The following is a 133,343-nucleotide window of genomic DNA, read 5'->3' as shown; positions in this document are numbered from 1 at the left end:
CTCTCTCCTTAATGTCTGGAGTTGTAACGCCAAATTTCCTGCAGGCCATTAAAATCAAATGACGTCTACGGACATGCATGCATGCTGCTGCAGAAATCGCCCTCACAACCTGCCTGCAGCCAAATGCGCCATTTCAATTATAGTGCAGGGCTTAGATGGAGATATCTGCCCAGAACACCCTCCTCCTCTTCCTCACTCACCAGTGAAAGCAGTGTCAGCCTCCAGACCTTTGGAAAATTAAGATTGTGGCACATTTTTTGGGGGGGTTATTTTATTTATATATATGTATATTTTTTTTTCGTCATATTGAACGACACAATGAATGAAAGTGATGAAGTGTTGCGCCACTTTTGCACCAAGGGGAAGCAGAGAAAAAAAAAAGGGAAAGGGAGAGTCGAGAGCAGGTGCTCACACCAAGGAGATTATATATTTATTTGCATGTTTGTTTATTTCAGGGTAAATATCTGTGAATAATTGATGCAACATTGAGCCCAGTAATTACTCTGTACCAGCATCCTGAGAGAGAGGAGGCGCACTCGTTTCTTGATATTTGGCGCCAACCAGTGTAGGAACTTGTTATTGGTCCACACAGAAAAGCATTTAGGAAAAGACTTCTTTATATTGACAAGATTTCATATGATCTCTCACTGATCTCCCCTTAAAAATGTATAGTACCATATCACACCTGTGATATTTTCTTTGACCTCTGCGCTTCAAACTAAAAAATACACTGGCGTGCACAGACGTCTCAGTGTTCAGGGGCTAAAAAAAAAAGGCACCACGTCATGATTTTTTAATGGAAAAAGTTACAGTGGCAAATCTTGTTGCGATTTAAAAAAAGAAAAAGAAAATTCAATGAATTGTTCAGCCCTACTGTCGTGCAATTTTGGGGCATTTTGACACACCTTTAAAACCCTCTTCATCCAAGAGTATGTCTGCAATTACAAGCTCTATGTGAATTATTTTGGTCTCAACATTGAGAGTGAGATTAGAAGTGAAAGTAAATCTTGATTGTAAAGTGATTAAAAAACCAAAAAGTGTATTATACGCCTGTTGGTTTGATTGCTTGGTGTTTTGACTGTGTTTTTATGAGCTTTTAGTCGAGTTCCTGACCTTTGTGTGGGTAGGCAGCATGTCTGTGTTTATAAAAGTTAAATATGGCTCCAGCATAGGTCGTGTTTGTTGCTGCGTGCCATGGTTTAGAGTTAGGGTTAGACCTGGTTTAATCAGATCAGAATTCCTCACATCCTGCCAACAGTTCACCTTCATTAGACTGAACATCTACTGTGCAATATCTAATTGTTTGTTTTATGCACATCCCTTTGCTAACCCCAGACCTGATGTTGTAATAATTGAATTTCCCCGGTGTGGGATTAATAAAATCCAATCTAATGTAATCTATAAGTATATGTTCACATTATTTTTTGTTTTTTTTTGCATACACTAATGTAAAATGTGAAGCTCCAAAAACAGAAATAAAGTAGTCATGCTGGTGATTTGACAGCAGGAGGTAGAAGTGTGTGCAAAAAAAAAAGAAGTCATGGTAATTAGACAGACCTCAGTGCACCTCAAAGCGCTGCCATCTCCCCCTCTGGCACAGATTTGCTGTTTCCAGAGGTAGAAACTGCAGGGGAAAGTGGGGTTTTTTACTCATTAAAGGAAACAAGCCTGGAGTTAGTTCAATTACATGAAGTATGCAGGCATGTTGTAAATTTAAAGATTTAAATAGCTTACAAAGTGGCCCGGGGCCCCATCAGTTAATTTCCTTAATTTATGGATTTTAGCGGAGTGTCTATGTGGAAGGGAAGAAGTAGGTCAACGTGAAGATTTGCATGCGGCTTTGATATTTCACAACAGATCCAGACATCTGCACTCCTGACCAGCACCTCAGCAGGTGAAAGGACTGACATTAGATTTCTGTTTTTGCAACAAATGTAAAAGACCAAAAAAAAAAGATTTCTTCAGTGGGTCGACAATGTTTGACCCAAATAATGAGCTTTTTGATGTCTGATCTCCCTGATGCACATGCAGACCGCAATAACAATTTATTCAACACTTCCCTCCCCACTATTTCAAATGTTTAAAAACTGACAGGGTCAACTTCAATTGGATTTTATTTTCTAAATTCAGGTTAAGATGGAAACAGCAATTGCAGAACATGTTCGTGAATAAGAATAATCCCTTTGCCTGTAGGTTCAAAAGCAGGAGCTACATTAGCCATGTTGCCTATAAAGTGGCACAGAGGAGGACAATATTGTGCCGTTTATTTCCCACACCTTTGTCCTTTTAGGATGAAACCACACAATGTGTGGATTGCCCTATACATACAGCACTTTATGGCAGTTGCTAAGGATAATACGTGCTATTATACTCCACAAACAAATCAGAAATGCCCCCAGCCTTTGGCCCATCCAAGGATTAAACTAGCGACCTTCCAGTTAAAAGCCCAATTTCTTTCCTCTAGGCCATGTGCTGCCACAATAAGGTAGAATCTTACAATATTGTTATGGCACATTCATTCAGTATCAACACAATTAAACTCTTCATTAGACATCAAGACAAAGTGATTTGTTAAATGTAATACATTTCTCCTTCTTTCTCTCTCCGTTCATAGTTCATGGAACAGCCATATTTTTCAACCAGGTCATAGTCCCACACTGGAGAATCAGGATGTTCTGCTTCTCACTGTGTGTACATAACACAATGCTGCTTATCACAGGGATGTTGAAAATAGTGCCATCTGCTGGTTAGCAGCGGTATGTATCATGTACAGTACATTTGTACAATAAATACTTCAGGATTAGAGGATGAAAAGCATCTATTCACCAGTTCTCCTTAGCTCGTATGTCCCTCCAAAATAGGCCAATTGTGTTGTGGTTTTTGGTAAATCTGGATGCCATACTCTATTAATTTCCTCTTTCATAATCAACTCAGGGCGTTTTCCTTTTTAAACCCTCAAATTCCAGGAACTTTCATGAGACCGTCACAGGCACACGAGGCCACTGAACATCCAATTCTTTCCATCCGTGCACAACCCGGGTCACCTGCTTTCACACTCACTGTAAGCACTGAGGTGAACAACAGCGAGCTGCAATAGAGTCACATCCAGCCCTCTAAACACGAGCACTGGCATGAGTCTCTTTCAAGCATTGCACGTCAGATCAACACCCGTACTCCCCAGTGGCATGTGGAGAAAGTTTGAGAGGAACATTCAGAACTTGCGTTGAGTAATCTGCATGCCTTGTGTAGCCTGGTTGCTGTCAATCGCTCCATTCTTGCAGCCATTTGACATTCTGCTTGATGTTGGTGTGTGTGTGTGTGTGTGTGTGTGTGTGTGTGTGTCTGAGGTGCAGCAGCGACATTTATTGTTCATCTTTCAGAGAGAGAGAGAGGGAGAGAGGGGGTAAGAGGGTGTCAGTTTATTAATAGAAATGTGTGGGGCTGTGTTGCACACAAACACCTAACAAGCACAGCGAAGAATTCCCTCAAGTGCTTAATACCAGCAATTAAGTTCTCTGAAAAAGCTTAGCGCAGAGCAGAGCGTGCGCTTCCCGAGAGTTGCCGTTATGACTCATTTCCACTATTACAGGTGAAACTGCAGTGACCATGATGCTGTCAGTGCATCTCTTTCATGCAGTCAACTTATGATGTGACAGACATCTGGTAAATAGCACTAATAATAATACTAATAAAAAAAAAAGAAAGAATAAGTGCTCCCTAATGCAGTTCACCTTTACCTTTACTTAAGTTAAGATAAGATAAGATAGTCCTTTATTAGTCCAGCGTAAGATAATTAATGATAAACATGCATTTTCTACATGATGTGAAAGTACAATATAGAAAGACATTAACAATACGATTATAGAATGTACATCATAGACAGTTACCAGAATATATACAGTATAACCAAGGATTGAACATGAGATATTGTATATTAAGTCTATTATATGACCCTCTGTAATCCAAAAGACATACAAGATGATAACCTTATATTTCCTATAGATCAGGACGTTTATAGTCATCATACAAACCACATGGTCCCATCATGAAATGGTCTTAAAAGAAGTTTTTCTGGAACAAAATCAAAACCCCACCCTGGACCAGTCTTTGATATTTGGCTTAAGAATCACTTTTGCTGCCATCATGTGGTCTGAGGCTCTAATCACATAATATTTAAGCTTTACGTCCACACCTATGACGAAGGCTGTCAGGTAACAGAGGCGTTTATGTGTCTCTTTGTATGTGAGAATGTGAAGAAATTAAATAATCTCAGTTTGGCCAGGTTAGAGGTGATGTCATTACTTTGGCGGCTGTCCCCTGTGGTATCCATCGCCAAGTTTTTGTTTTTCCATAGGTGCAATAAGGTCTTAAAATCTTAAAAATATATAAATAAAAGAAATGTGTTATTTGGCTTCGAGCTCAAACCAGTCTCACACACACACACACACACACATCATCATGTCATGAATGTGTGAACAGCGGGGAAAAAAAGAAAGAAGAAGAAGATATTTTGCTTTTATTGCAGCTACTGTTTGGTTAGCAGTAACAATGTGATGTCTCCAATCACATCTGGTATGCATCACATACCATTCCCCCCACTCAGCGTGCCTCCGGGGGGGCGGGAGGAGGCGTCCCTGGCACCGTGGAACAGCCACAGTCCTCATTAGTGTGCATGTGTCACGATGGCATCAACCCACAGCCTTGACTTATGCTTCATATTTACAATCCTCCGTCACAACACTGTCATCACAACAGTCAGTTAAAAACACACGGATCTCGTCTTGAACGGTGCAAGTTTGTGGCACACACACACACACAGTGTCCTCCGGGGGCCTTTTTCCGTCCTCGGCCATGTTGCCGAGACTAGTTGTGGCCCGAGACCGAAACTGGAGTCCCTGTCCTTTTGTTGGCCACTGAGCTGCCTAACAGCACGGAGGAGGGACAGGGTTTGATGTGTCTTCTGAAGGCCTGCTGCTTTGTCAACACGGCGGCCTCCACACTGACACTATGGAAGCCGAGTGCCCCGGGGTGACAGAGACGGAAGGGATGCGGGGTGGACCACTGGTAAAAGGGAGGGAGAGATAGAGAGGTAAGAGAGTGTGTGTGAGAGAGAGAGAGAGAGAGAGAGGGGGGGGAAGGGGGGGAGGGTGTCCAGGACCCTAGGCTAAAGTAGAGTGCTCAGTGCAGCAGACTGCCTGATAGGGACTGGGGCTGCTGGCTGATGACATTTTATGGTCACAACATGCAATCCCACCAACTTCACTTGGTGAAAATTCAGTTTTTCGTACACTGAACTGAGTTGTACTCCTTTTTTTTTTTTTTTTTTTGTTACAAACACACAAAAGAATGATGCAAATGTTTGCATGTCATCATGTCCTGTGACTTTGAGTTCTTCTACGAGAGCAGGACCATGTGGAGACATGATAGTGTTGTTTAAGTAATGCCTTTTAGAATTGTTGCATCCTCTCTAATTGCGCTTGAGAGCTTTCATGTCTGCTTAATTGTGGAGGGTAATGTTTGAGCATATTCTGCTGTCTGACAGCTTGACTGTATACATACTGTAAGTAGATTGTGCTTCTCACGCGTCACTGCACATATCTGTTACCTGCAGTGATTTCTTTTTGATGGAGACTTCCTAACTAAGCTACTTTATCTAAATACATCACACCGGTAAATGTTACACCGTCAAACTCTTTTGCAGCAAAACTACTTTAGTGTATCGTTGAATTATTCATTCCACTAAAGACACGTCTGTCCTTGATAATTCATCTTACCAAATGTCTGAAGCCAAGAAAAGGAGAGAAATTAGGTTTCATTTGTGAAGCTGTTCATTTTCTGTTGACCAGCTACTATATCAGTAATAAAAAATGTCCTGATGCAACAGAATTAAAAGCCCAAGAATGAAATTCATAATAATATGTCGGTTGGATTTTTTGATATTTTAAGCAATGTCAGTCGATTATTCTTCGAGTTAATTTAATACATATTTCTTCCCTGCATAACAACAGTCAGTGACTTGTTTTTCCTTTTTTTTTCACGGGGCTATTAAGCTATGCTATATCCGTTTTGTGCAGTGAATTACAGTCTGAATGTGTTTGCCGTCCTCCAGAGGGTGAGACAAAGCCAGGGCCGGGGTTTGCCAGAGGCATCGTTCTCTTGCAGGCTGCTCATGCGGGCTGAGAGGCCATGCAGCACCGCACACACACACACACACACACACACACACACACACACACATCGCTTTCTTTCACCAACACTTTGAGTTAAGTGGCCATAAGTAATCCAGGGTTTCCACTGTGCATGTGAGCATGTGAGAGTGTATTCTCCCGCACATCATTAGCTCACAAGCGTTTGGACCTTCTACATCCTGTTTCTTGTGTCTTTGTCAGGGATGAGGTCGTCGAAGTGGGCTATTCTGTCGACATCGCCACCAAAGTCGACACTGCACACGCCGGCGCTCTTAGTAACTCGGCTGCCACGTTTAAAGTCCGTCATTCGAACCTTTATACGATTAACAGACGGGTGTTTCTTGCATTTATGGATGCTTGGGATTCTTCATCACCAGATTCTAATGAATAACACCACTTCTCTCTCTGTCCTGCTTGGGAATGAACTGCTGTGTGTCTGTGTGCTGCACCTGCCTTCTGCCAGACAGCCACAGTGCTGTAGCCACGCCAACCAGCCTACAGGCACTCCTAGATAACTCCTGTCTGATTAGCTCCTTAGGAGGACATTGTTCCAAAAGCAATTCACTAGACTCCCAGTATTAATTTAGTCCAGAGAGAGAGGCCCATCCATCCTAGATAGGACGGGCCGTGCTCTGGGCAAATCCTACGGCCTGCTAATAGCATGGCACCTCCTGGCCTGTCACTATAAGTGATAGTCTCTGCAAGTTTGTTGCCTTGTTGTGTATTTCTCCCATCAGGCAGTGCACTTTCCTCCCTCCACTTGGCCACCCTTCTTCCTCTTCCTCTCTGTCAGCGGTGGTTCAGGGCAGGTGTCTCCTCTGTCACCGCCATCACTCACACCGCTTGACAGAGGGAAGACACAGTTCAGAACACGGTGGGAGCAGGCGGTGATTCATTGAAAGCTCACCTCTCTCCTTGAAAGAGAGTGAGTGAGAGAGAGAACAAAATCTCCTTTTAAAGCAGGAGAGTTTGACACAGACTCTGATGTGTGATGTGCGCCTTTTTTTTTTTTCCTGATAAAGAATTAATGTAATTTCAAAGTGGCAGGGAATCCCCGCCTATATGTTTGCTGTTTGAGAGGCAACGTCATATCACTGGGAAGAGTTGAAGGAGTTTCTGCTCTTGTTGGTTTGAGAGGCTCAGGGTTTGTTCTTCAGGGGCTTTAGGTATGAAGTATTTTTGTTTAAGATGTATATGTAGCATGTACGGTTTGTGTGAAAACAACAGAAAGACCAAAATAGTACTAATAGCAGCGAGAGTATTAGTGTAATCTTCCTATAAACTCGTTTTTTTTTCCCTGCATGAATGTGAGTGTAAAGCAGCTTTGAGATGGCCATCACAGATCATTTACCTTTTTTTTACCATTTATTTTCAGACACCGTTACCAAATGAATACATTTTTCTCTGAGTGTGTCTAGAAGTGACAACAGGATCTTTTTTGAGAATCTCAGTGTCTTGGCTGTGAACATTTTTGCAAATTTCCTATTCGCACATATGAAAAACACAGAACTACAAAGTGGTGTCTGATGTCATTCTTTTTAACAGCTAAGACACTTGGAAACACTGGAACGCTGCACTCAGAATTGAAGAGACAACTGCTCACAATCAACACTGCGACACAAATCAGTCCCCAAAACAAAGGAAACTGCTCATTTGTTATTATTATTACTATAATTATTGTTGCATTTAAAGGTTTAGTGCTCCTGTACAGCAGGCATTTCACTTGCACATAGCATAGGACACAAGTATGTGTTTTTTTAATGTCTTGTGATAGTTTAAAGGTCTAGTGTGTAAGATTTTTGTAATATTATTGAATATTATTTGGCCGAAATGGAAAACAAAAATCTCCTACATGCTTGAAGTGTGTGGTGAGAGATATTCCGGTTGGTTATGATGACATAAATAAGAAAAGGCAAAGTGAAGGGTTATTTGTTTTTCATTTTAAATCCCCCATAGATACAGATCCAGCCTCAAGGGTGAAGATCTGCACTGCTCAGAGCAGCTCGTGTTACTGGCTTCATTATAGATCCTCGCTATATTGATTTGAGTTCATTAAGGCCGCTGCATAATTCATATCAGTGCCAGCGTATGGCTCAAAGAGATTTGACTTGCGGTGGTTTTCACGGGGCAGTTTAGTGTCACACCAGAGTGTGTGACAGGAGGCGGTGACCAAAGTGCACATTACTATACTACACATTCCGTAACATAATAAGGAAAACGAACAGCAATCTTTGAAAAAAACGAGTTTGGAGTATCTCAGGTGCAATACTGCCATCATGTGGTTAAATGCCGTATATTAATGTCCTGTGTAGAGAGGAGGGAACTAACAGCAGGGACACATTCAAAGCCTCAACGTACAGTAATAACACACTAGCTATTTGGGTTTGCCCCAGAAGTACCTTCCTGAAATTAGCTTTGATATCTTGGAATTTTCAAGCTGTAACGCTGTCACCTTGGGTGAAGTTTAAGTGCAAAAAAAACCCCCCTTAACTGAACCTCCAGGTGTCCAGTTTCTAAATTGTTAAATGGAGATTTCTGTACAAATGCGTGACGGCACTGAGAGAGAGCACATAAGAGAGAAAATAAAGCATGATAGCCACTCTCGTGATATTATCACGGCGTCCATCCCTGCCAAACACAAGTGCTTGGGAATGGAGTTTTGAGATTCTCTTAATAAAATTATTTCCCACTTGTCCTTTTGCTTTGCTTGATTAACAACAGAGCTCGGGCAAATCATTTTAATGAGGTCTGTGTGTCTGGAGCGTGCCGCAGCACGCTGCCAAAGCAAACACACATTTCACACGAGAGTTAACTCAGGTCTGTATGGTAATAAGTATGATGTATTATCATTATCATTATTATTATTATTATTGTTATTATTATTATTATTATTATTATTATTATTAATAATAATCAGAAATAATTTCTGCACTTGATGTTGGAGGAAAATATTTTCTGACTCTTTCGCATTATTGTCTCAACTGAGGAGTCATCCCTTCAAATTGAATTTGTTCTGCTTATAAATGATTATATCATTTTGCTAAGGTGGTGCTGATGCTGGTGCGTGACTGTGTGTGTGTGCGTGCGTGCGTGCGTGCGTCTTTGAACATTTGTGGGCTGAAGCTCTGTCACCAGAGAATCAGCAGAAACCTGTCATCAGCCATGTTAATGCTGGCTTCAAGGCAAACATGAAGATTAATGGAGAAACTTATAATATGAAACTTGGAAAAATAGAGCAAAGTCTTTCTTTTTTTTCCTCCTTTTTTTTCTTACAGACCTCCTAACCGAGGCGAGGTTGTTTATCACTGTGTGAGGATGTTTGGTTGCCTTTCTTGTGTGTCTGCTGTGGGCCCTGAAGCTCGTGTAGCGACACAAGCACGTTCTCTTCAAAGCATGTCAAGAATTTCCACGCACACTAATGAGGTAAATGGATGGCTTTTGTTTTCTCCACAGTTTTTAACTTCCCCCAAAATGCTCTAATGACTTATACAAGAGCTGTTGCGGAAATCAGCCTTGAGCATTAATCAAATTTCTGACTCTGCAGAGTGATCGGCTTGTGCTGCAAATATTAATCTGACACACACACACACACACACACACACAGCACAATAATAAAAGAAGTAAGGCTGCTGTTTGTTTTTATTAAAACAATGCCAGTCTTAAACCCATACTGCTGGTTTGACAAAAAGGCTGCTGTTACACCACCCTTGCCTTTTAAATCTAGGTATATTGTATTGATATTATATTCAGGCTTCAGGCTTTTGTTTATTATTTCCTAATGTATGTAATTGTGAAGGTATTAACTTCTATCTTTCAAATGTACTTTTTGGAGATGCAATAACATTTTTAAATATATTTGATGACACTGGAACGTATTAGACCTTTGTATCCAAAATCATCTTTCTGTTTCAAGATTGTTTTCTTACTTCAAGCCCTTTTATTATCAGTAATGTTTTATTTGATGTAACCTGTTATCCATGTATGAAAGGTGCTTCTTTTTCCTCTTCTTCTTATTAATTTGCCTAATCCCCAAATCTGCATGTTTTTGGACAGCGGAGAACCCAGAGAAAACCCACACACACAGAAACATGCAAACATGCAGAAAGGGTTTTTTTTTGTTATTACTGAATGTCTTGGGAGTTTATCTCCTGAAATGAAGCTAAATTGAATAAAATCATCTCTGCTCAGCTGAAGTAAACTGACACATACCAACTCACATAAACCAACAGTTGGATGAAAGAGGATATCTTTCGGGATTTTTTCGGGAGTGCACTTTCACAATGTGTGGACAAACACACAACACGGCAGACTGACAAACAACACTGCAAGAGCAAAGGACGGATTTCTCACATTTGTTTCCCCTCTGACGTGACTGACAGCTGGTCTGGCCCACAGTCATTATTATATTCCATCATCTTTGCAGGAGCACAAACACTCATTGACTTGTTGCATGCAGCTCCTGACAACTCATTCATTGTTTTTCCTTGTTGTTATTTGGAACAGTGTTGTTTTGCAACTTCAATTTTAGTCCATGTCTATTAGGTCTTGAAGAGCAAGCTCTTGGTATTCTGGTTACATTAAGACAGACCAAGAACAAAGCTATTTTATATATATATATATATGTTATTCCTGGTTTGCCTTGCTGCATTGGACATTTTTGTGTTGTTTGTCTTCTGTAACTGGAACATATTGTTCTAATTTCCTGGTTGCATTTGTGCATTTTTTTCTAACCAATAATCTGGTATGTTAACACTTTGATGTTCACCTCTGAGATTTGTGGTTATCAGAGCGAGGCGAACAAAGATGGGACCTCTGGGGTCAGTGATGAGTTAAGTTGAAAGATTGTATTGTAGACGGCTCAGATCCGAAGTAAGAAAGGCATCATCGCAGATAACTGCGAGCAGCGTGCCAGGTCTGATATATACAGTTAGTAACCCTACACGGTCCAGATGGCTGGCGCCTTGGTGTCTAGGGAGGGGGAACCATGAAAGGCGCCTAGTTTGTGTCTTATCATAAGTTATGGCTGTTAATATTGAACACCAGATCTGGTTCTAAGAATATGTGAGTAATTCTGAAGATTCCAATTTTCTCTCGCAGTTGTTACCACTGTGATCCTGAAATATCTCAGCAGGGATTGCATGGACTTACATTGCTTTGTTGCACACATGGATCTGGCCGTGCCGCATTACACTTCATCACAGCTGCCCGAGGTGCATGTATATGACTCTGTGAAGTATGGCACCATCTGCTAGATAATGGTCCACATGCAAAAAACACGTTTCATTTTCTATACGGGGCAAATTAAATTTCCATGGGGCAGACCTAGTGAGCTGTCTCACACAGAAATAAAGCAGAGTAATATTTTAGTCTGAATAATTTAAATGTGCCGACTGTTAGCGGCTGCATGCAGGTGGACCCAAATGCAGGACAAGACACCCTCTCTGTCAGTCCACTATCTAGTGGATTTCTTTCAAAAACTCCTTCTGTATCATCCCTGACTGGCATGTTAGTGTTGCCACTTGTCTTAACCTTACAAGAAACTGTGTAGCACACTTTAAGGAAATCCTTCTGTGGTGTTTCCATTCACTGCCGTTGAGCGAATATTTAGTCATTTCACTGCGATAAGCAGAATTCAAGGTCCAGTTCACCACAGAAGAAGGATGAGGAGTCCTTAGCTTAACTTAAGGATGTAAATAAAGACAAGCAACATTTGCTTGGCGCTCTTATTGATCATTTATTTCAATCTGATTCTTGCACTAAGTTGAAAAATACTTTGGTGTCCTCGTCGGTGCACACAAAACTCCTCTCGCCCACAGTGTCTTCGTAAATCAAACGCACACAAAAATAAACGTGACGCGCGCTGAAAATGTCAAAGACAGTTTATTTAGTAGACAGTCAGAAACAACATACCACCTGAAGAAGAAATCTTCCTGAAATACACCATTTGATTGGCAGTGTAAAATAAGGCAAAGGGGTTAAGATCATGTTTTACACACTTTTGCACCAATGATTAACAGTTATACATTCACTTGTTACTGTAATTAAGCTTTTGTGTTTACACAGTATTTGCAAAAGCAATACTCATCAAACCGTCGGCTGTGCTGGCCAGTGATTCGCTATAATCTGACCACAGCGGAAAAACAATTTCGGAATAGCAAAAGCCAACGCACTATACTGACAAAGGTTCATACGATTACCATCAGCAAACGTCTCCAAAGGTTGATTATAGTGTGTGTAGGTTTAAATAATGCAAATTTCCCTTTACTTGTCGGCAACAAAGCAACAGAAAAATCAATAATAAATCACTGTTAGATATTTTGTCACACAAAATACATTTTCTGTAAAGTGTATAGCTGAATAGTGACATAATAATAACAAAATAGTGGCATCCAGCCATAGGTTATTTGCAGCATCACAGTTCATCATTGCACCATGCCCTCATAGAAAAAAAAAAACTATTTTACCTACTTGTTTTTTTTGAGGGGGTATCTCTATATATTTATTTTTGCATCATAGGCATTAATTAGTTATTCAACACGGTGACCCAAGACAATTTTATACTCAACTTTCTTTTGAAGATACCTTGGCTGACACTGAGGAGTGCGATATACTGTACATACATCAGTTTAATATCATTTAAGATGCTGTGAGTGAACCATTTCAATGAAAGATGACTAACCCCACAAAAGAGGTGTCTCTGCATTTGCCATTGCACGTTGTGTGTGGTCACTGTGTGGTCTGACCTGCATCCAGCGGGGCGGGGGGGTGGTGGCTGTAACGTGAGCAGGGCGGTGGGTTCAGGAAAATACTACTTCAATGTCATGAGACACAGGATATTGTACCTGCGACATGTATCGTGTTACTGTATATCCAAAAGACATGGAAGGGGAAAGAGATTGTAAAGCTGTCTAAACGGAGTATATTGCTTTTACACACACGCGCACACACACACGCACACGCACACACACACACACACACTATGGCGTTGCTATTGGATAAGATGTCATTAGCCAGGATGAGTGACGAGGCGGAGTGCAGCTCATTTGTACAGGGGTTTTACGATCATATCGATGCCTAAGAGAACAGGGATTATTCATTTAATAAGAGCTCATTTCCAAAATGTCAGATATCCATTCTTGTTCTAAATAAATAAATAAATGAATAAATGAACTATCTATTAGTCATTCAGCCGTAGCTGTCATCTGCACTTTAAACGATCGTATACGTTTCTTCGTCAATTGAGTAATTTTAGACTTTTGTTTGCAGTTTGTGTACACTTACGTAGTTTTTAGCCAGTGGATATTTTTGTTTTGGAAAGAAACTCTTCAGTTTCACAACACGATAGTAGTATCACTAAAAACGACAACGAGTGACATCAAAAAGGGAAATAAACATCTCCACAGAGAGGAATATTAGAAATACATAGAAAAATATACAATCATCTGAATGCCCATTATACAATTTTACACAGTAGTGTCAGAAAAAAGCCTATATAGTGGAATATATATATATATATATATATATTTATATATATATATATATATTTATATATATATATATATATATATATATACATATATATATATACATATATATATACATATGTGTGTGTGTGTGTGATAGGGAGGGAAGGATGTGTGACTGTAACTGGTTGGGGGACTGGTTTTTGGATTTGACACGTGGAGAAGTTTGGGCCGCCGACGCTTCTTTCAAACACCGTTGTACATTCTTGGAGTGATTCATATTTGGTAGCAAATGTAAACAACCTTGTTTTTGTGTGTTTTTTTTAAAGTTTTCAATGCTGTCAAAAGGAAACAAAATGACCATAAGTTGGAAACCCTATTGCAGTAATAGATGTTGTACCCTGCAAGTCCTGTGGTCTTAGAACAATGTATGCATTATACCATAAAGCACGGACCTAACCAACAAAGTTAGAAATACAAAAAATGCTACAATAGGTGCACACAGTGTCCCAGCGGGCAGCACTTTACACATTTTTCAAGATATATGCCCTTTACAGTGTTTCATCTTGTATCACCACATGTATAATGTGAAATAAATCAACGCACGTGAAATATCCATACTGTTACGTGTTGATACATAAAGGCATAACTTACTGCACGTCCAAGAATTGCGGTGCATTACACGGTGGTTAGGGGGGTTTGTTTCTGGTGTGGTGACTGTTACTGAAGCTGAGGTATCATTATGGTTCAATCCCACCTACTGTGTGTGTGTTATGCCCCATAAAACACTTTTTTTTTTTCAAAGCCTTTTTACAAGCATTTATAATTTATATTTTGGGCTGTCACTTGATTTATAAAAGAAAATAAATCTATGATATATATATATATATGTATGTATATATAGCTATGATATAGAAATTGTAATCAAACATGGAGTGGGTGATGAGGGTGCCACCGCTTAGAACCTCCTCACGTCATCATCGTCACACACGCTCACTAAACTGATCAGGCCCACACACTTTTCTCACCTCTGTCCTTCATTTGACGGGATAAGCATCTCTAAAAGCTGGGAAGTGAAGGAGTAGGGCTACGCAAGATCACCGAGGTAAATGTGAGGAAGAGGCCCCAGCAGGCTTTGGTAATTACTCAGAATTCCTCAGGGGACGACAAAAGTGAAACACGAAAGCTTTTCTTTTTAAATCTGTTCTTTCTCCAGCCTTTTTTTTTTATATTCTCCATCATGTCTCGCCTCTTTGTCACTACCATCCCCTCCGCATTTCTTGCAGATCATCGACTGGCCCCGCTAGAAATCCACCACCAAGGAAGTCAAGTAGCTTTACAGATAACAAATAACAAATAACAAAATAACGATTAAATCTCTATTTTTTTCCACAGTTCTATTTATAATTGTACCTCACCGCACACTAGTAGTAAATAAAGTATTTCATACCACATCATATAGACCGTTTCCTCGAATGGTTGTCTAACTTAAATTTCAGCAAAATCACATTGTTCTATTTCTATTTCTTCAGTCCAAAGATCCATGTGTGAGTGTGTGAGTGTGTGACTGAGCTTGATGGTGAATGATCGCTAGTGCAGTGCTATCAAATCATGTCTTGGGTTGACATCGTCGAAGGTTGGTGTCTCAGTTCGTCCTAGAAATAAATGCGGAGGCGGATTCGCTGTCTGCCCATCGTCCCGACAGTTCACACATCGTAAACGAAGCGTTTGCAAAGTTCGACATCGGTCAAACGAGTGGTTGTGGAGAAAACTAGAAGACAGGAGGGACATAGATTCCTTCATTTGGAGTTAAATGGTAGAGATGTAGACATAGTGGAATGTAATTGCGATGCAAGAGGCCCGACAGTAATCGGTTAATGTAGATCATTAAAAGGCTTGGAGTAGTTAAACATCTGGTAGTCCATGTAGTAGAAGTCATAGACTTTCTGTTTCTCCTCTGCAGTGACCTGGGAGAAGTAACTTTCCATGACATCCGTCGAGGTCTTCTTGTCTTTTGGGTTCCTGTCTTTAAATGTCGGCAACTTGAGGTCACTTGGTGCCCCGATCAATCGCAGGAGAAAGTCAGACTCTTCTTCCATGTTTTCAAACTTGCCAATGAAGTCATAGTTCATGATACAAGGGTGGCAGAGTTTGTCCACCAGATTCCAGTGGATATCCATTCCTATGGGCCGGTGGACATCCAGTAGATACTGTATGAATTCCTTGAATGTGACCCCGTTGCCTGTCTTCCGGGCTTCCTCGGATGCGTTCACCCTGTACTTGGAGATGATGGGTTTACCAAACAGCCTGTGGTAGTAGTCGTTTGGATTTTCAAACTTATCCCTATACGCCGACACTAACCTCTGCATTGGTTCTCGGACAAAGAGGACTTTGGTGTAGGTTTTCAGTCGGTGAATCACACCCTCATTGTCATAATTGTTGAGACTCCTGAGGTTGCTGGCATAGTGGACTGTGTCGTGTTTAATCTTTTCAACATTGGAGGCATAGCCTGACAGCACCATCAGTGTCCTCCTCCAGTTGGAACAGCCTGCCTTGGGCACCTGGCAGTACAACAACTTGTATTTGTCCTCCACAAAGACGTGATATAAGTGTCCTTTTGTGATGTTCTTTGGGATGTTGCTTTTGTACTTGGCACACATTTCCTTCACCAGATCCCTACGGGCTTTCACGGTTGCGGAGACCTTTGCCCAGTTCTTGGGGACAGAGGGGACAGACGGGACAGAGGCATTAGTGTCCGATGAGGATGTGGACAAGAGTGTGGTAATATTATTGGCGTTGGTGTGACTGATCGGGGGACTAGTTTTCAGGAGTTTGCGTTGATGAGAATCTGTGTCCTGTTGACTCAGTGGGAGCTTTACTGGAGTGACCAGGCTGGTCAGGACGGCTTCTGCTTGTTGTCGGTGGTCAGCGTTGCCATTCTCTCCGTTCTCAGAAGACAGAATCTAGGAAAGAAGGAGAACACAGACTGTAACATGTGGTAACGGACTTGTATTGTGACCAGAACGACATTTGATGATTCACAATGTTTTTGTCTGTACTCAAACTTGGCCACTTGATGGTGCTATTTTACTACACCTTCAGCAAAAGGCTGAATGTGCACATGTCTAATAAACACTTAATGGGGGAGTCTAAATTAGAATCATCTACTGCTTGATTATCATCAGGCGATGCTGAAGGCAGTTTTGCTCTCTGATATTTTATTTCAATTACATCCTGTAATGACACCATAAAGGCAATGGACTGGATGTGTAATTCTAATATTACAACAGACAAGGTGATGAGACCAGCATGAATCTTCAGGCTCATCCCTCCCCTCCCCTCCTGACTGACGGACTTAAACTGCCATGTGGAGGGAAAGAGGAGGGAGCGGTTCATCCCTGTCAGTTTGATGAGCATTGCGAGCATGGGACAGCGATCTATATCCCGCAAGTGTCACGTCCTTAAGAGCTTGCGCTTGCGCTGATGGAGGACTGTCATCTGCGCTGATGATCGCAGCGGAGACGAGAGCAAACAGGGGTCAGGTGCTGCCTGTCTGACGCACAGAGATCCAGTTTATAGATTTGGTCCTCTGTTAATGCCTTTATAATGAGACGCGGACATTTATTTTCACCAGGGTGATGACAACATTTTTGTTGAGTTAACTGTCGGAAAACACAGGGAAGGACAGCCAAATGTAAATACAAAAGAGATGGATAATCATAGTTAGCCATTGTTGTCCCAACTGAAGTGAACTGCATGACAGGTGTTCACAAATGCATAGCCAAACAATGCATGTAAAAAAAAATAAAATAATAATAATTAAAGCGTGATCACACGATGGGGAAATCTTGGTGTGGTTCACCTGAGACCATTTACTCACTATAGTAGTCTTGGTTGAATGCACTGTGTGAGGTCAGCCTCTTCACCGAGATTCTATCAGACATGCTGAGAGCTACATGGCTGACAATCACTTCCTTTTCAAATAGATAACAGGGGGAGCTGTGTTTGTGTTTTGGGAGATATAAAGTAAACAAGTACCTCTGTGGACTGCTGCGGTGTGATTCCGAGCATCTCGCCTGGGGAGAGAGAGAAGATAAAAGTGACATGAAAATCAGCACTTTAGTAAACACCGTACAATTTTTGTCCTTGTGCCTTAAATGCATCAGAGGCTTTTCTCACTGAAGGCTTCCTATCACTTAGCCTGTCAACTGTTGATAGCCAAAACACCATGACTGCTTGAGTACTTGAGTTACTGTAATGAGCTGCCACAAGCATGGGAAGTTGCTACACGAGTTGTGCGATGAGAAAGGCAGAGAGAAGCAGTGAAAATGCATTTGTGGGCAAAAGAAAGAAAGACAGAAAGAAAGTTTGACAAATATGTAGCACGCAAAGGTGCAGTTTGCTGAATTGAGGGCAGCAGCAGAGTGATGGAGACACAGATCGGTGTTGTGGCAGCCCAGGAGACAGGTGCTCGGTGTATTGGCAGATGTGCGGCAGCAGGACAGGCGACATGTTTAGTGGTCTGTCTCCAGCTGGACATCTCCTATTCTATGGTCCCCACATCCCGCTGATGTGTTATCAGGCTGACAGCTCTGAGTGGGGCTGCATGGCTGCTGATGGGGGAAGCAAAGACACCTCTGCCTGAGTGGGCTGTCACTTCCAATTTGAGGGTGGAAGTGATAGGAACCTGCACACAGGGTTAGAAGGGAGGGCTGTTGATGCAGGCCACAACCTTCCCTAAGTGATGAGATCTGTAGAGCTTTATCGCACACGGGGAATACAATGTGTTGCCAAAATGGTATGTTGTTTTAGATTAGTATGCTCAAGAAAGCTCAGTGTTGCTGTCTGGCTCTGTATCTTAATTCTTGTGAGCAAGACGCTGGAGCAAGAAGTTGCAATTGGGCTACGGAGGTTGGTGTGTAACATGTTCTTGTCTTGTTTGGGTGCTGCCGTGCCATTTGATAACAATCCAACATACATTATTCATTAATTGACTACCACTGTGTCCACCACATAAGGGCCACAGGGAGCTGAAGCCAATCCCAGGTGACATGGGACAAAAGGCGAAGTACACTCCAAAATCCAACAACAGCGAAGTGAAAAATCCTTGATTGTGTCAATCATTTGAACGTGTGACAGAACGTACCAAGCAATGTGGGTTTTTTTTTTTTCTTGAATTAAGTTCTTTAAGTAAGTCAATTGAAAACCATGACATTGACATTGTTTATACAATGTGCCGCACGGCACGCTGACAATACTGTCTTGTTAAAGTTGCTGTGAAAATGATTCTGACATGGCACAATTTGATTTTATTAAACAAGTCTTATAAACCTGTTACAGAGTCATTTTAATTCAGCTCTAAAATGGGCAATAGTCTCAGGAGCCGAAATTACATTTCATGTGAGGAACATTTCTCCATGATAGCATGTAATATAACAACATAATCCAAATTTCAATGGGATTTGTAAACATCATTTATCTCTTTAGTATCTCTTTGGTTGAGGGTAATAGTTGCTGTTTCATCGCAATTTCACACTCAGTCAATTCCGTTCAGCATAACTACGCTATTGATTTTTACTGCTGTGCAGTGAAACATAAATCGTGAGACGGAGGTTTCATCCCGTGCGGTGAGGAGAATTCATCCTTGAAATCCCATGTAGAAGCACAAGGGTTTCCCAAATGTATTTGAATAAAATAAACTAAAAGAAAAAAATGGTGTAGAAGTATTGAAGCTTTGCTGGAAACAGATAGATTTTGTATGTTTGCTCCTAACAGTGAGATTGAGGGTCAACATATTTGGAAATTCTACAACGAGAGGAACCTGTTCACCAATAAACGTGAGGTTGTTTTTATCCACTTATAATAGAACAGAACCAGACAAAGCATATCTTCCTCCACCCAACTTAGTTAGTGCCATGCAACCATTCCATTCTGCATTACATTACATTCCTTGCAATCCCCTCTTTAAGTGTATTAGTGGTTATACTCAAGTTGACGTTAAAGAACAGAGGTATGACGCAGTAAGCTATGATTCATCGAGGTTCCAAACTGCTGTGGTGAGAGAAAAAAAAAAACAATTAGGCTTGTGCTGGACTCCACCAGGATTTGGCCAGAGGAAGTGGACAAGTCAGTGATCAATGAGATTCAAGACAATGCAAACTGTTAATTCTATTAATCAGATTATATTGGAAGAGGTAACATTTACTGTATTCTGTTGTGGTGGATCAAGAGCTGGACTTACAGTACTTACTCAATTACTGTATTAAAGTGAAATTGACTTTTTTGGCCTTTTCACAGACAGTGATATTGACCAAAATATGTAATTTGTGACGCTGTCACAATGTGCATTTAGGTGCAGAATGGATACTTTTACATGGGTATTTGTTATTCTAAAGCACCAGAAACTGACTCCTTCTACATTTGGCCACTCGGGGGCAGTGGAAGCAAGTTGCAAAGAAAACACTGACATACAGCGTGATGGCTCTAAACAGTCCATCCACCATTGCAAAGATCCGTTGCCAATGCAGGGAGTGGTGGCCACATATCTTCCTGAGTTGATGAGTTGGCCTAAGCACAACTATTACAGGTGCTGAGATAACTGGTCATTCACTGGAATATCCATGTTGTCTTCCTGATACAGTGAAGCAACATGTTGCCAAAAAAGGTTATGACCGAGGTCCTTTCTGTGTATGTTCTCTCTGTGTACTCCGGCTTTCTCCCATTATCCAAAAACATGCAGATTATGTCAAGAGGACAATCTAAAATAGACCGCAGGTGAGAGTAAACAAGACGATTCAGTCTAGGATAGAGTTATTAGTGACATCCATGAATTACACAGTGTCTGTAACAGCATCTATGGGCTCCTTTGACTGGGAGACAGACTGTAAATCACCAGGTATGTGTTCTGTCATCAGTTGAAAATCAAGTGGGGGAAAAAAAAAGACGACAAATTTCTCTACACACAACGTAAATAACACACGCTTTGGCTCATAATTGTCTGTGGCAGAGCACAGGCTGAGCATACAGATACTGCATCAACATTCAGTGAGATAAAAAACTGAGCTCGGTGGAAGATGAAGTCATGATGAGAGGCCGTGGTGCTCAATTAACACCTCGGCAGTGCAGCAGCATCATCACTTCTTCCACACTTATTTTGTGGGGTCTACAGTAGTGAGTATACTATAAAACATAGGATTTTATCGACAACATGAAGTAGGGTTCCCACTGCAGGTTTAAGAGAGGCAAGGTTGTGGTATTGTTCCAGTAAAGCTAATTAAAGGAATACTTCACTGATTTACATTTAGCTTTGTATTACTAGAATAGGGGTAGTATTTTTGAAAAATAGCGCTTCCCAACCTCAGTTTCTCCTAAGTTGAGAAATATCTTCAATGCTTTTCAACCTGTGAAGGCATTTTTTTTATCTCCACAAAATGTGTTATTTTAAAACTGCATACATGTTTCCTGGATGTGTTCCAATATAAAAAAAATGACACAGTATAGCCAATAAAGCATTGCTAAACAATTTTTGCACAGTACTACTTATATATATATAGTATATATGTATATGTGTATATGGATAAATAGATAGATAGATAGACACGTATGTATATCATCAAATCTTATAATTTTCTTCCCCTGCTGGTAACACTGGGGATTGAACGCAGTGGGAGAGGAACTAATGAACTGCACAGATATAAAGTCACTCAAAGCAGGTATCAAATCCGACACTGATTACTGTTATGGCAATTCATTCTAACAAGAAATATTATTCTTAGCGTTGATCCTACTCGGGATACATTCAAGGTTAGGAGATGCAAAGACTTCCCAGGGCAGATTTCCATGGAAACAGAGAGTCAGAGAGCTGGGTGAGTGGGTGTGGTGGGAGGTGACTTGTTTTCCTATCACTTCACTATATCGGAGGATGGGGCCCGGCAACTTGCATGAGGAGGGATTTGTAAACAAAATGCTACCTGTCATCTCTGCCAGCCGTGAGCCTGAGGTTAAGTGAATCATCTCAGCCAGGACAAGGTGCAGGAGGAGTCTTTAATTGGCATATATCTCACTCGAGATGCTGCAGCAGCACTCTTGACCAAGGCGCTGCATGGGCACACACTGCAGTACTACTGCTGTCAACCACTCCCTTGCCGATGACAGGGGGAAGTTATTGGGAAACAAAAAAAGACCACAGTTTAAGTGGAGTTTTTGTTGTGTTGTCAAGATAGAAGATTTGTGCATTCAAATCTGCGGGAGGAGCTACTGAATGATTTCCTGGGGCTTGCAGAAGCACTGCAAGATAAAGAAAAAAAAGAGGATTTCAGCAGAGATGATGATGACACGAGAGGAGTGATATACTCTGATGTTGCTGTAGCCTGAATTCTGAGTCGACTGTTCAAAGAGGGAGAGACAACAGACGTACAGTGAAGAGAGCCATGGCACTGAGAAACTTTACAGATGGCTGTGTGTAGTCACATAGGTGTAGGCATTCATCTTAGAGTCATATTCTCCATGTACAATAATCGAGTGATTCAATACAGTATATCCTCACAGGCCTCCACTATCGAATATCAACCCTTTTAGCCATCTATGGCTATCATAATGTACTTTCATTTATTTCATATTTAAATAATATACAGGTAGATATATTGTATATTTAAATCCCGATCTAATGATCAATAGCCACATGCTGTCAGTAAAGAGGCACTCATCTTAATCTTCCCTGAAAGCTGTAAAATAAATAGGGCAAGTAGAAATAAGTTAATGTTCAAACTTGAGTTAATACACACTGATAGATCAAAAACCACGCCAAGACACACGGAAGAGAGCAAGGATTGATCAACGCACTCTTTTCCTCTATAGATAAGAGGATACCAACTGTCTGTAAATATTCATCCTTCTCATTAACTTTGGTGTGACCCGTCATAAAATCAATAATGCCCAGTTGCCTTTCTCTCTCCTTTCTTTCACCTTAGGGTCTCACAAACAAAGGAAATGCTTGTCAGTCCTCCTCGCACAACAGAAACCCACTTCCCCGCAATCCATTTCTTGCTATCGTCGTAGAGAGAGCGTGAACTCATTTGCAAGCAGCAACTAATTACGTGTCAAATGAGCCTAATCCCAAATCTGCGGTACCCCATTACAACCCATGCATGCGCACACACACGGTTACATGCATGCAAACTCCACACGGGAAGGCCCTCGGGATCCAAGCCAGTGACCCTCATTGTTGTGAGGCAACAATGCGAGCCACTGCAACACTACTGTCTGATCCACTGACTTTTCATCCAAATGCAAAACAAGTGCCTAATAATTTCACACGCTGCTCTCTGGGTGATAGTGCCCCCCCCCCACTGTTTTCTTGAAATAACCTCCTCTAACAACTGTGTCAGTGTCACCACTCAGTGTTCTGGGACTTCTACACGCCGCCCCTCCTGCTGATAAGGAACTCACATAATACACTAACGTATTAGTGGATAAAAACACAGCAAATGAAAACTTGCATACTCAGCGCGTTACACTGCTACAGAAGGTTGAGGACGGTCATTGCTTACCCTATGGATTGTGAGCAGCTCCTGGTGCTGAAATGAGGGCTAAATTTAGCTGAGGCGACAGAGATCCATGTAACGACATGTTTTCTGTATCATTCACAAAAAACAAATGGTGTTATTAGTGAGAGCGAGATTGTACGGGAAGGACACTTTTTTGTAGCTCTTTTTATTATCATTATCATTTTTTCATTGATTTGGAAGCAACTTCTTTTTTTATTATTATTTAGATTAAAGTCACGTCTTTTTATCTTGACCTGCTGTTGCGTCGGCGGCGCACTGAGGTGCTGTGATCAGGTGCTGCTAGATCTTCATTAAGCCTCCGTGCTCCCATGTTCACCTCTATTTGCAGTGTGATTGGGAACAGGAACTGGCCCTGTCATTGTTTACCCTGTCCTCTTATTTGAGTCACGTTCTCTTACACACCCCTTGTTTTCCCGTTTGAGCACTACTGATTACAGCGGGGAATGATGAGTCCAGACATGTGAGTAAAACTCAGGGACCGTGGCTGAATACTAAGCGATGTATATACTGGTAGCGCAGCAGCTTCACAATTAACACTACAGTTGCACTTGATATGAGTCACATGGACTTCATTTTGGACCAAATGTAAAAGTGAAGAACATTGTCTAGTCTTATTTCCCATTAAAGATTCAAAATGACAATTAAGAACCATCATCATTTTCAGTCGCAGTGAGACTAGACCAGCATAGCCCATGTCTTTCCAACAAGACTTTTTGATCAAAGCAAGGGAACTCTAGGCTTGTGGTTGACTGTATCGTGTGATATTTTTAACACTTACCAGTGTGTCAGTTAGACAAGCTGAGGCGTCTCTTCTGCAGTCTAGCAATTCATTTTCTTTAGTTTCGGCTCAACGTGCAGGCTGAATATTAAATCAAGTCAACAGACACAGTAATCGGACTCAAATACAAGATGCCTTAATCCATGTGCAGTGGACGCATAAAAATGCCGCAGAACTCCCCCCAGTAAAGATATCCATTTCAGGTTAATAGATGATTGAAAGTATCCTAAGCCTCATTGACATTGCAGTGTTAATAGTGTGGTTGATTGATTAGCTGTCCTGCACAAAATGCATTACAAGGTGTGCAGAACAGAACGTGGCTTCACTCCTTCAAACATCTCTATATCTTGGTCAGTGGGCTCTCCAGCAAAATAATAAACCACCACCAAACAGTTAACACAATAGGCTGAGCAAGGTTTTTACTTCTAATAAAGCTAATAATGGAAATAAAGACGCTGAAATATATATTTTTTTGTTAAACCAAGGCCTCTTGTCACTTAGCACTCGGGCTCTGACAAGCATTGAAGTGTGTTTGTGTGAACATCTGAACAGAGCAGCATTTACTCAGCCTCTCTACAGCTCTGTGCTAATGAGAGTTGTGAATGTGTGTCTGTGAGCACTGCAAAGGGGGGTGAGGGGGGGGGGGGGGTGAGTGAACACTGAGTGACACTCCCGTAAGCCTGAAATAACTTACACGCGTCAGGCGGCAGGTGCCCCACGGTACCCAGAGTGGAGATGTCATTTAAGAAACTCGGCTTGTTTTTCCTGCAGCTTACAGTACATGCTGCTCACTGCCAGTTATTCATCCATCGTCTGCTGCTTTAGCCTCCACATGAGGGTCTATACCCGGCTAACACAGGGTGAAAGGCTGGGTATACACTCTGAACAGGTCGCCAGTTCATCGCAAGGGGGCCAACATACAGAGACGGACAGTCGTCCACTCTCACATTCACACCTACGGTCCATTCGGAGTGTCCAATTAACCTCTGCGTGTTTTTGGACTGTGGAGAACCTGCAGAAAACCCACACACATACAGGGCGAACATGCTAATTCCTTGACAGAAAGGCCCAAACTCGGGATATGAACCGGGAACTTTCTTGTTGCGAGGCAACTGCTGCTAGCCGAGTGTTGATTTTTAACTAGAAAAAAAAATCCTTGGCAAAATGTCTTGGATCCCACGGGTCTTTCCGTGGTCTGATAACCTGGCTGCAGCATTTCAAATTCTCACTGAGCCCCAAGGTCTTCTTCGTTCTGCTATCTCAGACTACTTATGTCTCCCTGTCAGAGGAAATGCCAGAGAGGTGCAGTGAGAGCCATGCTGCACTACCAGCGCTGCTTAATTGACAGTGAGCCGAGAGGATGCAGAATAATTGGAATAGCATTTGCGTGTCATTGTGACACTGATGGAGGGAGTTCAACATTTAATGTGTTGGGAAATTGGAGGGAGTGCAAGTTGAAGATACCTAGAATAGATTTGCCAAGGTGTCTCGCTAAAACAGTAGTCGGCTAATCAGACAAACTAAGCATCTGACCTTTTGTCAGAGCTGGTTGTGTCCGAGGCTTTGGGAGAGCAGACTGGAGTGATGTTGGCACGAGTTGGGGTTTTCTGGTGTTTTGAACTGGACCTAACTCAGTGGGGCGGATGCATTTAGAGACAACAGGATGATAGGTCTGACAGCTTTTGCAGGGTGAGTTTTCAGACAGCTACTCTTTATATTATCAGCCTGTGAAAAATAAAAAGTGAAACCAGCCAGTATTTTTTTTGTCTGAAGTGTTGTGGTCCAACAGCAGCAACCGAAAATCAAAAAGCATGACAAAATATATTACTTGCTGCTTTCACAGAACTTTTTTAATTGGTTCTTTTCACCAAACCAAGCCTATGTAACTTCAAAGCCATGTGAACGGAGTGCATCTCCCTGTAAGCTGATGACATTATGTGCAAAAACATCAGCACAAATCTCTATGAAACACTTCATTGTTAACCTTCCTCAAAAACATTTTTAACACAATTTGGACAAGCAGAGGCTGCCATGTGAGATACATTAATTGTTAGTCGGCCAATGATGGTCAGAGAGGTCTATGGGGACAGCCAAATAATCCAGTATTCATCGAGACACAGACAGTGCAACCGCTGGCCCCTGACTCTTGCTCGGCATCCAGTGATGACGACTTTTTGTTCCTCCTGTTCTGCTGTCACACTGGCCACTGTTGCTAGTCTCAGAATTGGAGAGCAGCACAGAGTAATGAGCAGGATTACCAAGGGAGACAGGCAGCAATAGTAAGGTATCAAAGGAAATCCAGTCAGTAAGGAATATCCAGACAGCACTGCCGTTCCTTTATTCATCGTCTGTGAGCAGAGCGTGACTCAGCTCACTCTCCTGAAGTCAAACCCTGTCATTATCCATTATTGCATTTCTGCCTCGCCAGGGACCACCCACTGCTGCTGGCACATGTGAGTAGATGCATCCATGTTTGTGTGAGTGCGCAGGGCCACCGTATCATCATATGCAAGTGCATGGTACGTTGTAGTCATGTGGACGTGTGTTTGTGTACAACAGTCATTGTGTACATACATTTATCCTTGTGGTAGGCAGGTCTGTTGTAGTTGTAGTAGCTGTGTTTGTGGTTTATCACCTGGTTAAGCTCTGTGAGTGTAACACAACCTCTATTGAGCCTCTATTAAGATTTAAACAGAGGAAATCTATACAAAATATTTTCCTGAGCTTTGAGAAGATGGCCTTGCGTGTATGTATGTTGTCATGCCTAGTTGTTGGTGACTCATTAATTGCAATTGTACATGTAGGGAGTCAAAATGATGGGATAATTAGGGATAATTAACTAATATGACACTGGTATAACACATAAGAGAAGCCAGGACAGGAAGCACAACTACAAAATAAAACAGCAAACAAGGACAACACAGAGAACTAAAACTCAAGGTAAAGAAAACAGAACAACAACTAGAACTAGAGTAATCCAGGGGTCAGGACAAAGTGGACCAACAATAGGGGACACAACATTTTGCTTCCTACTGCAAATGAGCTGTTTGCAGTCCAGCTCAAATGTACAGTATATAATTGTAATTGTGGACATTGATATCCCGTACCTTGCTGTTTGTCTGAAGACATTTCAAAAGAGGCTTTTTTTGCTGAAACAAGGAAAGCATGGCACTTTGCTTGTCAGTGACTCAGTGTAGGCCAAGGCCTTTCTGAGTTTGTCTGCAAGTGATCTGTCTTACAATTCTTCTTTCAATAAAAAATTACACATTTGGTTTTAGGTAGCAGTCCAATCCGTCAATGCCACTGTTAGGACAGAGACACAGTGCTGCTTTCTCTCACCAGTGTCACACTGTGTGCACTTTCAGACATCTGCAGTTTTTCCAAGCCCTATACAGAGGAAAACTTTAAGAAAACCTAAAGTCTGCAAGATAACTGTCCCACTTCTTATACAAGATCATACGCATTGCTGTGGCGCTATGATTTTACGGTATGACAGTGCATGTATTATGAGAGTGGGCCTTGGGCATTGCTCCTCTTCTCCCTCCACCCAGCTGTGTTCTCTAAAGGAGGGCAGTCAACAAGCCAGAACAAGCCCATCCAGCAGAGATCCAGATATGATGGACAGAAAGGTAGAAGGGAACGTGTGCGTTGGTGCATGTGTGTGCATCTGTGTGCGTATGTGTGTGTGTGTGGGAGAGAAATTGTGTGAATGAGGGTGGGAGGGCCTGTCAGAAGAAGACACGGGAACACTGGAGGAAGGCGGTGCTGCAACCTGCAGTCACAAGGGATAAACTATAGCAGCCAATGCCGACACAACTTCAAACCGAAGGCGGCTACGTTCTTATTAATGCGTTACTCTTCCTTTTGTGTGAGTTCTTTTTCAAATGCACACTGACCGTGTATCACCAGCTGTATTTGCTTGAATTGAAATACTCTGCTTGTCCAATAATGCTTTCTGCAGTTCCTTCCACATTAACATGAAACCTCAAAATTGTGTTCCGAGCCCTAGCGTGACAAACCGTAAGATCAGAACATACAGACACTTTCATTTGCTATGATATATGACCAGGGTTTCGTTTCCCAAAGTGGTTACACAGGGACCCAATTTTCCAAGATGACTCTCGCTCTCAGAACCCTTTGAAAAAAACGTAAATCATGACAAATCTGTGCATCTTATACCATTCTGAATATTTTTCACAGAAATGGCACAGACAATAACATCTAAATCAATAACAATAATAAAAAAGAAGTTGCATGACATTTTAATAAATTGCAAGAAAAAAGGCTGACATTTCTTTTTAGCATATTCATTTAGGTACTCATCTGTGGGTCCCGATCCAGTCTCTGGGAATGACTGACCACGAAAACAGCAAAAACTCCCAACTACGCCTGCCTATGAGACTGAAGTGACACCATAAGTTAAGAACCACTGGTACGGCAGCTTTAAAGGCGGAGTTATAGAAAAACATAAACAATAATATTATACAAGAATTGATGTTACTTTTACTTGTAAATCAATTGTTACCTTTTTCCACGAGTAACACGGGACACAGGCGTTTGTTTGTTTTTAAATCAGTGTGCACTTCCTGTCAAATGCTTTAGATCTCATCATACTTTATGTTTCTCCTCAGGCACAGTCAAGGTCAATAATAGTGAGAAGGTTTACAAAACCTCGCAAATATAACAACAGGAAAATGATAATAATTTTGCTCATTGAGTGAGATGAGCATAATTAAGAATCAAATTTAAGGTCATCATAAAGAATACACAAAGAAGACGCGCTAAGACTCTAAAACACGAGACAGTGAGTGGCACCTTCGGCGTATCTGACTGTTTCACGTTAGAGTGAGAAATGTGGGTCCACTGACGAATTGCTCCGAGTGCAAACACTGTAACACTACAGCAATTACCTTGAATGTTGACTTTTGGTGGAGTAGCCAACCAAGTGTGACAACAGAACATGAGACAACAGGGGTGGAGTGGCTCAGTGGTTAAGACCCTGCCTTGTGTACCAAAGACATCATGTTTGCAAGTTCGATTCCACCCCTGGCTAATTGTACTTGATTCCATTGTAAGTCGCTTTGGATAAAAGCGTCTGCTAAATGACATGTAATGTAACAAGTGTTTAAATCGATTTGAGGGAGTTTAGAAACCCTTAGTTTTAAAGATCTTATCTGAGACAGGGGACGTGTGCATTCAGTTACCATAATGGTAATTTATAATTACACAAGACAGATCAGGTATACACAACCACCCCTATCCCCTTCCCTTCCCCCTCCTTTCGCTCCTCTCTCCTACCCCCACACTCTGAGTCTGGTTCAGAGATTTCTTGCTTATTCTGCTATACATTTTTGTGTCTGTAAACACACAAAGTTTGAACAGGTTCACATTTAAGTCTTCCATGCTTTCTTTTTTAAATTCCACCCACACTTTTGGAATATATCATGCTCAGAGGCAGAAAAGAAAGTGGCAAAAGATTAAACTTTAAAATGCAAAAAAACAGCAGCGGCATCGCTGACCAAACTCTGAAGACTGAAGGGTTCGTGATGTGATGAGCATTAATGTACTTCCTGTTTCTTAAAGCACTCGCCGAACAACAGAATTCACTTAGAAGCGGTGTGTGTGTCGTGTACTGCAGTGTCCACACACACACACACACACACACACACACACACTCTAATGAAAATGGAGACATAATGCATCCTTTACACTCACTAAGAGCATGTATTGTTAATGTACACAATGAATAGGGCCATGAAGGGAAATGGCAATCAGCCAGGAAGAACTGGTCTCAGACTCGTATCAGAGACTGATTTACTGAAAGTGGTGCTTGCTACTACAAAATTGGATATTCTATAGAGTACTATAAAGTGAGTTGGTACTAAAAAGAACCCTTTGCACTGTGTTTGGCTTAAGTCTCTCGGAATCAATGAGAGAGAGAGAATCAAGTACTGCAAATTTACAGCACAATTCTACAGGCATAAAGCTTGTATTATGTAATATGTTTATTTATAACACGACTGGAGGTGATGAGCTCCTGTCATCTTAAAACAATAGCCACGTTTTCACGACATGGTGCCAGCTCGCCTCGCCTCTACAAGGTTTGGCTGTGTTTGCATTACCACATAGTTCCTCAAACAACCTCAACAAACTACTTCACTTCACTTTATGTACAGTTCTGTTCACTTTATGCACAGTTCTTATTTCTTGTTTATTTGCATATGTTTACACTTATTTTATGCATATATGTTATTTTAGTTTCTTTGTAATATTTATATTTTTCTTATGTATATTTATACTTTTTTTTTACAAAAGCATCTCTTTCTACTTTATGCTGGTGTTTTTGAGTGGACAGCAAAGTAAGAATTTCATTGTACAGGGAAACGTGTTTCTTTACTGTGCATATGACAATAAACACTTTGAAATTGAAATTGAAACTAGTGACTTGTAAAGCAGTTGTTTTCAGTGTAACTGAATCATTAGAATCAGTTCATTAAAAAGATTTGTTCTATTCTCACTGGACTGAAATACAGTGACTGAAATGCACTTCTGTCGCTAAATACACCAGACCCCTCTGTAGAATGCTGAGATTTTAGAACATTTCCACGGTAAAGGTTGGAGATCATTGTTCGGCTTGATTCTTGTGTCGGATGTCGCACTCATGCCTCTTCCTGTGACGACACTCTGATCAATCAGTGGCCGGGTGTGTCTGAAGACGTCACTCAGCTCGCTTGAAATGTCGCCCTGAGCAGGTACTAAAAAAAGTCGTGACACACTAGTGGAAAAAGGGGCTCATGTAGCCTCTCCAACATTGTTATTGTGTTGATGATGCTGACCTAAAAGTTTAAGATTGCTGTATTTTATCATCGCAGTAGAAGAAGCTACTCCTTGCCCCTGCTGTGGCTGCTTGCCTTTATAGCTGGATCCTTTTGTCTTGGTTTGTAGCGTATGACTGTGCTGCCAAACTTGGCGGGTTTTCAGCCCTCAGTGGTTGAATCAACTGACAGCTCTGATGTTGCTTGAAAAGCAGGTTCGACTGATGACGGCTACGGATGAGTGGAATTTTGGCCACGGGACTGTGAAGACATACCAGCTCTATGGAAGCTCTGTGTTATTCAGTGGCGCTCACTTTGAACACAGTGCCTTTGCTTACTAGCTGACAATGGTCTTCTAGCAAATATACCACTTCTTCAGTTTGTGCAACATCAACAAGGACAGCGACCCTGGTGGGCTGTGTGTGTGTGTGTGACATGGAGACATATAGATAGCAGAGTCAAAGAGATGAGAGGTACAATTATGACACAAGGGGACAGAGTGTAAGAAAAAAATGGGACAAAGGGATAAAAAAAGAAGCTAAGAAGCAACAGAAACAGAAGAGAAAACGAATACCAGCAGAGTACAACAAAACAATACGTGAAACAATGACATAAACCAGAAAGTAAAGTGTTCGGAGAAGGTAAACTACCCAGAGCCGGTCAACACTGTAATTATTCATGGGGAGCGTGGGTTTGCTTTAAATACAGTGCTGTTATCTTAAATTACAAAGGTGGCTATTGGATTAACTTGTGTAACAGCAGCACAAAAGAGCACGCACAAATTGCCCGTCACTAACTTGTGAAAATGTATTTGTACTTTCCTTGAATCAATGCATGAAATCAACACATGCATCAATAAATCATGTCTCACCACAAAGTCCCATGGTTTCCATCACTGTGATTTTTTTGTGGAGATTTTGAGAAACATTTGGATGGAAACTTGACTGATGACTTCTCTAGAGAACCTCTTTCAAGTTAAACATCCAAACATTACAGGGAATAAAACATAGGGATGCAAAGGTGATTACTATTCCAAACGAGGTTTTGGATAAATTATACTTAACCCCCATACAATTAAAGTTCACTTAATGTTGCTCGCACATCAGATTGAGCTTCACATCTGTGTATCGGGGAAGCAACTTGTCACACTACGAAAGACATTAATCACTCCTGTGCATCAGTGCAGCGAGTTGTCCATGGCAGCTGAATGTGAACAACAGAGTGGCGATGACATCCACTACTGGGACGACGAGCTGTCAGTCAGGTGATTGACAGACCTGTATGGGGACTCACAACAACTGAGAGCTAAAATTAAATGACAGATTGCTCATATGACGAACAGAAGAAACAAAGCCAAGTGCCTTGCCAGCCACCCTGCCTAATGATGACGGCCAACAAACCACACACCACGATAGATCCGCCCTGCATCATGCCAACACAGCATTATTAACTACAGCCACTTATAACCTTATTACAGCCTCAGCTCGTGGGTACGCCTGATGGCTCGGAGGTCCTTCCTGGAAGGGATTGGCCCAGTGATGAATAAATGAAGCACATACCAAAAATAGTACTGCGCTACATTAATTCCAGACAGGAAAGGAAGAAGTGGAAGAGTAGCTAAACCACAGCCACAATCAGTTTCCATATGAATTGCGTAGGTATCCCTGTTTGGAGAGGTTTTAGATCCAGATTTGACACTGCAGCTCATTATTACAATTACTATTAACTTTGTTATTATTATCCTCATCCATCCCTTATCTATAGCTTGTCCTTTTCTGAGGTACGCATGAGGAGCGGGAACCATTCCCAAATAGCGTTGGGGCGAGAGGAGTGTTGGACGAGATGATAGTGATGATGAATATTGTTATTAAGGATGTAATTCTCAAACGCACAACCGTTCCTGGTCTCTATCTCTCCACTATTTCTCTCCTGTCGTCTCCTTTCCACCCACCTCTTCTTCACCAATTATTTTATTCAAAGGAAGTAACACATTGCTGACTACATGTTATGTCAGTGAGTGTCAGCAAAAGCTGGACCTCAGGTGTCACTAATTGCATCCCCTTCTCCAATCTTGTTTTCTTTTAATTTACGTTGGTTCATCATATTGACAAAGACAAGGAAATGACTGTCCCTTGAGTTTACCATGCCCTTTAGCTGAAGTGTTTTTTAAAAAAACTTAATTATAAATGAATGTCTACATTGGCGAATGAGTTCACATAATTGTAGCCCCTATTTAAAAAAACAACAACAACAACTTGGGCATAGTTACTAATTTGGTTATGAGAAGGTATAATGTAAACAAGTGCATTAATAAATACATTATTAATAGTTACAGATAGGTTTAGGGTAAAAAGTGATGTTTTCGAAAAGAAAAGAAAAGGTAAATATGCCTTTAAGCTTAGATATAGCATTTCATTGGTTAGGTGTAACTCAGAATCTCCTGCAGTAATTGGTTGCAGACATGGAGGAGACCAGTAGAGGGCGGGGTTGGATAAGCAGAAGGGAGAGAGACGGAAAAAAAGAGGAGAGCGCGGCTGGTCTAGAAGCCACGTAATGAAGTGGTAACGACGCTGTTAATTGTTGAAGCGTTTTAAGAAACACGAGAAGTTCAATTGTGCACCTGAGCAGAGTTGTATGTGAATAAGTTAGGAGTGTGAGTGAAGTGAGTCTGAGCCAAGTTGAAGTCCACGGGGAGTTGCTGACGCCAGGAGGACGCCATCGCTAAGCTAAGTAAGCTAACACGGAGCGCTGAGGGATCGGAGGACGTCGCGCACTGTGAGGGAGGACGGTTGGAGTTTTCTGGATGGGAACATCGTCTTCGTTGTTCTTCCGTTATCATCGTTTGGATTACCTGCAGTTGGGATGGGACCGAGACGCAAAGCTGTAAGTTAACCTTTCTAGTTATTCAGCTGCACCGTACCCAGCCTGCAACGTTTTTTCATGTTGTGTTTGAGAGGTTGTGTGGGGCTTACAGTTTGGTGTAGAGTTGAGGTATTTTATATGCTGTGAAAAAGTAAAAGTTAATGTGATGGTATGGTAATATGGTTGTCTTAAGTTGAACCCAAATCTACTTCTGTCTACCCTGTAAAAAATACGGTCTGGCACAAGGAGTACACTTGATGTGATCCCTGTGGCTGGGGTCAGTTTAGAGTGTCTAATTAACAATAAGCAATGGGGATTGGATACCTTGCACAGGGGAACCCCAGCCCTTGACCTGGCAGGGATTCAAACAGGCAACCCTTTGGCCAAAAGCCAAGTTCGCTTTCCTCTTGGCTGCCCCTGCTCTGCCACTTCATTTAAAATTCTTAAAGATGAGGAAGCATAGAAGATGAACAGAGAGAGAAGCTTGGTGGAGAAAAAGGGAGAAGGGTAAAACCAACATGGTATTATACTGCTACCAAAATTGTGGAAATGTTGCTTCCCTGTGTGTTTGTTGGACAGGTGGTTTGAGATGGGAGCATTTACCTTTATGTTTGTACAAACTCTGACCAACAGTGACGTTTACCTGAGTTGGTCCTTCAGCGATATTTCAGAGAAGAGAATATTTTTCATTTGAAACCTGGGTTAAACAAGCAAATGTTGTGTGGCAGAGTTATATTAAGCATTATATTAAGATTGTAACAGTAGTTACAATCAAATATTTGTTTTTGTACATTATGATCCCGCAACATGTGTATTACATCAGATGTGTATCAACTGGGGGCTGTGAGAATATGTTGGAATATGGGTGGAAGCTGTAGCAGCTGTGCTGTAATAGGACCATAAAACACTTGTGTCCTCATCTTCACACTATATAATAGTATAGGCTCACCTAACGCAACAGCAGAGGAGGTTCAGTGTCACCTTTAACAGCATTTCCCAATGGTACACATGTGATCGTGTTTGAGACTCAATTAACAACCTGGGGACCAAATGTAAGCAAATGATTGTTACAGTCATTAGCTCACCGTTCGCTCACTGTTGAGTGCCGGCCCATAGGGTGTCCTTCTGTCAGACAGAGGCCCAATAATCCCCAAGCAGCAAAGCAAATCTGATGATTAACCTCAAATGTATACGAAACGTGGAAGGCATCGTTCGTCACTGCGGCACGGCCCAATTCAAGTCTTACAGTTTAGGAGAAGCAGTGCTATGTGGAGTTGCTCTGGTTACAAACAGGCACATAATGCAGTTTTACAGTTTTAACTACAGACTGGTGTCACGGTGTTCTCACTTCAACAACAAAGATTCTTGAAAAACTTTCTGTTACAAGGTTCGACACTTTCACTGAAAATATTAAGGGTCATCCAGATCAAGTATGCAACTGTAATATTTATTAACCTAAAAAAAAGCATTTGATACGACTGACCATAATATACCACTGGAAAAAATATGGAAAAATATGGGGTCAGAGAGATGGCTTTTGATAAAAAAAAAAGTGGATTAGTATAAGTCATTGTGTCTCAACATTACATGTGCTGTGTTGTTTCATATACAGTAAATGCTTAGAAGTGTGTTTTTTTTTTGCTGATGACACAAATATTTTTTGTGTCATGAGAACCAGCAACACCTCTTGCAGGTGGTGAATATAAATAGGGAATTGCTTAGATTAAAATGTTGCTTTGACACAAATAAGCTCTCACTTAACTCGAACAAAAGCAAATGTATGTTGCTTGGGAACTGTCAAACAAAATAATGTTCAAATTAAAAATTATAATGTGGTGATAGAGTTTATGAGAACACGTTCTTAGGTGTTATACGAAATGCCACATAAAATATTTGAGTGTTAAGATGGCTAAAAGAATCAGAATTATGGGTAAAACGATGTTTTTTCTTGAATTGTAAATGACTACACACTCTATACTCTACACCTATATTTCTATGTTTTAGTTATTGTCTAGAAGTCCGGGTCAAGCATTCTGAAATGTCATGGATCCAGTGAAATTCAGAACAACACAGATTATGTTGAAAGCTCAAAATAACCTGTTCCCTAATAACCTTCAAAAGATGTTCCATGACAGAGAGGGACGGTATAAATTTAAAGTGTCCTCGTGTACAAGCCACTCTTGAATAAATGTGTATTTCAGTCTGTGGATGTGAGGACATCAAGCAAAGCATCAGTCTTTGTTTTTGGAGAGGTACAGAAATAATGATGAGTTCAAGCAAACTGTTGAGGCTGGGTTGTAAAATGATAAGTGTTTTTGAGGAAATGTCGTAGATGTAGATGAAATGTTTGCATGTGGATTTATTAAATGTTGGATTATGGTGTGTGTGTGTGTGTGTGTGTATTTGTATAAACAGAGAGTCAGAGACGTAAAAATAAACAGAGAGAGAGTGCTCGCCGTATAATCGCTGTCCTCCCAGCAGTCTAGGCTTATGGCAGCATAACTAAGCAATGGTTCACTTGAACCAGCCCTAACTATAAGCTTTATGAAAGAGGAAAGTTGCAAGTTGAGCTTTAAACGTAGGGGGAATGTCTGCCTCCCGGACCCAAAAAAGATTTAGAAGAAAGAGAAATCCATTACAATTAAAAAGGAACGGAGATCTTTAAAAAACAAGAATCTTTCAGTGAAAGTAGTCAGTTTATGGGCAACCTAAAAACATGTTCTACTTGCATATGTGTGAATGAACGTATGAATGGTATGGTAGATAATTGCAAGTAACTAATGTCTAGAATGTAAGCGGCTGTGTCAGCCTGCAGTTATTGTAGTTTTCTTTTTGTTTTATTTTATGTTTGCTTGTTGTGTTTTTTTTTCTTCTTCTGTTAAGTATATGATACTCTTTCTAAAGTATTTTTTGCGACAAAGTGGCAGATTTCATTCAGAATAGGGAAATGTTGTGCTATATTAAATATTTTTTTCCTTTTGTCGATGAATGAATGAAATAAGCTCTGAAGGCTCCCATTCTACTCTTCATGACTCTGGGAACCACCATCCTCCATTTTCCTTTTGGTAGTAAGGAATAATCATCTCTATGATATACTTATACATACTTTATACCTACACCCATGTGCACTCATATGTGCATTTCCTTTGTGTCCTATTTGTCTGTCCTCATTTAGCAGGGACCCGTGACTCCAGATTCACATCTAAATTCTTTCTCTTCTTCTTTTTATAGTACTACTACTACTACTAATAATAATAACAATAATAATAATTAGTTTTATATTTATTATTATTATTATTATTATTATTATTATTATTGTTATCATAGTCAGGCACTAACATAAACAATAAGGTCCCTAATAAGACTGCATGTACTATAAGGATTGAGTCACCCTACAATAAGAAAAAGCAATACAATCATTGAGAGTGGTGCTAAGATGAGGATCACAACCCTTTCAGAGTCCACACTCTGCAGACCTGAGCTCTGGAAAAGGTCAGCTCTGTTTTACTGGAGGCGGGTGAAGCTGGCTATACTTCAAAACAACTGCTTTGGTGAGAGCTAGTGGAAGGGCAAATCGTACTGACCTGGCAACAAACCCCTTCATAGCTCCTATGTGGAAGCTGCTTAATATGCACACAAATGCACACTCATGAGGGGGGGGGGCCCATCTGCTGCAACATGAATCACAGTTATAGCTCAGGATTCCTCCCACTACAGCTGCCTTTGTCGGATTTCTTGTAAGATCAGTTATATTGAATAGGGAAAGAAGGGGAAACTAAAGACAGCAAAGAAGGGTAATGTGAACTGCACCATTATAGTCTGTGTGTGTATGATAGAAGCATTTTTTTGCCACATAAGACATGTTACACTCCTGTTCTCTCTTAATTCTCTTCTAAAGGGCTCTTAAGAAGAGGGGTATATTGTTCTGTAGCAAGATAAATGCAGCCCACAAATGCCGCTCTTTTGCTATTTCCTCTCATGCCAAATTGAAAGGGCTTTCAGTCAATTCTAAACATTCCCATTGATAAAGAAACGCTGCCTGACATTGCCTCACCAACCACACAGGGCTCTACTGCGTGAAAGGCCGCCAGTGGGGTCGGCTGGTGGTTGTTTAGGGTTGGTGCCACCTTTCCCAAAACATCCACGAAAAAAGGTTACTGCAATAATGAGGCCATCGTTTTTGCAAATTCATCCATGTGCCCGTGAGGAAATGTGATTAAGTGATTAAAGCAGAAAGTCAGGACTTGGACCAACAGCATGCACTCAATCAATAGTCTTTAATAGTCAGCAAAAATAAATGCTCTCTTGACTGTTTTATTTAAGGTTCTGATGAATGAGGAGGCAGCAGCAGGTGCAATTAGAGTTGTTCCGATTCCGGTATCGGAAATGCCTTCGATACTGCCGAAAATGTGGGCATCGGTATTGGCGAGTACTGTAGTCCATGCACCGATCCGATACCACATAATTTATTTGAGCTCCGTTAGCTCTGACACGGTTCTTCTTCGCCGCTCTTGAAACAGTTGCGCTGCGCTGTTTTAGAGGTGTGAAGAAGAACTTATCACCTGACACCTGTAGACAAGGCGCTAACGTTAGCCCATCATGTCGGCGGTTTGGCAGTATTTACCAGTTAGCTCCATTAGCGTTGTTAGCTGCGCTAGCTCCGTCCGCCTACAGTCAAACTGGAGCGGCCCGTTTATTAAACGAAAAGAGCAGCGCTACAACTAACCAGCGTACCTGTGTCCTGCGTATGTATGCCTCTAGTAAAAACTATGTCACGTGCGTCCTTTCCCGGTCAGTCGTCATGGAAACATGAAGCTCTGACAGTGCTGCGTTGTTTGGACCAGAGTCAAAACAAATGTACATACATTGTCCACTAAACAGAGCCACTTTCTTCACTAAACAATTAATCAAATAAACACCAATTGCCCATTTGCCAAGTCTAGCCAGGACCACAGTTTGAGATAAATTTAGATATTAGGGGAAATGAATACAAATTTAAAATGTTGTGATGAAAGTGAACGCAAACCATATGAGATTAATAAAGTGTCAAGCTCGCTGATTAATTTGAAGGCAAGGTGATTTAGCAATGTGAATGGTAACATTATCCCATTAATAAATGCCGCACAACTTGTGCAGTGATGTGGTTATTTCTTGGAATATGTAAATACTTAAATGTTGTGTCAGTTTCATAGTCTCGTGTCTCCAGAGTTGTTCTTTAGGAAACTTGCTGAACGTTGTTCCAATAAAGGAACGGTGGGACACTTTGTGCAGCTCTACGGTGCGATTAGGCTGAGATGGATGAGTTTGAATACCAAAATGTAGTCTGGTGCTGAAGATGGAAGGATGGAGTTCAAGTGGGATTACTGAATGAAAACAAGTGTGATATTATACAGGACCAAACATGGGCTTGCATGCCAATATTTAAGACGTGTGTGTGAAAGCACGGGTTTTTGTTTGCGTGTCTGTATGCTGTCTGAGAGGTAGTCTGTGTTATTGGGCAGGAGCACAGTGGCACTCAGCTCTGTGTGTACAGGCCAAGCAGTGGGATAGACAGAGATTGCCACCACCTGCAGCTCAGCTGAGAGCTGCTGCAGAATGAGAGCTGCGAAAGAGAGGTGGAGAGGTGAGGAGGTGTGGTATTGGAGGAGGAGTGGGGTGCATAATTACATGGTGGAGCGTAGTCTCATCTCTCGGTACTTCAAGAGATAACTCGTTTTTACTGGACACAAACCTCACACACGTACACATTGTCATGTCTCCGTGACATCAGAGGACATTTTATTGACATTCATTTCCTGGAGACATTTTCCAACCCTGAAACTGTAGTAAATCAAACACGCACTGACACCTACTCATTACCCCTCCCACTTTATGTCTTTATAAAGGTCAATATTACCCACTGCCCACACACAGCAACAGATAAAAGAAAGAAAAAAAAATCACATCTCATGTAGGCACATCTGTTTTACATATTTATGGTGGTGGCGTAATGGTGTGAAGACTGTTGTCTTGGTGCTCTTTTGGCCTGTTAACACCGTTTCAATTGTCGTCAGAATGCCGTGGCTTCTGTGTGTAAGTGCGAAGTCAGTGTCCTCACTGGGTCATCTCAGTCTCCACATTTAAATCCAACGCAAATACATGTGCTAAAATAAAAGTACAGCAGAATTATGTAAATAAATGTATAATTAATTCAAAAATACAATACTGTTACAATTTTAACAGAAATAAAAACAGACTTAATAAAATTGAAGCAAACATCACTAATAAAATAAAAATTCTGTGAAAATGAATGCTTAATTGGGTTTGAACAATTTTCCCAATTATTTCACATGGATATTTAAAACAGCTTGTTGATATAATTAAATAATGTCTTATATTTTATTATCAATATTGACAACTTCAGCTTCCATATGTCCAAAAGTGACTGACAGTACTGGAAAGTCAAAACTTTGTAGTGTGTGAACTATGAACCAGCTAGTTCCCGCCTCCTCAGCACGAGCTGAGCGATAAATCTAACACACCAAGAGAGACGGGACTTAAGGCAGAACAGCCAATCATCAGCCGGTCACACTCAAAGCCGAGGGAGAGTAGGCAGCCGCAGCGAGCACAGAAACAGAGCGACTGTAGCGAAGCATTTGTGCAAAACTAGGAAATGCTGCAGAAAAAGTGTGGTTGTTGAACTTGCGGCCCATGTATTGTCATTTTAACGCAAAATGAACTATATCGAAACAAGCGATATTTAAGAATATTGACAAGCTTTTTCTGTATAGAAATTATGGAAGACAAACTCGGATTCAAACAGAACTTCAGCATTTGCTGAACCAATACATTTCCTTCCAGGAAGATAATGCCAATTGTATTATGAATATCCAGAGCAATATTTTATTGTTAATAAAATCCTTTGGTCCATAGACAGTGGCTCATATCCCCCAAAGAGCCATTTTAATATCCTTATAATTTAATATCCTCAGCAGGATTCATTTTTATCTCTCTGTCTGAGGCGGCTCCCTGCAACTTACATCCACTGGCAGCAAATATAGATGCAGTGCATTAAGTGACACTCCTGAATAACAATTCCATAGCAATGATAGGAGGATATATCTGTTTTTTATTGTCCAAGTGGGTTGATATTGAATCATATTATTTGTTAGGCAATTTTGCATAATAGTATTCAAAGCCAGCATAATGTTCTCCTAATACAGGGAAGGTCAACAACCCATTTAACTTAATAGGATTTTAATTCCTACCCATGTTTACATGAGACATATTTACATACCCAGAGTTTGCTTTGAATGGTGTTAACTAAGTGTCGTTTGAACAATGAGCCTGCAGCACAAATGTGCAGTCATGGTTATATTAAGATGTAAATGTACATCTGTAATAGGATGAGAGAGGGTTATCTTGAGGCGAAGAGTATGTGCGTGTGTTCGGGACGGTGCTGAGATGTTACATTTTTTTAGTTTCTGGATCAGAACATCTGTGTCTGAACAATCGCAATGGCTTACATGGACTTTGTCTGCTTTTGTTCTCTCTCAGCCACTTCGATGCTTTCACCTTCATGGTCTGATATGATCTATGGTCCTCCCCACCCTGGGATTGTGGGTGTTAGAGGGAGAGCAAGAGAAGTAGAGATGTTCACTTTCAAGGTGAGACACTGCCGGCAAAAACATCTGGTTTTCTTGCACTGGTCCATTTTGAGATTTTAGGCAAAACTCTTGTATTGCTCTCTGTTTGTGTCTGATTTATTTGTTTCGATTTAAAGCCAGTTTTCTCAAAATGAGATTCCTCCTCACACTCAACTGCCAAAAACATTCCAGTAATATCTATGCCTTAATTAAAAAGGCTTTTATTATCAGGCTATAATTCAAGATAAACACAGGTGACTTCTACATCCAGGCAATCAGTCTGCTGAAGCTACATTTGGAAAAATTTATTTTGATTTTCATCAGCAAAAAGAATTACAATCTTTCATGGAGATATTTCTGTTTACATGGTTTTTGCAAGTAAATGTCACAGCTTTTACAAAAGTCCTGCTAATAAAAAAAGTAGCCTGATGGAGTTCTGACCACGAGACAGAAAATATCTTGAGAATCCTTTTTCCCTTCAACACCGTGTGCAACACAGTGATGTTTTGGAGAGAAGCTTTCAATTATTGAAAAGTGGGGAGCAGCTGAACGATATCAATGCCAGAAATGAAAGAAAGACTGACTGGGAATAGTTCAACACATGCGCAGTCATACGATATCAACAGATTGACAAGTGAAATTTTTATATGAAGTATACACAAAACTTTCTTCTTATATGACCATAATATTCACGTCAAATTAGACAAGTACCATGTGTTGATAGTTGTAAAAAAAAAAAAAACAGCTTTAGACCTATTTAATAAACTCGCTTTTAATGATATGGCTTGTATTGCCTTCAAATTTAACTCACTTTAAACTGGAATTATGGAGATTAAAAACCCAAATAAAATTAAATTCTGTGTTGTTAAAGATAGAGTTTGTAAAAGTGAATCAAAGAGGACAACGTATCGCCTCTGCTGCGTTTAACATAATACTACTGTTACAAACTTGTGCTGCGATTTAACCTCTAAGCACAGTGCTGCGTACCACAGAAGAGCTCTGTCTAATCAATGAGTGTTATAATCAATGATTATAGTGCAAGAAAGAAAGAAAGAGTAATCATCACACACTTTCAACCTGGAGGTGGCCAGTGTTGCCTCTCTCCCCAGCGGTGCTCCTCTCAGCATTAGGGACAGTACGTTCCCCTCACGTGGAGAGGATATCTCATTTAATCACACAACAGAACAATATAGAGACCTCTGCGATGACGAGCCAATCAGGTGTTCAGTCAAGCAGGCTGTGTGATACTCAATTCATATCCCAGATGCTGCACAACAGTGTCGGCCCATTAATGGGAGACAACCACGTGTTTAGTGATTAGGTTGGGTAATGGGGAGTGACTGTCTCTGGAGGCTCTGGACAGTTTGTTGGGGTGGCGCCTGTGCAGGACACTAATCCTGGAGTAACTGCATGTCCCATATGAGGATAAGCACCATGGACTCACCCCTCTCTTATGAAGGAGGGGATTAGAGTGAGAGAAGGTGATTCATTTCTTTCGTTTCCTGACTTTTGGCACTGTGACTGTGCTGTGGATTCTCTTGGGGGGGACAGTAAAGCCTGTATTATACTGGAGATGTGCACAAAAGTCAGCTGCTAAGGAAATAAGAGCTGCTATGAGCCTACGCTCGCTCCAGGAGGAGATGTCTGAGCACAATTGTGAAGTCTGATTTGTCTCTATCCAGCAAAGCAAGCATGCACTGTTAGAATATTGTGTAAAATTGGATTACAGAAGAGGGAGCTCTCACCTGCTGTGACAGGAAATGCTACAGTAGTTGTCATTTGCATTTTATTTTAATTTGTGGTGTGCTAAAAATACAATTCAAATTTGAAAACTGGTTTGAATTCAAATTTTACTTTGAATGCCAATTTTTAATCTTTTTTTTTTTTCATGATTAAACACGATTTCCGATTAAGCTTAATTCTGTGCTCTGGATTTGAGAACATCATCATTTCCAGGTTCCGATCAACATTTTTTAAGGTTTTCTGATACTTTATGGACCAAACGATTAATTGTGAAAATAATCGACAGATTAATCGATTATGAAAATAATCAGTAGTTGCAGCTCTGAAATATTTACATGTATACGACCAGCGGCGATATGAATATGAATCTATAGTTAGTAACATAGAAAGGATACCTTACTGTATGCAAATTTGCTATGGTTCTGCATCCTTGTGTTTATTTTTTGGTGCATACCTGCATTCCAGTTCTCCTCAGTGTGTTCAAGACCTCTGCTTATTACCTCGGCTAACCCTTCTCCTCCCTGTACAGCTGTTTTCCATCTGCTCATTAAGGCTTCATTTGCCCTTTAGGAAATGGTTTGTCTAATATTTCTTAGCAGTGAATTTGTATTTTTATTTTTTTTCCCTGAGCTAGAGTCTGTCCTCAAATGGCTTATGTGCCTGATTCTCAGCAGCAACCTTCTTAAACCTTTTTAGCGAATATTTTGGTGCAGTGTTAATGCCCACAATATTGCTTAATGGCTCATACTGAAATAAAACAAAAAACAGAACTAAATTGGTTGGTTGAACACACTAGTGAAACACTTGTAATTACTTTCCACTCTATATTTGTGGTTAATAAAATTTCCCCCCGTGTTGGGTTCAGTTTGGTACATAATGTACTAATGTCTCGTCAATTCTCTGCCAGTTACTTTAATCTTAGACAATTTGAAATGCAAATGACGTCCAAATCGGAAGCGTATGCCGAGACAGACATTTTTGGGGTGATTAAAATTTAATCTAGAGCTGTCGGAGGAGGCCTTGGCATTCCAAACACTTGGCTGAGCCTTCCTTGAGGTGTACTTTTAACTGAATCTTAACCCTGAGATAGCACTAATATCTATATGAATGGACAAACAATAACAATCAGAAATATGTCCCAAAATATGACACAATAAAAACCAAAGTACAGTGTGGCAAAAGAGAATAAAAGAGAGTGTAAAAGAGACTAATGGTCCACTTTGGTCCGGCTCTCTCTAAATGTTTTGTTTTTTATATGCTCCTTTGCCCCTGAGCAGTTAAAAAAATGCACATTTTCTTAAAACAATAAAAAAAAAGAAAGAAAAAGAAATTTCAGATAGGTTCAGAATATCGAAAATTATGCCTCAGATTTCCACAGCATCATCACAGGTTCTGTTTGTTCTGATACTGTGCTCTACGGCCCCTCGAGCGGTCCTTGCCTCTGAGGTCCTGCCTTCTGTTCACTGGTACTGTTTGTTTCCACTCCAAGCTCGACGATACTGAAGCTTCCTGTGTTGGACGAAGGCCCAGTATTTCTAAGCTTAAATAATGCACGTTTCTCTGTATCTGAAAGAAGAGCAGACTCACCTGGAGACCGAGAGTCCTTTCAGTCTGTTCTATGCAGGCCAATGCCAGCCCCATCTGCTGTTTTATTTACCAGCTCGCTGAATTATTCAGGACAATTTAGCCGTGCTGCAGTCAGTTGGAGGGAATGACAAGCCATATTATAAGCCAGGATGCCCTCAAAAACTCTGATGAATAATGCACCGTAAGAGGAATTAATGTCTTTAAATAAACATTTGTATGATTTATTTGGCGCATCCACTGTTGGCTGGAAAGGCAAACATGTCTCACAGTGGATGTCATATCTTTGAGCTGAAACGTAGCCTGGGGAACTGCATTGCTTGGTCATAGAGGAAGCTATGTGTCGTCTGGTTTTCCCACTCAAGTTATTTCTGTGTTTAGCTTATGGAAAATGAAATGGCATGAAGGTGAGCGTTCTCATTGTCTTAGACTCGTAGATTTACTTTGCAATTTGCAATTTCCGACGAGTGAGAAAGGCACGGCATTGGTATCAGATGCATAATCCAACCTCTTCCACTTTATTATCGCAGGTAAAAGATTAATACTTTATTACGTGCCCTCCAGCTTTGGAAAAACAAGCCTCTTCCCTAAATAGCAAAACATGTACTGCACAGTCTCGTTTCCTTAAACGCCGTCTCCCTGGGAAACACTCTCCATCTGTCACTCAGTGTGAGCAGAGCTGGAAAATTCCACAGTGTTGATTGTGCCTTGATAAATAAGTCATTGGCTACCCATCCCTTCCCTTTGCCATCCAATTTACTTTGCTTGTAATTGATTACTTGCTCCTCCACACCATGTGACTTTAATATTACAATTTGGGATGTTCCTGTGCACTCTGTAAAACCCCTATTTACCCTGCATTAAAATCAGAGCTGTGACTCATAAACACACCCTCGGAAGCATTTATTAGAGGCAGCGCTGACCTAATTTCATAACTTCACCAGTCAAATTTCACACTTTTGTAACCACTTCTCATCAGTGAGCTCTCCAACTGCAGCACCTGTTTCTCCAACAAGTCTGAACTCATGATACAATACCATGGCATGCCTGTACACAGCGAACACACTGGCTGCTATAAATAGAGCTCTAGTCTATCCCCCCAGCTTTGTGGGTCACTGGCTGCTTCTGTCGATCTTCAGAAATTACAGGGAATAAAAAATGCCTTAGCTGAGACAATGTCTGTCTCCAGGCTCAGAAATGGGAAAAAAAAACCTTAAACTCAGATGAAGACAACAATGTTATCCTTCCTGATTTAAAGCCTCTCTTTGAGATTGATTTATTCTGCACTAAGAGCATATTCTCCCTGGACTGGCCACTAGCACTTGCCTCTAAACGCCTGGGGAAATCTCCACTGTGGTACTTTCAAGGGTGAGCCGACAGCAGGCCGAAGGTCGGGCGTGACAAAATTTAAAACATCCAATCAAAGGGGGCAAGGGGTATGGTGCCAACAACTTGACCTTGATAATATCATGCAGGATCATAATTCTCCAAACACTGTAGGTGTAAAGTGCTGAGCTGGTAAAAAAAAACCCCCCAAAAAAAAAACCCACAGAGCACTCAGCTGCCGATGAGACTGGAAGAAATAGGATTGGCTGCTCGGCATATATCAAAGTAATCTGAGAAGAGAAGGAAATATGACTGACGCAATCTTCTTTGGGTCTCTCTCCAGGTGAAGAAAAAAGCTCTCTTTTTCTTATCAAGCTCAGAGATGAGCTTTTGTCATGTTTCTTTCATTTGCCTGTCCTTGTTAAGAATGACTGCCGACCTTTCCAGGGAAAGTTACATGTCTCACAACCTTGTGGGTTTGATTTTCTATCAGTCCTCAGCTAGCACAAAGGAGAATAAGCATTTTGTTATCCTCGCTATTGACTGCTGCCTGCCAATGTTTTCATGGACACTCATTAGTAAAATGAAAAAACACTTAAATACAACTATATTTTCTGTCCCTTATTTTTCCTTTCACCTCAACTGGTCGAGCCTGCACATCTTTGAGTCTACTTAAAAGGGAGTTTTTCCCCTCCACTGATGCCTAGTGCTTGCTCATTGAGTGAACTCTTGGGTTCCATTGAACCAGGCCAGGCCAAACCTAAGAATCGCTGATTTAAAGTTTGATAGCCTAAACATAGACATCCCCCTTAATCCTTACAAGTACCGACAGACCCCTCGTGTTGTGAATGCTTTGTTTTACTTCTGAGCAACTACACTTACCTGAACAACATGCTGACTAAAGTCTTATAAATGGTGGTATGCAGTTATATGAATGTTCATGCTGAATGGGGTATTTTTTGTTTTTTGTTTTTTGTAATTCAAGTGCAGAGACCCTAGCAGGCTCTGATGGTATGGGGGGAAAAATCCTCCTGGCACAGCACAGTAGCTGCATTTTTACTGGGCTATTGTATTTTAATGAGATATTATTGTCTTTTGATGGCGGCTCAGCATCGCCCAAAGGTCACAAGTAATTTAAAAAGGGGGAGTGGCTTAGAGGATATTTAAGTCAAGAGGCAGGTTGGAGATGAAAATGGACGACCAATATAGGGGAAAACAAGGGTAGAAGATTGCTCCCCATATGTTTCACTCCATGGTTCCCCATTTTATATTTACAACATGCATGGCAGTCTTTGATGAAAAAAATAAAGTAAATCATAAAATATCAAACATCAGGTGTGTTTTTTCTGTATAAAATCATACAATAAGCTTAAATGCATAGCACATGGCTTGGGAAATGCCCTGAAAGTGATATCCTGTAGCACAAAGACAATAACTAGCAGGACACACTTTCTGTAATGTTATTGTCTCATTTTGCATGCTGTCGAATGAAAGGCATCCAAAGTGACGGAGCACATACTGTAGGCAATGCAGACCTCTACTCATGGGCCTCAATTTTCCTTATAAGCACTCTAATTTTTTTTGTGAGGCAATTTTTCTACAAGCTCAAGGAAATCATTTTAATCTTACTATTCAGAAAATGATTTCTATGTGACCTTGGACATCATCCTACACATGTCGTTTCTCCTTTGTCTCACGTACTGTTTGTCCTTCCTGCTTTCCTTCTCTCAGCGAATAAAATATAAAGTGCGAAACCCAAATATCTAACGAGCACACAGTGAACTTTTGAATCTCCTGTGCCATTCTGACAGATCAGTTAAGCTGGAGAAGCTGTGTCCTGACTTTCAATGACTTCATTTTTATGTCGGATATGTCTGATATTAATGAAATTACAGAGGTGCAAACCAAAAAGGGCAGTTTGGCCCTCAAGTCACATTTGCCTCATAACAGCTCTGTTAGATGTGTATCTAATGAAATGGAAAAGTGGCACAGGGCTCATTCCCTGATACAACAATGCTCAAAGACATGTTCACAGTGCATTTGGCGTTAGAAAACACAAGCTAGATGAGCAGACATGCAAGCACATGGTCTGTGGATGAGCTGCTGGGTCTGGGTGTTTGACAGTGAAGATACCAGATCATAGAAACCCAGCACAGGCTTTGGGACAATACACAGCAATGTGTTTTTCAGTCATGTGGGAAAAAAAAATGTCACCACTGATCAATCCTGCACCTTCCAAATGTGAGGGTTGACAATTTTAATTGGATTTACTGGTCATGGTGTTTGTGTGCAACCTAAGACTATCCTTGTTTGCATTTACAGAGTGAAAGGGGATTTTCTTTCTCTCTCTGAACCAATGAGTTGAAAAGCCGTTAAATAATGTTGCACAACATTTGTTAAGAGAAACATTACTGACCAACCTCCATTCTCATCGTAATTACTGTATGTTTTGAATGTATCACTGAATGCAAAACGTCCGTCAACAAGAGCTCATCGGTTCACCTGAGCCACGCATGGCAATTCACAAGTTGTCCGCTTGAGGGCTGAGGCACAAAGCTGACACGAGCACATCCATTAAAGTTCCCCGTGAACGCAGGCCTGAGTGTAAATATATAAATATAAATATATGAATATAAATTCTCCCCACAGCAGTGTCTTGACGTGGCACATGCACCATGCCAGGAGAAGAACTAATATGAGATATACTCGGCATGCTTCTCACTGGCCGTCTGTCTTTAAGGACGTCTGATAGCGGATGGAGGCACACGCACAGGCTTTATCCTATGTGAAGATGATAAAGATTTTCAGAGACAAGTGTCAAGTTTCTGTATTGTCCGCCCCATGTTTTAATCTTTGAAGTGTGCGATTGTAGTAATAAAATGCACAATCTTGCATTTCATCATGTCAAACACTACATTCACTCGTCAAAGAATAGGCAAACAGTTGCCCTGGATTGCTCCGGGAGATTTTCCAAGCACAATTCAAGTGTTTTAGTTCAATTATAACTCGTGACAGATATAAGGATCGGCTAAATGGTGACATTAAGATAAATATTCAAAAATGTATAAATCCATAGTTGTGCCATCCAAACTAATGCTTGGTGGGAAAGGTCCCAGGTAAAGTGCATATAGTATATAGATGGGGTAATTGTCTGTTACACAGTGTTTATAAAGACAACAGAGTGAAATCCGTCGTCTGTGATTAATGCTTACTTTTCCTCCTCCTCAGTAATTTTTTAATGTCTTGAGATGAGAGTTGGCATATTGCTTGTCACTCTGCACGGTGGCGCCTTGGCAACCCATGATTCACTGCTGAGTCATGCAATGCGAGCTGTGAGACTTGTTTCAACTGTTCCTGGGTGCGATCTAATGCGGAGACATGCCATATTCTCTCCTCATTAGTATACGCTTCTAAGAGAGAAAAGTATCTGAAACACCAGGAGGTCAAGTCCACAGGTTTACACAGTGTGGGCTGAAAAGGAGATGCTTTCTTTCTGCTCGGTACAGAGGCAAAAATATCTCCCATTTACCAGAGGCGCTATAATGAACCAGGTGCAGAGCGTGTCTGTCCTTTTCCCAGTGGCTAAATATTGACTAAGCGTGGTAGCAGCAGATGGGATGAAAGGTGAATGCAGGCTGTGCTGGAAGGAAGGAATGAGTGTGCGAGTGACATCTGGTCCTTCCTGTGCCCAGTGGACCTGGTTGCTACATCAAGCTGCCTCATTAGAACTAGCTGGGGCTTTAGGATCATTCTGCCACTCAAGCTACCACTCTACAATCCTCCCCATAAAGTCCATTATTTGCCACTGTGCCAAGACTGAAGGACCATATAATGTGTTGTGTCTGCAAATTTCTCACATCCTGCCAATATCTCTGTTTCTACTGGGTCACCTATTCATGGTTTGGATGATTGTATTTCTCCCAGAAGAGAATTGTGATGTGGTTGCTTTCCCAATGTCTGCATTCAGCCTCAGCTCACAGCTGGGTTTTAGTAAAGCCTCCCGACACTGTGATATGTCTTATATGACCCCTACTTTCAACAGACACTGAAAATAAAAAGACCCTTGCTTCTAAAGGGTACACGTAACAAGTCTTTCTAAGTCTTATCATCACTGTAATAATAGAATCAGTCCTGGTATTATGAAAAATAAATAAAATTCTTCATTGATTAGATAACATTTGGAATGTGCAGCGGTTTTTTTAGTGACTGATTTACTCACAACAGGCCAATCTCAGTGAACTATTTCCAACTGTAATCTCAAAAATAATCGCTATATCCATAGGCATTTAATTCATGTAGCATATGCTGGTGAAAGTCATAACACCGAAGTACTGTGTATGTTCCCATAGTTTCTGTGCTAAACACTAGCACTGGTTTCACATTATGATTATTTTTTTCAACATAACTGCATTTTATTTTATTATAACACAAGCGGAATTTATTATAGTTTTACAGACAAAGGCAAAGGTATAGTGTAGTGAATTACTGTGATCATAAGTCATGAAGCCACTGATTTCTATCTATTTCTTTGACGGCTGTCAAGAGTGCTCATCTCAGCCTGTGAGCCCGTGGCCCTCTCCTCTGCTATTAGAGCCAGCTGGACTGAGCTCCACTTCAACAGCTCAACTCATCTCTCCTCAGGGCCCACAATCACGTGCGGCGCCGTCTATGTACCACACCACGTTTCATGGCACACTGCCATATGACGAATATCATAATCCACAACACAAACAGTATTACGCATCCGGTGTTCTTTCGGCAGAGTGTTGCTGCACAGATTTCGCCCCAGACGCGCAGCCACGACCCCTCCTCCCTCTGAGCTTGTCAATCCCAGCGTGCCCTGCAAATTGTCCAGAGCAATATGGAAAAGTGATAAATCTAAAGCATTCAATTAATCAGAATTCAACTCGTAGTTTGAATCCCTGAGTGAAAAAAAACAATGTCCCTGAAATCAATTCTTAATCACCAATATAATGTGCCGGGGGGCCGTACTTTAATTATTTAGGACTATCTGTGCAATAAATGGAATGATCAAGTTGTGACAGAGCAGGCGAGTAAATTATGGTATGCTTCAAACTGACTGGAGCAATAGGAAGATGTGGCATATTGCTTTTTCTAATTTCAGTCGACTGGCACGAATAGTTACTTTATAAGCAAAGGGAGTGGGGTGGGCTCAAATCAACACTATATAATAAATGATAAATAAATCAATGTTATTCAATAGCTGTGCAATAAATCATATAAGCTCATGGTTCTCACTGTGCCAAGCTGTTAATTCACAGTGAGGTTTATTCATTTAAAGGTTGATAGACTAACACAATATAGTGATATGATGATAAACAAACTGTAAATTGCTTGCAGGGGCTAAGAGAGACTGTGATTCTGTATCACAGATCTATTAATATAATTTACTTCCAAACTCTGTCCTGCCTCTTGACCAAAATGTCCTCTCTCACCAAGTAAAAGAATTAATGTTTCCGTGCTTCAGTCAGAAACCTCTCAGCCTAAACACTTAACATCCTGATTTTCTCTTCATTCCTCCTTCCTCCCTGTCTTCACATTTGCGACCTCGAAAAGAAACAGAAAAGAGTCTCTGCCTGAAAACTGTCTCGTTCACCATAGCACTTAAAGAATTAGGTTCTCGTATTGATATAAAAAAAGAAAAGAAAATTAAACTCACTCAACTGCTGCACTCATTTTATGTCACTTTGGACGAGAGCTAAATAGCCGATATGAATTATGCAGCAGGAATGGTTTCTGAAGCAGTGCCAGTGAAAATTGTAACACTTCAGGGAACAGGCACTTCTAAGCATGACATTCTCCTAAATTCTCATCAGTGCAATGTGAAAAGAAGCATGAGTGGATTTGCCAATTACACCCTTAGCTGTTGCACAAATTAATTGGCTTTTTTTTAAACTAATCAACTAGATATTCAGTATTAGGTGAGCACTTTTTTCCAACATAATATAGGCCAAGTGGTGCAGCTACTCTAACTATTTAAATTCTGTTAGTGGCCCTCAGGTATGGAAATCAACAAGCTTTTTAACAAGTAAAAAGTGGAATGATATTATCGATATACCTTACAACTGAAGGTATAGTTTCAATGCAACACTGAGACTGTTGTCCGGATACATCTACAACTTTCTACAATACAGTATATACTGGAAAGCAGTAGTTTGGATTGAATAATCTTGAATGAATGTTTTGTGCAAGTAAAGGTGCACTTAAAAGGCAAAAGTTGGTGGTCCCACTATGTTTTTACAGTAGCCCACAATGGACAAATTAAACACCTTTAGAGTTTTGCTGAAAGCGACATAGGTTCTTATACATGCTGGGAACATGCAACTTCACCAATAGACTGCTGAATCCTATGCACTAGTGTTGTAATTTTTGAGTATCCCTTGCCTTGGAGACCAAAAACCAAAAACACAATCTCATTGGCAAATATAACAAAAACAAATGATGGCGCCAAACTTAAATGTCTGGGAAACACCTTCGTTTGAGAAGTGCAACCTTAACCTTTAGGTACTAGTGTTGTACTTGCTTGTTGTTGCTGAGGGGAAAATGAAGAAGGTGAAAACTGCCTGCCTGGAACAATTGCCATTGTGAGAGGATTAGTTGCATGGCAATAAAGTAAAAACAAAATGTTCTATCAAACAAACGGCAAATTCACCCCGGAGTGTTAACACCGGGCAGGATTTAGTCTTGGTGAATTAACATGGTTTTATTTCATCTAATTTCCTAGTTTCCACTTTATCATAATGTCACGGTAAATATTATTGTTGTGTTAAATAAGAAGAGGAAAAGGGTGAAAATGGGTGTTCATCTTTAAGTGGCAGAGAGAAGAAACATGAGTTACATCCAGCGATAATGTACCTCGATATATTTTGAGTAATCTAACAAAATACCATACAATAAATAAAATATGCTAGCCAATGTTGAGCTTCCAGATGGGTTTATTGGCAAATTTAACAATACTCTTTGAATATTGTTATTAAGAATTTAAATCGATAATGACGGTATGCGGTTTTCAAGCACAGATCATTTTTCCGACGTGTATCTTCTGCGATTTAAAAAAAAATAAAAACGCTTGCGGTGCATCGACCAATGAGCTGCAGGCAACTGTGGCCTGAGCGCCTGATCTTTCGGGGTGCTAAAATGTGTCTGGGCACTATATTAACTGTGAGAGGAGAGGGTTCCTGCCTGATGGAATATTGATAAAATGTTTTTTGTTTGCTGCACATTGCATTGAGAATTGACGGCTCACTGCACTAAATCATAAAGCCCACTTGGGCGTACTGTGGAGTCAATAACCAGTCCTTTTCTATTCTGGGAATGCACTCAGTTTCTGGGAGGTCGTCTACTGAAGCAACACGCGGTGTTGAAAGACTCCAAGCTTCTTTTGCTTGGTGGTGCAGTGGGTACTGTGCTCTATATCATTCTCTTTATAGTCCAGCTTGACTGTTGACTTGTAAAACAGTTTGTTGATCTGCCCATTTAGAGGACTGCATGTACACTCTGAATATACATACAGTTTTATTGCCATCAAATCCATATTATTTAGAATAGAGACATTTCTGTGCTTTCATGCCACCTGGACAATCCCTGTGAATGTTGCTAAATGAAGTGCTCCTGGCTCTGACACTCAATGCCTCTATGCTCATGCATTTCAACACGGATACGCATTTCAGCGGGAGCTGTACATATTTCCCCCCCTAAAACTTGACAGTGATTGTAAATGTTTGGTTCTTTGTGAGAGCTAGTGACATGCACCTCCGGTGTGAATGAAATGTTTTTCTCTTCCTGGTGACAGGTGGGTAGAGCATGCAGGAGCTGTGGCAGGCTGTGCAGCGGCAGCCAGCAGTGGCAGCTCCAGCACTAAGGGTGAGAGTGGGAGACAGCCTGCCAGGAGAGGTGGTGATGCCAAGAGCTGCTGTATTATTACAAAGTCTCTCTCTCTCTCTCTCTCGCGCTCTCTCTCTCTCTCTCCACTATAACGTCCTGAAATGTTAACTCATTGCAATGGACATGCCTCTGTATGGGACAGGATATCTTTGTCTGATATTGCTACTTGCTGAGACGAAACTAATAGGAAACCCCAGAGACTCCTTACATTATTAATGACGGTATATGCTTGAGTAATTCTTAGTGTAGGTGGGTGTTCAGCATTCATTAGCCACAGATTATGCACATGATAGTGAGCATTAAAAGCTGCATGCATATTATAATGTCGCTATATGTATGCAAATGGGGGTATTATACAGTATGGAGGAAGCATACTGTACAGGCGATGACAATTTGCCGTTGCACCTCGGTTTGCACTTTCAAAACAACACAAGAAACAAATCGCAGTGACACGGGGGAAGCATGAGGATATATTTAGCCTGCATTGCGACAATCATGACAGCGGTATAACAGAAATCCCTGATCGATGTGACATGTTCTGTCTCTGTGCCCTAAGTGCTGGACTGAATTTTGAGACGCTTCTCTCACATGACACAGCGTGTGAGGGCTGTGATGTGCTCATGTATAGAGTACACTGAGACTAATTGGTAAAATTGGTCTAATTATTGATTTGCTATTGGGTTTGGTGTCGTCTGTCTTGGCTCCACGGGGACGTCTAATGAATGATGTCCTGAAATAGCAGGGACGACAGTGTGGGGGAAAGTGAAGCCAATACTTTCACCAAGGGCATGATCCTTCTATTTACTGCCCAAAGTCTTCTGGAGAGGTTACGTCTCAGTCTGACTGTCACCACGCTCATAAACATTCGTTTCTAATTCAGCATCGACCACACTGGAGTTGAATTTTTATTTTTTTTTATCTGATGCTCCGTTACCTCTGCGTTCGATCCATTACCTCACCCAATAACTGATTTATGGCTGTTTTAAAATGTAGTGTTGTAAATGTAGAATCCTCTATCAACACTGAAAAAGAATAGAATAAAAAAAGAGCCTCAGTGTCTGATGATTGTAACTGTTGGCGCAGAATACCAAGAATCACAGCACAACAGTGCTAAAGATGCGATGTCTCTGCATTTAATTATGCCTCTCGATGCTTTCCCTCACAGCTGGACTTGAGCGGAATGCTTCAATTTAACATCAAGACATTTTTGTTGATCACAGAAATATAATCTTTCCACAGAAGTTGTGTTTAAAAAATAAATTCTGACTCCTTACAATGACACAGAGCAGCCCATTACAAGATTTGATAGGCACAGATAAATCATGCCTTTATGCATAACAGTATTCTACCTCATGAGGTGGACTTTGCTCAGGGGCCTATCTGCTTCCTGCTTCCTTCAGGTCTGAAATTCAATTACGTGCTGCCCTGGGTAGCTGCTTGCTGGGAGCAAATCATGAATCTGAGGTAAGGTTTAATGGATTTGAAATATAATTTAGCTATGGCTTGGCTCCTTAGAGACAGGTCACCATTACCTATAACCATATTAGAGGTAATCAAAGATTCTCCTGAATTTGTTACCTTGGCTTGCAGCAGGCACCTGGAGTGTTCTATTTTTTTTACACCTTTGATGAATTTAAAGGCTGCATTATGCACATAAATCATGGATTTACAGTGGATCGATTATGACATGCACCTGGCCGGTGTCTTTCATATTCATAATAATAGCAAGGTCTCCGTCATTTCTAATGTTTCCATATGGCGCATTCTATTCTAACCCTTCTGCTTTTCTCCTGAAACATCAGACCTACAAGCTATCGGGTCCAGTCGATGTGACATGAAACCTGCTGCTCTTTCACTCTAATTGCAAATTGTGGCTTATTGCTTGGCCTTTCTTCACAACAAACCTTTCTTTTTCTCAATAGGCAGAGCCTCCCCTTCCTCAGACACCTGTTATTAATTCTCTCCTGTTTAATCAGAGGCTTGGGAGGTAGCAGCCGCTCCTCAGGCTGTGAGGATGACAAATGAATTGCCAGGTTAGAAAAATGGACTCAAATTCATCCTCTTCTCGAATTTGTGTTCACATCCATGCATTGTTCTTTCTCAAGGATAATGGATGGCATGGGGCCGATTTTGAAGGTGCAGCACAGAATTCCAATAAATAGTTAATGTTGCAAAAAGTCACCCATTACAGATGTCTGGCACTTTAGTGGTTTGGAGTTTGCTCACTGAAACTAATACAAAGGTCAGTAAAGTAGAGGACAATAGAGGATCAATGTCAGCGAGATCAACAATTGCTGTTGTGCGAGTGCATCATTAAAAAAAATCGATGCAAAAAACAATCTAAAGAATGTATGGGTAAAACTGTATACGAGTAAGTATTTCCTTTGCATATTAATAGAACAAATCTAATACGTTTTTGTGAAGTCCCTTTTCCTCCACTGTCTACACCCACCCCCCCCGCCGTCGTTGAAGCCACTGGGAAATGTCACTGTCTCCCTCCACCGATTTAATGTGAAGCATTACATTTGGACAGAACCTCAAATGTAGATGTATTCGTCAGTGCAACAATTCCATACAGACATGTTAAAGATTTCTATTTTATTGGCAAACGGGTTTCAGAGTCTGACAGGGTCAGTGAAAAAGTTCCCTTTGTCATTTGTCCTAACGCTTTCAGCAGCGTGACCCTGTGCAAGGACAGATCATTGTGTCCAACACCAGACAAAAAAGTATTTACTCATAGTTGCATCATCAAAAAGAAGCAGTGGCCTACTAAATCCATGGTTACTCTTTTAAGTGTCTGCAAAGGGATGGCATGTTTTTCTCTTGTCAAGTACTTGTCTTTGTAACAGGATACCCCCGGAAAGGACATAACCTTGCTCTGATAGGCGCTGTGATGAGCCAGTACCAATCTTTGAATTGCTCCCTTCTGTCTGCTTAAGCTGTACACAGGCTTTGTACAGATGATGTTGGCGACTGTGTCACTGCCTTTGTGAAATGTGTAAAAGCATGTGTAGCAAAAACACACAAAACTCTACTTTATGTTTTCCTTTTGTTGTATAGCGCAAAACTTTACTTCAAGCACTCATACTGCGCGTACGTCTACTGATTATTGATGACAATAACATCGTTTTGTAGCATTGCATAGTCATGTATAGATTCGGGATTGGTCAAAATCAGCACATTTTCTTTTTACCGTACCTTTTCAAAGTATTTTACAATTACACTGTATGCTATGCCAACACACACTTGAGTGTAGTAACATCTGTTAAAGGAATACTTCACCGATTTGCATTTAGTTTTGTATTACTAGAATAGGGGTAGTATTTTTGAAAAATTGTGCTTCCCAACCTCAGTAAATGCAAATCGGTGAAGTATTCCTTTAACAGCTGTGTGTTTATCACTATGACTGATGCTTCAGAAATGTAAAAAAAAAAAAAAGATGCCTTTTTAAAATATCAGCCACTATAACATAAATGAAAAGTACATCAATATGTGTGTGATTTGAGTCTAAATCTGTAGTGATGAAATATTGATTGATTTTTATTTCTAAAAGCCTGGTTTAAAAAGGTGTGTTGGGGAAAAACAACAACCCAAAACCCAAGGAAGAAAATCATGTATTTCCAGTGTAATCTAAAATTAAAGAAAAACTAAATCATCTGCCTGTTAGCTCAGCACCACATGCTGTCAGGAATAACATGTTTTCATCCATTTCAATGGCCGCCAAAATAGATTAATTCAAGGACAGTGTTTTGTGAATTTGACTCGCACGACACCAGCTCAACATCAAAACAGCCGGCATCACGGAGCCCATTCCATTCTGTCTCATTTAAAAGCTTCGTGGGCTGTGGGCTTTGATAATGTAATAGCCAATAACCCGCATTGTGCTGATTTCCAAATGTTCTAGTTATCATTCAGTCGTTTCTTTGCAGGATTTATTGCACTGATTGCTCGAAGACAGCCTGCTGTCCAGGATTTATGTATATAATGCCCAATATATTACCGAACATAAAACCTTAAGAGGATTTGGGTGTTTTATGAGAGAAACTAATATAGGAAAACACTTTTTAGCTCTACAGACAAATGAGGTTGTGTGTTTCTCAGTTTTCAATCGGCACACATCGGCATGTCTTTCTAAATCAAATGCTGATCGCAGGTTTCTCTTTCAAACTGTCCTTCTAGTACAGTAGTCCTGAATGATTGTATTTCTCTCCTCAGTGTTATCAGCCTTAGATGTAACACAGTGAGCGTAGGAGTCAGTCATCAGGTGTAAGAAAGAACAGAAACCTTGAGATTCTGTCTTGAGATAGCAGGTCCTAGTGTATCACTTGCTCCTTATACTGGACTTGAAACGCAGCATCCGGCTGAAGGTGTAAATCAAAACCCACAACCTAAATTCCAGAAGACTAAAACCATTATCAGTGTAACAGGAGAAAATACTGCAAGAAAAAATAAAAGAAAGAAAGAAGCCAACACCTCCATCAGAACCATCTATTTTGTGCAGGGGCAGGTGGTAATCAGGCTGCTTTGTGCTGCCTTACCAGGGTTGTGGATTATAACGATCGGCTAGAAGGCTGGTGAGTGAGGTCTGTGTGGTCTATCCTCCAGCTATTTGATCATTGTAGGTGGACAGCACCGAGGCAGAGCATGAGAAATAATCGATGCCACAAGGCTGTGAACAAATATTTACCAGGAGGGAAAGCATCTGAATTGTTGAGATTTTTGGTAGGATCTTCCAAAGGAAGAATAATGGAAAACAATTACGTTTCTTTCTTGCTGTTGTACCACAACTTTTTTTTTTTATTTGCAGCAGGGAGTCCAAAAGTTTTCATACATTGGATGCAATGATGATATTGGTACAACTGCAATTGTATTGACATGAGAGAGCAAAGGTAGCGTCTCAGCCAAAGATCCAGGCTTGATCTGAGGCCAGCTGCTTTTACACTCTTCAGCTCGTGAAACACTGGGTGGCTTTTATTGTGAAGCAACAACGGCAAACACGCGGCGTTTACTGCACTGTGCTCAGCTGAATGTGTTTTGGATAATGCTTATTTCAGCATTATTTCATCAGTGGATCACAGAGCTGCCAACTTCACATAATGTTGGAGTGGGATATTGAGTTTCTTTGTGGTTAATTGGTACATTGGGTTGATTTTTAACATTTTCAAGTAATTTCTGAGAGACATTTAAAACGTTTTTCATACATATGTGTATTTGACAAAGTTTAGTTTCTTCCTCTGTCCACAACGATTCCTGGCACAGAAGGATCACTCGTGATTACTGCTGTGTACAGTAACAGGTAGGTTAGTACAATTGTGTGGTCTATCACTTAGGTATGTGAACTACACCAGGTTTGGTCACAACCTCCTCTGCTCTCATATACTAAGACCCATTCCGACCTGTCATTAACATCCGTCCAGTGTGATCTGATCACACATGTACAGCTGTTAAGCACAGCTCGGAACACTCCCGATCCATCCTGAGTGTGTACGAAGATCCCGGCACAGAAGCCACATTCAGAGGTGGTTTGAGGACACATGCGTTCATGTTCCTGAGCATTAATGCAAGCATTCCTCAGGACTGCCCCAGCTTAAGAAGGTGTGGTGAAGCGGTGTGTGAAGAGTGTCCTTTGAGTGAGTCAAGCTCAGTGTGGGACATTTGGCAGCTGCGGGATCATTGTTATTTCCCTACAAAGTGGCGTACAAGTGCACTGATGCATTTAATTCTGCTGGGCTTTTCAATCCACACAACTGGGAGCTGCTTATGTACAGAAAACAAAGTAATTGCTAAGGCAACAAACATTATCATTATCTCAAAAGAAACCAGCAAAACACACTGCCTAGTTATGCGAAGTCCACATTCAGTTAATCTGACTAACTCAAAACAACAGGTCTGGGTTCAGATGTTGACATGCAGTTGCTAGGAGCTATTTTTTCATTATTGGCCATCATCAGAAATGTGTAACTTAAGCTCCAACATGAGGCGCGCTGTGAATTAACCTACGATTTGTGGTGGTTTGTGATGTACATAAGCTCATTATGTACAAACAGGTTGCGTAAAAAGAGGAGTTTCTTAATAATGTTTAAGCTCCATCTTTGTTTTGTTTGTATGTGTGGAACCGGACCGTTGGCCATGTCAACACTTGGCCCCATATTCCAATTAATTAAATACCTTGTTTTTGTTGAGGTATGTAAAGTTGTCCTGATGGAAGCACTAGTGTGCAGACATTGGTCAGCATCTATTTTTAAGGGCCGCAAATAAATCAATTGATGAACCTGAGGGTCCTCGCATCTTTTATGCTGTGCCCTAACTCATCTCCATCTCCCAATGACAAAAATATGCTTGTTCACACAAAAATGTATACTGGCCCATTAAAGTTTAATGCTGTATCTTATTGTCTGTCTTCATCAAACCCCTCCATCGAGACACACAGTGAATCAATCCAAAAGATTTGCTTTCATCAAAAACCTTAACTCAACTGTCACCCACCATCGATCCTGAAACACAAAGAACCACTCTACTTCCATTCATATCAATATCGGTTCAAATGCACTCTGCCCCATTCATATCCACAAGGCTGAGTGTTTGTGCGTGCGCACATGCACGTTGTGCAGGACAACACACCCACCTACCAGCATCACTCAATCATTGCATGAGTTCAGTTCATCGATGAGTTGGAGTGGGATTATATTCAGGCTCTGTGGCCCTCAGCTGTGGGAGGCTGTCCCAGCAAAATCCCCACAGACTGCGAGCCTATGCTGCTGTAGTTTGTCACCAGGGAGCTCAAGGTATGGGGTTCAGTTTACGTGGGACGACTGCTCTAGTTGTAGAAGTGTGAGATGGGAGCCAAGCAGGTGGACCATGCCGGCAGCCTGTTTCAGCTGATCGAGCTGGATGCCTCTCATGTGACACGAGTTCCTCTCTCAATAATAAACTGACAGCTGTTGCCTTGTGAATATCAAAAACAATGCTATGAATGCAAGAAAGAAGATGTAGGTGGGCGTGAGTGGACATGAACCATGGGGGGAATGCAAGGGAACGTTGCTGCAACTGGACCCGGATAAGAGGAGGGCCTGTCTCTGCCGAGTGTCTGATTACTTTCTGATCTAAAGCCTACATCCCGCTTCACACTATAACTGCCCAATGAATTACCGTTGTATAACTCCTGTCTTCCAGTTCACTTCAGTTCATTTTAAATTACGACATGCATTATCTCAAGGCACAATTGAGGAACTTGTAATATTTTAGAGAAACCCAACTGAGCACAATATGTCCATAGGACAAATCATTTTTATGACTTGTTGTTTATTTCATGTCTTGTGTGCAGCACAGATAATTATTATTAGATCAAGTCGTCACAGCTGGACGTTCTGTTTTCTATAAAAGACAGATTAACTGACATGGCGAGATAAACATCTCGAGGAAATTAAAGCATGCTATGTCTGCTGGTAGAGGAGGATATTATTGGGTATAATGGTGTAAGCTGTTCAGTAGTAGTCAGAGAAGTTCTAATGGGTAGCCATTGTGGGTCTAAATTATCTAAACATCTATGTTGGAGGAGGACCGCACTTCATCTCCCCTGTGATATAGTCACTCTCTCTTCATTTCACAAGGCAGGCTTTTGCATAGATGCTTTCCCAAGGTGTAACAAGCACTAGTTATAGCACAGTGGTCTCAATTTTCAAATACTGGATGAAGTTCAAAACCTCTGTACTTAAGGCTGTCAATACCCTGCCTTCTTTGTCACGCGCCTTGCAAAGATTTCCATCAGTTATGCTTAGCTTGAAGTGCACAAAACACAGATAACCCCAAGTGACTCCACCTGGTGACACTGCAGACTTGTCGTATGCAAAGTGGATCTTATTACACTCAAGCAATACAAATCAATGTAGTCAATAGAGAGGAACAAACATAACAACTGACCCTCATCATGTCAGAGTCAAGGAATGACTTGATCACTCTCCCACTCGCAAAGACTAAACCTTGCATGACTGAATCCTTGTCACTTTGTGGGTTTCGTTTTGTCACTCGATGACTCCTAAAGAGAGCCTTCAGCCAACAGTTTCCAAGCATTCAGTGAAATCCTATCAACAGTATCCATTTTCTAAGATTACTGTTCTGTAGCTGTAGCTGCTCATATAAGTATTCCTTGCACGCCTTTTGTGCAACCACTTCAAAACAGAAAACAATTCCCTAAAAAAGTCCTCTTCCAGCGAGTCAAATTCCTCTAGTGGAAAAACAATAACCTTGATAGCTTCAAACAAATGCAAGCATGCAAGCTTTGCTGAAATGTTTTCTGCCATGCTGCACTGTGCATAGGGATGTGCTTTGCATATCTATTATGCGCCTTTTCTGTGAATAAGCAACCTTGTGGAACTCATCTGAAATCTGCTTCATATATATTTATTTATTTTTATATATGGATACATATGCTTGCAAGTCTGCAAGAACATGGGGTTCTTACACAAAGGAAGGCATTAAACTTCAGTTATTTAACCCTAGGAATAAACAATATGTTAAAGCTATACATAACGAGTTTACCTGCTGATATGTGTCTAATGTAACACATCATCTCTCAATGTTCACCATTGCCGACTTCATATCTGGAATTTATAATTCAAAGTGATAGTCAGAAAAGGGATTGTTCTTACCTGTCACGTGTCAGCGTAAACAGATGATTGAAGTGCAGCGCACAAAGACGGACGAGGGAGGGGAAGAGGGAAGAGAAGGAAAGAAAGTTAGTCACAAATTTCACACACCCGTGTTCATAAGGGGGAGAGAATTGGAACATATTTTAAATATATACGTATATATGGTGTATATGCATGAAAATATTTTAGAAATGACACAAAACTAAATGTATATGTATCTCACTCACAGTTACAAGACTATTGCTGTAATGTCTGTACTGTAAGTGCAGCCAGCAGACGTCGGATGATTAGTTTTGTGTACAGAGGCTATAAATTAGGAAACAGCTTGTCTGGCTTTGTCTCAGAAGACGTCAAAGTCAAGTTACCAGTGGCTCTGTGTTGTTCAGTAAGCTTTGAGTGAGCAGCTTTTGCTACCAGAGCCAGGCAGACTGTTCTCACCTGTTTCCATGGTGCTAAGCTTGGGGTTTTTTTTAGCGTAAATGTGTCAAACATTGTATGTTCAGTAGTCGACTGAAGTGTATTTTCTATAAAGATGTATTCTGACATTGTCTAGTCACCCAAATTAAATAATTATATGGTTTATGTTTTTTTAATTGATGAGTTCACTCATGAAGCTTTCTGTGTCTGAAACAAGATGGAGTTACTCCTAGCAGCTGGATGCAAGATGAGCTAAACTAACCCCAACATAACATAATCTCTAGAGCACATTCAAGACAATCTGGAGACGATCCTTGCAGACTCTTTTCATTCTCTAAAAGCAAGTTTTCAATCCCCTACTTGCTGATTAATGCACCGCCCATGCCCTGCGGACCTTTATTCGTCTGGATCTTTCTCCCCATGCCCACACACAGCCATCAGCCCCAGGGCCTCAATGAGGACTGACTGCCATTGTCTTTCGGCCCCCAGCCTCTTCCAGTGTGACTCAACTACTTGGTTTGCCCAAGGCAACATCGGCCAAAATCAATGTGGGAACAGTGACGGGATGTATGGATTATCGGGGGATATTGGATACAAATATCCAATATTTAATTGAAAATAAAAATGGAGAAAGAAATGCTAAGATAATTTCATTATCTTATTTAGCTTGAATAGTTGTTTTGCTTCTTTGTGATAAATTGTTGCTGATTTAATTCATTACACAACTGTATTAAATAAAACATTCGAGAAGGCTATTTTATGAGATTACGTTTTCACCTTCACAATTATTAATAATTAATAATAATTAAATCTGCATTTAATGTGACCTGGCCTGTGTAAATTATGAAAACCATTGGCGTTGCACTAACCTCCTGCATTTCCCCTGAAACATTATATAGATGACAATGAATATTTTAATTAGAATTATTTTTAATTTCAATTAGTATCTAAGAAATAGACGGATCACAACAATTTTGGAATGGATATGCAGTGAAGGCCTAACGTTTGCTGGCAAAACACTGTCATCTTATATTAAAATAACACTGAGGGGGAACCTGCTGCTCATTAGAGCTCATTACCTGCTTTTAATATCCTGTTGTATGATTTATAACCATCATGTATCATCACTGTTATTCAGACGTCAAAGTCGGAGTCAAAAGAAAAGAAATCAAGACTGTGAAAGAAGCACTGAACTGAGAAATGCTTGAAAACAATAACAGACTGTGAGAATGAGAGCCCTCTCTAAAATGTTCAGACTTTCCCGAACTCCCTTTGAATGTATGCATAATTTTACTTTCCTGTAGTGTAATTAACATGTGTAATTTAGGAAATGTATGGTTGACGGGGGGAGGGGTGGGGGGTTTGAGCTGACCTTGACTCACCTCACTTCGCAATTGAGAATCCTGGTATGGTGGTGATTACATGGCAAATATAATTGTCTTTTTAATTGTTAATGAAGCAAAGCAGGTGATCAATCTTTTGTAATTACACTGATGTGGTTTGTCTCAAATATTTAATTGTATAATTGCATTAACGGATTCCCTGCCTGAAACAAATCAAAGCCACCATAAAATGCTCTTTGCAAATACACATTAGTGTTTGTCGTTTACCGCTGGAAGCGGCGGCGGTGGGGCCAACATTTTAGAGAGTGTCAGCTGTCCATCACAAAAAAATGGGAAGCTAAATTTAAATGAGACATGTATGGCTGTTAATGCATGTTACACATAGTATTTTCGGAAGGTTTTGTGAACCACACTGTGCCCAGCTTGCATGGGCTTAATGAAAAAAAATAATAAAAAAAAAAAAATGCAGCAACAGTTATTCTAAGTACTAGTGTTATTGTAAGGAATTTGACATGTTGTGCGCCACACCATCTGCATTGACATGACCATACTGTATTCAGGTTTTAAAAGAAGGAACAACCTCTACAATAACTTAGATTCAAACCATTTACTGTAGTGTAACGTTTTGTGTATTTTCATTTTAGCGACAACATGCTGGCGAGTAATGTAAACTTGTGGTTTATCGAGGTAAATGCAGCAAAGCCGGGGCTGCCATCGATCTGCTCCCTGACACAATGACTCCTTTGCAACATATCGACTTATGCTATGCTTTTGTTGGTGAGGTTTACTCACATTGTTGCCAGCACTGATTCTCATTGTTTTTTAAAAACACACACACACGCAGCATTTGTAATGAGTGTCATCATAGACATAATGCATTCCCAAGCCCTCAACCCTTAACATAAACCTAATTCTCACTCTAGTTTTTCAAGTATGAAACCTGAAAAAGCCCTTTCAAGTTGCGGGGACCAGACAAACTGTCCTCTCAAAGACACGTTTGTGCATTTGATGGTCCTTACAAAGACATAAATATTCACTATCTGTGCTAACTAATTTGAATGAATTCAGATATTACCCACAGGCACCGGAGACGGCGCAGTGTTAATTGATTCAGGCAAACTCATTTGCACTTTATGCTCAACAAAATTAGTCTGGTTCTCGCAGCTTTAAATGTGTAAAAGGTAAAATTGGCTGAGGGAGGAAGTGGGTCGATGTAATGAACTTTAAGATTAAGATTAACACACACTGTACAGATGGATTACTGTTTGGGTTTTAATTTTTTCTTTTTTTATGGTTTATGTGTCTTTGGCTTTTCACATTGACTGGCTTATGAAACCATAAAGAACAGGAATGAAAGAAGGGAAAAGTGATACCATTAAGATAAGATAAAGATTATTTTGACTGTACTGTACTGTCTCCTGATACTCCCTGCACCTCCTTACGGCAGACATCTCTTGTTTTCCTTCTAGTTAAGCTGCATCTGTTCCCAGGCTCACCAGAGAACATCACAGACAGTGCTGTTGCAAGAATTAAAATCACATAAAGACCACTCTTGGTGTTGTCAGACTTTGATTCAGCAGTCATTTCCATAACAGAGCCTCAACTTACAACAGGGTGAATGGCACCCCTGTCAAAGCTTGAGCAGGTGTTCATGTCCTGCATTGGCACTATAGGAGTGTCTGGCTCTGGGTCCATGCCACAAAAAGAACTACAGCATTCTGTTTTACGGGCATACAACACATTGTGGTTACCATGTTCACACGAAGAGTGAATTAAATTTTATTAAGGAGGACTATTTCGTAAACGGCCTGAGGCTTACATCCTCCTTTGCATTAATCCATTAAGCTCAGTAGTGAAAAGTAGCAGCATACATTTCCTCATGTAATATTCTTCACGACATGTGTAAATTACTAAATTCAATCGCTGCTTTATATATTTTTTACCTTGTTAGGTGGGCAAATACGTTGGCAAAAATATACACATAATCATATTTTTGCCAGTGTATAATCACATGTAAATAAGGATTATTGTGATTATGGAACCTGCCATGTGTATAAAACAAGCAAGCCAAACACTTGCTCTACAGGGGACCTTCCATTTTTCTTTTTTTTTTACATTACATGGAGCTTACTATATAGCTTCTCCTTGCCGCACTCTCTCCTTACAAATGAGGAAGCGGAGGTGAACCAATCTGCAACCTCACTGCAAAATGCCTCTCAATCCTGCAAAATAAACCCCTTTAAAAACTACTCAAATTAAATTAGTAGTCAACCGTATAACAGAAGGCACACATAGACACCGGATAGGTTGTTTTCCTGAAACTCTTAGTAAGGCCAATTCATATTTCCTTATCTAGATCCAATCTGAATGTTTAGGAGATCCCCTGAGTATGTTCCCATTACATTTAGGTAAGAATCTAACCACTGATGAGGTCACAAAAAGTTATAAAAATTTCAAGAAATGAATATCTCTGATATAAAACGGTAAAAAAAGAAAAAAAATCATTCACATCTCTGTCAAAACGCACTGGAAGTGAAGGAAGACCATCTATTTAAATTTAACATATGAAGTCCCATCGTATAAGTTCAGATGCTTATATATATATCTAATGCAACAGATTGGAATGGGAAAGATTTCAGATGCCTATATGTAAAATACAGGGGCCTACACTATATTGTGGGTCTACTAGAAAATATTGACCTGTTTTAATGTTCAAAATACACATTACTGGTTTCTCTATCAACGTATCATTCAGCATTATTTTTTTATGTATATGTATATATATATATATATATATATATATATACGTTCATGATCATAATATCAATAATAGTTATGAAGATGCTTGAAACTGGACAAAGTATGTCCACAGGGAAGAATTGTAAAGATTTGATGGTCATACTGCAGCTTTTGGTGCATTTTGTTCCAGTACTGCTCATTTTTTGGTCAGAACTTCTACTTTCTTTCTTTTTTTTAACTTGAAATGCAGAGAAGCTGAACAAGCCCACACTGAAAGGTGGAAGTGCAGCTCATTATTGCCAGGTTTGAGATCAGTCAGCAAAAATAATTAGCTGGGAGGGACTTAAAACCATCCATTTGAAAATGATTGCACTCATTTTGTGCGAGGGGGGAAACTAATAAACATAATTATTGTTTTTTGCAGCCTTTTGAATTGAATGGGCCGCAAAATGCCTTTGCCAATTACGGCAAATCAGAGTCAGCTGGTTTTCCTCCTCCTTTGGAATCAAAGCTTTCTTTCCCCAGCTCGGCTTAGCACAGCCGAACATGACTTATTCAACACTTCCACTTAATGTCATGCTCATTAAAATATAAATTGGTTTATGATAACTACCTGAAACCTTGGAACTGCTCTAATCTGATTATAATTTTGCCAATGATTAAAAGACTGTGTAGTCCACATGTATACATTACAGTTGTGCTGTCACTTGTACCCGCAATACAGTAATCTATATGTAAATATAAGGTAAATTATTTGTGTATGCACAGCTGTACTAAACAATGAATAAACAAAAAGATTGAGGCTATAAAACCTTACGAAACAACAGGTCCAGGTATTGGTTACAACTTTGTCTTGGAGCATCCACTATAAATCCAATGAATCTGTTTTTATATCTGGTATCATTGCAGACAGCAAATGTCTTGAATGTTTGAATGTGCAAATAGATGGATGCCATTTTATAGTTTGCTGTGTGATATACTGTGTGTGTATAGCTCATTTGCCCATACGCTGAATCATGCTGTGCTTACATTTGTTGCTGAACTGCATTTTTCCCCCCCAAGCTGTTAAAATTTCAAAGGATTTCCTCATCGGCACTAAAATTAATTCAGTATGAGGAGTCTAATTTAATGTTATGTTCACTACACACACACACACACACAAACTAGAAACAAAAGGTTTGGTGGGGAAGTTTATTTTCCCTTGTAATGGCCTCTCTGTACTATTGACCCCATAAAGTCACACAGGAACCTATACAATCTGGGATTAGCTGTCACATCCCAATGAATTTCTGTCAGATGTGAGAATGCTCAAGGAAATACAGTCAATGATGTTAAGTAGCCGCAGCAAATCCCGTTTCTCAGTGGCGATTCAGTGTCCTTAACAATGGATTCTGCTGCTCTGCTGTCAAAAACATGGGAAGGCAGCTGAGGACAGGCAGTCTGAGCCCTCAGACCTCCTCCCACTGCCACGCACGAGCAGCCAACAGGAGATGAAACGTTGATCTTTGTCACAGGAGGAGGACCCTGATAGAATAAAGCCTGATTGATTTCAATAGCCTGTCTCACACAGAGCTTGACATTTATATTAAATTAACTCACATATGTGCAGAGCTTAATAATGATCCCGTCCATCTTATACATATTGAATTTAATCAACCATAACGACTCACTGGAAATGTGAGATGGACGTCTGGTTGAAATCAGCTTTCTTATAAAGGATAAGAAAGTCCCAGGTATCTGATATGTGTGTGTCAATCCACTCAATAGATGCAACAGTAATAGCTAGAAATGAGTGAGGGTGGTTTGGAGGGAGGGGTTCGGTGGCTCCTGAGTCATTTGACGGGAAAATTAAATAAGAGGTAATAGCTGCTGACACCTATTTCACGAGAGGTCACCATCTGCGATTCCTCGATGGTTGCAGAGCCAATATCAGAGAATCCACTGCTATTAGTCTGAGGATGAAACTGTAATTTGACACGATTTCCCACATGGTTCTCTCGCTTGTGTGTCACACCGAAGTAAAGAAGCCAGATGCACTGAGGACCGGGTGCAACATCCACATCAAAACACTGCATCACTTGCACAATTCTGTACGTGTTCTATACTCATGATAAACACTTGCCCACTGTCTCTGTGCAAATATGAAGTTCAGTATTAAATGAGCTGCATTTCAAGTCATTGCGTACAACATGCATCAATGCATCGATTCCAACAGTTTTAATCATTTTTTAATTATCTTTTTCAAACATTCACTACCACTCGGTTCATATCGGTGGTTGCTCATCAGGGACTGTCACTGACTTCAAAAGCTATTTTAAGATTTATATTTTTCAAACGAGCATGGTGAGTGGCACACAGTAAGTGAGTAGAATGTATTATCTGCAATAACATTTATTTGATTTAAATCAGTCATCAGTTGTTTTGCGGAACTTTTCTAGCCTTATCTTTTAAATTGACGACATGACACATGCAAAATTGAAATGAATGTTTAAAACATGAGAATGAATGCTTTACGTATTCAATATTAAGTCTTACAGTCTATTAATTGCAGAAAGGGTCAGAATTGTTGTATTATATACTTGTATATTCTCCATATATAAAAGTTGGCCTGAAACGGTTTCTCGAGTTTTTAATGTGTTTCATTTTAACGTGGAAGTTTTACACTTTTTGTAGAAAAAGCAAAGCTTCCACACCAACAGCTTTTCAATAAAGTGGCGTGATGCATCACAAGGATGAAATTGACACGTAAAGACAGTGTGTCTGAAAAAAGGATTTTCACATACTGAAGCCCAACCACCACTGGTTCAACTCAAACCATGACAATGGGAGGTGGGGACTAAATGTGCAGTGAATGCATCAGGGACTGGACCACAACCTCAGGGTCAGCAGCATCAGGGTTTGCTTAACCACAGATGTTAAAGAGCTTCCCCTGCCCCATGTCGTACACAATATAATACAGTACAACAACAGCTTTTTTTATTATCATTATTATTATTATCATTATCGTCTTTGTCATTATAAAACTTGTCCGTGTTCACAACCTCAATTTTGCAAGCCCGGACAGGTGCAGGTGCACTTGTGAACATGAGAGTCCCTGTAACCATGGAAACATCCTTGTAGCTGACAAACAGGCACATGAGAGGAGAGCAGAGACGGGTGTTTCCAGCATAGCAGGAATTAATGATCCATGGACAAACTTATTAATTCTAAAACATGTGTATGACAGTGCAAGAGTATTAAAAAAACAAAACAAAAAACATGAAACCAAGACCTTTAGTTACAATATAGTGTGGTTCAAAATATTTGTAGCCAGTGTTTTCTAATGTGGCAACTTTACAAACATGCTTTAAAAAGAATTTGGGAGTGGCTGGATGAATGCAACCACTGTGAGACTGGGATAATAGATAGTGTCTGATATGTTGACATTATTGGAGTGGTAGCCAATTTCCCTAAGCAGACTGCATACTCACATATCAAAGGACACACAGTCTGTATTCATATAGTGCTTTTCTAATCTTGATGAGTGCCCAAGGACACAGTGGCACATAGCCTATAGCGGAGCCAGGAATCAAACCCACAACCTTCAACTTGAAATATGACTCGCTCTACCACTGAGCTACAGACGTGACACTTTAGTGTACAGTGAGCTGCAGTATACGTTTCTATAACGGAGAGAAAGGAATTGAGTCATCAGATCCACTATGCAGCCGAACCAGATTAAAGTGTATGTGCTACAAATGGTCTGAGGACTTTCCAGCACCTGGGGGCCAACACTTTACTCCTGAACTCCATATAACACTTTGTCCTCGGGGATTGTTGCAGCTTTTTACAATGGAGCTTTTCTCTGTTGATGTTCTCGATAAGTCCTCACTGACAAGCTCTCTCCCGGATGGCATCACATAGCCGCCAAGATGAAGTTGAGACACAATGATAAAAGGCAACACAAGCTATTATAGAGTCTGTCGTCAGGAGTTTCTGGAATCTTGGTTCACCAGTTAAAGTGGCATTGCTCATAGCAACGCCACTGTTGTTGTCTCTGAGACTGTGTTCTTCTGGACAGAGATCTCAGAATTTGTTCCTGGAATCCGTTGGAGCCACAGTTTGACGGTTGCAGTCTGTAGTGCTCATGTCACTACTTGGAGCCTTTGACTTCCCTGTCAACTAGAAGTCGGTGGTTCCCGCCACCACAACCACACCTTTCTTGGCTCTGCTCATGTTTTGAACAATGTGCCTATTGATCTTAGTTGCAATGATGTCATGATGGGAGCTTCCATGTTGTGGTGAGGCAGGTTATAGGCCGGTAGCTGGATGGAACTGTTCCCTTCTGGGGGTCCTTATGAGGACTGTCCGGCCTTATCAATCTGCAGAATCTCTTTTTGTCAGTGCTTAGATGAGTGATACAGATAAATATTTCCTCATTAAATGAATGGGACATATTTACGCGTAATTAGAATCGACATGCGAGTGAATAAATCATAAACTCTATTTGGAAATGTATTTGATTTAATGAATTAACCTTGACGGGTTACCTACAGAGAAAGTCCTGCAAAATATCCAGCAGATTAGTGCGGCCTGATCTGTGTGCATTGAAAGAAGTTTTGTGTGACTGTACTTTGGGGTTGCTTATGTAAACCAGCTGGTATTGGAAACCTGTGAAAGTAAAAATCTGTCTTTGTTGTTAGTTGTGGAAGGTTTAATTAATAGCCACCCTTCCTGCCATGCCTCCGCAATGATGCATGTCAACCTGGAGGATATACTTGCTTGTCTCAGCACGTGTTGCTTGGAAATTGCGGCTGTGTGCTAAACTGATATTTACATTAGCATACTAACAAGCACCATTACTGTGGTGCATGCTTTATCTCTCTGCTTGTGGACAGGCACACATAATATGGCAGGGTGTGCTTTTTGGGGAATCCTGGAGATTGCATTTTGCATGTGGCACATTGATAAACTCACTTGTCATTAATCAGCAGTGGAGGGGAAAGGCTTGGGAATATGCTGTGATTGAAAGGCTGATTAAGTAAGAAGAACAATGCATATGGCTTTGCCAACATCAGCTAATTAAAGGTGGCCACTGCAGAGGGCTAAGTAGGAGGCATAATGTCAGGTTTCTGCAGACAAAAAACACGTTTTGCTTTTGTGGCAATAGACAAAGGAAATGAAGGAGTGACACAGTGTCAGAGGCTTCCAAAGATGTTGTATGTGCAGTAGCTGGATGATGTTCAGGGCCAACACACCCGAGTGTGACTGCCTTCTTAAAAGCTGATTTTTCTGTGTGATTATCTCACTCTGTGTCTCATCCTGCACTTTCATCAGCAGAACTGAGATGGCATTAGGCACCAGCCTTGGCCTCAGCTTTAAAATATCTTGTAGTTGTTGCCTCCCCTTTTGATTATTATTTTTTTTTCTTTTCAGGAAGGCAATCTTTTTCTATTAGCATCTCATCTGGGCTTACACATTGCATTTTCTCACTTTGCATTTGTGTGCCAAGGACCACTTCTGCTTGAATAGCAGAATAATCCAATCAGTGCACAGCGCCTCAGACCCAAGACATCTGACCTCCACTGAGGATGGGATCTTGTCAAAGAGCCTCTTATTTCAGATATTAATTCTCCTGCTTTGTTCAGAACCCTCAATTGAGTTTGGCACTTCAAGCTAATGTGTTGTTTCCTTGGTAATAGTGTGAAAGATATCTGGATAGTCTGATGCCATATTCATAGAAAAGGGGACTTTTGATAATGTCAAATAAACATCCTGAATGTGTGTGTCTTTACATCTGTGGTAAATGGTAAATGTAGAAAAATGTAATAAAGGAAAAACAAATGATTGCTGCTGTTTCAAATAATATTTAGTGATAAAAATGTATTATTACTATTATTATTTATTCATATGAATTTGTTTTTTTTGAAGGCATTAAGAAGATGAATTACTGATTTTGTTGGCAGGATGCCTTTCAGAGTGACTTTGATTGCATTAAAACACAGGAAGAGTTCTAGATGTAAATTCACATTTCAGCAAATAGTGAGTCCTTTGCTCTGTGTCCTAAAATAACGTCCAATCCTCAGCAGAAAACCATCAAAATACCTTAGTCTGTACAAAAAAGTTATACACACATGCACACACATGCAAGCAAGCACACAGACACACAACAATGACTCTAAAAATGAAATTGTTATGACACACAAATACACCAAGGTACAGATACGAGATATAACAAAATGACCTTGTTGCCTCCTAATTTCAAAGAAAGCTTCAAGGTCAGCTGCTGAGAGCCCATAGTTTGCAGTGAGTTTGGAGACAGCGCTGGTCATATTGCATCATGGCACAACCTGAGGCTCTAAGATATCATCTCACAGAACCCTCTGCCTTGAAAAGTAGTTTGGCTCCCCTGACAGAGTAGCCAGCAGCTGTTGACTTTTGTTTGGCTTGTTTGTCTTCCACAGTCCTACTGTGTGACCAATCATCTAACCTGTCAACAGAAGGAGTATATGGCGTGCCTCCTATACCGCTATGACATACACTCTGTGCCTGCTACCTGGAAAACTGTCTCCCTATTCTGAAAGTCAAAACCCTGCAGTAGTAATGTATATAACGCCCAGTGTAATCCCCAATTTTTCTTTGGAGTTTAACAATGTTGAGCTATACAGTCTGAAAGAGTTTGCATTTTGTTGTAGTTCCTTATTTTCACCAGCAAGGTGCGCATTATTCACACACAAGTGCTACTCATGGTCATTGCTCCTTTGTTTTTTCCCGACCGAGAGAGAGCAAATTAATGTTAATAATCAGATGAAGAGTGGATAAAAATTTATTTTGTTTTGAGTTATTAAATCTGAAAGGGATCCACACCTGTGAGATAGTTTTTGGGTTTCCGGACATTGCCGTTTTATCGTGTTTTTGTCGAGCGAAAACTCTGGTGAGTAGTAACCATTAGCGCTTAGCATATAATGCTAGCTGCTGCACTCACTCATTTTATGAATATATCATTATTATGTGCCGTTATGCTTCTGAGAAAATGTTTTAAACCAACCAGAGGTATATAAGAGTGTGTTGAATTTGAGAATGTGGTTAATTTTGTATTTCTGTGTGGATAATTGTCTGAGTTAAACGAACTAGTGCAATGTGTTAACAATTGGGCTACTGCTATTCAACGTGTTACTGACCTGTGCTATTGCTATAGGCTAGCTAATGCTACGAAGCTAAACGGGTTCTTTTGTGAGCTAAAACACATGCAGTTGTGTGAATTTGAGTTATTGAGAGACAGTTATTCAATGAATCATTCTTAAACACCATTGATATGTGATTTAATTCATAATTTGTGTGCATGTCATTATGTCATTTTATAACTGTGTATGATACATTGTCAATTTGAATGGTATGTGTTCATTGATTTAAGATTAAATACAGAATAAATACTGTTCAGTTGCTTTAGATAAATGTTTTAAAAAGAGATAGAGATAAATAATAGATCTAAAGGAAAAAAACTGCTGCTCTATGCAGGTTGTTTTTTTGTGTATGAATAGATTCTGATGGCGGGCCAGAGCCAGGGCCCACGGAATGTGGAGCGGAACACCGGCTTACATGCGTGGAGGGTATGATGTCGGAAGCAGCTTTATCAAGCATCTGGAGAAAGCACATCTATCACATCATACAGATAAGAAACAAAATCACACTACCCGGGTAGATGAACAACCATACATTGAAGGACTAATACACACAAAACTGTGGACAAAACTACGGACAAACTGTGGACACTGACTTATCTGGACGGTTGACTTTATTTCTGGACTTTATTGGACTTTGCTTGTTTATTACTTTGGGCCTGTTAATTCTATTTTAATTGCACTTTGAACAACATTCATATTGTAAAATTCTTTGTTGTTGTTTACAACTGAGGTTGTTTATTGGTGAATTCTAAATTGATAACTGTTTTTTGATATATAAAGAAATAGAAATTCAGTCATAGCTGAACTATTTAATTTGTTGCAATTGAAGAGTGGCTTCCTGCCAGTAAAGAATATTTTTGTTACTCTTTTTTTTAACTGTTGTCCATGTGCAATAGACAGTGTTACATCCGTTATGTTTAGAAAACAATGATTTACTATATGGTGGTGAAGCTGGAGTAAGAAGGCATTATACATTAGAAGCCTTGTGACCTTCCTGCAGGGACAGTTTTGCTCGATGGCCATTTTATTAGGTACACCTGCTCAACTACTTTGCAAATGCCTAATCGGCTATTGGCACAGTAGTAATCCAGTGCAAACAGGCCATTACATAAGCTATGTTTTCATGTGCAAAGGTTCTTCATTCTGAAAAGATTTGTTCCAATTGGAATTTACAATTCCATCGTTTACATGTCGCAAAATGAAATGATCCGATTGCAGTTGGGTACACGTGCATCAACTGTCAGAATGGACTGTGTTTTACACGGGCAGTGTTGAGGCTGCATGAGGCTTCACTTACGCTTTCATAGTAAACAAACCTTACGTGTCTGTTTGTCCCGTTGCTGTCATTATTTGCATAACCTATTTGCATAACCTATTTGCATAGGTACCCAGGAAGTCTTGATGGTATCAACTGTTTATATGAACACCTATACCAGCCCTCTCATTCGGAATGATATTTTGTTTCCAAATGGGCTGTATCGGATCAGACTTTTTGATGTGGATCTGATTACTTGTGTAGTTACTTTTAATTTGGCATGGTTCTTGGTGCCCAATGGATTGGTTTGAGTACTTCAGAAACTGTAGACTTTTACAGACAGTAGTCATACATAGAGAAAGCATCCAGTGAGCAGCAGTACTCTGGATGATGATGCCTTGTTGATGACGGCTCAGAGGAAGATGGCTAGATTGGTTCCTATTGATCTTAGTTGCAATGATGTCATGATGGGAGCTTCCATGTTGTGCTGAGGCAGGTTATAGGCCGGTAGCTGGATGGAACTGTTCCCTTCTGGGGGTCCTTATGAGGACGGCCTTTTGTCAACCATTCTGGATAGGTCCCAGACAGCAGCAGCTGGTTCATCTGTGCTACCAGGCATTTATGCAGTGAAGTTAAGATGTTCAGCCAGTATGTGTGGATTGTGTCAGGGTCTGGTTCTGTCTAGCTCTTCTTTTTTGGACACTCTTTCTTGCATGTCTGCCATTGTGATCTTATCTGTGTCCTTTTCTGGGATGTTACTGTGGTCTGCTTTCAGGTTTGCCAGCCACTGGGCATTGGTGATATGTGGTTCCTCTTCTTCCCATATGCTCTTCTAATATTGCTCAGTGTCAGCCCTGGGCGGGTCTGTTTTTATATTACTACGCTGCCACTGAGAGCAGACCTTGGATGGGTTGGTGGAGAATATCCTATTTATTCTCTTGGCCGTGTACCTCTTAGGGGACTGTAACTAACTAATAATAAGGAATAAGCCATAATTTTGACTGCGGTAATGACAGTGGTTTGTACACTAGAGCAGGATAATTAGGGGAATATGATAAGTTATGGTTCGATGGGTTTTCAAACCCCACAGTGTTTGCAGTGTAAATCTTATTTATCAGTTGTCTCCACATAAATGCCCATATTTAGCTTTGCAGTATGTACATTATATCTGTGTCATATATGAGGTCCTGTTATGTTGGAAAAATATTCATCCAAGGCTTTCTGATTTCCTAAACAGACATGGAGCCTGAATTTTTCATTAAATGAAGGTGTATTTAATTATTTAGGTGTTATTTTCTGCATCACTTTACCGGCAAAACGCCATCTGGCAAATCCAAGGCCTATTAAATGAGTCAGCCCCGCTGGTTCCTTCACGCTTCCACACTGTGGGTGGGTAGACTGGATACTACAGTAAACTTGTGACATGCACGCTGGCCTCTCCTGTGTCATCTCTCTTGCCACTAAACAGCCCACTCACCTCTGCCAAAGCCATGGTCTTAAAAACATAAAGACCTCACAGCCACAGGTAGGATCATTTTAAATGGGGCACTTGCGCTGCACAATATGGCACATGAGTGTGTTCATGTAACTCTGCCTTATTTGCCCCTCAGCTGATGTAGTACACACTTAAACGGTTAAGTGACTTTAATGTTGCGAGTGTTTTGGTGCAGATTTGAACAGCTAAACCATAGGGCAGTTAGGAGAAGTGGTTCATTGGCTTATTGTAGCTAAGTCAGCTTTATATAAATTCTCCATTCTCGTCTCTTCAAGCTTGGGTCCTCTACCTGAGGCCTAGGTCCTGCGCAGTATCTTAGCTGACAGAGATCTCAGATGTTGTTCCTGGAATCTGTAGCTCCCCTTTCATTCCTTGGTATTTGTCAAGCTTCTTGTGTTCCTGCTTCTTGATGATGTTGTTGGTTGTGACTGCCACATCTAACCACCAATAGTTTATGTCTGGATCTGGAAGTCCCACAGTATCTTAGTTCTGTCATTCTTAAGCCCCTTTTGTGGGCATCTTCCATCCAGTCCATACTTTGTGCAGATGTTTCCGTACATTATTTCACATCGTCACTCAGTTGCAGTGTGCTTTCTCAGCCAGCTTCTGATATACATATATATATATATATATGTATGTATATATGTATATGTATATATATATGTATGTATATGTCACACTAAATACAGAGCACCATGATGACATATACTATGTATATAACATAGCACAATACTGTGTGCATCAGTGTCTATTCAGAAACCATGACTGTCCTCTACTAATTACATGAGAAGCATACTTAATGCTGCTTCATACTTGTGAAGTGTTGAAGGTCTGCATTTCCAGAGAATGTCAAATAGAACCTGACTACACACAGCTCAGACTGCTCAGGGATCACTGAATAATGTAGTTTGTTACATCATTATGGTTTTCATTCATTACTGGCTGGTCGAGTGGTTCTGTTCCTATTACAGAGGGATAACACTTCACTCACTGAAACCTTTTATTTACTGAGCTGAGTTTGGCATAATGCTGTGTGTTGTCTCCAAGGAGGAAACTATTATCTGCAGTGCAGAAATCCTCTCTCCATAGAAAGTCTTCAGCTTCCTAACAAACAAAAACTGGCATGCTACCACCTTTGCTTAATTTTCCAAATGACTTGCAGTGGAATGAAGCAGCTTCCATTGCTGCTTATCTGGGGAATTTGTCTAGCTCAGAGCACTGAACATGAAACAAAGCCAAAAGAATATTTACAGCCAGCACGAGCCTGTAACATAACATCTGTTGGCATCAGGCTTTAACTGTAATATGACCACGTTGTGCACTTTCATTAAAAAGCCACTGCTTTTGTTGTTTGTGGGCCAATCTGCTAATCCACAGAACACCCACATGACATGATGGGAATCTCTAAATTAATTAGAGGATTGGGCACCGACCATCCTTGTTTCCCTAGTGAGCAATGTGCTCTCTTGTTACAGCGATGCACAAAATATTTCTCAAATTTGCCAGATGTCCTGTTAAACTAAGACTTTAAGATCATCTATCACTCCCTACAAATGACATTCCTACAAGCAGAGCCCCCGCAGTTGGTATTGTCTTCACTTTATTCAGCCCAAGGTCAGAATTGTTTAGATATCTGCATGCTACAGGATCCAAAAATAGACGTTTTACACAAGTAGTTGTTGGTGTTGAAATTAATTCAAGAACAATGTCAATACTGTCATGAATTACTGGCACATAAACCTCTGCAGTGGGTATCAACATGAAAATGAAATCAGGCATAGTGTGGAGGGCAAAGACAGAATTAATGAAACATGGTTTGTTGTATGTTATTGAAGTGAAACACATGGTCACTGGGAATATTAATTCTCTCATCCATTATTCATGTGCATCATGAAGGAAATGCAGATGTCAAGATGCATAGAACTAACAGTGCAATACTGCTGAGGATAAAGTCGGACGCTGGTCAAATTTACAAGGACCAAACTTTGAGCTTGAAGGCTGCCCTCTGTTTTTATTTGAGGACATAAAAACAGACTAACCCTGAGTACTTCATTGTCACACCCGAAGTGCTTCGCCTTGTTCAGCACCTCCTCTCATGGGCAAACACAGTGCTGTTGTAGCTATAACCGCTTTAAAAAGAAACGATAATACAAATAAAAATGACATGGTTTGGAGCCTAAACTAAGCAATACAACATTGCTTAACATGTCGTTAACTTCGTAAAGTAACTGCCACTGGTTTAGCATACAAAAATGCAATTAATCCACACATCACTACGGTTTCGTGGAGGTTGTTAACATTGAATGTACAGGTAATCCACACAAAATATCAGTATGAGGTTCACAGTTTAAATCTGCATTGTACTTCCTAAATCCTCTTGTGTGTGTGTGTGTGTGTGTGTGTATTTCGCAGAGGTTTTTCAGTAATCAGAAGAAAATAGAATTAAAACACCAAGAAGAATGAGCAGCATAATTACACAAGTAGGGCAGGCAGAGTTTTGATGTCGTGAACCGCTTTTCTTTGTGTGGTAATTACATACACCACCAACCAAAGATTTGTTCAAGGTTTTGCTAACCTGAATTGCATAAGAGCAGTTTATCCAAGCAGAAAGACATAACTGGCAGCAGAAACAAAAACATGACCTCAAACTGAGATGGTTTTGTTATTTTTTGTAGAATGACATGAGATGAACAGTTAACCAGTCTGGAGAGTAACTAGTTTGTATTTAATGTACTGATGAGGATTTCAATTAGTTTTCTACAAAATAAATAAACAAAATAAATTGTTGTGAATCAGTGTAAATATATACGGTATAGATTTTTGCCTGAGCATAAAAGGTAAATTGAGGCCCTTTGAAGTTTCACATTTCATAACATGGTATACCAAAATGGCCTTACTACATGCTACAACCGTGATGCATCTCAAATCTGACCTGGTTCTACCTGTGCTGCCCCCTTAAATAAATACATAAAAATCAAAGCTTGATGGAGAATGAGTGTCCATTTCCAACCATACTGTGCAGCTCTTCACTGGGAAGGGCTTCATATGGTGAGCAGACCTGGCGTGATACTGATAAGATGTGTTTTCCTGACCTCTGCATCACTATTACAAAATCATTGACATTCTGTCTATCGTAGCACTTTCTCACATCATCTCCACTGTGGAACCTAAAATCACATAAGGAGCCACCCAGGCCCTTGCTGTCAATTAAAATGATTGCACCTTGGCTCTGTGAGTCAGAGCTGTGACACCCGTCACATTTTGACTGCAGCTTTTATGAAGTTAACACCAGCCACAGTTGACATTAAATATTACTAACAGTCTCTGAGATACTTTTTAAAAAGCTTTGAGGCAAGAAGGTTAAAAGTCAGCTGCAGAGTAAAGGGTCTGCCTGAGCAATTTTATTAAGTGCACATCTACTCTTTCATACAAATTACTTTTCATTGTCTTGCCAAAGAGTCGTGTTGCACTTTTTGCTCCACTAAGCCACATAAAGTTAAATGTTGTTCACCTCTGCTAACCTGTGCCCACCTACGTCATATGATTTGTGAGTGATTTAAGGAGATGCTGTTGCCTGTGAATGGTGTTGGTGATGCACAGAGCAGGGTTAATCAGAGGACAGGATTCATTTCCAAACTGATGTAATGGAATGATTATTAAAAGTGAAAGCTAAGGTTTTATTGTTGTGGAACGAGAGGAAGAACATGAGTATGAGAGAGTAGGAGCAGACGTATAACAACGGCTTTATGTTAAACATTAAACTATCCTGATATCAATTTTAATCATAGAATGATTATAGTATAATAATGACACTACTGCCGCCATCGCTACTTCTTCTACTACTACTACTACTAATGTTAATAGCCTCACAACTGGATCTGGATCTTACAGCCTGCAAGATGAGGACAAAAAGAGAAAGGACATTAAGGAAAGGCACAAACTAGGCAAGAGAAAGAATAAGGAAAATGTCATGTAATGCGAGTTTGAAGGAGTGAGTGTGAGTAAGGGGTGTTTTAGGTTTCCCTGAGCTTGCCCTAACTATATCAAAAAGAGAGGATTTAGGTCTAACTTTAAGTACAGAGAGGGTGTCTGCCTCCCGAACCGACACTGAGAGCTGGTTGCACAGGAGAGGAGCTCTTATAGACTCTGGGAACCACAAGTAAGCCTGCATTTTGGGACCTAAGCGATCTATTGATAAGGTAAAACTAGCTGTTTAAGGTATGATGGGCCTGATCATTAAGTGCTAATCCTTATGCAGTCTAGATACTGTAATTACATAGACCTGATGTCACCTGATAGGTCATCCCACTGTGCTTTTCCACTGCTTCTCTTATTAAAACGCTAATCTAAACCACTGATCCACCCTGACGTGGCCAAAGTCCCTTCATAATGATTCTCTCCTTCTTGCTTCTCGTGCCCGTCAAGAATTCATGACAGGAGCTGGTGCCATGGGCCAAAGCCAGGGAACTTTCCCACAGAACAGGAGCACTTTATGCACATGGATATTAATTTATTCCAATGTGCTACCTGATGGTGCTGTGGGAACGCAGGGCTCATTAACCACATTTGATTTTTAAAATAACTATTTCACCCTTGCTTCACCCAAATTATATACTACACACCACAGGTGATTGATATTCACTGAGAAGGCGTAACCTGCAAGATTATGAACTGCTGAAGACTCATCTGTCTGTCATAGCACAATAACAAGCAGTGATGTGTTGAAGAGGGGGATGAACGCAAAGCAAAAACAGCTCATGTTTCCAAAGATAATGTGACAACTAAATGATTTAATCAACCAATCCCTGGGTAGTTTTTTTCTATCTACAAATGCAAAGAATCTCTGTATATGAAACGAGGTAGGTAACTAGTGTAAAAAGATGAAAGTTATGACTGATATTCTCAAATAAAGAGATAAATAGATACAAATAATAGCACTAGCCAGGTTTAGGACCCATGAGGACTACTGGTCCTGACAAGGCCAGTGTTTATTTCTACACGGACACACACAAATTCACAGTGTGAATCAAAGGAATAATTATGCTATTTATTTTTTCCGTGCCAGGGAATTCAAAATATGTTTATAGAAATTTTAATCCAGAGTAGATATAAGTATTAACAGTTAATGCTAATATATGTGATGTACATGCAAAGCATGAACAACAAAGAATCAGGGGGGAAAAAGAAAGCTGAACATACTATCTTCTGCTTGCAGCTTCTTTTTTTTTAAATAGACCCACAAAAACACAGCTTTGAGGAACAAAAGTCAGGGAATACTAATCTGAAAATAACTCTTATTGGATTCCACAGTAATGGAGCTCTCAATGTATTTTTGCACCAGTGAAAGCTCTGCTTTTGTCGAGCTAGTTTTAAAATAGACTTTCATTAATACAACCATGACAATATTAATCATGTCAAGCTTCCAACTGACTGGAAGAGAGAAATGAAGCAGCCTGTTGTATTCAGAAAACATCCTCTGTGTTGCTGCTCTTCGATGAATCCACTCTCCAGCAAACAAATGGCTGCAATAACTCCAGGCCTCAAACACAAAAGGTTGTTTCCAGAGAGAGGAGTCAAATAAATGGAACAAAATGGCTGGAAGTGATATGTCACTATATTAGATGCCTCTGTGCCATATAAATGCTACTATCCCCCTTTACAGCCTCTGTGTCAGATTTATACAGTGTAGGGGTTAACTGTGACTATAAATCACATTGAGATACTATTGGAAGAGACAAATGATCCAGGAAATTTTCAGCCAACTGTCTCTATCTCAGCAAAACAATTTTTCTATATCATAATGTGCAAAAACAGTACAAAACGAGTTAATACGAGTATTTCAGCGGAAGATTTCACAGGAAGAAAAATCCAATATGGGATTTATTTAAAGGAATTTGATTTTGCCTCTTTAGCTTTCTTCCTTTCGAAGGAAGAAACATGATCCTTTGGATTAACCCTAACCTTAACCCATTTCATATAAATTGAAGAACAATATGTTCTGCCACGAGAGAGAAAAGGCCATTTCTTGCTACACAGACCAGCTATTAGGTACAAATCAGACAAAGTTAGAATCCAATTAGAAACCTAAGCCAAGGTGGAACAAAAGAATGAGAATCAATAGTACAAATGTCAAGACAGAGCAAAGCAGATCCAAAAATCCCTTCTATTGCCAACAGGATAAGTATTTATCACTGTCTCCGTATCACCTTATTCATTGTCCTCTTTACTTTTGCAGGACTGATAATGCAGGCGTGATTTATCACTGGTCAGCAGAGAGAAAACTGATCCCTAAGAGAGGTCAGCATATATGCATTATTCAAAACTGATTCTTTTCCCACGCGTCAGGATTTTAAAGGAGGGTTGGGGCTGTTTAAGTCTTTTCCAAAGGCTTACTGCAAATGTGCTTTCTGCTTTCCCCACGTATGTTTCCCTCCATGTAAGAAAAGAGAGCTGGAGATGCCATGAAATCGGGAATTATCTTATTTTGCAGAACATACTGTGTACAGACGCTGGTCATCTGAAACACCATTATTTGGGACCGATAAGGCATTGAGAGAAAACCATATTGTCCAAAACTAGCTGTATCACACTAAGAGCAACAAATGCTATCATTCCTATCTTGGCATATCCTGAGCTTCATCCCAGTCATCTGTTTTGATCGTGCCAGTAATGTTAACAGCTGTAACACAAGAGAGTCCAATCGATCGGGCTGCGTTATGAGTGGCTTGTTGCAGTTGCTGTTGAGTGTCCATTGAGCAGCAATAGAGTGAGAGGAGCTGTGTGTTAATGATGTGAGTAATTAAAGAGGGGGGTATTGAGCCTGCTGACCCCTCTGGCCCTGTTGAGCACGGGAACCAGAGAGAGAGGGAGCATGGGGCCAAATTACGCTAAGTCAACTCATTAGATGAGCTTGACTACACAGGGAGGCTTCACCACATTCTTCATGCCTCAGTTGAGACAATTATGTTTTTTTCGGGTTGTTAAGGGTATTCCATCTTAATGAGGGGGTCCAATTAAAAGAAAAAAACTATCAACAACAACAACAGCGTTGGTACAATCCGAAAGACTGGCACTCTGAGTGCCAAGAGAAAGGAATTACATGAGATAAAAGGACAGAAGAGACAGGAAGAAACATGACACGGGGGAGATGTGGGATTTCCGCCAGTGCTGTCTATAAGCACCAGGAAGGAGCACTGTCAAGGATGAGTCTCACTGTATGTAAGCTACTACTTGAGTGAGTAGATTCATACGTTGGTGTGAAGAATGATGGCAAATTAATAAAGGAAATAATCATCAAACAAAGATGTGTAGGTGTGGCTATTTTTAATCACTTAATGTATGACATGTAGGAGCAGCAAACATCACACATTTAATTTTTGTTCTTTTACTACGTATGGATGGATTACATAATACTTACTTTATTGATCCAGTGGGTATTCCTCCTACAATATTCATAAGATGAAATACTGCACATTATGTACACATTATGCAGGCTGTGTTTAACTGAATTATATACAGGTTATTACATTAAGAGCTTTTACTGAATGTTTAATTATATTATTCAAAATGATCGCGTCATGAGTTGCTGCATGGTAATTGATATAATCACGGGCAATTAAACTCTCAGCTGCTTGTTACAGGGAGAAATAAGATTGTTGTACTGTGCTATCAGCCAACTGTGCTCCACAGATGACAACATATCGAATACAACGGCGTCTCTGGGCAGACATTTCTACGAGAGCAATTAAAAGATTGTTCGCGGGGTATTCAGGTTTTGCCATCACAATGAAATAGAGAAGCCAGACAACCAATAGATTAATCCTCTGTTGCAGATAACTTTGTCTCCCCGTGGACACTGACAAATTGACTGAGGTGAGGTTCAATGATATAAAGTGCTTGATTGTCCATGAGCACCCGAGTGAGCTGATGAAATATATTTCATACATTTTGCCCTGATTAATTCTGAGCTTTTCTTTTTCATAACACATCCATCAAGAGACTTCTAAAACTGCATTCACCATGCACTGCAAGGAATTTGTAATTTAAATTTTTTTTTGCTATTCATTCTGATAGGATATATCATGTAGCATCATGCAAAAATAAATTTCCCATTAAGAATTCCTTTATTTTATGTGAAGCACTTGGAATACATTGCTAGAGTTGTTAAGTGCTTTATAAATGAACCTTGATTGATTGCGTGACCTAACTGTTGTTTTATGTTTTTATACCTGTGTATTACCAATCTATATTTACTGTGGTTGGAGGCAGCAAAGGAAATAGGCTCTCATGTTGGTGGTTCTTGAACATTTTCTGTATAAGAGCAGCTGTGTCAGTATAAAATCTGATGGATTTGACGGTACACATGTCAGATACAGTATAATGTTTTGGTGAAGCCATTGTAGGTTAAACAGCTACTGTACAAGACACAAAATATTGCTTAATATATCCATGCTAAAAATTGGTTCTGTTTATATGATTAGACAATGCACTAATTGGACAATAGCACAATGAGTGTAACAAAAAATCTAATTGGTTCTGAAAGTAAAAGACACATTATGTCAATGTATTTATACTGTATTGATATAAATGTGTTAATAACGGACCAGTGTTCCATCTTTTAATGTTGTAAATCAATTTGATGAAGCTGTGATGCTGTGATGCTGTTCCTTTTCTCCAAGTGTCAACAAACAAGTTGATAGAAGGCAGGTGTTAAGCGTTGTAAGGTTTTTTGACACCAAACAGTGAAAGATAGGGGATCTTAGGAGACCGAGTTTATGGCCTTCATTGTCTTTGAACAAAGACACATGTGGTCTCCATCCAAGAGGCATGATGCACACAAAATAAATGGGCTGGTTAATCACTCCGGGCTCCCAAAACACTGGTTCCGTATGGTTAAAAAAGCTGATACGACGTAAAATGTATGTGGATTCTCCTAAACTCATTCTCGTGTGTCTAATGGAGTCGTAACAACCTGAAACTGGGTCATATCTCAACGATTTACATTTACACAACTGCCGTTTTCCCACCAGTCAGTCAGAAATGAAGAAAGCTCTCGGGATGAGAGGTGAAATGTATTCAACCTAACTAAAGCAAGTAAGTTGCCTATAGCTAAACTCCATAAGATACAATGTACTGGGGATGACTGATAACCTTCACAGTACAGAAACACGAAACATAGTATATGTTATTAGTGAAATTGTGATGATAATTTTGTTGTCAGTGGCTTTGCAAAGTTGATTTATTGCATTGTTGGGCTAAAAGAGTTAAGGTTTCTGTTTGTTCACATTTCGCTTGACTGCCAAAGTGAGGCACCTGGGCATGAGTGTGTCACAGTGACTTGACTTTACATTTAAAATGTCAAAAATGTTTGTTCATACATAAGGCCTCAAGCTTTCTGTCCGTATCTAAGTAGTAAAACACAATGGTGTGTAGTTCTGAAATCACAGTCTCCTTTCTGTCCATGTATCATAAAATGGAAGAAAAACAAAAAACGGTATTGCATCAAATGTAACTGCGTCGAATCAAATCATCACGTTTTGAATCTAACCACGCTACAGTATTGTCCCTGAATCAAATCAGACCATGTGTCCAGATATGTAATCAATCGTCCTCAATCAATCGTGCAAAGTCCTTCTGCAGGGTTACCATGGAGATGAGAGTCTCAATGCTAAATGTCAAAATGAAGCAGCTGTTGGACTTTTCCTGAGATTAGCTCTCATGCCACAAATGAAGCTGGTAATATCTCTGAACTTAACAAGGCCACACATCCCCTTTGTTCCAGAGAGGCATGCACCCTAACACACACACACACACACACTGATGACATCTGGATCTACCTGCCACCTATACCAGATCATCTTGTTTCTGAGATAAGAGGGACTGCTCCAACCAAGAGACACTGCACAGCAGGTCTCTTTCCTTCAGCATCCCACGCTCGACTATGTGCAGAGATGACACTGACAAAAGAAGCCTCATTAATCGTTGCAGCAGCAGCTCGAGTCAGAGTTTCTCTCTTTTCTCTACCTGTCAGCCAGGGTGGCATATTCTCTTGAGAGAGCGCTATTCAACATCATGGCGGTGCAGCAAGTTGTCACGGCAAAAGGCTGAGCACATAGTTTGGGAGCAGATGAAAGACAAACACGGTGTGCATTTAAATACAACCGATGTGAAGGCATTTATAGAATTAACAGCTTAAAGGCGTCGGAAATGTCCTCTTATTTTCCACACCTGTGCCCATGACCCTGCATACCACAGTGTAGTTTACGCTGTTAATGCAGCAGATGTTTCCTGAGCCTGTAGTCAACATGGATATAATGAATGCATGCCCCCCGGAGTCTGCTTCAGCTGAACTTCACAGGTTATGTGAAGAAGAACAAAGCTTGTATTTCTTACCATCATCAATTGTATTTGTATTGTAATAATCTGGGCTGTTCTAAAATATATAGTTATATTGTAATTATTATTACTATAATAATAATAAATGATGTGATGCCCCATTTTCATCAACTGTTTCTTCATTTGAACTAAAGCAAAATGAAATGCCAAATGTAGTTAAAAATGTAATGTAGTGTAAAATGCAGATACAGATTTATTGCAAGACAGCCTAGTTTAGTTTCGGTGTTCAAACTGTTTGGATTAAATATCTGTTCAAAGGGTCACCAAGTCATCCTTTACTTGTTTCCTCTAAATCGCGGAAACTTTCACAAGAGACATTACTGCACAAATTAATGCAGCCTGGAAGGAATGTGCGGGGGGTAAAAAGCAGAATTGGTTTCTCCTTATACGTGAGTAGAATTCTTATTCTTAGTTAAGGGTCAGGAGCTGTGACCTGAGTCCAATCATGGTGGCAGATCCAAATGTCTCTGGGAGCAAAATGACAAAGATTAACTGTCCCTTGGAGCTTGAAGACTCATAATTAATGCTGCCTCACTTCCCTCTGTGCCTCTGCTACGAGGAGGATTGACACTGAATTGATAGGATTGCCATTTAGGGGTCACTCACACCACGATGAGGCAGACAGCGCCGGGGACATATTTGTCAGGCTTAAGCCAACATTGATGTTTAAGCAGAATTAAGCATTTGCACATTCACACGTGTATATATACATATATATATATATATATATAAAAAAATCATGCTTGTTATGTTTCAGTTGGTAAATAGATGGCAGCTATTCCATACTGTGGCAGTACAAGTGTTATGTTATGTGTATGTTATTTCATTTGTATTGTTATTTGTTGTAGGCAAACAGTCACAGCAGACTCTGCAGACTTTGCGGACTCTGCAGGACGCAGGCCGAGGGAGACGCACTGCGTGGTGGCAGTCACTGTGCGGAGTACAGTGCAGTAAACAGCCTTGGGAAAAGGGCAGCTTTGAAAAGGCTCCCTCCTACCTCTGAGTGGGCTCTGAAAATCCTCCCATTGAAGTGAGCTTATTTCTTAACAGTGCCCCTAGCATTTTGTATGGATCCACTGGAATCCTCTTTGCACACGAACACCCACAATTATGTTGGCAAGGAGAGATAGATAGATAGATAGATAGAGAGATAGAGAGATAGAGATGAGTGAGACATGGTGTATCAGCTCAGGTGCAGGTGAGATAAATCATTATACAATCATACATACAACAACTGTAAATAAACGACAACATTGAAGTCCTTTGGCTTTTGCTGCGTCTAAGTGCTGTATTTTATGATACGAGATGACAAAATGCCTAAAAGACTTCCTGTGAAATCAGGAAATAAATATAAGAGGTTCTATGTCTAATTCTCTTTCATGCCAACCTCAGAGAAAATTGGAAAGGAGTGGTGAACAGCTCAATTTGCCTTGATGTAATTTAATACCCTGCACCTTTATGGGCTCAGTATAATGGCGTAAAACACAATAAGCAGAAATGCTACTGACTCAGAGAATCAGGCTGCAAACTGCATGGCAGCAGACTGAAAGCTTTTCAATTTTCCATGAAAGCTTTGGTAAAGGCTCAAGTGATAGGTGAAGCAACAAGAACGAAAGAAAAATCTGAAAATTTCAGAAAATAAATGCCGTAAGAATTTCTCCATTTCCCATAATAACATCAACATGTCGAATGCAGTATGCTTAAAAATGACTCATATTATTTCTCCAAATTAGGATTAAGAGGTATCATTGTGTCTACTGTTATAGTAGACACACAAACACAGGCTGTCAATGGAGCAATGTTGCCATCCAGTCACTAACCCTAACCCATAACACCGAGGTTTGGAACTGGGAGGAATAACCTCTGTATCACCTATTCATTTCAATATTACATTTGCAGACTTTGGTTTACAGTTTAAAGTTGCCATTTTCCAGGCATACACAGATTTATCCGTCCAATACTAGGGATTTGAAATGTCACAGCCAAGGGCAACTATAGGCTCTGCTTGTTAAAGAGGGAAAGAGAGTTACCCGTGTTCTCCTCCTTTTTCACAGACACAAACTACAGTACAGTAGAGCACTGACAACGCCTTGCTGCTCGGAAGCATAAAAGTGTCATGCACTGCCAGTCTACTCCATGAATATAAAAACAAATAAACAATTCAAATATCAGGATCTTCAGTTTAGATCACTTCCAACTGGTTTCTGGACACATTCTGGACCAGACATTAAGCAGAAAAACCAAGCTCGTAAGTTTACATAACAATGTTGCGCTTTGATGAGCCTTTCTGGATTACAGCTGAAGATAATGGTTGCTATCAGTAGTTCGGCAGTAATAAAACTGGGATAACTAATTGCAAACTTCACAATTTAATCTAAATGCCCAGAATTTAAGGAGGCAAAAAGACAAGTAAATGGGCAGTAAGTGTTTTTGCCTTTATTGGCTGTCCATCAGTGTGAAACATCTCAACATCTACTGGATGTATAGCCATATAGTTGGTTTTCATTCTGACCCATTGCATACAGACTCACCAAGCTGCTGGTGGTATGGATGTGCCAGACACATTTATTTATTTTTAATGAGATCTTATAGTCTTTTCTTTATTTATAGCAATTTCCTAGATCACATACTTCCCTACTATTCTCTTGGGATTTAAACCCATATCAATCAGTACTTTGGGCACCAGAACCCATCAAAGCAGTCTGGACACAGACTCAACAGAGCCAAAGTCATTTATCGCTCCCTTAATTGTACTGAAAAAATCCAAGTATCTATTTTATATCATATGAAGGACATCTCAGAATCAATAACTCCATGTCCGCAAGGGAAAATCCCATGGCTCTGACCGTAAACAGACGGAAATAGCTCAATATGTGACTAATTCCCACGTTCTGCCATATTGATATTCTAAGTGTCTTTTTGTTTGACCAGAAAATGTAATTATTTATCTTATTAGAGACACAGCACCCTTGAAATTCAGTCAAAAAAACAAATAAATAAAGCAAATGCCTTGGCTAATATGGTCAAATATGGCCCTGCTTGTTCAATTAGCAACCTGGCAGCTTTAAAAGTGACGTTGGTGTTTTAACACTTGGTGGAAGCACAGAGAGCAGGGGAGGGTGTAGGGCATACAATGAGAGACAAAGAGACACAGTAGGTGAGTGTAATTACAGTAGCTGTATGGCAATGCCCTTGTTAAAAGGCTGGATAATGGTTAGATTGATTTTCTGGCTGCAGCCTGGCGGCAGCTTGCATTTCCCGACCTCTTGACCCACTGGAGTGTGCATTTAGACTTGGTGTTGGTAGCAATATGGTTTTTAAATTTAACAATCCGTGGCCCAGACAGAGTGGAAGGGTCTGTGAGACGAGAAAACAGAGGGGGAGCCTCCAATCACTTGACAGCATTGTCAGGTCCAATGCCTTATTATATCCAGTCTATTGGCTGCTTTTCATAACATTTATCTTTTCAATCACCATTTCTTTGGGGCTCACACATTAGAGAGACCAGTGAGGGGATATTTACGTATATAAATATGAAAAGAAATGGTCTCAGTATGGATTCCATCACTCGCGCAGACCTCTTTGTTGGTGGCAGACAGAGGTGGCTTTTGTGTATGTGTCATGCAGGGTCCCGGCTCTCTTCATCAATAGCACACCATTCAAGCGATAAGCATCAGCTGGCAGCCTACTCCACTGACACTACCACTTCCTCCCAGAGTCAGCAGATTACATTTTAGGAGGTGACAGCTTGTTATCACTCTGGATAGCAGGAAAGGCTTAATCTTTTGTTCTTTTCTGGCTGAGAGACGGCTTAAAAGTCGCCAGCTCAAGCCACCAACTTTCCTCCGTCTGCCCTCTACAGTGACACAGAGAGTGAATGGGCCACTCTTCTCATCCTCCTCTTAGAGTGCCTGCACTTTGTAGAGGGATTACGGTGATGGAGGTATCAGCAGTGCACAATGATATCCATTCAACCCATCCCCTGTCTGCTGTGGAGACAGGGGATGGGTTCAAGTCTGACTTGATAATAGGTACGCAGTCTACAGGGATGGATCACAGGTCCTAAAGCAGGGCTTGCCTTTTGGGAACAATCATGTAAAATCCCTGTCTGAATCATATCCATGACCACAATGAGGTGGAGAAAGGCACTGCCCCTGAACAGTATTATAAGTCATACTCAGAGGAAACCTTCTTCTTAAATTAACTGTGCAAACCCAAGGCTCATAACAAACTATACTGATATAGTGTGGAGACAAGGTGGGACACAGTGGTTCCCAGAACAAGAGAAGGTTCCACAAAGAACACAGGAAGTTCCTTTGGCAAACATTTGTCATAGACATTCGTGTTCTATTTAAGAGAGCTTGCTAAAATGTGTCAATAAATATGTTAATTCATTAATATTATTGAACCATAATAGCAACAACAGAACACAGTAATTAAATATACTTGTGTTACGGTAATAATAGCCCCTCTTGCATAATCCTCCCTCCGCTCACATCATGATAACTTAAGTGACCTCGAAACATTAGATTCATTATCACTTTTTCAGTGCTTTGCTTTTCAAACCACATGTCTCCTTGGTGAGAACGGCAGTTATATAACCTCTCGCTTTCCTCCCACTCCCTCTTTGTATGTCTCTTCCTGCCTGTGTATGAAGTCCACCACCTTGTGAGCCTGCTACAAGAAGACTAGAGGAAGGTTTGAGGGATACTGTCAACAAGGCTTTCTTGATGTCCTCTGATGTCTTCTGGCTGGAACATCACAATTGACATGAACAGACATAAAAAACACTGCTTATGCAACACATCAGCGCAGGGTAATGACACAGATTCTACATAATGGTCTTTTATGTCAGGCTGCAGGAGTAGACATTTCCACCAACTTCTGTGTGCATGCATGTGTGCGTGTGTGTGTTCCGGGTATTAATTATGTTATGGGGACCTAAATCTGAACAGATACATCATGGGGACTTGTCTTCCTTATGGGAACTAAAAGCAAGTCCCCATAACATAACGTGACAGACAGAGAGAGGGAGGGAGAGAGAGAGAGAGAGATACACATCAGCTTTATTTGCCTTGGCAACAATTGGCCTAAACAGGATTAACAGGCAACCTGTAGGTGGTGTCATTACGTCTTAGGATTTAAGATTTAAATAGAAATGCATGTTAAGATTTGTGTCGAGCAGGTGTAGTACAAAATTCAAAAATCCTAAAAACTGTATGATTAGAGACAAGGGAATCATACTCTCAGTGAGCAGTAGAGCTGTGTAATAATAGTGGTCTATTCATATTTCACTCAATAATAACATTTGATCACTTGCCATGTGGTTTTATTTCAGCCAAACTTCAAGTTAATTAGTAACTCTGTTGGGTACATTATGGGCTAAAAGTCACTGAAAGACTTCTCCGCGTCTGTTGTCAGGTTTGGTTCCATAGTTGTCAGTCCTGCTGCTGTTATTAAGCAGTTATTAAGCGATCTCAAAATGAATCTCAAAACAGTATGTTGGACAGAGCAGAGAATGACTCAGGGCATTCACAGGAAGGACTACAGTACTGTGCAAAAGCCTGCGGCCACTATTGAATTAGCTTGTTTTATGTTTTATACTATACTATAATGACCATACCAATGACCTTTTCTGAGTCTCTGAAACGTTTTTCTTGTTTAACCATTACTTTTTTAAGTGTACACAAGAGTTTAAATATTTATAAATATGATTTCACTTCTCTTTTGTCTTTACATTGACTTTTTGGAAAAAAAAAGTCTGTTTATCGATTGACATGCACAATAGAAGCTACTGGCCAGAGCAATCTGATGGTAGGGAAAACAGATTATGTTGCAAGGCTCCCATGGCATAAACCCGGGCATTAATGTTAATGGGAAAAAAAAATCACATGACCTTGCACTTGCCCCTGAGCAGCTACATATTAAATCCAATAGACAAGGCCCAAGTCTGGAGACTAGAGCAGCATCAATGCAGGTACCTGATACCCATGAATGAAAATAGTCTGTTTTCTCTTTCACTTTTTCTGACTTTCTGCAGGGTATTTCACGAACCCCCTGGTAAAGTTCCTCTGCTCCCTGAGGTGAACAAACAAATGGCAGCAGTGAATGTAGAACAGTGTTCGCTATCATAGTTGACAGCCATGTCCCTCACCAGATGCCATGTGATCCCATCACCGAGCGAGAGGGCAAAGTTTAGCTTGTACTTTTTTAACATTCCGGTCAAGAAAGAATGTTGACGTGTATGTGCCTCAGAGATAGAGCTCGCCTTTAAAGGCACTTGAAGCTGTGTACATTTTTTGTTAGAGTTGGCTGTGCCAGCTATTCCATCCCTTCACTAGAATTGACTGACACGACCATTGGATTTGCACTGAAATCTGTTGCCGAAGCCAGTCATCACTACAGTTTAATTACATTAAGAGACAGCTTAATTGGACTTTGTCAACAGACAAGGCTTAAAGGATTACTGGACCTCGGACAGAGAGGGATCAAATTTTACATTTGAGCTTGACAGAATACAGCCATTTCCTGGCAGCCTCCATGTGGGCACAGATAGCTAGATGGCAAGGCGGATGGGGTTAATGGTGGCCAACCTAATGATTCATTTCATCCTACTTTTTTTTTTCTTTTTTTTTTGCATACACTAAATTATACAGAACCTGTAAAGCTGTGTTCATATATATATATATATATATATATATATGAAGTTATTACATACAGTTCAGTAGGACAACAGATAATATGTCATTATGTTATTTCTCCAAGCAAATAGGTCTTTGCAACATAACATAGCCTCCTTGCTCCTTGATTCTAATATAGTAAAAATTCAGGACACAGGGACTCAACAGGGATATGTGGTGTTAAACAAACTTTATAAGCTAGTAATGTGTGTGGTGTTAAACAAACACCACAAGCTAGTAATGTGTGTGGTGTATTGTTAACCCAACAGATTACATGCATGATGACACGTTGATGATACCAACTGAGAAACAAAGTGACGACACCTTAGAGCCACATGGACATTTTGCAAGGTTATAGTCGTATTCCAATGGTCATCAAACTACAGAACTATAATGCCTTTATTATGTAGACATGTTCTCACAAGATCACACTCAGTACGAGGAATGTGTGTCTGTGTCATTCATATACCGACGTCATATACCAGAGGCCTTGTTGTATTATATACTTTAGAACACTCTTACAATATTTTTCCTCTTTTCTCTCCAACAATTACAACTTTTGCAGTATCTTTTTTTAACTCTTTTAACAGAACAATTACTTACAAACAGGAATCATATCTAATAACAATACTTTAGAACACTCTAAACAACTTTACACTATCTTTCTCTTTTGTACGAATTACAGATACAATCACTCACAACCATTAACAACTATTTGCAATGGTTTTATCCACAAAATATGTTACAAAAGTCAGAATTGCAGTCTAAGTGTCCCAAATTACAGTAATCCACCCTAGATGCACGACAATGCCCCCCCCCCGATGTAATGATAGGGGAAACACTGAAGATAATATGGTTTTTCTATTGTCTGCTGCTGTCTTGTTTTATGCTTTTTGCTGTTTTATTGATGTGATTATGTCGAGCACTTTGGTCAACCTCGGTTGCGCTTTATAAACAAACTCGGACTTGTCTTCTCAAACCGTCTGCAACGGTTGAAGGTTCACCTGTAAAAAGTCAATCTCACTCATATTCTCGGGTATCAACATGAATGAATGAAGTGATCTATCACAGTCATCAACCTTTGTCTGTCTGTCATGTGTTCAGCCATCTGAACACCCCTTGGTTGGCCTCCTTGGTCTGAGTGTTGTGCTAGCACTGCCTCGTGTGAGCGTGTATGTCTTTTATTTATTCTGTCTTGTATTTATTACTCTGTACAGCACTTTCAATTAAATGCATTGCAGCAAAAAATTGGGGCAGTAGACAAATTCGTGAAATGTTCTTCATTTCAGATTTTGTCATGCAATGGTATAATCAAAAAGACCACGCATGGTTAAAACCTATCCCAAACAGTCTGGTGCCTCTACATTTCACCCTCTCATTACACTAATGGTATTATGTGACCTGGTGCATTTTGCATTTTATGTTCTGCGCCACAAGTGAAATTGTAACCAATGTATAGTTTCACCGGGTTCTCCGGTTTCCTCCCACATGTCCAAATACATGCAGAGGTTAATTGAACATTCTAAATCACCTGTAGACTCCATGTGGAGGATAAAATGGTGGCCTATGGATAGATGGATGGATATACTGTAGTTTGTTTGCCTTTGGAGTTTTTTTGTCAGGAGAGAACTCCTGACAAACAACAGTCTCTCATACATGAATAATTAAACTACTATTCTTACTAATACTGAAATACTGAAATAGATGCCCCTGATATAGTGATGTGCTTGTGACACAAAATGAGTAATATGACATGCACTTAAGGCAGAGGATTCAGTCGTGGGATGTGACCGTCCTGGTCGTTTCTCACTCTAAGAATTTATAGTTTTCATTCATGAGGTTGGGCAACAAAAACTGCTCTCGGATCATGATTGAGATAAAAATAGATCCTTTTACAACATAGACGGAAAGCTTTGACAGCAAACTTCCCCCATGTGCAGATTGCGTATGATAATGATTTAAACCCAGTTCCACCCACTCAGCCACAGCCACAGCCACAGCCAGCCAGCCAGGATAATATAGGCTACTACTGTTAGAGGCACTTAACAAATTGCATGTTATTATCATTTAACCTGAGCCTCTGCTCACCTATAATGAGGAATTTCCACCAACACACTGAAGTGGGGGCACGACTTCACCTCATTTCCTCTACTTATAGATTCCTCTGTGGGGAAGGGGGTATGTAAGGTGACAACATCGACCCTGTATTCACCATAGTGCATGCTCTCATCACCACACGTATCTCAAAAATGCCCAGAGGTATAAGTATGTGCTGACAATTCACCTCAACTGCTAGCTCTTCAGGTAGCTCGCCTCCCATAGAAACTGCCAGCTGTTTCTCCAATTGTCCTTTCACAATTACTCGGGAGAGATCATGGGGGAAACGGTGGCTAGTTAAACTGTAGTTTTCTCAGCCACCATTGTGCGGGCCCTCTAAACCATAGGATACAAAGCTCTCAAGCACACTGAAAGCCAAATAAAGAGGTGGCGAAGGAGAGGGAGGCAGATAAAAGCTGACATACAATGTATTATATCTCTGCTCTATTAGATATGAGCCTCTGCTAGGGTGAAACACCATGGCTTCAGGCAACATCCTGCTTGCTCATTGTGCTGTAGTGGGGGAAAGGAGTGTGTAGCTGCTTTGATGACTCAGTATACAACAGTCTTTCATACATGAATAATTAAACTACAATTCTTACTAATACTGAAATAGATGCCCCTGATATAGTGATGTGCTTGCGATGCAGAGAATTCAGTCGTGGAATGTGGCTGTCCATGTTCCTTTTCATAATTCGTTCAGTTTTGGTCAAATAACAAACAAACGCCGTCCGATGTTTACACTCATACATCTGATTGGACATATTAACATTAAGTGCATGGCTGTAGTTTGTAATGTACTGTGGTGCATTGTGGCCCACTTAGCTGATGATTACTTAGTGATTACCTTGGACAAGGGTTGAACAAGGGGCTGTTTTATTATACAGCCCACAAATCCAGGACAACAGAGATAATAAGGATGATTTCTCCCACATGTTCAGTGATCTATCTTGCAGGTAGCGTAGTGTCACTGAGTAACATCTGGGATGCTCAGTTCAAATTACTCGTGCACACTGATAACGTTTTTTTTTTAGACTTAAGGTTAGTAAACTACAATAATTTGCACTGCTGAGTGAAACTTGAAATAATAGTATATGGATATAGTGTCAGTTCCTCCATTATTTATGATGTGAAGATACTACAGGACACAAATGCTGGTTTGGGTTCTTCTGTAATATCTGTTTTAAATAAATATTATTATTGTTTCCTAGCATTTCAACAACATTTTTAAGGGTCTTTAAAGGTGTTCTTTTTTCCTCATTCCGTTAGTGTGCGTGTGTGGTAACTGTCTGCTGCAGAAAATATCAATCTCAGATAGCCTCATATGCCTCATTTTGCATTCCAGCTCTTTTTTTTTTTTACATAAAAGTCATGAATAGTTACAAGGTAATGGCTGAAAAATGATTCAAGAATGACCTGACAGGACTTTTCTGACAAGAATCTGCCAAATGCCTTAAATGTGAGTACAGATGCTGAGTACATTACTACTACTACTACTACTACTAACCCTGGCGTAAACACCAGTGCATAAAAAACTACACAGTAGACCCTTTTCATATGAGATGATATATGTACATTTTTATATTTTTGTCCCAATATACAAACGACGTATACCATATTCCTTTAAGAGTTCACAAAGACAGACACAAATGCACCCACACTCACAACAGATGTGAAGTTACACTCAAATACTCAACACTTCTGACAATGATACAGTCGTGTGGCTTCATACTTCGTTTTGCACACACATCTGGTTCTTGTTTCACACGAAAATTATGAACAGGAAAGGATCCATTTGGTGATATACTGGAAATACCTCCAAACTCTTGACAAATGCAAAATGTGCGTGTCTCCTGTGTAGTCACGTCATTGTGAATGTCCTTTTTTTTTTTTTTGTTATCTTGTGCTGTGCATGAAAGTAGCTGACAATCAAAGGAATATTAGAGGGTTGGAGGGATTCCACTCTGACTAAGTGGCACTTACTGCTGTGGAGTGTGACACTGCTCTGATATTCATAATGATTCCCAGCACTGTTGACATATTGTGGCGCTGATACTGGGTGGATTGCTGTTTCTATGACTCTGCTTATGAGAGCTCTGTTTCCAGAGAGCCTGCTGGACCGTTAACAAAAGTAGATTTGCATCCAAAATGCGCAACATAGGAAAGACAAAATATGCCGTTTATAAAATCAGTTGAAGGGGCTCGTCCAGCACAAACAGAAATAGTTGCACTTGACTTTCAGTGTATAGTTAGGACAATGAAGGTGTTTGATTTGATGCTGCTCTCATATAAGGTAGATGGATATCTAGTACATGCCACAAGAGGCACACAAGCAAGCAGCTGATCTCTTGTTTCTGAGACACGGAGCAGCTTAGTTTTACATGCTCAAAACACTTGTCCATCAAGGCCGCTTAAACCCCAATCTCCTTAATGCTGAGTGCCAAACAGAGGCGCAGTGGGTTGCTGTACAAGGACAGAGGTTTTACTCATTAGGAAATTGAAGGAATGACCTTCTCTCTAACACAGTGGAAACTCAGAACACAAGGCCACTGAGCTGGAATGAAAAGGGATGTGCTTGGGATTGTTCGTTGGATTAACCCAATGGCAACCACCCATGATGTCACCTTTAAGAACCTCAGCTCTCGTTGTGAAGCCTCCAGAATCTCAATTTGCAAAAGTTAAGGCTTTAAACATTTTTAGTACTTTTTGCTGAGGCGTGTTTATATAATTGGTGAAAAAGTTTTTTTTTGTTTTTTTTTCATTAGATTGCCTAGGTTGTGTGATAAGACACTCTGTATTGCGAATCCTTATAGCCTCGGTATACTTCCAGTTATATTTATCTTTTTTTTCTTTCTTTTTTTTTAAAGTACATGGATACTTGAGCAAAAACACTTTTAGATTTTAGAGCAAAGAGAGACAAACCTGTGCCCAGTCCTTCAAAAATATTCAAGAAATGCTGCTTTTGGATGAAGTGAACCAGACATGTAGCCGCAAACACCAGGAGGAATGAGAGGAAAATGCGCACCCTCCGCCTCGGTCTACACAGGGAGTCCACCGCCACCTTCAACTTTTTCCCCGTCATGATACAGCAGCCAGACACCAATGTTATGTTCTGTAGAAAGAAAGAAAATGTTAAACCAAGACGGGAAAAAAGCAAATTGATTAAAACCTGTTTTCAGGGATTTCTGAGTAAATTTCATACTGTACAGTAAATGCCAATGGGGAGGTAAGGATGGTATTAGGTACAGAAGTCATGGATGCACTGACATGGATTTGTCAGTGCATATGCATTATTGCTTCCCATTTTGATGAAAATACCCAAATGTTTTTGGTTTCTGGGTTTTTTTGACATGGACATTGTTAACATTTCATTTGACTCTTAGTCGTTGCAATCCCTGGAGAAAGAATAGCTCTCTCTCGTTCAGGAGAAGCAAAAATACTTGAAACCTCGACAAAGACTTAAACGCACAGCACAATTATTTCACATAATCAGCGGCAAATCATTACATTTAAGCGGCTGCATGATTAGTCACCTGTATTGTAAAAAAAATTGATCAATGTTTCCTAATTTAATATGTATCAACCTTATCTCAAATAACATCAAACGTACAATACTTTATGTGCATGTGGTTGTGTTGATTGTTATTATTATATGAGAAATTCTCTCTAGTTTCATAATATAGAGGGGTAGTTAGCAAGAATGCTAACAACTCGACTGTCTTTCTGAAGATTTATTTCACACACACAGTTAGCGGTAGTTAGGTTGTAAAACCGACACATACGAAGGTTAATAAAAGAGCTTTGATGATGCACTTTAAAGGCAATAGTGCTTAGATACCAATTATAACAATAAATAGATAAATAGAATGATAGTTTTGCCTACTAGAAATTTCTACAGGCACAGTTCCCATGCCAACTCAGGCGCTAACCAGGTGGCTCTATTTGCTGCCTGCCATTTTCATCCCTATGTGTAGATTTTACTTTGATGGATTTTTTTTTATTTTAACCGGTACTCGTGGATTGTTATCCATTGTACTGTGTGAAATCCACACCAATCATGAGGATTTTATTTACTGGGATTATTGGGACTTAGGTCATTGAGCTGGTACAAAGCCAGTACCTGAGGTATCACCATCTTGTTCCTTAATCCCAGAAAAGAACAACGGCTCTGCTACTTTCTACTGAGTCAGTATTGCACTGCAATGGTTTTACACATAAACAATTCGATTCATTTCATTGCAGTGAGCTGAAATGCTGATGTCCTGAAGGCTGTGCTCGACACTGGATATTCTGCTTCCTGATGTGAAGTCGAAGATGTGTAAAAGACAGACAGAGCATGATGATACTCTGAGAACTAAACTATTGTAGATGAACAGGCCTCGGTGTGTTTATTGTTAAGTATTTCTTGGACTCATCATCCATCACAATCTGTTGATATGCATGGCTTAAATCAAGCTTGGTTAACTGTTTCCCTCCTGCTAGTGAATTAAACGGGTCATTGGTGCAGGGAATAGGGTATTGCTCAAGTGAGGAGACACTTTTCCCTGTTAGTTCATGATCTAACAATAAACTGCATAGTCTGACAGAACCATCCGGCTTCAAGACCAGTACCATGGCCGCTGCCCACTCAGCATGTGAACACGTGAATTGTAGCTTTCAGGCCTTTTTTATCATGCAATTCCTGTTTAAAAACATCCTCATGCCTCAAGGGTACTTTGGGTAGTCCCTGTGCCTCTGTCCCCACATGTTTTATTTCCTCCCACTCCCGCTTCAAAACCCCGAGCCGTCCTCTCCCTAACAAGCAAGGTCCAGTACCTGCTACCACCACTAGGGGCAGTGTCTTCACCATGGATACTTGACCTGACCCTGGTTATTAATATATTTTTCTTTCTTGTTTTCTGTTGACTGTCATCTACAATGCACCTGTCAGTTATTAGGGATGCACAACATTATCGGAATGGTATCGGTTTTAGCAGATAGTGGTTTAAACGTTTATTTATTTTGCTCAAATAACTAAATGTATATCTATATCTGCTGTGACATGAGTAGGCAAAATATTCCGTACATTTTTTGGGCACAGGTATATATTTTTACATATATATCAGTATCGGTTATCGGTACAAGCACTCCCGATATATCGGCATGTCGGATATCGGCAAAACGTGCAATATCGTGCATCTATACAGTAGTTCCCATGGTAATAGCAACACAAACTCTGTTGTGTTTGGACAGAAAACTCAGAAACTCTGCACCATATAAACTGAACTTCTGAATCTGAACAGAAGTTGTCATGGACAATTTTCCAATATGTTTGTTTGCCACTGCATTCAAGTAAACACATGGGCAGAGCTGACAAAAAGAATATAACATTTGAATGAATAAAAGACAAACCAAATCGCTGCAGCTCATTGTGATCAGACCATACTTTGTGCTCTACTTCAAAAACAGCTGTATATGCCAAGAAATGACTTTAACATTTCCCAATCCATTATTATATAACGTGTGTCGATGGAACAGATTCTGTGTTTGACTTTCATGTATAATGAACATCAAAGATTTTGTTGTTTCAACTTTCAAGCGAATATAAATTATGCCAGTCCAAGGCAGTCAAAGACAGTGGAGACATGCTCTGTCGTCTGTGGGAGCATATGGAGAGACATATGCTGCCTTCAAGACGATGTCTTTTACCAGAAACTCCATGTCTATTACAGCAGAATAATGCTAAGCCTCATTCTCAACGTAGACATGTGTGCTTAACTGGCCAGCCTGCAGTCCAGATCTGTCTTCTGTTGAAAATGTATGGCACATAAAGAAGAGGAGAATCACATAACTGCGACCACAGACTGTTGAGCAGCTCATGTCTTGTTTACAGCAAGAATGGACAAACCTTTTACCTGCTAAGCTCCAATAATTAGTATATCTTCAGTCTCCAAAAGTCTAATAATGAGATGTGACCCAGTGGTTTGCGTTTCCTACCGCACCTTGAGAGTGTTCTTGATAACGTTCAGCTAAAATGATTCACATTATTTCCTGCCTCTATCAGTCATACTGTAAAATGCAGGGCTTCCTGTTTGCAGCGAGGAAGAAATGTCACAGGTTACATGAGAACAAAACATCACTATAACGAGAAACTCCGAGCTGTACGGACCTGATGGACTCGAGCATCATTATGTGAACTCATTTGGCAATAGTTTGACTGTCAAGTTATACACTACACCTGTAAGGCAACATTAAGTATTGTATTATTACTATTATTAAGTATTGTATTATTACTATTATTAAGTATTGTATTATTACTATTGTAAGTGTTTTATTATTAAAACCGTACTTGTGAGAATGATTCATGAAAACAACTTTGAAGACGGTGTTGTGTAGAGCCTTCATTATTTTTTTAACATCTGTAATCAGATCTGAAAATCCAAAGAATTAAACTGGGCAAGAGCTGAATGCCTCACACAATGCCTTGGAAAAGAAAGCCAAGTAAATCAATTTTCATGACCATTTCCATTTCCAATCACCTGCTTCTCACTCAGTTGTTTATGAAAATGTTCTGAGCTTTTTTTTTTTTTTTTTTCTTCTTAACAACATTCATGTGCGGTCCAGTGTGTTGAAGATGAACTTTGTTGAATGGTCATCAAAAGGAAAAAAAAGGTTTTCCCAGGCCTGCGTCAAATTAATTCACTTCAATTCAGTTTGTGTCATTAAACAGAGCAGAGCCAGTAAAATGACATTTGCAGTATCAGCCATGCACCGTATATAAAATACAGCACATGGATTACTTCTACTCAAAACAGTGCTAATTGTCTTTATCCACAGCAACCAGTTGCTGGTGAAGTTGCACTGCTGCAATGACATTTTGATATTAATGTTTACGTTAACCACGACCAATGGAATGGCTTTGATAATGCAAAGGCAACAGTGCTTTCATAGCAGTTATACTAATAAATAGATAAATAGAATGATAGCTTTGCCCGCTAGAAAGTTCTACACCTCCCACTTGGCCTACTGATTCCTGAATCTAAGTGGGCCACAACAACTACGAATTTTATCTTTCAAAAGTAACATTCACCCACAACTGGGTACATAAAGCTACATTCTTGGGTATGAACACAATATGAATAACAGATACGAGTGACAAATAATAAAGGTTTCACTGTCCAACTTCAGTGCTGTCAGGTTACTTTCCACCCCAATGTTGCTCAACGCTCTCTTGGGGGTGAAGGGGTTGGAGTGGCTCAGTGGTTAAGACTGGTACCCTGTGTGCGAAAGACATCATGGTCGCAAGTTCAACTCCACCCCTGGCTGATTGTACGCAATTACATTGTAAGTCGCTTTGGATAAAAGCGTCTGCTTAATGGCATGGCATGGCATGGCATGTTATGTAATGTATTACATCTATCACACACAGTTAGCGGTAGCCAAACAGCAGTTAGACTGGTCAGTTAGTAGTTAGTTAGGTTGTCACACAAGTGGCACTGCTGAGTAGTATGAGTTCTGGTCAAGGTCAAAAAGAAAGAATTTGTCCTCATGCTCTGACCTTAAACTTTAATAATTATGCTGCTCAGCTCTCAGAGAGAGATCATCCATCGTGCGTGTCTGCGCGTAGAGGCTGGCTGACGTAGCGTCATTAATGTTCTAAAAGCATATAATTACACTAAATAGTAATGGTCCATTGAATCCAACCTTGAATTCATGGCTAATTACAGGCTATGTGCACCACGTCACCTGTTTAACCCCAAACTACGTCATGTACTGTGCTACCATCATATCTGCCATCAGGGCTGGACTGGGACCAAAAAATGGTCCTGGCATTTTTTGCCGTGGCGCCGCACCGTGATTATTGATTTGCAGAGGCACATGACATACCAGAGGTGATATGCGCACATTGTGTTGTTTAAAAAAATGAAATAAAGTGCAGTAGCCTACATGGAAGAGAGTAACCATGTTAAAAAATGTATATGCTCTTCCACTGCTCACAGAGAATTTCATCTTGGGAGAGATGGCCACAGTGCCACATTTCCCATCTTAAAGTCAAAGTGGCTGCTAGTGTCTTTTCAGTGTTTAATGAAATATACTGTTTATTTTTTTAGAATCGATTCATCTGTCGATTGTTTTCTCAATTAATCGAGCATTCTTTTGTCCATAAAATGTTGAAAAATGTCCATCAGTATTTAACAAACCTGGAATTCATGATGTTCTCAAATGTCTTTTCACTTTTAATGATTTTTTTTTTTCGTCAAATGGAGCAAAGAAACCAGAACATAATCACATTTAAGAAGCTGAAAAATCAGAACGCTTGTATTAATTGTTTTTTTTTTAAAAAAAACAACCTCTAAAAACCGATTAATGGATTATCAATAGTTGACGATTAATTTAGTCATCGATTAACGTAATAATCATTGCAGCCCTACTTGTTACCTATGAACGATTATTCATCCATTTCGGTGAAGCAATGGTTGTTAGGAACATCGTGTCACTTCCTTGTGTGATTACTGTAACAGACATGAAGGAAGCAAATAAACAAACTAACTAACATATCTCAGAAACTGAGGGACTGTTTTGCAGACATCTTTGTGGTGATCAAAGAACTGGCAGCACCAACGGAGCGGAAAATCGGTCATACCAAGGTCAAGTGAGGTTTAGCTCAAGTCAATAAGCATAAAGGAGACAGACAGGAACCCTGATGTCTTCTTTAGTTTGGCTGGTTTAAATTTGCATTAAGAGTGGTCTTAAAATTCCTCCCACTGGTAATCCATGAGTTCAGTGACTGTCCCCGCATGGGATTCTGCCGTGTAAATTAGTATGTCCACTTATTAAGACTGTTATTGTTACTAAAGGATGTGCATATGAGGAGCTGTAGCTGTTTGACACTGTGGCCTTGATACATCTGCTACACCCCCCCGCCTGGACTAAGAGTAGTTTGAAAGCTGAACTGTTTTTAGAGTCATGCTTTTAGTGGAGTACCAGTCTTAGCAGAGGTTTGCACTCTCTGAATGCTTCCTCTAGTTTTAAAATGCAATGCTCGGGTTAGTGTCTATATGTTTTATTTAAAATGTTGAAGCAAAAAGAAGCACCAAAACTTTTCTCTACCTAATATTAATATTTTCTTAGGTGTAGGAGTTTGATGCCAGTTATTGGTAAAAGACGCTCTAGATCGACATTGGAGCAGCATGGAAACACCCTACGCCCTAAATTCAAATAGAGAGGTTTTATGGTTTTGTGCTTTTAGTGCTGCCACTGCACAACCCACTTTCTCCTGTGACCCACAGGCTGAGAAAAGCTCTGTGCCCTTTGCACAATGTGAAAGGTGGATGTTGACAATATGCATCAATATCACTCAGTGTGCAAAACCACATCACACAGGCTCAAGTCCTGAGGGAGCCAGGGCTTATTGTGCCTTCTGCAGGATTGGAGCAATGTTTAATCCTCACATTTCTCAATCAAATGCACGTATTTGTTTATGTATGTATGCACACTGTGTATGTCACAGACAGGATTTGGCAAACGTATTTCTCCGTTTGATATCTAGAACATTCAAAAACTATGGACCAGCGATCTGTCCCCGCCTTTCGCCCTATGAGAGATTGGCATCACACCCCGTGTGACCATCATGTAGACAATAAAGCAGTAGAAGATGGATGGATGGATGGATACTGGAAAGCAGAGAAATAGAGCTTTGAGCCCATACACTTGTCATTACGGTAGCCCTCAGGACTTCCGCGGAATGACCGTCCATCACAGACAAGACTCGCCAGCACGCCACGCGTATGTGACGTCAGCTTCTCAGTACCATAATTCCTAAACTGTTGAATAACTGCCAGATACTGAAAGTGAAAGCTACCTTGGAAATGGGGCAGAAGCAATCACTCATTGAACATTTATTTGACAATTCTACAAATAAAATCAACATAAATCCATGCAGCGTGATTATCTTGATGGTCGTAAGAGGGTTAAGTTGTTGTTGTTTTTTTCCTCTGAGCAAGGTCAAAATCAATCCAGCCAGTATAATTATTACTGCTGCTAAAATTGTTTTTGTGTATTCAGACTCAGCCTGGAGACTTAAACTGCTCCGTCAGGTGTCAGATAATGTGATTGCTGGTAGACTTAGCAACAGATATTTCCTCCGTCTATTGACAAAAAAAATCTCACACATTTAGTGTGACTAATCTGATAACATGGGTGATGCTCATGCTATGTGACAGGTGTGCACCAGGTCTCCACTCTGGCACAAACACTAACAGTGATTTAAAAAAAAAAAAAGAGTGCACAGGAAACTTACTAACTCATATATAATACTACTAATACTTTAGGCACTGGGTCCTGTTTCAGTTCTTTTAAAAAGATGAGCACTGTCTGTTCAACAGCCAGGAAAGAAATTACTGAATGAAAGAGACTGCGAGTATCAGCATGTTTTTAAACAGAGATCATTATATTGCTGCTCTGAAAGCACGGGGTCAGGTTGATTTACAATCCTTTTTTATGCTGAATGAGCCACCAGATTCACCCAAAGAGGTCCAAAATCTACCAATAGCAGATTCATAAAAACAATATGGGCTGTTTTATGTCCTCAACAGACAAACCACTGAACAAGCAAAACAAAAGCAAAAGTGAAAAGACTTTCCATAAATGATAACTTGTTCCTTATTATATTAACGACAGTTTTCACATCCTCGTCATGTGTGAAACGAGCAACAGGTTCATCACCAAGTCACCACAAATGAATGATCACACATTTAACAAAGTCAGCAAGTACAGGAACCGTGAGAGAAGAGATATAAGGGCAGTGTCAGGTAATTTTACCCGGCAACTGTTCTCCTGAGAACTCCCGCACCTGTTTGTATACATAATAATAGGTAGCAGAGGTAGCAGAGGTAGAGAGGAGCAGGACACAACCCTGGGATGGGTTACTTGCTTTAAGTTATTTTGTCATCCAAGGCTTATTGTTGAGAACAATGAAGAACTTTTTTTAGAGCCCACACAGAATGTATTGCACGTTGTGTCACATATTCATTAACGTCATCACAGGCGTCATAAAAACATAAAAACATTGCCGTTGTGTACCCTCCAAACAACCCGTGAAGATCACTTACTTCTCCACACACTCAAGGCGCCTGAAAGGGGGTTTGTACATATTCATAACATTGGCCCTAATATGGCAATATGGTCATACATACCCTCCCCTGTCCTACTCACAGACAAACTCCCTAGGTGCCCTTTTCAGACTGAGGCAGCAGTCCAAATATGGCCTCACAGACACTGATTATTCGATGCAGTGCAAACACACAACAAGTACAAAGGACATTTGGCTGCCCTACGGATACAACGCAGATCCGGTTTTATTTCTCCTAATGCAGTCTGTATTGAACAGTAATGAGTGTGCCTTAATGTCACAATACATCCAATCCAGCGTTGTGCAAAGTGTTTCGTCTAAATGCACTTCGGTGAGTTCCGTGTTATATTTGATCTTTGATATATTAAATTTGTGTTTCGCACAACACAGTGAATCTGAAATCACACGTTTGTCCTTTGCAAGCTTGTATTCACTGCATGACACATCATGATCAAATGTTGATGTTCAAAAGCAGGGTTTTTTTTTTAACAGGCCTTCCTTAGGGCAACATCATGAAAAGATTGTTTTTTTATGGTATTTCTGCTTTATCTGTCAGCTCATAGAAAGGATGACTCAAAGGAGATTGAAAAGGGTGCAACAAAGGTTCCAGGCTGATTTTGTACTGAAACAACCGTGTTTATATCACACATGCCGGAGCCAATGAAGTGAGGGAAGGAAGTATAGTGTTTTTCCTTTTACGTCTTTAAAGAATCTCAGTTATATTCAGCAACAACCCTACTATACTGAAAACATACACTCTCCGTTTCCTTGTCTGAAATCTAATACATAATATAACAGGGTATTGAATGTCAATTTGTCAAAAAAAAACAAAAAAAAACTGCTTCAAATTGAAACAGGAGTGTAATTCACTGCAGAGATTTACATAAGAAGCAAACTCATTCACTCATGCAGTCACAGAAAGGACAAATGTGAGGATAGATGAATTTTAAGCATGCATTAAAATACAATTACCAACCTTAACCACTTACATGAATAAATACACAATCTTCTCTACTCTCTTTGGTGAGTTAGACATAAACATGAAACGATGGGACCCATCACATTTTATAGTATTTATCAGCTTTATCAGCTCTGTGTCGTTTGATCAGCACAGCCTTACTAACGGCTGCGGTACTTCCTTTAACAGTCCCGTTAGCTCCTGGCTTTGGCTCCTCCATTAGTAATTCCTCAGTTCTTTATTGGCCCCGTTAGCTCTTGGCTCCGGTTCCTCCACTTTAGTGGCGTTGTTCACTCACCAGCGACTCCGGTTCTCCGGTTCTGGTCCTTCACGATCAATGATCATTATTTACTCACATTTAGTTGTACAATAATGAATTACAATAACATAAATAAAAAATCCAGCTACAGCCGGTGCCTGTCTGATAATAATATTAATACATAGTACCCATTGTGATTTTACTCCCGCCCCCATAGATAACCCTATTGATAGAACAGCGGCCTCACTGCGTACTTTTACGTAGATTAGAAAGAACTCATGTACTGATCCTTGATGTTGTCTATGTACAGTGCCTTGCGATAATGGATGTTACGATTTGGCGCCATACAGATAAATTGGATTGAATTGAGTAAACCCTTCTGGAAAGGGCAACCAGAACAACAAGTACGGTGGGGACAACTCGAGCGTCTTTATGAAGTTTTATTTCACACGGTTAGGTTGTAAACTGTCAAATTGTACGGGTTCTGATGATTAGTAGTTAGACAGAGACACATATGAAGGTTAACATATAACAAAAGAGCTTTGATGACAAACTGCACTTATCCATCACATATAATAATGTATAGAGTAATAGTTTTGCCTGCTAGAAAGTTCTACACGAGTCATATATGCTATCAATACCCAACAGCTGCGGAAAATCTGATGAGAAATGGTTGCATTTGATAAGATATAGTATATAAAGTACATGAGATTTTGGGAGGGAGAACTTGGCATTTGAATTTTTTTTTTTCCAATAGACTGGAGCAAATCTTATTGCTTTTGAGAAACACATTTCTATTACTCTGAGTTCCCCATCTTCAGTGAAGTTGTAAGTGTATTTTCTGTGATTAATTTGTCAGATAGGTAATAATGTCAAATTGGTCTGTGGCTCTAAAAAGGCCCATTTTCTCTAAAAGGACTGAGCTGGAGAGGCTGCAAACCATATGGCATACGGTAGCTTCAGAAACTATTCTCAAACATACTTTACTGCTTTGTGTAGTGGTTAGCACTCTCGCCTTGCAGCGAGAAGACCCGGGTTCGAGCCCCGGTTGGAACAAGGGCCTTTCTGCATGGAGTTTGCATGTTCTCCCCGTGTGTGCGTGGGTTCTCTCCGGGTTCTCCGGCTTCCTCCCACAGTCCAAAAACATGCAATGTGGGGAATAGGTAAATTGGACACTCTAAATTGACCGTAGGAGTGAGTGTGAGAGTGAATGGTTGTTTGTCTCTAGCTGTGTGTGGCCCTGCGATGGACTGGCGAACTGTCCAGGGTGTACCCCGCCTATCGCCCGATGTAGCTGAGGTTGGCACAGCACCCCCCGCGACCCTCGAGTGGAGGATAAAGCGGTTAGATGATGACTGACTGACTGACTTTACTGCTTTACTTTACTTGACTTAATTTTGAATAGAGAGAATTGAAATGTTTCAATCTACACTAAATGACCCATGATAAATAGGGTTTGCAAAAGAAAAATTGAAAACCTAAGTCTCTCCCAGTCACTTGTAGCCAGATGTATTGTCTTTGCATAAAGTGTCCTAAAGTGAATGAAATGGTGAATTTTCTCTGTAGGTCGGGACAAAAAAAAGTTATCAATTCAAAGTCAAAATGTGGACTCCTGAGATTTTTGACACTTTGATGAGACAAGGATTTAAAACATTTCTCAAGCTCTGAGTGTTCGCAGGAGCACAGTGACCTTGATTAGCGAGGAGACCAAAAACATTCTCTATAACAAAGCTTCAGCATTTTTTTGTACATATGGGGCAAACTGCTGGAAGGACGGCTATTGACATCCATCAACGTCAATCACATCTTTATGGTAGAGGCTAAATGGAAACTCCTAATGTAATAATAGACTGCTTGGAGTTATCTAAACTGGTGCAGAAACTAGGATAAGGGATTAAGTTGGGATATGTCAGTTGCATGAAAGCCGAGGATTTGTTAATCCTGCTGTTCAGTCCATTCAGTCACCTGTCACTCTTATCAGAAATACACATTTCATAGTTATTCATGATCTTCTGGATTTATTTTACCTCTGTTTTATGAACCTGCATTCAAATATTACAGTGATTACATGTGATTCAATGTTATTTTAATTCTGGTTAGTCTTATGATTTCATAAAGACTGATGTCCATATTTGATCAAAAGGTTTTGGGGGCTTTTTTATGTTAAAAGTTTTGCAGTTGTTGAGGTGATTAGAAACGGCAGAGGTTGTAAAGGTGGTTTCAATCAAGTCAGTGACGAGGGCAGTAATATAAAATACTCGTTCATGTCATTTGTGTTTCTGTCACATTGATGGTTCAGATGATGAAGCTCTGATACTGGTGTTGATATTGAGACAGACTTGGACACAGACTGGACGCAGTGTATGAGGAAGTACAGTACCTGCATGAACTACACTACGATGATGTGTGATAAGTGATCTAACCGTCATGACCGAAATAACATGGAAATAAATAAAAGATGTTTTGTTACTTGGACAGACCTTCTGACGGGACACATTGTTTGTTGAAGTACCTGCATGAGATGTTTTGATACTGAGACAGAGATACAGATTTCCTTTTTTTTTAAGTTGCAGTAAGAAAACATGTTGTGTTAGAGCTCTTTCTCATGTGATCGGTCACTGGACTGTACACAGATCCTCATAAAACGTCCACCCCCGGGAAACATGAAGGATATTTTACACGGCAGCTTTGATTAACTGAGAGGTAACTCTAATTTGCAAATATGATTTCAGTGGAGCCGTGGTAAGTGAGGAGCTCATTTGCAAAAACTAATAACTACAAAAATTGTGTTTTTCCTTTCGTAAGTTTTATTTGATGCAGTCAAAGGCACTCAGCTCACGGAATAAAACAGTTTTAACAGTAATTGAAATAAGCTCTGTAAGTATTTACATTTGGCTACATATGCATTCCGTCAGTCCATAATTAAAAAAATGACTATATTGTTTTTTTTTCCTCGTGTGTTTTTACCTCTTCATTACTTTCCATTATAAAGGGGTCTACTTCAACGAAGACCAGGATAGGTTACACTTGGATTGTCCAAGACTGTCCGAGCTTTCAGCCTTCATCTACACTCTTGGAAAAAATAATCTAATATGGTTTTGTTAGTCATTCTCAGCCTTGGTTTGCTTGAGATTTCTTGAGAATAGCGCTGCAACGATTAGTCGACATAATCAAATGAGTTCATTTTAATCGCAAAATCCTTGCTCTCCAGCTCAAGTCCTTTAAGAAAGTTTATTGTCGACGCGTCGTCACTGCAATACACTACAGGAAGTGCTGAGGGCAGTATTGGCCTATTTCTCCCATTGGTTTCCTCAATAATAGTCTGTTAGCTTGCGCATGGTTTGAAATGTGAACGTTAGCAACATATACTCAGTAGGCTCAGTGTATATCCTTGACGTAAAATCATTTTGTATTTCTTCACACTGTGGGCTCATCCACTATGTGGCTCTACTGCAAAGTAGAATTCACATGTTAACAATGAGTGTGATGGTGCTCGGAGTAATGCTAACGCAAAAGCTAAGTGGCGCTAACATTCTTACATAGAGTATTGGCCATGTAAACCTTCTTAGTGGATGTAAATGGGACTGACAGTAGCAGAGCCGCGTTTGTTCAGTGTAAAGCAGTTGGAGCTGTTTTGTCTGCAAATAAATGCCAAAACCCTTCGAGCCAGAAGCGGTATCAGTCTCCTCTGGGCTCCTTGACGATCTTTGATCTAAAAACATGAACACTGTCTCCTTCTCCCCACATGTCTATGTTAATATTAGGAAAATATTCCACGGAGGCAGAGATGTCTCTGACGAGTGTGACACTGATACATACGAGGCTCTTCGTGGGATTAGTCCAGAGCAACAGTCCGTTGCTCTGTTATACAGAAGCCTTAGATTGATGAATGAAGCTATTGAACAATTTGAACCAAGTATTAAAACCAACCCACGTAATAAGTCAGTGGAGTGACGTCGCTGTCCTCCCACAAGCACTGGTCAATACTAAAGCTGCCTTTTCAAAAGTCTTCCTCACCAACAAAGCACACATGGCTCCGAATTTAAGCTCATTCATCCACAACACCGACATCAAGTCGAACAAGGTCCCTCTGAGCACACTGAACTACAAAGTACTGCCAACAGAGGGAATTACATGAAAGATATTTTATCTTTACAGCTTTTTTTTTTGATAAATCAGTATTTTATTGAAGAATAACATATTAGCCACTCAGTTAAGTGTATGACATTTTTGTAAATGATAACGTTACTAGCATTTATTCTGAATCATCAGAAATAATTGTGACTAATGTGACGAAAAGAAAAAAAAGTGTTTAGTCAACAAAATAAAAATAATCACAAGTTGCAATTTTGCCTACGGTTTTGCCTAATTCTTTGGTTCTTTGGTGCCAAAAAGTAGCTGTGTCGAAGTAGACGGCATTTTGTTAAAGGTCTTTTTCACAGAACACATGACTGTAGCATATAAAATAGACAGTGCTGCTTAAACCTCTGGACTTTTGTTTGTTCTCTTCCAAGCACTCTAAATCCTCACTGTGTGTTAGCTTTTATGTAATGTCTGCTGCAGATGAGGTTTCATGCTCTTTATTTATTATTTATTCTTTATTAGTCAGAGTCCACACACATCAAAACATGCACATAATAATATATAAAAGAAAACCTATGAAACCTTCAGTATGTAAGCATCTTTTGTAAAAAGAAATCATGAATGCCTTGATAAAAAAAACCCTTTTCAATCACATTTCACATGTGTGGTGAGGTGCTCCGCAGAATTTGCATCAAAAATACACTGCACTAAAATAAAAGATGAGATGTTGAAATGTTACGACATAAACCGTCACACTAAAGAGAGTACCGGTGTGATTTAAGGAATAAATACACTATTTAAAACAACCAAATGGGGAGGTAATAATGTTACTGTAACGATTTTACTTGATAAAAGAATCCAGGTCGATGTCAGGTATAGAGTGTATAACCATTACTTTATTGATGCCTGGCTCCCAGTGGAAATTAGAAAATTGCTCAATAAAACTGTACTGTTTTACTGTGTTGTATTTTTTTTATTAAATTCATCATCTGGTAAAGGTTTTGGATTTACTTCCTTGCAGCAGCCTGTACTCATTCACAGTTCCACTTAAGATATGAAAAAAACCTTAACAGCTTATGGGAAACTGCCGTTACTGAATTCTCCTGACAGCACTCACTAAGTGGGCTTGAGCACCACAAAATGGTAGTGGCAACTGGTGGTGTTTGCTTTGATTGTGCTGCAGTTGTGTTATTAGACTACACAGCAAGCAGGTGATGGCTAAAATGAGTGCACGCACTGGACAGCAGTGAGAAATCTGGCAGTTTCTGGGCTTTGCTCCCAGGTCACACAACAGTAAGTCCCATGTTCAGCCACTACTGATTGCTAATTGCAATTTGTTCAGCCGTGTAACTCGGAGAAACTGATACCGAAACTTTCTTAAAACTCGGACTGCATTTATTTGCGTACAGTCCACACTCTGTTGCGACGTTACTTCCAAATAAGTTTTCCATAAAAGTCTTTAAACCATAAAATCCCACACGTGTTCCGCGCACAGTCAAAATCTGTTTGCTTCCCCAAACGACACCTGTGATCAGTGACATGAATTTAAACATGTTCTGGCCAGCCTCGGCCTTCACCATTATGCCCCCTGGTGCTTTGGAGGAATAAACCCAGACAATACAAATGAATATATGGCTCCATATTTCAAACAATATTTAAAGGAGCCACACAAAACGCAAAACAAAAGAAACAAACAAATCCATAACAGATAACATTCATAAACATAGGTAATAATACCTCATGCAATGTTTCTTATTGCATTACAAATTTGACATTAATCCTTATTCTGTAGCTTCACATAAAAGACAGATTTTTGTTACAGGTCTTTCGATTACACAGACCGTACTAGACGTCTCTTAAAGGTTTCTGAAGAATTCAAAACTGCAACAACGTCTCCAGGCATGAAACGTCTTATTTCCTTTGTCCATTTTTTTGTCATTCTTGTAAAAGTTTATGATTCCTTCCCCCATGGCTAAGCTGTTCATGAAAATAACAGAGAATACGGTTTGAGATGTGTTGGTCTTTAGATAAGATGAGAGGACGTTTAATGTCCTCAGGTATTGCTGCCTTATTCAGTCGTCCTCCAACTCTTCGAAGTCCAACTTCCAGAACTGGATCCAATTTGTAGATGGTGCTGCCCTTTATTACTTCTGAGATGTGTTCCCAGATGTTAATGTAGAAATTTCATTTGCAAATCGCTCTCACTGGCAAAAGGAAACTATTGAAGTCTCAGCCTTCCTTTCAGTTAGAGGATCCACACAACTGCAACCTTTAGCTTGGTTTGTGTATTCACTATGAAAACTTGCATCCTGAAGTTTCCTTTTCAGACGTGAATGTGTTGCTTGGCAACACACAGGTTGTTTGGCATTGTGACATTTTCACTTTTGCAAGGCAAATTCATTTTATGACTTTCCTGAAGCCGAACAGAGCTTTCCATGATTTCAACAAACTTCTTCTGCTCTCTTGACATCTCTGACTGCTTGTCATTATTTCCTTGTAGTAGACCAGTGTCACACAGCAGAGCCTGAATCTCTGCTGTCGGACTCCAGCGAGGCACAGTGGAGGCGCCAGTTTTTTCAGTAGTAGAAGACTTGATCAGGAGGGAATGAAAGTGGCTGCAGAGAGAGAAAACACCCTCATCAGTGCTGCCAACCGAGACGTGTCAGGTCCGAGTGAAGTTCAACACCCTGCATCCACTGACAGATCACGTCTGGAAATGCAGCTGACTTTACTGGGTGACCCGACAAAGGATCAAACCTTCAGCTCTGTTCAGGAGGTTCCTGAGTTCCTTTCACAGAGCTGTGTCCACAAACCAGGATGCCGTCTAAAGAGGCTGAGACATTTGCTGAACTGTGTTTGTGTCTACCAGTGTCAGCTGCCTCATCAGTAAGATCTTTTTCTGCCCTAAGATGACTGTAAACCTGGCTACGAAGTACAACGAGCCAAAAGAAGCTGACACATCTGGCTTTAATGCATGTCCATGGTGATATCCTGGATAGACTGGATTCATCAGTCCTGGTCAGGAGCTTCATTAGCCGCTTTAGGCCAAGGTCAGGTGTTTAAAGTCAATAATAGTAGCACTGTCTACTGGCACCGCTCATGTATTTAGTGACGCCTTTGTGTATTTTGCATTGTGTGTGCGTATGTGTGTGAATGTGTGCTCACTTGATTAATGTGCGCCAGTAATCAGCACCTAGGACAGCGCTGACGCTAATCCTAACGTTACCTCAGTCAGACAGGTAACTGAGTTTCTTCGCACAGCAGCTGGGTGCCTACTTCTCTGATTACACAGTTCATGTGTCATGAACTGTGTAATCAAACAAACACGTGTGTAGGGCAGTGCAATAAATACGCCCCACGCGCATGCCGGCATGTGATAAATGCAGTCGAGATGTAGCGCGACTGTCCAGCAACGAACTTCGTTGATTCCCAATGAAGCACATGATGTATCCCATTTTTGACCTAAATGTAGTGGCTTAGTCCCACTTTCTTTACAGTGATCTATCTCCGGAATCTAAATGATGTAGCTCTGGAAAAGTAATGCAGAATTTAAATCCCCGGGGTGCATGATAATGACAAAATGGAGTAATCACACAAACAATAACACCTGATGATGTAAAATGAAAAGTAATGCTGTTTCCAAACTTAGATGGAAGATGAATGGTGTGTGTTTGTATAATTTCTGACCATTTAAAGCACTTGGAAATACAATTTTGCAATTCATACCCATTCACATGCACTTTCATATACTACATCTGCCGTATAAGCAGTACTATTCACATGCTGCCGGAACAGCAATTTGGAGGTCAGTAAAGGACACTTCACCGCGGCGACTAGAGGATGCCGGTGATTCACTGACCTCTCGGCTTTACTCCTTGAGCCACAGCCACACACTATAATGAGAGAGAGCCACTGTCAACAGTGTCATTCAATCATGAGAGTCTGTTTGATCGTAGCTTGAGGCATGGGGACTGGCAAACCACCTGGCTGTTTTATCACCAACACTCTCTGACAAAGAGCTGATGTTCTGCTGCAAATCATTTTGCTGAACAAAAGCAATGCAATGTCAGCTCCAAAATCACAGAATCTGGTGATGGATTTATTGGTTCTGGGCTTGACAGAAAGTAAGGTTAAAAGTTAAGAGCATGCTCCGCTCACACTTTCAGGCAGCACCAAACAAAAACTTTTTATACGTATTTGGAAATGACTGTGAAGTGCATTTCAATTCATTTGAATGAGAAATTGTCCTTTAAAAAAGCTGAATATATCGGAAAGTAAACAATTCTGAATGTCTTAATGGAGCTGAACATTTTGAAGTTTGATTAAAGTATGTTGAACTAATCAGCGGTTAAATATTGGCAAAATAAAGTAGATGGCCACAGCAAAAGAACATGCTATGGCATTGTTTGCAGCAATGTGTTCATCTCCAACATTTTGCAAGGACATTTGTAAAGTCTTGTAATCTTATGGAGGAGTCTGGTGTATTTAGTGACCGCACAGCTGAAAGCCGTGGGCCAAATCCCATCCAGCCATATTTCAGTTCTGTGGCAGAGTGTAAGACGGACCACTGGCTTCAGTGACCACAATTGTTTTAATGAACTGATTCTAATGATTCAGTACACTGAAAAAAACTGCTTTGCCCATCACTGGATTATATGAAAGATCCATGTCCATGTGACACTGTCATCAGTATCTTAATACAGTTTCCACATGATGGAGAGGGTGTTGGTTTTGTCTGATTTCACGACACTCTACTATCATGTGGTTGTGCGTCAAGTTGTCATTCATTTTACTGCATGATAAATATAAAATAAAATAAAAATTTAATGGAGCAAAATTGAGACATGTGCCGTTTTTCTCATTGCTGTGTCTGTTAATCTGCAGTTAGTATGCCTGTAAAATACACCATCTCTTCACACAAAAGATTCTAATGTATCGAAGTACAAATACTTTGTTACTGGACTTCAGTAGAATTTTCGCATATCTGTACTTTACTTCGTCATTTCTGACAACTTTTACTTTTACTCCACTACATTTCCTAAATAAAATGTGTACTTTTACGCCGATATATTTCCCTTAACCATCTTCGTTACTCATTACTACAAAATAAAAGTTGAGTTGATGACGTAATGCCTGTTTGTTGTTGCTTGTTGTTTTTAGTAAATGTCAGGTACTTTAAGGTAATCAAGTAATATTCTAAAAGGTGACTTTAACTTCTACCAAAGTCATTTTCTGGTACGATACTTGTACTTTTTACTCAAGTATCGCTTTCAAGTACTTTATACAAGACTGCTTTCAAGTCCTATTTAAACCTTTTTATTTTACTTTTATCACACCACATCCCAACACAGATTATTTTAAAGAACTTTACATAGTAAGAACCTTAAAGTCCCCGCAAAGTGATAAAAAAAAAAAAAAATCACTTCTGACTTTGTCGCCCCACAGGCAAATATGTTGAGAAATTAAAAAAGTCTCTCAAGTGTTTAAAAAAATTGGGTTGCACACACTCAAAACACTATTGTTTGTACGGAATATTAACGTGAACTAGGGTAACAAAAAAACCACCAAACTATAACAGACCAATTTTTTGCAGCCCACAAATGCTTGTTCATTGTCCAACAGGTGCACTACGTTTGGCTGTCAGTGAGGGCTTTTTAGGATCAAAGTGTCTGGCTGAAGTGACGTGAGAACTGGAAACATCACAGGGGCTTTCAATACTGCCTCAAAACCCATGCCCTGGTCAATCTCTCCACAAAAACACATGCCTTTAATCTTCAGTCTGCAGAAAACAGACACATACGTTCTCAGGTAATCTGGTAAGTGTACGGCTTCCTGCTGGGTCAAAGAGGGCAGGGATGTGGGTAATTAAATGAGGTCAATGAAACTACGCTGCCTTTGATTGGTAATATTTTTAAAAGCAAAAAAGTCTTGATGAATGAGGGAAATGGAAACAGCCGTTTACTCAAAGTGATCAAATACAATATACATGTGATTAATGATTAAGAACTTGCATAAGCTAATGGATAGGTAAATGCATTACTTCCATAATACACTAATTGCAAGGTACCTTTGTTTTACTGTATGTCTGTAATTGAGCAGATTTCTTTAAATCACAGGATTGTGTCTTCCCCTTAAACTGTAATTGTTTTATGTCAATCTTTCTACAAATCCCTGACCTTTATTTACTAGTATGATGATGACATAGCTTGACTCAGGTCTCCAAAGAGCCCTACTCTGAACTGAAGAAGATTTAAAATATATATAAAATAATACATTATGTGGCGACCAAGGAAGCCGACTAATAAGTGTGAAAGCTTATATTCTCACTGCGATACATAGCCACATGCCAAGAAGAACACAAAATACAAGACGGCAATTGTTCCTCTTTATTTATTTTGTTCTTCTTCCTGGAACTATTGACATTATGATCTTGTGATGACACATCGGGCCAACGCAGCCCACACTGGAAATACAAGCCAGATCAGAGTATACTGCTGCACCACGGCAAACTGAACTGCGCTGTGTCACTCTTTGCTTTAGTTTCTAATTCCTGTTGCTCAAAAATAGTTGGCCTTTGGTGCACTGAAGAGTCCTCAATGAGGCTCACTACATTGGGGACAATCCATGAACCGAGAAGGACATTGAAAGTCCAAACTTAAAGGGGTAAGCAGGTACTCCACACCTATACACATGCTAATGGGATTTTACAGATGCCATACCATATGGCATTACAATAATGACCCTCACTATAACGACCTTTCCTGACCAGTGCAGACTGCAGGGGCGGGCTCATAACAATTTAATGACCACATCCTTCAAATTTCTTGCATGGCTTTAACTACCAGCAGACCTCTATGGATTTTACTCATACGCAGATCACGTATTTCTAAATGAAAACGTAGGAGACAATTTAACTGAACAGACTCTCTGTTTAAAATGTTGACGATGTTATTCTTAATAGCTCAATGCAGAAACCCTGGATAGGCTCCAACACGTCCAGAACTCTGCTGCTGGTTCTCTCTCGGGCCAAACCTTGGCAACACATCACCCCCACGCTGAAACTACTGCACTGGCTCCCCGCTAAGTTCCGGATCACCTTCAAGCTTCTCCTCCTCTGCTACAAGTCTCTCCATTCACTTGCTCCCCACATTATCTGTCCGACCTCCTCCATGTGCACCGTCCCTCCCGGAAACCTGCGCTCTGCTGACCTCGCTAGTTCTCCTCTCCATCCCCCGCACCTGCAGGCAAAGCTTTGGCAATAGGGCTTTCAGTGTCAGTGCCCTCTGGAACTCACACCCTCTGGCTATTCGCCAGGCACCAGCTCTGGTAGTGTTGAAGCGACATTTGTTCCTGTTCCTCCACATTTTTACCACCTGACAGTTTGTTTGTTAGGGTTTGGTGTGTCTTTTTCCAATTACAACAACCGTGCTACGTCCAAATGTGAGCACTTTTGGGTGTGGCATACCACATTGCACAATTACACCTATTTAAAGAAAAGGTGTGTATCAGGGACGCACGCAGACGGGAAGTGTATGAGTTTATGAATTTCTTTTCATTTTAAAATATTTAAATGAATTGAATTAATGTTGTGTGTTACCACACAGGACACTCCAAGTTGACCGTAGGTGTGAGCGAATGTTCATCTCTGTATGTTGGCCCTGTGATGGACTGGCAATCTGTCCAGGGTGAACCTTGCCTTTCAACCCGATGTCCGCTGGGATTGACTCCAGCGCCCTGTGACCAACATGTGGAGGATAAAGCAGTAGACAATGAGTTTGGTTTTGTGTGTGTGTGTATAATCTCAGGGCACTTAAGATTATGTATGGCAGAGGCCTTGAAATATTAAAGAGAGGCAGAAACCACAAGCACTTGGCGTCAGTGGAGAGAAAACACTCCTGCGTAACAGGAATGTTATCTTGTTCTGGGAGTGAAAAGTGGCTGTGGCCATCTGATCTGACTCAGATGGTGTCAGTTTCTATGAAAGGAGAAAATGGCTGACACACTATTCAAAATGGCTGTACACTGGGTGTAACCACTAAAATAACATTGACCAGTACTTGTAGTGGGGAAATGTGGCATGTGCATCAGCCAGTATAAGCAAACCATAATAATTACACTATCCCAAATGTTTCCAACAATGACTAAATCAGAAATAATCACATTTTTCGTCGTTAGTTTCGTTTTCCTTTTTTGCCATTTCTTACATGTATGTGATGATGGGCAGGGAATGCATTTAACTGATTTTTATTCTGTTTAAATTCAAAGACATTCTCTCCCGTGAGCTAAAGACAGCGCATGGACACTATATTCCCAAAAGCACAGAGCCATGACGGACATTGACAGTATGTGGACGAAAACCCTTTCTAATTTGTACTCGTGTAGCGATTCTCTCCTGTTTTACACATGTGTGCCACAGCTAGCAGCGGTGTGTGTAGTGCGACACAAACCACAAAGTGCACCCATGCATTTGATCCAAATCTCTGATCAACCATCTCTTGTGCATGTGAGCGGCAGTTTCCCTTAAGTCCGACCACTACACTGCATTAAAGAGCAGAGGAGGATGATGAGACAACTCGCTACAGCTGTGCCGGTCAACTCATCTGGTGTTACCTGGTGCATAAAACCCTGCTTAGTTGTGTGTGTGTGGGGAACAACTCCTCAGGCTGAATATACTTAAATGCCACCGAGTACCTCAGTTCATAATTATTGCACGCTGTACTCTGTAGCTCCTCTGCCTTCACTGAGTGCTTTTCCACAGCAGTACGTCCCTTGGCCATAGAAAGATACGGTCGCTCTGTCTATTGCGATTGCAAAGACAAACATGTTTTTCACTCGATTTCCTCAAGGCTCCGAGAAAACCTTTCTATAAAACGTTTGTTTATGGGTCTGTTATTGTTGAGCATCAACTCTCTCTCTCACATTTTTTATTTTTCCCTCCTTACTCTCAATCTCTAGCACGCTGCCTTAACACCTTAAGGGCAATTAACATGGTCAGTTTACCAAGACAGAAACGTTCCCTGGTAAAAAAGAAAAAAAAAAACTGGGGGTACTGAGACAATTCCCTGTTGTCTTTCCTGCTCATTCTTACACGAGTCCCTGCCACCTTCTGTGCCATCCACGCTGGTGCAGCCGTGACAGCCAAGGTCACCTCGGGGATAACAGAGGGCTCCTGCACGGAGATAAGACTTTCACAAACATCTAAACCAATGAGATGCTCCTCGAAGGAAATAGAATCCTGCCCGTGAATTATTTATTAGGTTTTTTCCCCACACCCTAAATAACACCCGGCAAGCATTGTTTGACATTCTGAATGAATAATTAAGGGGTGACCTTTTGTTCCCATCATAGGTTCGTCATGCCACAGTCTGTGGATGAGGCTGTTCAACAGTGTGAAGGAGTTTTGTGATGGACAATAATAATTTAGCCATACCTCATGCACAAGCACAATGATACAAAGTAAAGATGTGTTCCTGTGGTATTCACTGATGTACAAAGGTCGTCAATGCAGTCTCTGTTGTGGTGATGCGAAGGTCGACCCACAAGGTGGACTCAAAAGACAATACAGTGCGTCCTGGTGGGTCGGCTATTCATTGTCTAGGTAGTTTCCACCACTTTTCTTCCTCACACAGAGAGTGAGACTTCAGAGGACTTACTGTGGCTCCTGTAAATGTGTTCATTTCTTTTTCTCAAATGTTAATTGTCTCAGCAACTTGAGAAAGGATTCCACACCTTGAGTACATTCTCCAGGCTAAATCCTGAAAACTGTAGACTCTCTTCTTTGTTTTGCTCAGTGCAGCTAATTGGTTGTGGTCTATGAATTGGTCCTCGATGTCAGCAAATGTACATTAGAGGCTTTTTCTACAATGGGAGGCCGGAGAGGTTGTTAAGAAAACGAGGGAAACAGTATGCAGATGGATTGGTTTGGCAGAAATTGTCAGCCCTGTCAATGGATGCATTTTGGGCAAATCTATTTTGACCACATTGATATTCATCCATCCATCCTCCACCTGAGGGACACATGAAGGGGTGCCAATTTTAGCTGACATAGGGTGAAAGGCGGGGTCACACCCTGGACAGATCACCATTCCATCACAGGGCCAAGCGTTCACTCTCAAACTCACACCTACAGTCAACTTAGAGTGTCCAATTTACCTACTCCCCATATTGCATGTTTTTGTGGGGAACATGCAGACTCCATGCAGAAAAGCCCTTGTTCTGACTGGGTGGCGAACCCGGGTCTTCTTGCTGCAAAGGCAAGAGTGCTAAAAAGGTGTGCAACTGCACTGACACAGTCAGACGCGAGCCTAACACAAAACACACATTCATAGTTAAAAGCAAGTGATAGGAATAATTCATTTTGATCAAAGCCGGATCATGTCTCCTCCCATCACAGTGGAATAAAAAGAGAAGTCCACGTCCTCTCTGTCTGCGTTCTAGTGGTTAAGTGAAGGAACGTAGGCGTCGCTGCGATGTGTCCTCCGTCATTTCCACTGCATTCGTTCTGTCAACTCGTTCACCTCAGCTCAACAGCTGGAGTCAAACTTGCGACCATGATGTCTTTCGCACACAGGGTATCGGTCTTAACCACTGAGCCACTCCACCCCCTGACCACCAAGCAACCTCTGAGTTCACTCAGTGCCAGATTGTTGCCAGTACTAGTCTCTCCAGCGTTTTCCGGATTGATTCCCCGGTACTGACCCTGCCTCTGCCTCGGTGATCTACTCTGCCCTTGTGTGGGCTTATTGTCTTGGGCTCAAGTTCCCTCCGGTGAACCCAGCTTCCCGTTGCAGGGTTTTCATTGAACTATCACTGAACTTTGTGGTAAATAAATGTCATTGCCACCTGTCTGCCTGCCTGCCTGCCTGCCTGCCTCCGTGTACTGCATTTGGGTCCTCCCCTGACTCGTTGCACGTTCTGAGCTCACAGCGGGGAGTCGTGTGCCTGCAGTCATGCGCCACAAAGCGGAGACATGACGACTGCTGTGTGTCACAGGAACAAGCATGTAAATAAAGCTCACAAAGTAACTGACTGAGTGAGCGGCTTAAGCACCGCTTCTGAGTGAAGTGTAAATGTTCATGCTCCTTAGTCATGTCAGGGAATTAGCATTAGCGTTTAAGACCGCACACGTGCAAATCTCTCCACAGGCACACACACATAAAAATGCAAGAAAGGGATTTTTAATTTACTTTTTTCTCTCTCTCACTTCTCATCCATTCAGTTTCCCATTCACACACATACACACACACACACGTTCTCTCTTTTTCTTTTTCCCTCCAAGTAATTCTTTCTCGGCAATTGCACACACGCATACAGACAACACACGCCTGCTTTTTCCTGTTTCATTTTCTCCCTCCCTCCCTCCCACACACACGAGCCAATTTCTTTCTTTCTTTCATTTTCTTCATCTCCAGCCCTTTCTACATCCCTGTCACTCCTTCACTGCACACACACACAACCACGGATACACAACAGCACATGATATAAGCGTCTTCATCTCTTGAATTTATTCTCCCTCCTACACTTTTTCCATCACTGCCTCTTTTGCATGCACAGACACACAAACACTGACACCTCTCTTATTTGCGCTCATTTTCTCTCATCCTCCTTTTGTCCCTCCCTGATCAGCGCCTTTGTCATCCTGTTTCATTCTGTTCCCCTCCGATGTTTACTTAGTTTAAATGCACACATGGAACTGGACACATACTACACTGGCAGCCCAGCTTCCCTGGCCTCTTCCTCTAGCCTCTCTGGGCCATCTGGAGTGCAAGGCCCCCGCTCCGTTGGTCCCCTGCCAGCCACTGAGCCTCCATGGATGAACACAGCATCTTCAGGCACTATTTGTACGTGTCAAAGCTCTGCTGTGTGTCCAGTGACCCCAGCTGAGTGAAGTCATTGAGTCTCACATTTCCCACCTCAAAGGAGCCTCATTCTGCTTTGATGACACCTGCGCTCCACATCTCTCCCTCTCCCTGAACAGGGGATGGCGCGGTAATTGATAAAAGCCACCGTGCGACTAGCAACCGCAGCGCTGCTTTCGTGGGGGATTTGTCTTTTCGCGAGCAGTTAATATTGAAATGAGTGCTGTCAGTTAAACGCGCTATTGACGGCATTAACGCAAACCCATTTAAACGGCGTCAAGTCTTTTTGCCCTAGCAAACTTTGTGTTTTTTTTCTCATGCTGTTGCAACAACTAGCAACGTTAGAAAAACTACAACACCACAGCAGATCTAGCTAGACCGGAAACAAAACAACAGGCACACTGCACTGCTAGTCGGCCAAAGAGTAGTCGGCTAACGTTAAGTTTTGAGTGGATGGCGAGCACTGTGCGCTTCGCCGTCTCCAAGCGGGCTCTCCGTATCCAACACAGCCTGGATCATTTCTCGACGCACTCCCCACATCCAAGTAATGATGTATGCAGTGTTGCCAACCAAGCTGGCAGACCCCCAAACTGTAGTAAGGACACCTCCGAAGACCACTAGCTCCTTTAGCTTGGATTAGCATTAAAATGAGAAAAAAACTACGGGACAAAAAGAAATCAAGGGACATGCACGATTTTACTAAATACGAAGTTAACTATGACATTAATGCGATTAATTGCGATGAAATATTTTAATCGTTTAATCGTTTGACAGCACAAATTGAAATTAACCTGCAGGTCAAGTGCCACAGCGAGATTATCAGGTATGAGCTACACTTCTGTAATAAGGAAATCTAGTTTCCTGTTATAAAGACATGCAAGAGCAATTAAATGAATTTACAGACTTTAGCAAAATTCAGATTTGACCATGGTTCCCAACCTGGGGTCCAAGCCTCCCTTAGGGGGGCGTCAGAGATCACATGGGGGGTGCTCTGAGTTTGTGAGGTTAATATAATTATATTTGTGCATCCAAATCAGACACTCTACTGGATAATTAGAAGCCAGTATCACCCACACAAAAACTATAATTTATTTAGTCCACCTTTCAAATTATTAAGCTATTTATCACCAACACCTGATCAAGTTCCTATTGTGTGAGAAACCGGAGGCAATACCTTGGTTTTGATTTAATGGAAGTACAGGACAGTTTTTATCTATACACACTGTGAGAATAGAAACAAAAACCTACAACTGCTGTTCATTTTTACATATGAACTTTTTACTTTATTCTTTTTTTATGTGCATGCCCTGGACAGGGGTTTGGGTCTATTACTTAAACCACTGGTTTAAGTAATAGGTTTACACATGGAGGAAAATACAAATCATCTCAAAACTGCAGCAAAATGTCAGCAGCAACTTCTCCCCCTGAGTCTATAGTGTAATAATATTAGTCTCAAATAACAGCATGGAATTTAGGCACCAATTTGCAAACTCTCCCACTTAAAAATGTATTTCTGCAGTACAACATCTCAAACATGTGCCCTCTACATCTAGTTTCAGAAGCAGGTGGAGCACTGGCAGGATTTTACTGATCAGCCGACTGTTTCAAATGTCATGAAGGCACTTTTGAGTCTGACTTCAACAAAGAGTATGTGGCTCACGCTCCTAACCCACAACTGAGCGCACACCAAAAGAGTCTCCATGGATAGATGTCCGTCTGCCGTCCGCGAAACTGATACTGATCAAGATGAGGCTATGAATTTCATCCCACACACACTGACATGCGTGCAAGAGCAGAGCGGAGAGAGCCAGGAGCAGCAGGAGTGTCTGTCATGGTCTGAGTTCATTAAAGACTCTTCTAATATGGATGACCTCCACGTCCCGCTGTTTGACACCCACGGCCGTGTCACGATTGCACACCGCATGACGCTCACTGCTGCAACGGAGTGACAGTAGAGGTGAAACAAGATCCGTCTTCCATAACATGTGAGACAAAGACGTATCCTAGTGCCCATGGTGACCAACATTAATTCGATTCGAGGCTTTATTGTCGTTGTACACAATGGACATGGTGCAACGAAGGTTTTGGAGCACACATTCATTCATTCATTCATCCATACACACACTTAAAAGAAGAACTAAACGTAATTAAAGTAAGGATAAGAAATGGGAATATAAATATTAAACAGGATATTTACATGAGGACATTGCACAATGTTACAAAAGTATTGAGTTTAGTGGGGGATATAGTTGATGTGTGAGTTTAGGGTGTTTATGGTGCCAGGAAAGAAACTGTCTCTATGTGGTTGTCCTTGTTAGGATGCACTTGAAGCACAGGTTGAACAGGTTTGCTCTGCTGAGACGGAGGTCCTGCAGGGGAGGGGAGAGGGCAGCCAATAATCTTGCGTATCGGTGGAGTACCATATGAGATACAGCACGTCAGTGGGCTCTGTCCTTTTTGTACTTATAAGTTATAATAATTATAATTTAGAAGGGTGAGAGTGTTTACGAATGTCTATTTTTGTTGTGGCAAATGTGACTTTCACACTTTTAACTAATTGATTTTTGCTTACTTCATTTCCCTACAGCTATATTCAGAAAAGACCCTTCCAGGTAAGAGCAGCTCTTTCCAAAAGTACTACAAAAGTGTGTGTGTGTGTGTGTACTTGCATTTATTAGGACCAGGACCAGTACTTAGACCTAAACCTGGTCCTTGGAGCTGAACTGGTTATTTTTAGGGGCTGTGGTTTGAATTGTGGTTAGTTTTTAGGTCAGGGTTAGGTTAAGGTTTGGGTCAGAGTCAGGATGTGTGAGTGTGTGTGTATTTACAGAGCAATCATTCAATCAAGGATTATTAAAAAGTCAAAAGAAACTGAACAAACTGTGTGAGCTACACACCAGTGACATCACTGTTGCATATTCTTTCACATTACTACCACCTGGTGGACTGCAATGGAACAGCTTGTAGTGTTCATGGGTCGTTATCAAACTCTCATTTTCCATAATATTCCACTGTCTTTCACCATGATGCAAATGACAACGTTGGTCCACACAGGAACCTTTTAATTGCTGGGAAAACATTTAGTGGCTTCTTAACCATTTTCCTTCTTTCTTTCGTTCTTGGATTTGACACATTTTTTCTCAATGTAATTAAACTGCACTCATAATCTTATGCCACCCAAAAGGCTAGAGCCAAATCACCTGATTCAAGTGTCGCTTTCTATCTATGTGGTAAACAATGCAGAACGACAAGTTTAGTCTCAGTCTAAACCAACTGCTTCTAGTATCATTTACCAGTAATATCTATCCCTCCAAAATGCAATGTCATTTAACACCATGTGAAAAAAATACAAAAATAAAGTACGATACATTTGAATTCAAGGCATAAACTCAGAGTCTGAGCAACTGTCAGTGTATTATTGATGCACTGAGAAAGAGACAAAACTTTCATTCTAAATACTTTGGTGTCCTAATGTCTGAAAGTTTTGAAGAGGACAACTGAGGGGGACTCCAAATTGAATTCTGAACATTAGCACTTAGAGTATAATATAATAATAACGCGTGAGGGGAAGGGGGTCATTACATCTGAGGGTTTATATGTAATCCAAACCGGCTGTAACTTTATATGTAGAGGCAATGTGTAAAATCTATTTCTAAAAACAACCACAAAAAAAAGAAATTAATTAGGAAAAAAAAGAAGAAGAAGAAGAAAAACGCTTCCCGAGGCTGTGCCTTGAGTCTAGATTTGGACTTACCCAACAGCGGAAGTCCCAAACACCACGACGGTCAGAAAACAGGTGAATAGAAGTGACACAGTGTCCTCCTCTTCACTAGTTGATCAGCCAAGTCTTCAGATCAGCACCAGCTGCCACCCCGCGGATGCAAGTTTGCGGTCGACGCCCGTGCACGCATCAATTGTGCACAGCAAACGCCTTCAGTCTGGCTTATTGAAGAAGAAGAAAAAACAAGAGTACACGGCCAATCACAAGTCAAACCTTAGCGCATACCAGTCTGTCTGGCCCCAGGCTGACACAGTACAATTATGATCAATCAAACTGGGTTTTTGCTGCTCTCCGCTTTCGTCCGCGGATGCTCGCCCGGTTGTCCTCAATGCGATGCTGATACCGAGAAAGACGGGGCGACAGATTCTCATCCACATCCAAGATCCCGGAGCAGAGTGATGAGAGAGCCAGGAGGAGTGGGAGAGGTGTCTCTTACGGTCTGTGTATACATAAAGACGGCTCTATAATAACGATGAGGCTCCGCGTCCTCCCAGTAAAACAACCCGTGCTGTTTTTGGTGTGTGTGTGTGTGTGTGTGTGTGTGTGTGTTTTCCCCGTGGCGCGCTGCAAGTGCACTCTGTGTGGTGCGCGCTGAGCTACAGTGGAGGCAGCACCGCCACAGCTTCTCCACAGATGTGAGACAAAGATATCATCGTTTAATGGTGTTTATTATGACGAGATTAACACATTTGTATCTACTTCTCACCAGTGAATTGTCCTATTATAGAGCTGCAAGTTTTATTCCTGTGCAAAAAGAGTGATCATATGGTGATGCTATCTTATTTCTTCCCGCGTGGTAATAACAATGGCATAGTATGGTAATAGCATTGTAATAAGGAGATCATGTAAAGGAAATATCCTAACATTTACACATTAGGTTACCATCCGTGTAATAACTTTAAGTAATAATAATAACAATTTGATTTAAATTAGCCTTTCAGGACACCCAAGGACACTGTGCATTAAAATCCTAAAACATAAGATAAAACAATAGACAAAGAAAATGAAGACAGGGACCGTGGACCAAGTTGGACAAAAACTGAGAGGCGAGGTGATGGATGGTCTTAAATGTATAAAGGAGGAGAATTTCAATGGGAGCCAGTGAAGCTGCTGTGGAACGGGGTGGAGGGGGATTCTGGTGGTTATACGAGCTGCCCGGTTCTGAACCAGTTGGAGCTTGTGGAGTGAATTATGAGGAAGACCAAGAAGGAGAGAATTATAATAATCAATACGGGACATGATGCTTTTATCAACTTTGAGTTTGAGAACGTTTGAAGAGAACCATGACTTTGAATCGGTCAGGCCGTTGGAGAGGGACGGTGGAGGAAAAGGGTTTAGTTGGGTTTACTGGAAAGGTCATTTAAATAACAGTGGGAGTGAATATTCTGTTTGCAGATATAGGAGGGGAGGCGGTGAGTGGTGAAAAGAACAGTTTACCACATCGGTGTGGAAGCGGGGGAGGGCCGGGACGAGAAAGACTGAGGCTTGGTGATGATTTGAGTGATGCCAGTTGAAGTTTCTCTATTGAGAAGAATGGTATGCCATGAGGTAATCATTGGTTACTTTTATAAGAGCAGATCTGTGCTGTAATGGGTGTGGAGACTGTAATTGTCTGTACAGATTGTTTTGGGTTCAGTGAGCGCAGAGTTGTGAAGCAACTGTTTGAGGATTTTGGAAGGGCAAGTTGGAAATGGGAGGTTATTGAGGTTGTTAGGATCTGCAGCATGTTTCTTTTTAATATCGGGGTGATGGCAGCTGTTTTTGAGGGAGTGGATAATATCACAGATGAGTGGGAGGCAGGCTTTAAGCAAGACTGCAGGGAGAGTATCTAACTAAGCAGATAGATGGTTTTTGATTTGCGGATGAGTTCCGAGATAAGTGAGGCAGTGGGGAGTTGCAAGACGGAGAACGGGTGAGAGCACAGGTGGCCATCGAAGGAGGAGGAGAGGGAGGAGTTCCAGAGCCTAGATGCTGATGGATCTTATGAAATTTTTAATTAAAAAATGACATTAATGAGTTATGGAAAGCTGTTGTTTAACGGTTGAAATACATGTCTTTATGAATAATAAGTCCAGTCATAGATCCTATGTAAACCAGGGTGCAGAAACAGAGAAGGAGTATTGAGGGTGTTAATTAGACTATTATGATAGTGAGAAGCCAAATCGTCGGGGTTGGATCGATAATGCCAGAAGAAAAGTTGTCAGTGTTAATGTACTTGGGGTGAGGAATGTAGCAAAGTCGTTAATAAAGTCAATGTTGATCTTCAGGGGGCGGTACACTATGCAATAGTTGCTATACAGTGGTTTCAAAGGAATTTTAGACAGGAGAAGACCACGGCCACAGGGGTTGACAGAGGTAAACAAACCCCGGGGACGTGGCCTTGCTGAGTTGTGAGAAGTCGTTGGGCTGTTGCCCTGTGAATGAAACTACTGAATCATATAACTTTTGTCAGTTAAAACTGCCCATGTCCATATTATAAAGTTTGATATGCATCCTCCCTCATGCATCCACACACATGTTTTTTTGTTGTTGTTATTATCAGGATAGTACTTGAAATGACCATCCATAATATTGCTTCCCTATTGCAAAATTAATTCCACACAGTTATCATAGGGCAAGATGGAGGCAGATGATCCGCTGGGGCGAGCACTAAAGGGAGAAGCCGAAAGAAGTTATCATATTGGTACAGTACCGTAAAGTGTTACTGCCGTATCATTAATCTTGCACCTATTTTGCTGGATTGATTTAGAGTTGATTGATTTTGCCCAGTAATTTTCTCTAAAACAAGGATGCATATAGTTGGAAAAAACAGAGCTTTAATGAAAAGAGGAAAAGCCCTGTGGGATGGATATTAAAAGCCAGTGCATACTTCATCTCATCTATTTCACCAAGCCCCACTGACACACAGTTTACTGGAGCTACTGATTATTGTTATTATTGTTATTATTATTATTATTATTATTAACATTCTTATTCGTTTTCTTATTATTATTGTATTATAATAATAATAATACTAATAATTATAATAATCAGCCAGTCAGTCATCATCTACCGCTTTATCCTCCACCAGAGGGTCGTGGGGGGTGCTGTGCCAATCTCAGCTACATCGGGCGATAGGCGGGGTACACCCTGGACAGTTCGCCAGTCCATCGCAGGGCCACACACAACTAGAGACAAACAACCATTCACTAATTATAATAATAATAATTATAATTATACACTTATTATTGCAATAAGTGTGTTTGTCAGTGTGTTTGCAGAAATAGGAGGGGAGGAGGTGAGTGGTGAAAAGAACAGTTTACCACACCTGTGTGGAAGCGGGGGAGGGATGGGAAGAGTTTGTCTACTGAGAAGATTGGTAGAGTTGGCTGCCATGAGGAACTCGTTGGTTATTTTTATAAGAACAGGTCTGTGATGGGGGTGGAAACCAGACTATAATTAGCAGCCTTACACTGAATTAAATAATCTGAGGCTATAACTGGCCCAGCAGCTGACACACTCACAAGCTCCTCTTGACTTGATCACATCCCCCTCTGCTGGTGTTAGGCTGTAATTTTTTTTTTTTTTCTCACACCCTTTGGCTGCAGGAACTATGGGTAAGTCAAAGAACACAAATTCAGACCCACAGGGAGGCTTTGCTCTCCACTGCAGCACAAGAAGCACCTATTGTGACGCCTTTCTAATTCACAAAGCTATACTACGTGTAAGTGGGGCAAAACATAGCCCAAGTCCTGAAGATCTAAGAGGCACCAGCTCAGCAGCTGCAGCGTGTGTCTACCGAGACTGTGGGCTGTTTACTGTGTGTGTGGTATTAGAAAACCTGATAAGGAACTTCCTTTTTGTGGAATCCTGTGTTTGACATGATTGACAGTGAACACATGCCAAAATGAGACAGTGGTTTGAGACCCTTTTTTTTAAAAACAAAACAAAAAAAACATTTGCATTTGCACTTCCTGGCAAGGCACTACATACCTTTGATCAAATGATTTAACCATAAACGTTAAATGATGATTAAATGATGACATTGCTTCACTCCTGACCATTTTGTATGTCCATGTCTCCAGATGATACTGTATGTTGGTATTGTAGACATTCTCAGTTGACAGCTGTGCCACAGGGCCCAGCTCATGATGTGTAACAACCCTACAATGAATTCCATGTTAGATGTTGGTCAATATTCTGGTTTAGCTCATGACCAGGACATTTTTCATATCATATCACATCATTCTACAATGTTTGGTTACTACAGGTCGTCAACCTTCACATCTGTGTGCATGAGCCCATTGGCCGTGCATTTACACTCGCTTGCATGTTGGAAGCTCCAGTACCACATGTGGCAGTAGAAGGGCCATCCCTTTTTCCTAATATGAAGTTCTAACATACATTATGTGATGTTAAATATGATGTTATTCATTTGAATATATTCAGAATCAGAATACCTTTATCATCACAAAGGAAATTGTTTTGTTACAGTTGCTCCATCAGACTCAGTACGTACCAGAAAAAGAGCACACAAGTGAAAAAAAGAAAATAAAAAAAAAGAAATTAAGATTAAAATTAAATAGAAAATAGCAAAAAGCCCTTGTTTTAACAAGAATAACAAAATGACAAAAATGTACAACGTGTACAGGATAAACATTATCAATGTGATAATTAATAAATGAACACTTAACATACTTCACACACACATATTCAGATATTCCCTGCCCCCAAACGCACATAAAATGAGCTGTCATTATTAATTATTGCTGTATATTAGTCACACAAGGTTGATCACATGCTTTTCATGATTCTTTAGTGTTGAGATTGTGCACTCGGGAGTTTGTTGACGATAACCCCCGTTCTGAGAACAACATAACATCATTGTTTTGGTTTTTAAGGCCAAGCTGTGCTCACTGCACTCTAACCACACAATAATGACTTCACACAGGGTGAAGAGCTTCCATAGCATACATTTTAAAAACAGGTTTGTTATGGTTTGAGTTTGCCTGCAAATTGCACTTTAGACATATTCAGCTCACTGAACATGAATGAAGAGACTATCTATAAGGTGGTAGCTGGCTTGACTCAACCCGTCCTCATTTGGTTCAGACTGAGGAGTCCATTAAGCCAAGAATGGCTGTGTCATCTCCATATTTAAGGTAGGGGATTGTCGTTGAAGGGCTGATACATGTGTGTGGTCATACCTTTTGAAGGCATCAGACATT

The 133,343-nt window shown here is 40.5% G+C and overlaps 1 protein-coding gene across 1 annotated transcript; it reads right to left on the bottom strand.

The window, feature by feature from the left end:
* Positions 1–14,515: 14,515 nt before the first annotated feature.
* LOC122772812 (carbohydrate sulfotransferase 8-like) lies at positions 14,516–128,664 on the bottom strand. The gene is made up of 4 exons (XM_044031115.1): positions 128,110–128,664; positions 99,010–99,199; positions 17,690–17,727; positions 14,516–16,614 (listed from the first exon to the last, which is right to left on the bottom strand). The coding sequence occupies exons 2-4, from the start codon at positions 99,167–99,169 to the stop codon at positions 15,526–15,528; spliced, it is 1,287 nt and encodes a 428-aa protein (XP_043887050.1). The 5' UTR covers positions 99,170–99,199; positions 128,110–128,664; the 3' UTR covers positions 14,516–15,525.
* Positions 128,665–133,343: the final 4,679 nt, after the last annotated feature.

The sequence above is a fragment of the Solea senegalensis genome, linkage group LG7, assembly GCF_019176455.1.
Source record: "Solea senegalensis isolate Sse05_10M linkage group LG7, IFAPA_SoseM_1, whole genome shotgun sequence".
In the NCBI taxonomy this organism is placed as follows: domain Eukaryota; kingdom Metazoa; phylum Chordata; class Actinopteri; order Pleuronectiformes; family Soleidae; genus Solea; species Solea senegalensis.
Note: the sequence above shows the minus strand (reverse complement) of the source record. Positions and strands in the feature narration are given on the sequence as shown.

What these genes read in the sequence shown, in the direction of transcription:
- LOC122772812 (XM_044031115.1), bottom strand. Translation starts at nt 99,169, where the DNA reads ATGACGGGGAAAAAGTTGAAGGTGGCGGTGGACTCCCTGTGTAGACCG. An exon ending in TTTTGAAGGACTGGGCACAG is followed by an intron (nt 17,728 to 99,009) that starts GTTTGTCTCTCT and finishes CTCTCTCCCCAG; the next exon opens with GCGAGATGCTCGGAATCACA. An exon ending in CACCGCAGCAGTCCACAGAG is followed by an intron (nt 16,615 to 17,689) that starts GTACTTGTTTAC and finishes CTTCTTTCCTAG; the next exon opens with ATTCTGTCTTCTGAGAACGG.